Raw genomic sequence first — 136,583 nt, forward strand, 5'->3', positions numbered from 1 at the left:
ACTAGGAACATTTAACTACTGTTACTGGATACACCGTTTACCCCCAAAGTTTCGCAAATTTTTTTGTTCCATCTCCCCTTTCCCAGAAATTATTTTCTCTCATCGCCCCCCGACTTAAGTCATACCATGGGTTCCTATATTATATCCATAACTTCTACCGCTGCTCCCTAGAGAAGGATATTGTCCACTTTAAAAAACACTAGCCTACACCAGTTGTTCTGAGTCGCGAGACCTAAACTTGGGTCGCATAAATCTATTCACACCCAGGGATTCTTCAGCTATGGGTCACGACCCAAACTTTAATTGCAAGAGCTTCCTAGATGAGTCGTACAAATCCTTTCACAGTCCTGTTATAAATGCACTTATTACGTCACTCGTTTCACTAATTTTGAAAAACATTAACATGGGTCGCTAAGCTGATCATGTTGACTTTGGGGCACGGCTGAAAAAGGTTAAAAACCCTGGTCAGCATGGTTTCAGAAAAAAAATTCGATGCTTAAAGTGCCAAGGATGTAGGCCTACTATGCTATCATTTATGTAAAAAAAAAACTAATTTAATCAACATAGCGGTTATTTTATATTCATACAGTAGATCTTTAATTTAAAGGATTATGTACAATAAGAGTTAAATCCGAATTTTGGTTCGACTCTACACATCAGTTACATTGTACTGCAACTTTATCAATAGCAATAACGAAATAAAATATTTACACAATTTTTAAATGTACCGTATAAGTCTTTCATATTGACCTTTTTATTTTTTATGAAATCTCGGTAGTTAGTTTTGTCGCATTTATTACGATCAGACAGTCGGAAATCTAAAAGTTAATTCATTTTGTACTATCCAAATACAAATTGAAGAATTTCAAAAATAAAAGAACTCAAACTGCCTAACCAAAGAATTCCCAAAGTTTTTACGTTCATTGGAAAAAATATTTGAATTTTTAATACATCTTTTGTGGCACTCTTGCGCGATCTTGAGGCGCTTCGGTGGTACGTCTGGGTTATAAGTTCGAAGGTATCGAATTATATTCGTTATAGTCACTTTTCTTCGGCATTTCGTAATGTATTGCAATTTATTGAGTCGTAAAATTAGATATCCTTCCCGCAGTTCAATAAAGGTTTACATTTAAAAGCGCAAATTCCGTAGCACTGTTTTAAAAACAGTGTTTATCTTTTTTGCATCGACATTTTACCGTATTCTTATCCTTTTAAATAGCATTAGCTTAAATCACTAAACCCACTGTAAAATACCAAACCTTTTTCTTTTTATGAACTGAGATTTTTCTTCCGATTTTCAATAGATGCAGAGTAAAGGAGATGAGAAAATGATTTTCACACACATTGAGAGAGCAGTTTTACAAAATATCTGAGGTTTTTGTCATTACTAAAATAAATTTTCTTTTAAGATGGCGAGATATCTCGTCAAAATGTCGCTGAGAGGATTAAAAAGAAATGAATATTTTTAACCGTGAATATCATGTTAACACTTGTGGGTAGTACACTGTGAAACAGATTGATCCTCGGCTCCCGCACATTTTTTTTTATACTACGATAGAACCTCGATACTCTGAATCAATTACGTCGCGTCCATCATCATGGTCCCTCGTTGTTTTATTGAATTATTAAAATCTATTTTCAATTTATCCGGTGGTATTGCGATTACGTTACATGTCCTCACTCACGTTTACCGTATTCAAAAAATGTAAAGCGCTTCCCCCCCCCCCCCAGTTTTTCTTCATCAATGTTTGGCAAATAAAAAACACTTTCCCGTTGATAACGCGTTCGTAATGATTCATATAAAAATAGCTTGTTGGCAATCACGTTAACGCAGGTAACTTTGTGCAGATCTGGGTTCGAATACTAGCTTGAGAATGGTTGTCTTCATCCAACCGTTAGGAATCCTCTCTAAATTGGTCTCAGTCTAATTAGTCTATGAGAGAGTGTGAAATGGTATGCTGCGGAAAAAAGAAACTAAGATTTTTACCAGGGGTTGGCTCGTCATAAAGGCTCCCCAACTTTTTTAGAGATGTCTTTTAAAATGCCTTTAAATTAAGAAAATTTAAAGGAATTTGAGTTTATTTCCTCAAAAACTCGAAATGCTAATTTAATGTCTTAAAAGTAATATATATTCGATGAATTTTATAACAAGTTAATTAAAAAATTTCCGAAAGCGAATAGGTTTCGATTTACAGGTGAATTATTTAGAAATGGCAAGTTCGGTTTATCTTTTTGGCACTTGAGGAGCAGCGCCCTGGTCCAGAGAGCTCTAAGTAAGGGTGTAAAGCCGGATCCCCACCCGCAGCTTCAACCCACTTAAAAACCGGTTTTGAGGTGTGGCTAGCACAGTGCGGGGGCTTGTAATCGCATAGCGTGGTGGGTGAGGAAAGTTCCATGTGGTTTGTTATATCTTCCCGGCGTGATTTTTTACTCGCCAAGTTACTTTTTCTTATCTTGTCCTGTTCTCCGCGTACTTTTTAAGTTTAATCTCTAATTTTTCTAATACAGTTGTATGTGATTCATCAACTGACTTATTAATGATAGTTGACACACTATTTTTTTAATACAGGGTGGGCAAAAAGTCCGTAGAAACTTTAAAAATTCATAAAAACCGGAAAAATAACCGAAATAGAAAACGGTTTGCAGGGTTAGCATCGCTAGGTCACGGGAATTTTTTAAGACAGGAAAAAAAAACCCCTCAAAAACAGCCGATAGGTGGCACTGACGTACACAAGTGAGAGAAAAGATACGCGAATAATGAACAGAATGCCTCCAAATCGTTTATTACAGCTATATGTGTTCAACATGACCACCACCACAGGGGATAACACATTGCAGGCGAGTCGCAAATCCAGCAACGGCAGAGTGCAGCAGGTCCGGATGTATACATGACACCTCTCGGCGGATCGCATCTTTCAGTTCCGACAGATTGGATGGACCGTATTGATACATCCGGGATTTCAAATATCCCCATAACCAGAAGTCTGCCGGTGTCAAAACTGAAGACCGAGGAGGCCATGGGAACTTGCAACGCCTGCTAATGATTTTGTCTTCACCGAACATCTGTATCCGAAATTCCTTGACCGGAGTAGCAGTGTGACTATAATTGCTCTATTTTGCATAAACGTGGCGGTAGAAAGCGCATCTCTTTCACGCAAACATGGCACGACCTTCTCGCGCAGAAGCGTTAAATAACGCTGCGCATTTACCGTAGCCGTTTTCCAGCCATTTACTGGGCCCTGCGTTTCAAAGAAGAAGGGTCCTATGAACGAACCTGTGAACCCAACCCACACCACACTGTCACTTTTGTGGAATGCAATGGTTTCTGCGTGTACTCAAGTGGATTAGACGTCGCCCAGATACGACAGTTAAGAATATTAACGTCGCCACTAAGCGAAAAATGAGATTCGTCCGTCCACAAAATGTTAAAGACCCAGGTGGGGTTCTCTTCGATTTTGGAGAAAGCCCACCTCGCAAATGCTTCCCTCTGTACGGTATCCGCTGGTAAAAGTTCATGGCACGACTGCAATCTGTATGGGTAGAGATCAAGGATTCTATGAAGAATATTGCTTGCTTATCAAAGATGGTGGTAAGCCCAAGCGTCTGGCACGAGCACTGCTGGTCCCTGCAGCTGATTCGGACGCTAATGCTTCCATTTCGGCTGCAACACGCAGCAAACTTTTTAAATTAAACATGGTCTTCCGGCTCTTACACGATCCTCCAGCGCTTCAGTTTCCTTAAACCGCTAAACAAGCTTTATGAGGCCTGTCGCTGTTAAAGGTCCTTTTCCAGTCCTCACATTGTTCTGAACTCGGAATTTACAAGGCAATGGTCGCTAATTCTTGGTTCACGTAAAACAACTTCACCAACAAAGCTTTATCCTTCGCACTCAGCATCCTTGTTCACATACACGGTTTATAACGGGGAATTGGTTGTGGATTAGGAGCGCAAATTCTTAAAACCGTCTCATTTGCATATTTCCACCGAAGTCTCTCGTACCAGCGCCATCTATCGGCTGTTTTGAAGGTTTTTTCTCTGTCTAAGGCCGGGATTACACTATAAAAGTTTGATATAATTTTATAAAACTTGAAAAATGCAGCGGACAAGCTTATCGGTTGTATTTGCTCGAATGTAACCTATGAGCTTTATTGGTTGGATTTTTTAAGTTTTATAAAAGGGATTTTATCCAACTTTTATAGTGTGATACCGGCCTTAAAAAAATTCCCGTGACCTAGCGATTCTAAACCTGCAAACAATATTTTATTTCGGTTATTTTTTCGGTTTTTATGAATTTTTAAAGTTTCTACGGACTTTTTGTCCACCCCGTATTTTAAATAGCATTGAAAATTGATACTCTATTTTAATTATATTTTCGAATTAACGTAGATAATCTTTAGTGGCTGCTTTTCGACTGCATTAAATACAGATGAACAATCCAAATCCTGATCACTAAACGTGGTCTATCGCTAGGAAGGCAATGTATTCCGTTAATGATTCGTGGCACTAAAGAAAGATGGGTGACTGAGTACAATCACTGTACAAAAACTGGTTTTCAAGATCGATTCCTGAAAAATGATGCAACAAATCTTCAAATTGACCAATTTCTGAATTTTCAGTAAAAAATCAATATAAACTAAAAAAATAAATAAATGAAAGCCACTCGTATTTAAAAGTCAGCTGAAAGCTAAAGATAAGTTGTGTATCAGAGGAAAATTGACTAGATCTGCAGAGAGTGCGAAATTCAATTTTTCTGCTTTACATATGTATATTTTGTTTCCCCCTAAAACTTGTGATTGGTCTGTAAAAAATGTGGATGACATCAAAAACATCTGACAAAAATAAATTGAAAGCACTCAAAAAATTAAGTTTTACTGCAGCGTATGAATAGCGTTATTAATCTTTCATTTATTAGGCAAAACAAAATTGTTTTCTGCATTGATTGGGTGTTGCAGGAAAATGTAAAATCATTCACGGGTTTAAAAAGAGACATATTTTCGAAAAATTGGTTTTTTATGAGTTTTATGGGGCGAGAGATTTTCTTTGGATATACACGTGATGTGTATGTGTAGAAAGAGAGAGCAATAATATTATAACAAATTATCTAATTAATGAATTCAAATAAAAGGAGTGCGGTAGCACTGGTTAATAAGATACTCGCCTGAAGTATCAAAGGATGTTTAGAGGTGTCGCGAGTTCGATACGCGGGTTCGTCTTTGTCAGAAACTTTCCTGACATAGGGGTAAGAACAGAAACGGCGACATGACCACAGAAAAAGATTGCTACCGTGGGGAGTCCCACATCTAGGAGTTAGCGCACCAACCTCTCCGTGAATATAAGAAAGGTTGCCGTTCGGAATCGACAATAAAATGTAGGTCACGGTTTAGTTAGCTCTCACGTGCAGAAAATGACTGGTGCGACAAAAATGATTAAAATAAATAATTAAAGCAATTTATTACAAAAATCATATTTTCGAAGATTGACTACCAGCATCTAGGGAATATTTTTTTGGCGGCCCCAATTTCCTGCCACGAGTCGCCACTGATTTTTACTTGCCTCATACATTCGAAAAGAAATGAATGAAAAAAGTAACCCAAAAACCTAACATTCCTTCAAAGTTTGAAATTGAATATTCACGCGTAGAGGAACAGGTTACATCACAATGTCCATCCTTAAGCTGGTTTCACACCCGCAGCACTACTCAACTTCCACCCACGGAAAAACCGGTTTTGAGGTGTAGGCTATATTAATGGTCAATTTTCCGTGGCCACTCTTCCAAAACCAGTTTTTGCACAGCTCAGAATCGAGTAGCGCGGCCGGTGTGCAGCCGGCTTTATAAAAGACTATGTACATGGTCAAGTTAAAGTCCTGGGTGTTTAAAGAATTATTGTTATGTATTTCCAAATGCTTGGCGTCTTTGACTATTAATGTTGAAACATCAGCTGGTATGTAGTTATTACACAAGGCAAGTTTGGGAAAATTGCTATTTTTTAGTTAAAATTGAAAACATAGTCAAACTCAGTTATAACAATCTACGTTTTAACGATACTTCTGCTATAACGTCAATAACTGGTGACTTAAGCTGATACCATAGAGGATAATGTTAATGAGCCTTGCTTATAACTAGAGCTTTGATTTTTATGGCATTTCATATTTTTATAACAAGTCATATTTTGGGCATTTTCGAGCAATTGGTCATATTTTGGGCATTTTCGAGCACACAATTGGTCATATTATAAGCATTTTTAAGCGATCGGTCAATATTTTAGGAATTTCCAAGCAATAGATTTTTTTTTTTTTGGTCTTTTTTTATTACCGAAAATTTTAATGTGTGGACATTTAGAGAGAGATATATCACTTTCAATAAATTCTTGGCTTTCCTTTTTTTTTTGGAAAAACTTTTCTAGCATTCCTAGTAGCCACTTTTCTTTTCTTTCGGAGGATCTTATTGCTATGTTTCTGAATGGCACGCCAAATACTTTCAAACACATTAGGTTATCCATTCGGACGCTCGAAATCTTCGCATTCAATGCATTTTCATCATGCCTAATCACAAGGATTTTTGTCTGGGGGGGGGGGCAGATTTGGTTTTACCACCCGCACCACGTCACTGTAAAAACCCAAAGCTCTATAACAGTGTTTTCTGCATTATGTTTTAGAAAAAATAAATAATTTTTTTTGAATTCCCCTCCCAAACTTACCACTTCCTCTAACTTGGTATTTGCCCCCCCCCCCCCCTGTTCCTTTCTGGAATTCTGGTGCTGTCTAAAGTTAAGTGTTCAGAGTAAAAAAAATTCGGAATTTTTTCCAGGACTTTGAGGGAGGGGACGTTTTCAGCACCGTTGTGTTGTCATGCAGTGCCGTCTTAAAGCATGGGTCCACCCGGGCACCTCACAAAAATGGGATCTGGTCGAGATTTTCGAAAATTTGCCTGGTAGGGCCTCAGAAAAATCATTTAGCCCGGGGGCCCATGATGCTCTTAAGACGGCCTTGTTGTCATGAGTACATCGTGAGGGATTTGCATGACGAGGACTTTGGTTCGAATCCCACCGGTGTGGTGGCGTAATGATGGTTTGCTGAAGTTGGTTTTCTGTCGTTTTCCAGCTTCGGCGCAAATGTGAGTTGGTCTTGCCGGTTGAAAAGTCTCGCAACAGATCCTACAACCATGACCGCAAAAAAAAAATTCAGCCCTGCCTACAACTGTAAAAATATTCAAGCATTACACTTCACTCACAATTAGAAATAATAGTGAAGAGATAATAGCACTAACTTCACGCACAATACCAGGTACGCATGCAGACGGTTAGGTATATCAGGTATCAGAACACATATACACACTTTCGGCACATCTCGCATCTGAAAGCGGATAAAGTGGTAGTAAATTGTAGCCAATGACAGTAGATCGGAGTTGTGCTTGGTTTAAAAGAAGGACCGATGGTACCACTATTTTATTTCGTTAAAAATATGCTGAAAGTTCCAGCACAAAACTGATTTGATGTGCTGCAGCATTACAATTCACAGCTTGAGAAACAATCAATGCGATAGCAGAAACTATACAGTCTGCTTTATGACAAGCCTTCTTCAAATATTGCTCCATCTGGTAATTTTTATCGAATTTTTAAAATAAATGTTTGCAAATTAGTTTCCTGAAATATTTCTTAGAAGAAACTAAACAACAGTATTTTTTTTTAAACATGAAACTGCATCTCATAAAATTCAGGATGATTCTAGAACGTGCCAAAGAACAGCATAAAATAAGCATGGTTTTCATTTGAATCTGGTGAGAGAATTTTAATTAAAAAGGTACATTAATGAATTTTTTGTTTATTTTTTAACTTAATAAGAAACAATAACTGAAAAAGAAGAAATGAAAATTATAAGGTCTTATTTTTGAATTTTAAGGCCATATTTTCACGTTTTTAGGTCATAAATGCCTGCATGTTTTCTAGATTTTTAGGTCATAAAAATCCGAGCTCTACTCATAACGTTGATGAGAACGCAACGACCTCGTATATAACGACACATTTTTTTGTTCGATTGCTTCTGTTTTTATGGCGTTTTCCCAAGAAATTTCTAGAATAAGAGCTCATCTCATTGAGGCAATGTTTGTTGTTCATATCTAATGTTTAAAAAAATATTTATTACGTATTTGACGCTCTGACTTGCTCATTGACTTGACCCGTATACGGGACACGTCTCCTTTCCGACTCTATTTTTTCTTTTTAGGGTATCCGACTACGTTTGGAAGCACTTTTCAGTAAAATGGTTCTGGAGTGAATTTTAATTGAATTTGAATGAAAATGGTGAAAACAATAATAAATTTTGGACTACCTGTGTCATTTTCTGTGAAAAAATAATTTTTGTCAAATTTTAAGCAAAATTCTTGTAATATTCTAAACATGATTGCAAAAAATTCTGCGAATGAAATATTTTGTTATATTTTCACAGTATATTCAGATAGTAATGGTGCAGATTGTGAATTAAAATTTAAAGGATTGTATGGTATGCTCATAAGTTACACTCAAATCTGTTAATGTACGTGTGAATTTTTTGAAATTTCATCCTACATATCGTCTATAACACTGTATAAAACACTGTAATTAGACAGATATATGTGATAGAGACCTTAGATTTCAGTTCATATAACCTCAACAATATATAGCAGAATATTATATTAAAATTTCGTAATAATACAATGAATTGATTCTTAGAAATCATGTTTTAAACTCAAGTAAAATGTCAAAAATAGCATTCTTCGTAAAACATGTTTAAAGTTTTTATTCACGGATTGTATGCAAAAACGAAATACTAAAGTGGACGTAACTTCGGATCTAAGTTTCATATAAACAAAACAAGCCTGTTCACAAAAATAGTGCTTTCACAAAAATTTAAAAAATAAAAATCGATATTTTCTTCCAAAATGACGTCGGATTTAAATAAAAATCCTCCGTTTTTCTAAAAAAAAAAGCCTGCTTTAATTCATAATGTTTTCTAGAACTAGAAATGAAGAATTTGCATAATTTACAAATTCTGTTATAATGAATATGACTATAAATGTTCATCTTACATATTTTCCATGTTTCAGTTCTTTTCCCGTGAAACACATTTTAAGTCTCACTGCAGACTTGCTGTAGCACTGCGTTTCTCGCCAAAGTTTATTCAAAGTCAAAAAGAAATATTTGACAATTTTTTGCCGACAGAGGGCAAAATTTTTGGCGATAATTAGCGATGCACCGTATTTATGATCCCGATTTCTCGCATTTTTATCAATCAAATTTGGTCACCCCCAATCAAAATAACAATTTCATGCACAGTATTTGCACAGCATCTGATTTCATTTTTTGGTCAAAAGAGGTTTTGAAAATGCAAACCTCGGTTATAACGACAAATGTTCGAGGAATATTCAATGTCGTTATAACCGAGTTTGTATATATTTTAGAACACGTGTATATACGGCTGTTTCATTTCACATCTCTTTAAAGTGACAGACATTCAAAAAAGCATAATAATGACGATTTCATAGATTTCTTGGAGTAACCGTGAAAATGACATTCTTTCAGTGTCTGCTATTCAGGGAAACAACACAATGTGTTAAGCACCTGCTATGCTATATATTTATGTTACAGATCTCTTCAACAGATTCAATATTTCAAGCTAGTTCTACAGCTGGCGTCGGTCTGGTGAAGTAATGATGCAGTAGATGTTTGAATACAATTTTCTAATCATAAGGCTGCCAGAATGAGCCACGTGTCTGCTTAAGAGAGAAAAAATCTCTGATTCCTTTTAAGATTGCATCATCTGCGAAAAATCAGATTTTCATTCATTTAAAGAATCACAATGAGTTTTGTTTCGTATTCTTTTCTGTTGCAGTTTGCTATCACATATTTGTATTGGATATCGTTTTCTGAAGCCTTAACTGTAAGTAGCCATTTTTGATTTTTTTGGGTAAAGAATTTGCAACTATTCTTGTGAATTGTGGAATTTTTTAAATCTCCATTTCTATCAACCAATTAAGTAGCCATTCCGTTCAAATCAACTGTTTTTTAACCTGCAAACTTCTCAATGCTTGTTATTGAAGTATTTATCTTACCCATGCTTATTATTAAATGTTTTCTTTCAGCCTGATCGGAGAGAAAATGACACTCGTAAGTACTTAATTTTGATTTTGAGTCTGCAAGTCAAATAAATACAATCAATGCGGTTGCTAAAGACTGGAGTGAAAATGGCGGATTTTAAGATCAATCTATACATATTCAATAGTCGAAGTAAGAGGAATATCATTAAAAGAGTTTTTACTATAGAGAAAGAGTAGAATATAACATATATCAGGAAATTGATTTGAAGATTTTGAGATTTTTGAATCTCAATCATTTGAGATTTTGAAATATATGACAACCATATTTTTATGAGCATCTTTTTATCAGCCACCTCGTTGGGCATTTTGTCTGTTGTGGCGTTGTATTTGTATTGTTACCGTAAGAAAGGAATTGATTTCGATCTTCCAGAATAATCAAAATATAATAGATTTATTGTGTATATATTGCTCAATCTAAAAGCAACATGCAGAATATAACTTTCATCAATAGGTCCTTTCTGTGTTTGTGGAAATAATGACAATCAGCATAAAGTAAGAGTCGTCGGAGGACATGACGCTAATGTAGACCAGTACCCATTTGCTGTAAGTATAAGTAGATTTTTAGTTAGAAGGAGAGAGAGAGACAGGGCCGTAACTAGGATTTTTGCCGTCCCCACAACTTTAAAACTCGATAATTTTGTAACGGTGTTCTTTGTTCTCACCTAAAACTGCTGCCCCTAAATTTTTCCGCCCGGGGCAGTTGCCCTCCCTACCCCCTCTAGTTCCGGCCCTGGGGAGAGATATAGTTTTGTATCGTGGTACTGATTTTCTACGGTCTTCAGCATGAACTTATGTCATCCTAAGGCACTTTCTGAAAGGGTACAATACCGACCCCATGAGAAGGCAGGAATAGGTAGAATATACGTAATCCAATACTAATCGAGCTAAATTTTCAGATGGAGGGAGCACTCTGAAATGTTTTCATGTGGACCGAATAGGTTTCGAATCTCTGTTCTTAAAGGGAGAGAGAACGTTGCCTATAAAATATTTTTACCTGATGTGCAATGCAATATTTATCTTCTCCATACATTAAAAAATGTATTTTTCCTGTAAGTTTCACATATTAATTTCACTAAAAACCATACTAAGATGCTCATTAAAAGTGGAATTTCCAACTGATAAAACCCTGCCTGTTATCACCTTATCATGCGAGTTATTTTTAGCGTATATGTATTACGGTAAATGTGATAAATGTATCAAATTTACCGTAACATATAAAGGCTATCCCAAATTGTTTGCACAGCGGATATGTCTGCAACCGTTGACTTTAGAACCATACTTTCAATTACAAAAAGTTTTCAAAATGATGTGCGGTTACTCACGGTGGCTCAACTTTTCCAAGGGGAAAAAAATAGAAAAATTAATTTTTTTATGTAAAAACTGTGTGCTAAAACCTCTAATTATTAAAATGTAAATGTGACTGAGAAGTCTCATTAAAAAAATTCCATATTTTTAAATGCAATAATGACGGGGATATTTGACCTGGAAGTTTTCAGCATTTGTCGCCAATGATTGAGAGTGTGGTTCACAAATTACGAAAAGTAAATTAAATTCAAAATTGTAAAAATTATTTGTCAAAAAATTGTTGAAAAAAAAACCAATTGTTATTTTTTGTGACTAAAAATAATGGTTGAGTTCATTCTCTAATTCTGTGCAGTCCGTAAAAATGGCAATTTCTGAGCCAATAAAAGTCTGCGAAAACTGTGATGAATTACCAAAACATAGTGATTTTATATACAGGGTGTTCTGTTAATGGACCGACAAACTCAGAGGATTGTTAGTAGACATCAAGAGGAACAAAAATTGCTATGGAACATGGTGTCACAAACCACGTTGAGAGGGTGAAAGTCATGAAAAACGCATGCAGGTTTCGACGTCACGCTGAAACGACAAAAGTACAAAAATATTTATTTGATTAATTATTACAAGAGTTATTGGAAGTGGTGGCCGCTGACGTCATTGCACAGTCTACAACAACGTAAAAACGATTTCCCGACGCGCGCGCGCTCGAAGATACCAGGTATGCTTTTGATGTCTGCCGCAGCGACGATAATCCACGCTGAGATTCTCCGGTGTGTCCACAGGCGTCGCATAAGCGACATTGCCATCTGCTCGACCGTAAATCAGATGCATATCAGCGTATTCCTCGTTCATGTAGTCAGCTATCACGATACTCTTTGAAACAGACAACTAACTGCTACACGTGCTTACTACCGCAATAGCTCTAATTTACGTCGTCCGCAGCGCGTGATCCTACCCCAGCGCATGCGTTTCGCGACGCTGCTTACGCCAGATATGGTGAGCGAACCCACCTTTCGTCTCCTCTGGACTCAGAGCCTGCATGTGTGTTTCGCGATTTTTACCCTCTCAACGTGGTTTGCGACACCATGTTCCATTGCAATTTTTGTTCTCTTGATGCCTACTAACAACCCTCTGAGAGTTTGTCGGTCCATTAACACAACACCCTGTATTTATTATCTCGATATATATATATTGTATTAAAAAATATGACATTTTTTTGCAAATGTATTTCAGAGCGGGGTCTACATTTCAATAACTGGAAGTTTTAGCACACGGGGACTATATAAAAGGTTAATTTCTTTATTTTTTATGTACACACGATCCCTCAAACCAATCTTGAGATTTCAAGTGACTGCACGTCATTTTTGAAACCTTTTTGTAATTGAAAATATGCATCCTAAAGTCAACGGTTGCAGAGATCTGCTGTGCAAACGATTTGGGACAGCATGTATATACTATGTCGTTGAAATACTGTCGGATATAACGCCGTTTTGTCGGAAGGGGATTAATTGCCACTGAATTTGTTTGTGTTCCAGTCAGGCCTCATATCAAGCGAAGAGTTTCGCTCCCGTCGCAGCCTGACTCCATTTTGTGGTGCGACACTCGTCACCGATAAACACTTGGTGACAGCAGCACATTGTGTAAGAGGGTATGTATCCTAATACTTATTACCTTCATTCACCACTTTCATCGTTTATAAACACTGGATGACTATTTACAGATCAGGATAAATTTCCCCGTTATTCCTTAATAACAGTCGAACACCTGGGGAAGTTGACTTGAGCATCGGTGATTACGACGTCAAGGACGACGTATCTCTATTACGATCAAGCATAAAATTGACTAAGCATCCGATGTTCCGAGCGATCGGTTATTACAACGACATTGCTGTCATCGAAATAGACGAACCTATCGAATTAGGATACGATTCCTCTCTCAACCACTATATCAAAGCTGCGTGGCTTCCACCAGTAAATTTCCGACTCGAGCCTGGAACTACAGTTACTGTCTACGGATGGGGACGACTTGACTATTACAGTGAGTTACGATACTTTTCGCTGTGACTTTGTTTCGATACTTTCACTATGCGAAGTACGAAAGCCTGGATAACCAAGCGGAGATCGAGAAGTTGTTCGGAAAGAAAATTCACATTCCTCTGTGGGGAATCGAACCACCAATCTCTCACTGTCCGGGCGAGTGTTCTAACCATTGAACTACAGAGGACAGACATTTTCAATCCTTAGAGCATATGCATGAATGCTGAACGGGACAGCGCATGGACAGCCTCCAAGCTCAGCTAATAGCCCTTACGAGGCTGTCCATGCGCAGTCCCGTTCAGCATTCATGCATATGCTCTAAGGATTGAAAATGTCTGTCCTCTGTAGTTCAATGGTTAGAACACTCGCCCGGACAGTGAGAGATTGGTGGTTCGATTCCCCACAGAGGAATGTGAATTTTCTTTCCGAACAACTTCTCGATCTCCGCTTGGTTATCCAGGCTTTCGTACTTCGTATGAAAAGCGGAGAGTGACATCGTTTCTCTCTATACTTTCACTATGCTTGAACTTTTTATTTAAACTTTCGTATTAATATCGCATTGTTGCCTATATCTCAGGCGGTGCTCGCCCCCGTGTCCTACAAACACTAGATGTTCCCGTGGCAACTTACGATGACTGCCAATCCGCTTACGATGCTAAAATTGTAAAACGCATGATGATTTGTGCGGGTGGTAAAGAAGGGAAAGACGCGTGCATTGTAAGTTCATCTTAATCATTAAGTTACTGTATTACTGACAACTTTCCATCGAATCGACGAGTTTTTCTCCTTGAAATTAAATTGTTTTTCGGGAATATTGTGCCGATACATAATATTTGTTGAATAGGAATTATTTCATGTAATTTTTATTTCTGCGGTGCAATAACTGTATTGCAGGGTGATTCTGGAAGCGGTCTGTTAGCACGATTGAACAATGAAGAGGTTCTTGTTGGGACAGTATCATTCGGAAGACGATGTGCATTGCCGCACGTACCTGGAGTGTATTCGAACGTCAGTAGCTACGTGAATTGGATTTACGATCAAACCAAAACTGCTAATTGTCATCCCTGCATTGCAAAAACACCATAATACCCAATGAAAAATCAAACACGATTGATACCCGGAAGTTCAAACTTCATTGATTTAATGCTAAGACATACAGAACATAATGTTTCAGAAAAATGTTTTATACCTCTAGCAAGATTCGAAATCTTCAATCAGCTACTTTTGGAAATTGATCCGTTAAAAGTTTCGAAATAAAATAAATTTCTCTAGATTTTTCTGAACTCTCTTTGATGCTCTGAACGAAAACAATTATGCGCTTTTAAGCGTTGGTACGATTGAAGGTTGAAATCGTTGACCAAAATCCTTCTCGGAATAAAATTTCGTTCCTCTTTTTGGTTTCTTTTTTGAAAACATAGATTGTTTATTAAGTGGCTGCAGTTTATTCAGTTTCACAGTGACGAGTTCAGTGATTACGAATGATATGGATGCTGTTATCCCGATGGACCACAAAACAAAAGCACCCATAATATCTGTGACGCTGAGTGGTTTTATTGCTGATGAAGGTTCTCGACTGCAGTGGGTATAGTTGTCTAGCACTCTATTCAGCCAACGATCGGTTAATTTAGCCTGCACAATGGTCGTTAACCTGAAAGATAATATTGTATAACCAATAGGAAGACATCGAATGAGTATGACAACTTACTTCATAAAGAATAATATTAACACTCCGATGGTGGCACTGGATCTGAGAGATTCATACTCGATTTTTCGTATGGTCTCTCCAAAGTTTAGAGATGATGGAGCTCCCACCAGTTTTATATTAATAGTTGGTGGAGTTTCACATTGATACACCTGGTATTCTATCACCTTTTCCCGAACAATACGATATGCATTTCTGATTATATGATCGATATTTGGTCGTGGATCTCACAGACCCGATTCACTTTTGGTGTTATTCCAGAGTCGCCACCATCGGAATGTTAAGTTGTGAGTCCATAATGAGACTTAAGCGAGTCACATAAATACTCACTTTCTATTGATCAGTGTCTTTGTTTTCTGTCGTAGATCTTTGCGTACAGCTAATGCGATTACGCCGTTGCAAAATGGAATCTGTTGCACCTGAATATTGCACTGTTTTGTTCTTTTAACTCTTTCGGTTACTACGTTTAGGGCATAGACGTAATCTATAATGAGAACGTGAGTTCCTTTTTCCACTTTATTCATGGTTTCTTCCAAAGTTGCTGTATTCCATTGAATGGAGTTGTTGAACATTCTTTGCCAAAGTTGCGCATGAAGTTTGTCTTCACTCGTCTGGAATGAAATCCATTGCACGGTTATTTAAACTAAAAAAAACATTCGAATAAAACCGGAATCACACAGGTATATAACATCGACGTTGTTAATTTTTTTTTTGTATTTCTCACAGCATATTTAATCTCTAAAGAACACTTACCATAAAACATATTTGGACAGCAGAACCTCTAGTAGTTACGGGTATTATGGATTTCTGTCTACCTAAATCTTCTAAGTCAGACACAATCGGCCTCAATTTCGTTACAGCGAATGTAGAAGTTATTGCACCTTGGAACGTATATAAAATAATCAGAACAGGACCTAATAACCATGCCGATGTAAGTACCCGAAAAGAATGTCTGTACCAAATGTTTAGAAGAGCCCAGTGCTTTGTTGTTCCACAGTCTGGAAGAAAAACCGTAAAAAAATGTTGCATATCATTTGGTTCCAAATAATAAAAGGGAATAACATATTAAAAAGGGCTTCAAGTAGTAAATCCCCAAAGGAATATCTAATAGAAGATCCATGCATATGCTTACCATGTCCAACAAGATAGCTACCAAAAACCCAAAGATAACGTAAAAGAAGTTGATCCTGCTTTATTTGTCCACTTGTCGATGCAACGTTGTATATTAACATCGCTGTTAGTGCCACACAGAAAAGCGAGAGGAAGAGTAGAAGCCATATCTGTGTGAGATCATGGAAAGAAATTGCAGGTATGTATGTTCCATTTTGAAAGATAAAAATATATCGGGTATACCAGTTCTCTAATTTTTTTTAAAATAAAAAATGTCACCTTCCAAGAGAAGACTTTGATGTAAAGAAATATATTACGATCCGTAGAAGAAATTCCCGTAATAATGCCCAACTTGTAGAACTCAAGACAATTAGTAAAATCCACGACAGCAGCTCTCTGTTCCGATACACCTAACGGCCCACCAATGTCGACCTCCTGTTATGTATTGAAGTATCTTTTATTATATACATATATATAGCGTATTTTTTCGCAGCAAGAAAACAATTATTAACAACCAAAAAGACGGTAGTTTGCTTATAGCTGATAATGATCACTTTGATAATAGCGGCTTACATTTCTGTGCAATGCTCCAAGCATTCCGCTGTAACTTCCATCTGATTGACGTGCACCAAACTGATGGTCCACTTGAGATCCGATACGGAAACTGAACCAGAAAGAGGAGAAAAACAGCACAGCATTTACGATAATTGAAATATAAATTTATTATTTTTATATTCATATACTTTATCAAGTTATTTATTATTAAAAAATATATATACATTCTGTCGTTTTTACGACATCCTCGTAAGTACAGTCGTTCCTCTGTATTCGCGGGAGTTACGTTCCAAGGATGACCGCGAATACGAAACATCCGCGAATAACTCAAAACCTTAAATTTTGTTCTTTAGGCATCTCATTTTTAAAGTATCAGTTTTGTGTGGAAGAAGTGGAAGGTAAGGGAGGGGGAAGGTCTTCTACAATGATTCCAGTGCGATGCTTTCTGAAAAGAACAGCATAGTGTCTGTTAGTCAAATCTTCTAAATTCTAGTCAATTTGTATTGTAACAAGGCTTCCTTTACCAATTATTCTACATGTAGAAAACGTACCCCACAGATGGGTCTATTTCATGGAAGCAATCCATTGCCGATTTAAACTTACGAAGCTTTTGCTATGTCGCTCATAATAAACTTGTCTTCTAATTCTCAGGATTTTCAGATCAAATAATGATGGCTATATAGTGTGCAATACATAACTTGCATCTTTTTTATTGCACCCATCGAGAAACGGCACTTTCTATACGAGAGACGTGGATTCAGGGCTATATAGTAGCAGGTGCAGCTACAGCAACGGCTGATCGAATTTTGCTTTCGTATTTTTTGATATATTTGACTGTAGACTCATTGATGTCGTAATAACGGGAAACCGCTGCAATACGGCTAACCTTTGTCAATGTTTTCCGAATTTTTCTTTGAAAGTTTTTCGCTTTTAGGAACATTAAGGGGTTGCACGATCTTGGCTTCCCTTGCTTTCCCATAGAAAATACTCCTTCCTTTAAGGAACATTTAAAAATTTTCTATTTACTTAATAGGCACTCGATTTTTTTCTCAAATACTATGGATATTTTTTATGTAATTTAACACAAGCATTTAGGATTTTAATCGCAGAATTTTAACTTCAACAACATGCAACTTTTTCAAATATCACCAAAATTTAGTGCCATAAAATGTTGTAAAATAATTTTAATAAATTTTTAAGAAATCCCCGAGTTAAAGTATGTAACACTAGTGTTAAGAGGCACAAAGTTTCAAGACATTTGAATAAGTGGTGTTCGGAGAAATGTTTCTTATCTAACAAAAAACTTAGTTTTGACAAACGAGCATTTTAGTGGAAAACATTAGCATACATGAGTGGTTCACAACCATAGTAGACCAAGTCCATTTATCTTCATTTTGAATAACAACACCTTAAAGTTTTGATAGATAATTAATTCAGGTCAAGTGATGTAAAGAAATTAAATATATCAAAGTTTAGTTAAAACTATCATTTTTTTTAGTGCCCTGCTTTTACAAATAATAAATCCAGTATTTTTGTTGTAAATTGATAGTCTTTCTTTAATAATGAGGACTTGATCCACTATGGTTGTGAATTGAAGCTTCAACGCGAAAAAATATGATGCTGCAATGTGTAAGTGAAGAACATTTTATTATGATTTATTTTATATTATGAAAAATTCTTGATTTTGAAATATTTTCATTAGGTATATTTGAACTACAAATCAATTACAATGAATAAAAAATGTTCCCATTTGTCGTAAAAATCAATCGCTACAAAATATTATCTTCATAAATTCTACAGAAAGTAGCTTGGAGCCTAGTATTTGCCTCCACTGGAAGATTCTAAATATGCATGATGTATATTGCAGCAATGTATGGGAAAAGATCCATCATATCTTTCTTTTTGGCCAAAGTGATCTTTCTATGGTCCGCGTACAATGCATTTTGACTTGAAACGAAGAAAGCAACTTTCGTCCACGAACCTGTTTTTCCAAATTCCTTTTTCGAAAAGGTAGATCCTCTCATTGAGGGTTTCTTTGAACTCTAAAGCCCCGTCTAACTCTATCATGAAGGGACAACCTCTCTTTTTCTACTGATTTCATCATTTTCTGTTAAAAGCTTCATGGATATGTCATCGCATAATTTATATGCATTTGTACTTGTTGTTTGAAGTGTCAATTAAATTTTGTACGGAAGATTTTGTAATAGAATTTCTCTTTCACGGAGATATTCTTTGCCGTACATTCCTCTACATAAATGTCATACATCTTCCGAATCGAAAGATCGGGGTGAGGGTACTTTCTATTAGGATTATCTTTCTTGGAATAGTGACTTTTTTATGAGCTGAAAATGACTATGTGATCAATAATGTCTATATTGCCAATTTTGTTTCCAGGAGTATGTCTGCCTCTAGAGTCTGAAGTGGCTGATGTGATGCAATCCTTATTCAAACATCTATAAATACGTCCCCAGCTAAGTTGCAATATTAAGTACCTACCGTTGACAATATTATCATCCGATGATTCATATGATGAATCAGGAGCATATTCTTCTCCAGAAGACTCAAAATCAACTCATTTTGACTTGAAAATGATTAATATAATGAAAAATAGAACGAGGCAATCAAAATCATAATCAAGAATGGACTTGGTTCAGTATGGCTGTGAAAGTTTTATGTATTACTTCACCAGCTGTGAAAGCAAACGCCATCCCTGAGAAAGTAGGTGAACTACGAACTTAGCTTACTATGGCAATGGGCAGAATAGACGTTGCTGCATCTCCTGAGCTAACTATCACATTTTTTGTAAAAAATGAACTTGATCTGTTATGGTTGTGAAGCCCTCATATAATGCCTGCTAGCAGTTTATATTAAAATATAAAAAAAATATTTCTAGTACAGGGGGCAGAACAAAAACTTGAAAACAGACGCAGAAAATTTCACAGTATTTGGAAATTGAAAAATTCGAAAATGTGTTTTTTGGAAAATTTAAGTGCACCAACCCCCTTAAACAACAGTATTGTATAAATATTTTCAGACCCATCAGAAAAACCTTTAAGGATGATTTTTTAAACGTTTATTTAACACGTACAACTTATATTTTGTTCCGATACAAGAATTATTAAATCAATAGTGTTTTACAAAAAAATCTGGAAAAGAGACCGCAAATATAAGATCCGCGAATACCGAGGGCCGACTGTAATATCTCTCGCAACGTCTCTGTAATGTATTAGTAAATTCTTGTTTTTGATATGTAGGGTGTTTATAATTAAAGTTCCCTTACTCTGAGCAGTTTTTCTCAAAAACTAAACTCATCCAAATAACAGCCGAATTTTCAGAATATCTTAACGAAACCACGGGAGAGATATTTATGCAATAAATCTAACATGTCTTCTATTTGCGTGTACAGATAATTTATGTTCTCGGTCAAAATTAGCATAGCAAAACAATAGTTCAATTCCATGGGAAACGGGAAGACGCAATGAAAAAGCACTACTTTTTCACCTAGTGGTCGAAAATTGAACTTTTTTTTTATTGCATAAATTCCTCTCCCATAGTCTGATTAGGATATCCTGAAAATTTGGCTGTATTCGGATAAGTTAGTTTTAGAGAAAAACTACTCAAAGTACGGGAACTTTAATTATAAACACCCTGTATGTGCCAAATTTCTTTCTTGCATGGGATCATCTGGATTTTACTAAACATACACGTAACATGGTATTCACCTTCTAGTTTCAATAAAAAGTAAAAAATTGTTAGATACACCTTTATATTTCACTTACTTGTACTGTAATGAACCCGCTAAAGCTTCGAACACGTCTTTTAATACGCCATCCAAACGTGTAACATTCAGTATCTTGGTTTCCATGGCCCATGGCATCCACTTGAAAAGCAATGAAAATAATTTAAATAAATGAAATAAAATATTTTTTCCGAATGCGAATATTTGTTGATTTTGTAGGTCATTGAATAATTTGCAGGAAAGAATTTATTTACTCTTTCAAATAAAATAAATCAGGCACTCTTACCTCTGTATAACGAGCTCGAAGCACTCGGTGCATTTTTTTTTTTCAGTTATAAGCCTAGACAGAATCGAACGATTTTTGAATTTTATAGCTTAAACGAATTTGGATTTGTAATGGAAAGGAATTTCTGAAAGAAATTACTGGATATCAATTTGTTTTTGAGAATTTTCCAAGAAAACAAAATGAATGAAAAGACGAACAGAATGAAATTACTTTCTTTTGCAACGAGAAAGCAACATGTTCTCTTCAAATAAACGTGTAATGGTGACTTAAGGTGAAACTGGCTCGATTGTATGATTTTTTTTTTAATGTTGAGTATATATAAACGTGTCTTCTGTTTGCGTGCACAGATAATTCTTGTTTTCGGTCAAAATTAACATAGGTAATCGTTTATTAATTGCTGATGACATTTTCGATTGTTATATGACGAGCGAAAGCAGTTTCCTGATGACCTACTGACCATTAGGATAATCTCATAGTTAGCGCAAACTACTTTTTAACGACAGTTGTAAATTGAAAAATCGAAGGCCATTAATAAATTTCGGACCGTCTCCAAGTCCGAATTTCGGATGTCATTGACGAATGTTTTGATTGTGATATTCCGTGAGGTCCTCTTGAAGGATTAAGAAATCATTAGCCGTAAGCATTAACCAAACTTTGCTTTAGCAATTATATTAAATCGATAATATAAAATTTGCGACTTGAATACGCGTGTTGTTTTCCTAATGATCTAATAATTAGTTCACATGTTAAGTTCTATACCGTTAAGTTAATCTATAAGTTCTACAGTGGAACCTCCCCTAACGGACACCTCTCGTTAGAGGACATTTTTCTGAACCCCGGTCCAGTGGAATAGGACTTTACTGTATTTCACTTCCCGTTAGCGGATAGAAAATCAGGCAAACTCTAATTTATTAATTTTTGGTCATAAGTCAAGAATTTATCATATTCATTTAAGATTATGTTTAATCCCAAGCTTGTGTTGGAAAATATGATAAATCGTCAATTACTTAATTAACTGAACATAACTATGGTCCAGGGTGGTGAATTCGAATGGTAATGTGTTGATTTTGTTTGTTGATGACGTGGAAGAAAGCTAACATTGCAAGAATGTATGTAATGCTGTTATGCAAATACAAGGCCACAATAGGCAAAATGCCCAACGAGGTGGCTGAGAAAAAGATGCCCATAACAAATATGGATGTCATATTACTAAAATACAGCAACCGAATTAGAAATGCAATCACAAAAATTGCACACTATATATAAATAAGATATTATGAAAAGGCGAAAAAATTTTACAATGTGGCCATATTATGGTTCTTATTCTAAGTATGGATAGCTTCTCGATTTACCCCAACATGTTATGATATTTCTTTTTAATCGTGTCAATTGTGTTAGAATTCACTACCTCCGGGGGTAAGCCATTCTACTTATTAACAACCCTATTAGAGAATTCCCCGCGACACCATAACCTAGAATGACTTTAGGAGAACGCGAAGACACCTTTTTGAAAGTAAAACCGAGCATTCTATTCGATTTTTTGACCACCGCTGAACAATGTTCAGAAAACCTAAGCGGCTCGTCAATGCGAATTCCCAAATCGGCCACCCTAGTTCCATCCGGGATAGTAACACCATTCAACTCGTAAGAGAAACGTGGATTGTTCGAACCAAAATGAGCAACCCTTCACATGTTAACCCTAAACTTCATGCTCCATTCATTTGCCCATGCGCCAATCCTGTTCAAGTGAGTCTGGAACAACTCCCTATCACTTTGATTCCCAACTACCCTCATTAGCTTCACGTCATCTGCGAATTTGCTAACAATCCCATCGATACCCTGATCGAGTTTATCGATAAAAAATGAAAAGGGTACATGAGGCCTAGGACACTTCTTGAGGAACTCCACTAGTGACGCCTGTCCAATGAGAGAATTCCCCGTTCACCCTTATCCGTTGTGATTTATCTCTCAACCACGATTCTATCCAATTTAGCAAGTTGCCCCCAATCCCAATCTCGTGTAAACGCTTCAAGAGTTTACCATGTTGGATCCGATCGAATGCCTTCTGGAAATCAAGGTAAACAACATTTTTGCCCTTACCCAAAGTTTTAGTCACATGATTATAGAAGCAAAGGAGGTTAGTTACACGCGACTTCCCCTTCCCGAACCCATGCTGATTATCCGACAATACACTATTCTCGTCTAGCCACTTCACCAATTGCTTTTTGATAATAATTTCCAGAATTTTCGAGAGGGAGCTTGTCAAACTCACTGGACGTTATTCGGACACAGCCTCTCTACCAGTGCCGTCTTACCACATGAGGGGGTGGCCTCAAGAGAAAAGGGGCCTCACAAAAATGATGTGGTTGGAATTTCCGAGAATTCACCACATATGCCTCAGAAAAAACTTTCGGCCTGGGGGCCCATGATGCTCTTAAGACGGCCCTGTTCTCTACTACCCTTTTTAAATATCGGAACAACATTAGTAAGTTTCCAATCCCTTGGGACGATACCCAGAGCAAAACTACTCCTGTAAATCTGCGCGACTGGCCGAGTTATGAATATTTATTTCTTCCCACTTATTTTAATTTTCATTGCAAAATATGTGTAGTGCACGTCAGGGCCAAGTGATTTTTCTGAGGCCCCTGTTCTCTTGAGGCCCCTGGGCCGTGCCCGGGTAGGCCCATGCGTCAAGATGGCACTGGTGCACGTATCATGTACGGGTAAAAATAATTACTTTGTTTAATGAAGCTACATGAAGGTTATAACTTTTTCCATATTTATATCAGGCTTTCCAACTTTATTTGTGATCTATGCATAATCGTAGTGAATGTAGTGAAATTTAATCAAATTTTCTTTATCGCATGATTGGTGATTATGCACAACCACCAGTGAACCACTTTCACACACACTAACATATATATTTTAACACTAAAATGTATAAGAACCAATTGCGATCGAACCAAACGTCGTATAAATGCGAAAGGCATATAAACGAGGTTCCACTTATACATGGTACCTCCCCAAGGCCGTAGCGTGGGGGGGGGGTGGCCTTGGGGGTCTGGTTCCCCCCCCCCCTCCGAAATGTGAGAAAATGACCGAAAAAAGGGAAAAAGATGGCCAAATCTGTTGTTCTATCACTTTGGTCCCCCGAATGAAAGTGCCCCCCCCCCCCCGAAAGAAATTTTTGGCTACGGATCTGTACCGCCCCATTAGCAGACAAAATGTATGGTCCCATGGGTATCTGTTATCGGGAGGTTCTACTGTATATCATTAGGTTAATTACATTCAAATGGCCTTGCACCCTGTGTGGAAGAGTGAATCTACATTTTTATCTTGATATGGCCCTTCAACCCCATGAAATTTGGTACAAAAAATACTACATAGACGTGTACACAATGAAGTTTTAACAAAGAGAAAACACAAGAGGAGGAGGGAGAGAGAAAAAAATGTGCAAGAATTTTCTCGTTATCTGTTCACTTTCAAAAATCTAATTCTGATAACAAGAAACAAAAGGAATTAGATATCCATAAAGAATCGGAGTCTATACTTTTTTGGAGGCGTCTCCGCAGAAATCAGTCCCGCTACAGCGGTGCTACGGTTCGGTTCCAGTCATTTTTGTGGTTTGTGACACCTTTGGTAAGTTGTATATTATTGTATAATTATTTTTTTTTTTGTTTAAACAACATCAATTAATTAATTTCAAATTGCAAATGTCAGCTTAATTTTCTTTGAATTCTAAAAATAGTGTATTTCCTATTCCTTATGATCGCATTTAAATATGAACTTATTTTAAGCTATGAACTCTCTTGGTATTATATTGAAGTGACTTTCTTGTTATTGACTCTGATATATTTGGTGATAGTCTTAGAAAGTTATAAGAACAATTCCGAGGTGGTTTGGTAGTTTCAAAGCCATGTATTACTTACCAGGACTACGCGAGAGTTGGATACGTTACGTCCGTTCTCTGGACGTACAAGCGGGGACAATCACCGAAACTGAAGACCTTGTACGACGTGGAATTTATTGAATCAATGGTCAATTTTTAGTATAAGGCTGGTAGTCCACTGAAAGCTACTACAAGTGCAAACAAGTCGCGTGTATACGTAAGACCGCTATAGTAGTCTTGCGTATACACACGACTTGTTTTCACTCGTGGTAGCTTCCAGTGCTTAAGTTACGAAGAGTGATCTCGATTTAAAAATACAGTGGAACCTCTCGATGACGAACACCAACTGTGCATCGAAAATTTTGTCCGATATTGAGACTTGTCAGTTGATTGGTAATGAGAGAAATTTGTACATTGAAGTAATATGCAACCCACGGGATTCACAAAAAAAATGTGTCCGTTAAATAGAGTTGCGCAAACTGTAAGTGTCCGTTATGGGAGGTTCTGTACTTATAATTTAAATATAATAATGTCTGCTAATTCTTTTAAAGTACCACATATCTTTTCAAAGTCTAAATCGGTTGTGCTCGTCAAAAATTCATCAACATAAACGTCGTAACAGTACCGTAAAAGAGCAATGTGACTTTTGAATTCCTGTTAATATAAATATTTCAATTCCAGGATTGAATCGTTTCCCTGAGGTTTCTAATATTTAATGGAATTATATTTCGGGTAAGGCATTTCTACAATAAAACGGCTATTATATTGTGTAGGCTTCGACAATGGCGTAAATTTTAGACCTTTGGATGCTCAGCTTAGGTCTTATGTATAATATTTTGATATCCAAATTAATTCTAAACGTACTTGAAACCATGCTTTAAAATACTAGGGTGCTCACAGGGGCGTAGCCGGAAATTTCGTTCGTGGGGGGGGACCAAAGTGACAGAACAATGGATTTGGCCATCTTTTTCCCTTTTTTCGGTCATTTTCTCACATTTCGGGGGGGGGGGACCAGACCCCCAAGTCCCCCCACCCTCGCTACGCCCTTGGGTGCTCAAGTACCCCCTAGCTTCAACGCCATTAGTCTTCGAGATCAAAACCTCTACTGCTGAACCAGATGGGTGTTTTAAAAATCGTTTAGTTCGACACGGCGCTGTTTGAGGCAAAGAATAAGTTGAATTAATCTACCGTTGGTGAGATCGCTTATCCCAATATGTGCTCGTCATTACCATTGTAATGCTTATCATTTTGTGATAACCAATAAGTTTCCAAGTATCTATGAACCTAAGAACAATAATTCCTAGCCTATATCAGGTATTATTCTGATATTTAACACAGAATGGATGAAATGATAATGATCCGATGATTTCGTAATTCATCGAATACTCCGTGTCTTTGGAACGAATCATTATTGTTTCGATAATTAAAACCTTGAAAAATCTTTTTAGGGGGCTTTTGAAACGGATTATCTATTTACACCAGCGTTTTTCGACCTGATTTCCTCGGGGCATTGCTAGGGGTTCCACGAGAAGGTGATTCCTATCCTATTTAGAATCCTATGAGGTGATTCCTGCTTATTTGGAATCTTGAAACTGTTGTAAGCATTCATTTATTTTTTACATGTTTAGAATATTAGAATTATTAATATTAGAACATGTTAGGTCTAGAACACGGATATCATTTTAAGGATTCATTAGCTTTTCAAAGTACGTCGCAGCTCCCAGGGCATCTCGTCGAACCGAGGATATTAGTCTGTGTTAACTCAGTGGTTAGAAATAGAACCAGCGTTTAACCGATTCATATGCTTATTGTTTTTGTAGGGGCGTCACATGTCACAAGGGTATCGGAAGTTTAAGAACCAGTGCCTGAGAACATGGATATTATTTCAAGGATTCCTTATAGAACATGGATATTGCTTTAAGAAATACTTAGAACAGAGGCTTCCAACCTTTTTGTTCGAACGAAACCCTTGATGGTTACGAAATTGCTCCTAAACAAACATAAATACAGGGTGTACCAAAAGTCGCTGAATTTTCATAAAAAATGTGACAAAGTGTCGTAAGAGTATACGTTTTGCTTTAAAATACACGTCATAAATTCGGTCTTCATTTAGGAACAAAAATTAGCTCATTCAAGTAGAAAATATAAATATTTCAACCAAATCATTACAAGAAAGTCCTCTTAAAAGTCCGTGAAATTAAATTCTGACAAAAAATTGGAGTTCTGTGTAAGGACAGGTGAGAGAGGCATTTTCATTACATGTTTATATGTAATCTCATTTGCATGGTATGTTTCTTATGGAAAAATGCCCGCCCCCCCCCCATCGGCGACATTTTGAACTAATTCGTCCTCGTTGTCAAATAAAATCTGAAATCATGACATGAATTTCGCTTCAAAACACATATTCTTACGACAATTTATTCGAGTTTTATGAATTTCGTTCTATCATGTATTTCTTACGGAACAATATTCTATGAAACCGTTGATATTCAGCCTCCACCCGAAAATGTGGATAATATTGGAGGTTTTCAGGGTAAAATTAATTTAATGATGGGTGCCGAAGTTCCAGAGAGTACAAGGTTAGAAACCCCTGATTTGCACACCAATAATTTTAAATAAAAAGCCACCAACTAAACAAATGTAATGAGTTTTTCTATGTTTGTAACTATCCTCTATTTTAAAATTATATATTTTTCGTTCTTCCCTTCTATGCCAGATATAAGAAACGCCATGGGTGGAAGGAAAATGGGGGCGATTTTGGTTTTTGTCGTGATATGTTGTTTGTGGCAGCAGAGCCACGGCCAGTGCAATCTGACAACTAAAGCTGAACGTGAGTATTATCCATTTAATCTTTCTCTATAAGAATCTTTTCATTAGACATTTTTTCCAAGATAAGTTAGTTATGTAACTGAAAAATTGAATTTTTATCGATTACAGCGAAAGATTTTCCGGATCTGTTCAAAGAAACTGATCTTTCTTATCAAATGACTACAGAGTATTCATACGTGAAAGCCGTAAGTAAATTTCTGAAGCCATTTTAAAAAATAATACTTGTATAAAATTAAATATTAATACTTGTAAAAATTCCGAAATAACTTTGCATTCTTGTGAAGCGAAAATAATTCAATTACTCGATTAATTTCTCACTTAGGACCGTCATAACGCGCATAGGGTGAGGGCCCTCTGATGGCTATACATTCACGTCAGTTGGGTCAGATTTGTTGGGGGGGCTTCAGCAGAAACGTCGAAATGCCGTAAGCCATGTAACCATTTCGATTTTGCATAACCCCACAAACCATGGAGGAAAGAATACGGTTATTCTTTCCTCCATGCCCACAAACAGTTCCTTTTTAGAAACGTTTAAAAACATTTTAAATCGATGTCTTATTTCGTTTAACAATATTACATACTGCGCCATTCCCCGCCGGTGATGAGTTTTTGCGGAAAATTGAATTCCATGACCTGTAAACTATTACCAAGTTTGATAACGTTTTGTCCAGTTTTCTTTTTATGGCCATTTCAAAGTGAAACTTGAATTATAAAGACCTTGTAAATTGATATTTTTAAATTTTGTTTTGAAAACACAAATTCGGTACTTTGGTAATAAATTTGAAACTATTGAAAAAAATCGTTCAACATCAGTTAGTAGTTAGGAGAAAAGATGACGATATTTACCATAAGTTCTTTTTATTGGTTATAAGGTGTGAAGTTAAAATATTATAATATAATTATATAAATACTTATAAAATAATTATACTGTATTTAGTGTTTCCAAAGGCGGTAAAAACCCATCAAATGCAAATACCACACCAACCTAGCAGTTGACATATATCCATTTTGTGATCTCTGAAGGAATTTTCGATCCTCCAAATCCATCCAACTCAGATTGATTATTAACTATAAATAATACAGTTGACGCTCGTTATAACGACACCTCGTTATAGCAACCATTCCATTACAACGATCGGTAGGATAAGGATTGTTTAAGTTTTGAGTTAGAAATATGGGAATATGAACTTCGGGGCTTTCATCAGAGGCCAGCACTTGATGTTCAACTTTCAGGGAGGTTTTAAGATGGCTTCCAGCAGGGCCGTAGTTTGTCTTCTCGGGGCCCCGGGGAAGGCTTTTCCTTGGAGGGCCCACTCTTGAAAGGGTTATTATTATGCAAAATAAATGTGTAAACTTTTGTAGGGGCCCCATTTGGCTCGAGACCCAGGAACAATACCCCGGTTGCCCCAGGCTAATTACGGCTCTGGCTTCCGTTAGAAAGTGCCTCCAGAAAAAGTGTGATTTATTACATAAAATTTAGCAAAAAAATTCTGGAAAAAAATATGTAACGATGAATATACCCTGTATAATCTTGGCTGGAAAAATTTGAACAAAGGGAATTATTTCTTCACAAAAAAAAAATTGAAAATCTGAGGAAACAAAATTTTTTTTTTTAATATATTTGTTGATGTTTAGGTTTTTAAGGCATTTTTAGAGTATCAAAAATGCAAAAAAAACATTTTGAAAATTCTTAAAAAAGAATGCTCGAGTCTGAAAGGGCTGTAGTGAATTTATATCGTGAAAAAATAAGAAATTACCACATCGTCTCGGGCTGGAGCTATGACAGCCCTGCTCTTGGGGAGGCCATGATCATTACTTACTTTTTCCGTAAACAGGGGCGTCGGAAGTATTTCGAACCTGTGAGTGCTAGTCCATAGCTTCATGCAGAACATTTTGATTTCTCAGCCAGTTCTGTGGATGCTCAGACCCTTGCCGCAAATGCCTGTCACCCACAGCATTCCCGGCTCCGACGCCACTGCCCGTAAAGAAGTATAACGAGGCCAGTTTTATTATGAAATTTATTCAAATTAGTTTCTGGTGCCCCAGAGCCGCACAAGTAAGAAGCTAAGTTTTTCCTTTGCCTTTATTTGATCGTTCCACAAAAATAACTGTTTAGGAGCACCAAAATGCATACTTGCCCCACTTGTGATTAAGTACATTCTTATTTTTGATATTACGGTCAGGGCCGTCTAAGAGCATCATGGGCCCCCGGGTTAAGTGGTTTTTCTGAGGCCCTACCTTGTAAATTCTAGAAAATTTCAACCGGATCTCATTTTTGTGAGGCTTTTTTCTCCGACATAGGTGTTTCAGCGACTGGGACTTTGGCAATCAAATTGCTATCGAATTCTGGCGAGGTGTTAACATTGATTCAAGTCCCGGGAGACTGCACCCAGGGCCGTCTTATCATCATGGGCCCCCGGGCCAAATGATTTTTCTGAGGACCCTTCCCTACCAGACAAATTTCCGGAAATCTTAACCAGATCCCATTTTTGTGGGGCCCCCTTTTCTCTTGAGGAACGGGTGGGCCCATGCTTTAAGACGGCACTGTATACACCCCCAACTATTATTGATTTCAAGCCCATTTGCCATATGCAGGGTTTTTTAGAAGATTCCACGCACACATAGAGTAAGATATGCGCGCTTGGGTATGGTGCCCGGTTGGGCCTATGCGTTAAGATGGTCCTGGTAACATTATTTTCGAAGGAAAACTTTTCGTTGTAGAAAAAAAAAAATCGAGACTAGAGACTAGAGAATCGATGTAGAGGCTTCCTAAATGTCTTGGCCTGGAAGTCTACCTGAGTGTGTGCTGAGCCGCAACTAGATAATTTGTCATCCGGGGCAAGCCGGCATTTTGGCACCCCTTGTAATGTAGAAGAAGCAGTCAGTTAAAGGATGAATTCGGCGGCCCCTTCTGGTTCAACGACCGGGACACCAGCTCCGCCTGCTCCCTCTAGTTGCGGCCCTGAGTGTGTGCGTCTGATACCAGTTATCAACAAATTGATAGAATTTTAAGTTGAGTCTTTGTTAAGCAGTTGAAGTCAAAATACCATACGTAATCAATGCATTTCAATCCGGTTTTACTTCCCTTAGTATTTCGCGACCCATTCGCACTTGTACAGGTCGGAAATTAGATGTACTACGATTTGCTGGAGGGGATTTCATTAGTGTATTTAAACATGTAAATTTACAGAATATCAACATAATCCGAGCACATTAGACTTCCAGCACCTATGTCCAAAGATGAAAAACGAACAGAAATGCACTGAATAGAAAGTCATCACATAATTATTATTTTATGATTTACCATACTTTCCGTATAGTAGGGGCACTCATATATATAGGTTTGGCAGCCTACAAGACCATCATTCATTAGAGAATAACGTTTTTAACAGTTGGAGAGAATTAGTGGTTATAGTGACGGACTCGTGATGCGAGGATCCGGGTTCGAACCCCACAGTGGTGGTCGGCTGAAGTTGGTTTTCTGTGGTTCCCAACTTCAAGTCGCGAATGCGAGCCGATCTCCCCGTTAAAAAGTCTCGCCACAGAGAGCAACAGGCCTACAACGTTACAAATATTCAATCATTACACTTCACTCACAATTTAAAGTATAGATGGCAGCACTGAAATATCATACAGAACACTAGCTACACACTCAGACTGTTAGGTGCACTCACTTTGTTCCAGACTCTGCCACGAAGCTGGGCTGGAAGAGATCTCGGCAACGGGATAAGTCCGGTGGCAGAGACCCTGGCGTTCATTCATTCAGTTGGAGAGAATTTCATTTGATTGAAAAACGGAATAGAATTTCGTTAATCTTTGAAAAGCGTTCGCGTGCCACTCCCGATACCATGGCATGCCACTTGCGGCACGCGTGCTGTGGGTTGGCCACCCCTGGGTTACAGGGTGAAATTTGCTCCTCCTCTGGTCCAGTGTCTGGGGCACTAAACCCGCCTGCTCCATCCTAATTGCGACCCTGCATGGCCATAATAGATCTGGGATTAATTTTCGAAAAAATAAGTAGCTTTTAATAACTTAGCCTCTTTTACGGCTTAGTTTTCATTCACCGGAAAGTATGTCATACTTTATGATATGCAATATAATGCTGTACATGAAATGACGATGAATAATTTTTTTCAAAATCATTCTTTTTCCAGAAACAAAGTGATTACGTAAAAGAATATTATGACGTGCTTAATAAGAGAGGCAGAGTCGATGTTTACTCTGGTGGAGAATCGTTCAGTTATTATTATTACGAGGAAACAAATGAAGCATTTGAGGTGGCTGGTATGTTCTTAGTATTCTCTATTAAAACAAGAGTGTATTTTTTTACAATCACTGCGACAGATTCCTGAACTTCAATGCCATGTTAGAAATCATAAACCTGTTAAAAGAAACCATATTCTATTAAAATTTTCCGTCAAAAGTAATTCTCTAAATAATTTATGAACATATTGAGTTTACTCACTGTATTAATACTCGATATAACAACAAATCCCTGTGTACAACGATATTTTTTTTGGTCCTCACAGTATATCGAAATTTCAGAATATTTATCTTCTAAGGTTTATAGGTCTATATATCTCATCTAAGGCTGAGAATTGGTTAAAAACCTAAATTTCAAGTTTTTTTACCAATCCGTGTTGATATCGTGGATTGTATCGTTGTAGTATTGCTCCAGTGTGAACCCGTCCTTACATAAAACATAGTAGGCGTATATGGCAAACACTAAATGTGTGTGTTATACACAGAGATGCCGATGATGCGCCACAGTGCTTCGAATACCCGTAATGCCTGAAAGGGACGCATAAAAACTATGTTCACGAGTAGTGTTTCTGCTTGAGAATTCCCGCCCGCCCGTTCTCGGAAATTTTTTGCGATTTTCCGTTCCCGAAATCCCGAGAAAAATTCCCGGGGAATCGGGGAAATTACTGTTGTGACACATTAATGCTGAAAATGAAATATAAAAGATAAAAAAAAATCAATGGGAATATTTGTTTAAAATTTAATTAATTTTCTTTACCTATAGCATAGCATTGCTTGCAAAAGAGATATGGGAACTGGAGCGAGAATAGAGATTGGAAAAGAAAACGTTGAGTTGAGGGGGCTTCCAATTTGTGTAACTGTACCAGAGAGGCCAGAGCAACCCTGGACGACTATGAAATCCTGTACTGTTTTAGGGAAATGGGAACACGAGAGCTGAACGAAGGAGATAATATCTGAAAAAAGGATGTGGTATTATGATTCCGGGCCTGTTGTGATTTCTAAATGTGTTATAGCGTGTCAATAGCTATCCCTATTATTCTATGTGTGGGGGCCGTCCATTTCTTAAAAAAGACTGAAGCGCTCTGCTATTCTAAAGTCAAACATGCATAATACATAATATATTTTCCTTACTCATCAGCACCCCTTAGTTTATGGGCCTACTTAAGGGCTCCCTGTTCCAAGGAGAATAATTGCGTAATACCCACCAATGCTTTCTTGCCTTTCCTCTCTCTGCAACCTCTTAATACTTAAAAACTTATCATTAACCACCTGCAAGTGACTGAGACAGGGCCGTCTCAACGTATGGGCCCACCCGGGCCTCAAGAGAAGAGGGGCCTCACAAAAACGAGAACCGGTTGAAATTTTCGAAAATTGGCCAGGCAAGGCCTCAGAAAAATCACTTGGCCCGGGGGCCCATGATGCCCTTAAGACTGCCCTGGACTGAGAGAGGAAGTTTTATGGCTTTACGATGCTCATTTTGGTGCATATATTTTCCCCTTTCCCGGGAAAGTTTTCCATTCACAATTGTCCCCCTGTTTTTTAAGCAATCCTACACGACAATAAAAGAGCAATTGCGTTTTCTGGGGTTGCCTTTTTTTTTTTTGCTTTCAAGTGGGAAAAAAACTGATCATGATCCGCCTTTAAAAAAAAAACCCGTGATGTACAAGGGGGGGGGGGGGAATCACTTTATGCAGCTGATGCTACAAATCTCGAACGTTTAGACACAGTTTAAAACGCAGAATTCGCGAATGCTTAATTAAGAGTATAGTCGGCTCCCGTATTTGCGGTTTTTTTCTTTTATTGGAAATTTTTTTCGAAAACACTCAGCAATACCCACCAATGCTTTGTAACGTTCACGTGTTTTGTTTACAAAGTTTGAGTTGTGCTTGTTTAAGATGGCTCATTCTTCTAGTGCTACTGATAATGCTTTGAAAAGGTAAATAAATGTGAAAACTTCACAAGAAAAATTATATATTGATAAGATATATTGACTATGCTTGGCGAAAGTAAGTCAATACCTGCTGTGGTCCACCATTACGGAATCAACGAATCTACGGTGAGATACATATCAAGAAAAAGGAATCTGAAATTCAATCAGTCGAGGCTGTAGCTGCACCTATGGCAGCGAAAAATTTGCATTGCCTACGGGACCCATGTGTTTCTCGTACAGAAAATGCTGTTTTTTTGTGGGTCAAGACTGCCACAGAAAAGGTATTCTAATTGATTCTAATATTATAAAAGAAAAGGCGAAAAAATTTTACTCTTCTATAAAGGAAAGAGTTGGTGAAACGTCTATTTCATCAGAATTTTATGCAAGTAAAGGTTGTTTCATAGGTTTAAGAAACGATTCGGATCACGCAATGTAAAAATCACTGGTGATCAAGCCTCTGCCGACCAGGAAGCAGCTAGAAAATTTCCAAAGACTAGAAAATTATTGAAGAGAAGGGTTCACCTCAGCACGTGTTTAACGCTGTCGAAACTACACTATTTTGGAAGAAAACGCCGCAAAGAAGTTAAGCAAGAGAAAAAAATCGCGCTCCTGGTTTTAAGGCAAATAAAGATAGCTTACTATATTGTTTTTCGCAAAAATGCGTATGGGTACTTGATAAAGCCCACCATCATTTTTAAATCTATGAATCCGTGAACATTGAAGGGAAGGATAAGCCAAAGCTCCCAGTATTTTGGATGAACAACAAAAAGGCTAGGACTATGAAAACTTTTCCTGGATTGGGTTAAACGGTGTTTCGTTCCGGAAGTCAGGAGGTACCTTAAGAGTGAATACATGCTATTCAAAGTTCTTTTGATACTGGATTGACCGAGGAGCAATTAATGCAGCTTACTGCGCCTGAAACTGAAGCGGTACCAGATGAAAATCAAGATAAAGAAGTAGAAGACAAAAGTTCACCACAAGTAACATAGTGGAAGGGCTTCGCAAGCTCAAATCAGCAATAGATTATTTTCATAACATAGATCCCTCTATTTTACGTTCTTCACATATGGAAGAGGAATTGACATTAGTAGAGGCAGTGCCGTCTTAACGCATGGGCCCACCCGGGCACGGCCCGGGGGCCTCAAGAGAAGAGGGGCCTCAGAAAAACGAGAAGTAGTTGAATGTTTCGAGAAGTTATCAGCTAGGGCCTCAAAAAACCACTTGGCCCGGGGGCCCATGATGCTCTTAAGACGGCCCTGAGTAGAGGAAGCCTTGTCAACATAACTCCAACATACTTAATGATATGAAGAAGAAAACACGGCAAACAGAAAAATCATAACGTTCTTTCAGGAAACATCGCCAACAATCGCTGCACCCTCTTTTACATTCCCTTCTACCTCTGCGTCACCCTGCTTTCTCATGATGTTCAGTAAACGAGATGTACAAAAAAACCCCGTGGTTTCGGATATTCGCGGATTTCCGTATTCGCAGTCACCCCCGGAACGTAACCCCCGCCAATACGGGGGGGGGGCGACTGTAATGTGTAAGCATGTAATCAGCATAATTGTAATGAATCCATCTTAGTGCTGCATATGCAAGTTGGAATTCGAACTATACAAAAGGTATGCCATTCTTTTTTTCGTTTTCTAACTATGGGAAAATGAGAGAAAATAAAATTTCATGCGGCGTAAATTTAATTTGCAGCAAGAAAAACAAGAAATCGTATAATAGTTTTCCATCCTGGCCAAACTGCAATAGAATTTAGGACCTGGTGCCAGGGCCTCCACAAGGAGAGTCGAGCACACAAGCACGAGTGCCATTTCGCCCTTTAACACAAAGATTTGTACACCTTCTACATTTAACTGTGTGGATCATTCATATTATAATAATTAGAGCCCGGAAATGTAGGCACTAAAAATGGTCGAAATAGGCAGGCAAAAATGCACTTAAAATACCTCAAATAGGCACTAAAAAAAATCCTTTTATAATTTTTTAAAGGAAGGAAATATAACTGAAAACTCTAAGGTATTGGGTGTGTTGTGTGTCTAAAAACTAGCTGAAAAATTGGTTGCACTTAATCCATCGACCGTTTTTATTATGGTTTATAATAGCAGCATTATTATCCAAGTTAAATTTGTTTTCAAGCCCAAAATAAAGTATTTGAGGTCCCTCAGGTTAATTTCAAGGCCACCATTACCAGACGCGGGACCCGGAGAGAAAATGATCTGTGGGGTGCCTTCGAGTTGCGAGTAATTCTCGTTTATTTGATGTATTATTCGGAACAATCACTATCATTTCTGTAGTTGATACATAGCTACCTTGTTCTATTGTGTTTAAAAAAAATTTACTTTTTTTTATATTCCCTCATACGTATGCGTTACTCCTCCAAGAATGGGGCCCCGTGTGGCCGCATTTGTCTCATACTCAGAGACGGATTTAACGGCGGGCACACCGGGCGACCCCGACTTCTAAAGGGCCCCGAAAAACCCAAACTTCACACTTTTTCTAATTTAAGGGGCCCAATATTTTCTTCTGCGCCCGGGGCCTCGACCGACTTTAATCCGCCACTGCTCATACCCCTGAGGGCAGGGCCACAACTAGAGGGGAGCAGGCGGATCTCGTGCCCCGGACCAGAGGGGGCGCAAGTTTTATTCTCAAACCTCTCCTTCAACACTACAAGGGGGCGCTAAAATGCGCACTTGCCCCGGGTGACGAAACATCTAGTTGTGGCCCTGCCTGAAGGCGACTCTGTTCAATTTAATTAATACCAAAAAATATAAATAAATAAATAGCTATGGTTGTTTGCAGTGCATTTATGGTGTAAAAAACAAAATTAAAACATGGACCTCTTGAGCCCTGTCTTGTCCTACCTCTGTCCTACCTCGCCTTGTGTGACTCATGACGTCAACTGATGACCTCTTGGGACAATCATCGGTCAACTATACACATACAATGCCATCCAATGCTTGAGCGAGACATATAGCGTGAAGCATATGGAGAAACAAATTTCTAATTTTCCTCTGCTTTTCTAAAAGTGCGCCGCGTTCATCTGAAACAAAATTATTCACGTCTAACATCATCCGGTCAAAGCAAAGTTAATGCATGGCAACACCAAGTTCCCTATCTCTCTGATCATGTATTTACGTTTAAATGGAGCTGGAAGGACTAGGGCGGGGGAGAAAACTTTCTGATGGTAATTGATACTAAGAGTTGGGAAAAAATTTTAAAAAGTATTTATTTTGTTCTCAATGCTCAAAATATCCAAGTTTGCATATTATGGCTTCTGAAACGCATCAATTAACTTAAAACTATGTAAAAATAGGCATTTATATGGCAGAAAAAGTTCAAAAAATACATTTTTTCATAAAAGCTTGAAAATAGGCATTTATGGCACTTTTCCTGAACTTTCGGGCTCTAATAGTAATATAAATATAATGATAATATATTATTAAGTTTAAAAAGTATAGAGTAAGCAAGGCCGAAAATCGTCGTATAAACGGAAGGAATCGTATAAATGGGGTTTCGGTGTAAATAAGTGATTTTGGGAATTCTCGGGAAATTCAATTTCCCTTTCCCGAGGGCTTCAAAATGTCGGGAATATGGAAACCCTATTCACGAGTCCCGTGGGAAGCGTTATTTCTTAGTTCTAAGAACAAAAATGCAGAGAAAAAAAATCTCCCCAACACTTTTCCCTTCTTTCTACTGTTACTCGTGATCTCACGCGACCTTGAAAAATAGTTTTACTACTTTGAAGTACAAATGAAGCATTTTACTGTACTGTACTGATATAACCCGCGGGTTGTTGAAGAATAAAATAAGGTATCTAAAATCTTAGTTGCATCATCCCTGAATGAGGGGTCGTATACCGAATTTTCCAATTTCGGAGAGTTTACTTTTCCCTGCGGGTTACATACCGGGAATTACGGTACTTTCGCGGCCGTACCGACATTCAAAGACAGCGTCTATACGGCATAAAGTTGCTTGCTTCCTACAAGATTGCGAATGTGCATTTTTTTTGAAAAATCGCAAAGGATTTATTGGAACGGCCGTTTAAATTGTAGAAAATTTTCCAAGATCGGTGGGAAAAAAACCGAATCTGTATAAAAACTCTACCTTTAATATCCACAGTTTTGCCATCTAGCCGCTATGCGGTCGTCACCGTTTCGCATCACGAAAATCGGGTGTGTACGCGGAATCGGCCTTTGAAGGTCACAAGGATTTCTTTACAGAAATTTTACGTCACTAACATTCAAAAAGAATTTTAAATTAACAGATAGTATAATAATGTGGTTTTTTTTCAATATTTTAATTTTCTAAAAAAACATTTATAATATCTTCTGGATCTTGGGGGGGGGGGGCGGTAGCACGTGCTCTCATGCCCTCCTTGAATTTCGCGTTTAGAGAAAATCCGGGTTTGGAACCCACGATTGTGCAGTGATAATTGACTAAATATGATTTTCTAAGGTTTTCCAACTTTGAGTTGACCATCTCTTTGAAAAAAAAAAAAAAAAAACTTTGTTGCCATGACAATCACACAGACCCACAGCACAAATATGTATGCATTAAATGTCAAATCCACACATTAGCAATTCGGAGGATAGGTGGCACCACCTACTGAACACAAAACAAGCCAAACACTGGAAACACAGACAAGCACACTGTTAAGTTTCACCAGAGCAAATCTGACTTAGCTCCCATATTCATGTGTAAAAATATGTGGCAGTTAAATGATAGACCACAGTTGTGGACCATCAGGGAGAAAAAAGAAAATCATTCCACCAAGAAATCGCTTTGCAAGGATATATACGAATAGGGAATCAGCAGATAAGCATCAGAATCATTTGCTTTAAATTTAATCAAAAGATATTATTGAAAGAGTTAAGGTTTTTCCGAAATGAAAAATCAACCAGAAGAGAATTTGTAATTTGTAGATTAATCTATTAATAAATATACAAATGTGCCTACCTTATATTTGTTTTAGATTTATTTTACCCACACATGTAAAATGTCCATATGTTAAATTCTCAGTGTTAATGGGTTTCTTTGCAAACTCTACTGCTAGACAATGAAAATAAAAGAAACTATTTTTAGCTGGTAAACTAATCTTTTTGTCAATAAACCTTTGAATTAAACCTGTTTTTAGAAATAAATTATGATTCACGTGGATGCCAGTGAATGATGGTGGGGGAACCATACTTTAGTTTTTTTTTAGCCCCAATGAAATTTCTAGCTACAGGCCTGGAGTACAGCATCATCTCTATATAGTGAGAAAAAAAGGCAAGATTGAGATGATTATATGAGTACTAAGACAAATACCGTCCTCGACAGGGTTGCAATATATCATCATACTAGTGTTTCACCTAAAAGAAGACTAAAAAGGCCGCTGTGGTGGTCGAGTGGTTATAGTGACGGACTCGCGATGCGAGGATCCGGGTTCGAACTTCACAGTGGTGGTCGGCTGAAGTTGGTTTTCTGTGGTTCCCAAGTTCAAGGCGCAAATGCGAACCGATCTCCCCGTTAAAAAGTCTCGCCACAGAGAGCAACAGTCCTACAACGATAAATCATTCTCAATCATAACACTTCACTCATAGTTTGAGAAACTGGTGGCAGATGGCAGCACTACCAAGCATTACAAAAAAATAACTTCACGTCAGGTTGCACTACACGTACACGCACATTCCCGCATGTACCGATTCGTTGGGGGTTCCGCGGGGGGGGGGTGCATGTGTGGTGTAGCAGTAGTAGGTAGGGCCTCCAAAAATGGCTCGGGGATCCATGATGTTCTTAAGTCAGCCACCTCGTTGGGCAATTTGCCTGTTGTGGCGTTGCATTTGTATAAAACACTTTTACAGTTAGCTGAAATTCCCCCACATAAGAAGTGTTAATTGGTGCTTAAATGTATACAAAAATATCTGTTGCAAAGCTGAAACTGAAGCAGAAATAAATTGATTGTGCATCTCTTGGTGAACAAACAAAATTTCATTCAAAACCTCACCCAACAACTTCCATGATATTTAATCATTGTTAATTAAATACTATCTTTCAAATATGGTTAAAACATTTTTTTTCACGCCTCATCCAAGAATGTAATTATATAATTCATGGTCTAAAATTTATCTAGATGTAATATTTTTTTTTTCAATGAAATTAAATTATATGTTTGTTTGTTAAACTAGTTTGGGTGCCTTGCTAGAAACCTTTTTCAATTTTCAGGTATGACTTGCAAATCACTGACAATGAATATAACATCACCAAAGTTTATGAAGGAAATGCCAACAGAGTGGATCTATGAAACTAAAGGTGAACCAATAGTTAGGGGCCCATCTGCTATGTTCAGGTATGCTTCAAGCACATGGAAGAATGACAGATCAAGAATGGTAGGTGTAGTAAAGTTTGCAGATTACAAATATCTTTCAACTGTGTCTCTAGTTTTGTATATAGTCAAACTTAAATCATTCAAATTATTGATATCTTGAATGAAATTCAATCTCTCTTCTATATGCAGGGAAAGTCCTATATGGCTACACCCTCTAGAATAGTGTTTCCCAAAGTGGGCAATATCGCCCCCCGTGGGCGATGGAATGGTCCGGGGGACAATAGAAGCTAAGAGTATAGCATAGGATCCTATGGGTTTTCTTGAGTCGGGGTGATGAGAGAAAAAAATTTCTGAAGAAGGGGAAGATTGAACAAAAAAGTTTGGGAAACTGCTCTATAGAATGACAATTACCTATATGATGATATTACTCCTTGTTCCCAATGCACTTTTCACAGTGTTAATATATTCCATCTGTAACAATAAATCCTTTATAATGATATGTTGAGTATCGCTATAAAGGAGCTTCACTCATGGGCAGAGATACGGGGGCAGCCCCCCCCCCCCAGTGTCAAAGGTGGAGTCGACTGATCTAATGTATATATGTATGTATGAATTGACATTATCATTATCATGCCCCCCCCCCCAGCAATAATGACTGTGCCCCCAGACTTCCAAGTCTATCTCCGCCTATGGCTTCACTGTATTTTCTTTAAATTTAAGTTATATTACTTGAATTTTTGATGATTCAGTTTTTGGATAGATGCACTTCAAGATATCAAAACATTTGACTGTACCTACACTTTCATCAATGAATAAAAAGACAAAGTTGATTCTGAGATTGCCATCCCATGCAATGAAAAAAAATTGTTTTTTCTTTCAACCTCATTCTATGGTTGCCAAACAACAAAGGTTTATATGTATTCAGTCCTTCCAAGTATACATGCCTTTGTCAGGAAAGTCAGTTTATGAGAATTGAAAACTTCAACACAGTCACATAATAATGTATTTTTATTTAATAATTTGATGATTTTTCTCTTGAACATTTTTCAAGCAGACTGACTTTTTTTCATCTAAATTAGTAAATATCTCTAAAAAGAATGCAAATATGAATGTGAAAAAAATAGAGTTCACCAAACAGTTTTCCTTCAAAATTTAATGTTAAAGAACTAGCTACTGTTACAGAAGGAAGTCTTAGCTATCAGAGAATCAATAAGTATGTAACAAATTTAAATTGTGGAATTGCTCAATGATAAAGTGTTCAAATCCCTTTAAAAAATCTAATTCAAAAATTTTGAACTCATAAAATGGTAATTTTTATTTTAAAAAAGATGTTTGTACTTTGACTATCATAAAAATTGAATAAATTTTAATCCATGTTTACTTTATTTTCCTAGAAGCTAAAAAAATTTGTGAGTGCAAATTATTCTTATATGTACATTTATAATGAATCTAGGTTTATATTGGTGAAATAGAGGATCCAGTAAGAAAAATTAAAGTGCAGCAATGGAGACGATGTAATAAAGAAGGGGAAACAGTGGATTATTATTTCACATGTAAGTAAAATAAAATACCAAAACAAATGTGTTTTAGAAAATTTCAAACAATTTAAATACGTCAATGTAGAAGCTGAAAAATAGCTTATACAAATTTATTAATCTATATTAAAGCCTCACTTATTTAACTTTATAACTACTGCATTCCCTCAAATCTAACATACTTTTATCTGTAAAATCAAACCTGTTTATGTGGGTATGCATAAGAACCAGTAAAAATATATTCTTTTAAATATGCATTTTTGTACTTTAAAAAAAAAGTGAGTGGAGATATGAGTAAATACTGTAGATATTCATAAGAATGACAATTAGAAACCTTTTCAACTTACATGAGCCTATACAGTAGATTCTTGCAAATCCGGCACATATCAGACCATAGTATGCTGGATTACTGGAGAAGTCAGTTGAAAAATGTCATTTAAATAATATTAAATTCGAATTTAATATTATTTAAATGTGCACAGATCTGTGCACAGAGATGCAATAGCATGTTTTCTTCTTCTATGCTCAAAGGAAACCTGCGTAAAAATACTAGATTGCTGGATGTGCCAGGCCAACGCACGGCCAGAGGGATTGTGTGTGTTGTGAGTGTCTACTATATATGTATTGTCAAACATAAGTGTCTCTTCTGCTCAACGGAAGAACAGTTGCTATATTTACCTCTTAAATTAGCCAGTTACAAGCAGGGCCGCAACTAGGGGGGAGCAGGCGGGTCTCGTGCCCCGGGCACAAGGGGGCGCAAATTTCACTCTGAAACCTCTCCTTCAACATTACAAGGGGGCATTAAAATGTGCGCTTGCCCTGGATGACCAAGCATCTAGTTGCGGCCCTGGTTATAAGCAAGTTCTCCTCCTAGGGTAATCACAGTGATTCAGTTAAGCAATTTTTAATCAAAAATTGTATGAAATCAAAAGTACACATAAATAATTTGTAATATAGTGAAAACCCTTGCTACAACGATATATATAAAGTATACTCAATACAATTATTAATCCTCTACAAAGATACTTTTTAAAATCTTGTTTGGAAATGTCTATAGCCCAATGTTAAATTGCTGCCTCTCTATGTAATGATAATCCTTCTACAGCAATATTTTTTTTGGTCCGTAAAGTATCGTTATATTGAGGTTTCACTGCAGTTATAATAATTGAAACTTGCCTTGTTTCATAGTCTGTACAGCTGCCTCTGTGTGCTCATGTGGGTATTATGGTTGAGTAACCTCAATCATGAGACTCCAGGTTCAAACTCATTTGTGGCACAGTGGTGGTTGGCTCAAGTTGGTTTTATGTGATTTTCCAACTTTGAGGCGAAAATCCAAGCCAGTTTTCTCATTGAAAAAAAATCTTGTTACAGCAAGAAATACTTAACATTTATTTAAACCCATTTAAGTATTTGTTCACTGCCAGTTTTGACTTCAAAGAGATAGATGGCAGCACATGAATACATACATGCAAGAAAAAAACTCTAACAAATTCCTTATTAAGGTTCACAGTAATTAACTTTGACACAGGCCACCTCTGTGGAGGTAAAATGGTCATGAATTGCATCTTTGGGGATAGACCAAGGCTCCGTATAGTTCATATCTGTGAAAGTCTCTACAACTCTTTCACATATGTGTTTCTTTTTTAGTGGACAGTCGTGATGACGAATTTGAACAAAGAGAACTAACCACAGTCCCATTAAGAATTAATGTAACCAAAGATGGTGATACATCAGATAAATATCCAAAAACCTATGAAATCATGATTCTCCAGCCTTATATATCAGACCAATCAAAAGTGTTACAGGTAATTTTTTGAACATTTCACATTTTTTTAACTGTCATAGGCTACTATTATGGTTGAGACAACCATAAGTATTCTTTATGGGCATTGTATAATATTTTATCATGTGTATATATTGTTTATAATTTTTGTTAATTGCATTTTTAATTGGGTTGCTATATTTTTGAAATATATGACATTCATATTTTTATGGGCATCTTTTTCTCATCCACCTCATTGGGCATTTTGCCTGTTGTGGCGTTGTATTTGTATTTATGAATAAAAATTACAAATAACTGAGCTATGTTCATAAGTTCATAAACTGATGCTGTTCAATCTCATTGTAATGTTGTTAATTGTATTATTGTAACTTCATGATGCATGCATACGAATAAGAAAAACAATTGGTCAAAATGAAGATTGCTGGAGCTATCTGTATGGATACTTTCCCTTTGCTTGCCATTCTTCATATTTTTTCTCACATAAGCCATAGCTCTTTTTCGAATTTTGCTTGTTTTAAATTTTTATCTAGTGTTTAATTTTATTAATTTTTGGAAAGGTTTCGTGTGTTGCCTTTCGAGCCCCTCTATTCTGGAAAACAAATCCAGTGATTTGGTTTCTTCAAATTGAGTCACAATTCAAAACAGCAGGCATAACCATTGATGAAACTCCAGTTCATTCTGTTGTAGGAGCTCTTGATTACAAAGTTTTGAACTATGTTTCTAATATTATTTGCAATTCTCCTCAACAGCACATGTACGAGACTCAAAATTTGCATGTTTGAGCAATCAGAATCTTCAAATTGTGAATGTTACTCCAGAAACTTCAACTAGGCGACAATCACCTGTTCCAGCTTTTGCATGAAATACAAACATTAGCTGGGGGTAAAATGGAAAGTGACATTTTGAAAAATCTCTGGATGCGAGGATTATCTTTGCACTCCCAACAAATAGTACAAGCTTCTAGTGAACTGTTAAATAGTTAGCAAAAATAGCTGATAAAACCTGTGAGGTTTCTCATGTGTCATCTAATACTGTAGCACATACGAGCTACTGCTCCGTGATTCTCAGATCCATACTAATTCTGACTTAGTAAGTCAACAGGCAATATTATCAATCTTTCAAGTCAACAGCCAATCTTTCCAGAACTATTTCAACTTGACTGGAACACAATACATTTTAGTAAAGTGACTAGGGTAACATAATTAAGAGCAACCACTTGGACCAGCTTGGCTGCGCAAAGAAATTATATTTACATTGTTAGTACTCAATAAACAACAACTAGTTGTTAGCAGCCCATCTCCTACGATGAGAGACTGAGAGAAGAAATCTAGAAACCTTAAGAAAAAATGCACTGCTTCATGTTTCTTTAAGGCTACTTGTACTTGTTGAGAACTGGTTTGTTCTCGGTCCAATCGGAGTACTTGTTACCTCTGATGCACGATGAAAACTATGACATCATTCAACCTGTTTTGCATATTGGCATGTAACAATAATTATTTTGAGTATTACTGTTTTTTGGATGGCAACGGTACAAACAAGAAGGAGGAAGTTGGTCAAACTTCCCCCATGATGTCAAATAGAGTATTATGGGTGAGATCAAAGAATTATTGGCACCAACGAAAATCTGCGGTCACCTTCCGCCAGTGAGACAAAGTATTTTACATAATATAATTATTTACAGGACTAACTAGGCTGGGGCAACCGGGGTGCTGCTCCTGGGCCCCAAGATGAATGTGGGGCCCCAAAAAAGTTTAAAATTGTTTTGCATAATAACCCTTCCAAGAGAGGGGCTGTAAGAAAAAGTCTGCCCTGGGGCTCCGAGAAGGCACACTATGGCCCTGATTATTTACATTTGAACTAGGGGGTTAATGGTGGTGACATGACAATGGTACTGCAGGAACATATGACCCAAAGGGTGATCTGGGTGATGATTTTTTATTAAATGTTAAAATATGTAGTTCATATTTTTATTAAATTAATGCCTAACAAAAAATTCCATCATACAAAAATTAATTAAATAATATCAGAGAACTGTTTTTTTAATAGATGGTCTTTAAAATAGTTCAAAATTATGGTTTTATCGTATTTTAAAAATGAATACCATAAAAAAATTCTCAACATCCAAGTTAGATAATTTTGTTACAATTATATGATTTTGTATTAAAACAAAATTTTGTATTAAGTTCAATAACAGTGTTTTTAAAAAGTCAAGTTGTATTTTTTGTATTCAGCCGATTTTCAGACAGAATTCAAAATTTTCTATACAATGTCTCCTTAACTCCTTTACGTACAGCAGCAAGGTATGCCCATTGTAGATGGAAGAAATACATTTGAGCTCTCTGTCTCTTCTTCAAAGACTTCATTGGTAACCCTGTAAATGGGAATTAATTTTTTCTTTTATTTTGGCATTTTTTTCCTTCTCTCCTTTGTCATAGTTTAACGAGTAAGAAAAGAAATATACAGTAATATTACATATTTAGAGAATGGTTAGCTGGGAGAGAGGGAGAAATAATGGAAAACCTGCTCCACTCATCTTTTTACCCTTCATTTTCTGTATGTTAACCCATTTTTCACTGACATTACATTTGTGCAATGCTTTTTTTAAAAAAATTTTCCATTAATTTTTTTATTCAAATTTTTATATGGAATTAACATTTTTGGAAATTAAAAGGTTCAATGAATGCCATATTTTTTAAAATTTGTTGACAAAGAAATTTAATTTTTTATGCCTTTTCAAAAATAAAATTTTTGGAAATTTTATCCTGATTTTTGATGCAGAATTTTTTTTTTCCATGACATAAACAGAAATAAATTTTTAAAAAATAGAAAAAAATATATATGAATATTTTTTTTTTTTTTTTTTGTCACATGATAAACATGAGGTTTCCCAGTATCACAATCACTAATTATTTTAATTAAATTAAGTTCATATTAATTAGAAAGTTTATTAATTGTAAATTTATATTAATTACAAATAAAAACATGCTAAATTAATAGCCAATTTTTTTAAACTTCTCAAATATGTTATTCAAGTAACCAGTTACCATATATAAAAAACATTGTACAATTTGGTCATGAATTTGAGGAGCGGTCAAAAATTGGTTAATAATACCAGTTTTTGAGATTTTTCCCTGGTTCTTTGCATCCTAAAATTTGTAGTTTAGGCTAACAGCCTGTACATAAAGGGGTTAAAGTCATATAAACAGGGTTCCATTGTATTGCATTGTAGAAATAAAGAAAATGATGTACCCTGTACTAGTTAGTTCAAAAGTTTAAAAATAAAATCCTTGAAAATGTATGTTTTATTCTTTGGCAGGTTCCAACTGGCAAAGGTTGCATTCGCGGAGATCTTGTCCCCAAACCAAAAATGCCAAACTATTTGGAATCGAATATATTTACAATGGCTGAGGTTGTTTGCTTAAACTGCGATGGAAAAAAACTTGGTGATGGAAAAGATGGAGGTTTATGGAACTATTATTCAACTTTTACTGTAATTATCTTCCATTATAATATGTTGTTAATTTTTTTTTTATCAAAAATTGATTTGTTGGTATAATTTTGTATGAATAACCAATTCTCCCAATTAAAATCTTGCATTTACACATAGAAATAATCTTCACTCAGGAAAATGCTGTGTTTTGATTGAGTAAAAAAATCGTAATGGTGATAGTTATGCTTTTAATTTATTGACACAGCCAAGCTACACAGCATAGCAATTTTTTTTTTGTTGCTGAAAATTAATGCATTCTGTTTTATTTTATATGAAATATAATTCTTATAAAATATTTTACTACAACTAAAATATCCATTAATACCACGAGAGTGATTTAATGAATTTATAGAAATGCATTAGAAGTTCTGATGTTTTTAATTTTACTTAGTATGCAGTTGATCAAGGATCTAGCCTGTTTGCATATATATACACACCATGGGGTGCAATTGATGAAACTGGAAAACAAGTACCAGGGGGACTGAAACATGTTCTATATGATGGAAGAAGTGGTAACAACAGTTTTTTTTTAAACAGTTTGCTCCAAATTTGTATTTAATGATGGATGGTAAAATTCCTTTCTAACCAAAACATAACCCCACTGTTTTAATTTGTTGTGATGAAAATATAAATGTGAGCAAGAAATTATATTGAAAAGTTCATTATGTCTTAAATAATTCAAATGCAAAATAATTAATCACATCCTTAACAAGGATGAGTTAGCTCATTTATTTGGAAAAACTACACATAATCTTTTGTACTTTTGCAACCATGGAGGAAGGTTGGAAAAAACATTCATCTCATCATTTTTTATTTCTTTTCAATTGAAATATAGACAAACATTTTGATTTGATGGTCCCTGATTGAACTATAAAAGTATATAGTCTGGAGAAGACAGTATAATTATTTTTCATTTACAGATATCTTTACAGATTGCTTTACACAATTTCACTATAACACAATTTTGAAAAGTTAATTTTACCCCCATCAAAATATTATTGATTGTGAAAGGAGGTTTTCAGTTAGAAGCCCTATAATATCATTTTTAGTGTTATTAGGTATGGCATTAGCTTATTTCAAACAGGAAAAGAGTGTATGCAAGTGGTCACATTCTTTACCCCTGAAAAAAGTCTGGCCTTTCTTTTTTCTGCTATTAAATATATAACAGGACTACATCAACCAAGGAAAAAAACATGCTTAGGACATCAAACGAAAGGGACACCACAAAATAAATCTAGTAATTTTTTCCCAATGACAACCTCCCCTCTCATTGGAGTTGCCATCTGGTCTGAGGTACGAATAGTGTGCACAATGCGTAGTTTCATCCAGTGGTACTTCCATTATTAGCCATAGTAGCCTGTGACATGGATATCTCTAGATGACGACTGCCTCAGAATGAGGCAACTTCGACCGTCCTTTGGAGTGTTAATTGCATACCTTCCTGGGAACTGTCATGATGTTTTCCTAGGTAGCAAGGCTGTAGTGTGCCTTTTCGGAGCAGACTTTTCTTTGGAACCCTTCTTGAAAGGGTTTCTATCATAGGCGGAGATTGATTTGGAAGTCTGGGGAAGGGCAACATCATTATTGCGGGGGGGGGGGCACGAGGATGATGATGTGAATTCATATATACATTAGATAAGTCGAATCCACCTTTGACGCTGGGGGAGCAATGTCCCCCCCGTCCCCCCGTATCTCCGCCCATGCTTTCTATTAATCAAAATAAATATAAATTTTTAGAGCACCCCCCCCTATTCTGCTCGGGGGCCCCTAGGCACAACCACCTATATAACCTAGGTTATCTAGGTGGTCGTGCCCTAGGGCAGTGCCCCGGTTGCCCCAGCCTAGTTACTGCCCTGCTAGAGAGGCTTGAAAGCTTCTTCGAAATTTCCTTACTCCACCATCTGGGAATAATTCTCTCATATATCCCGAAAGACGTATATACAATGTATGAATTCTAAATTGTGACAATTTTTAGAACTGAGCTTTCAAAAACAAAAGGTATAAGACGTCTCTTCCTCTGATTTTTTTTTTTCAATCTAATTACTCATTTAGTACAGTACCAACATTAGAGATATTTTGTTTCATGAACAGCATAAAAACATTTAAGAACACAAAGGTCTAAAAATTTAGGATGTAGGCTATGTTGCTTGTAGCCCCAATAGTTGATTCTCTGATAAGAAAATGTATTTGCCAACTATTAAATAAATTATATCTGAGGTTTAGACTGATTGCAGTAGCGTTGCTAATATTCTACAACTTATACAAGGGCATCTTTTTGAATTGAATTTCAAGTTTGAATATTCAAATATTGAGATTACAATCTTGGATACTACTTGTGGCAAAAAACTCTTGGTTTTAAATAACATCGGCGTGCTCATATATAATGAATCCCACTTAAAGCGTTTTTCAAAAACTCGTCATAAAAAACGTTATAGGCGGGAAAACACTTTAAACGGGAAATTTCAAGTGTTAGTAAAAAGTTAGAATTACGAAAATAAGTCCTACTCAGAGTGAGAACTTTCCAAGTAGGAACGCTAAACGAAATACGCTTTATTTTTGTGAAAAAATCCCAGTACTCGATTCCTCTTTACTACTATTATTTACATTAGTTGCTCAAAAATAAAAATTAAAGATTCGAAAAATTATCAAAGTTATCGCATTGTAACATATCTTTGATAAAGATGATGAAATACTTTAAAAATATTTCAGAAATGTATGTCTGTTCAATATGATTCGAGCCACGATGAAGTGTAAGCTGGTGGACCACGCTAATTATTATTAGTCATTTATAAATTTTGTCAAATTAATTAAAACGCAATTTCCTCTCAATATACCATGTCTGATTACGATCTCAACTATCAACGCATTCCTGAAATAATGGAAAAATAAGCGTAATAAAATTAGTTCTTCCTGAACAATTTTTTCCCCTTCAAGATTTAAAAAGAGAAATTTTATTTTATTTTCAAAAGTCTAAAAAATTACAAGTTGGGGAGCGACTGCATAAATTTTTTTGGAGGGGCCGCAAAATTTTTTTTGCACCAGGCCGCGAAATTCCTAAGCCCGGCCCTGTATGGCATAATTAAAATGACAAAATCCGTAGAATTTGTTGATGTAGATGAAATTTAGCCAGATCTCACTAATGAGTATCTTTTGGTAACACATTGACGATGCCATCAGAATGTTAATCAAAGAAAATGATACTAACAAATCTATAATTGTCATATTTGTGAGAGATATTCAGAATTCTTAACTTTGTTCCTAAAGTTTTTATAAAAAGACAAAGAATGATACTTGTCAGCTGAACCTTGACCGCTTTCATTAAAAATGTTATCAGCAAATCACATACCAGGCTCTTCAAGAAAGAAAAAACATTCACTTTCACTAAAATAAATCAGAAGTAGTGAAGACAGAAGTGAAAGTATTAATTAAATTTATTTATATAGGCTAAATTGACGAGGTCTATTTATAAGTTTGAATAATTAATTTTTTTCCAAAAAATTATTTTGCTGCTGAAAGTTAGGTTTATTTTATTTTTTCTTCTGAAGAAAACCCTTATCCCTATTTATCCAGGTTAAATTCTACTAACTTTACGCAATTTCGTCTTATGCAATCATTTTGTGGAACCAATCAATCACAAAGCAAGGGATGCCTGTATCTCACAAAGAGGTTGTTAGACTAGCCCCCTCCCCGAGGGGGGGGACTTCTTGCTACAACAATGTGTTCTGAGGCCATCTTGTTGTCATTTCTGTTGCACCTTTGTGTCGGGAAAGATTCCCATAAACACTAGTCAGGTATAAAACTTGTGACGCATCTTATCGACCTGGACAAATGCTCCTGACTGGACCTTTTTGAAATCTAGTGTCTGTTTTCTGATTAGTCACAGAATTCAGATTGGTTTCCTCAATTTAACCATTAAATTTGATAATCTTTCTTCAGAAACAATGGTTTAGAGGTTGGTTTTCCAGCATCAAATTTGTTTTCTTTATTTTAGATGTTATTCTATGTGTCTTTTTATTCTATTCTTTAGAAGAACAAAAGGCTTCAATAATTGAGCTTAAAAGGTACTGAATGGTCCAAGAGTTCCAAACTATGTGTTTATTGTTGGTTATCTTTAAAAGCCAGACCAGTGCAGAGTCGGTGTCTAATAATAGAACTCACAGGAACAAAAATTAGCGTGCAATCCATTCAACAAAATGTAGCAGATTGAGTATTGCTTATAACAGGGGCAGCTCTTGGACCATGCGACCCTTGGGGGGCATAGGCTCCAAAACCTGGGGACTGAGACTTTTTGAACCCTCCTAATAAATTTTACAAGGGCTCTTCAATAATTTATGAGCTTACAATACAATTCACTACACCTTTCTCCCCCGCCCCGCCCTTGCATAAAGGCTCCAGTACGTATGAGACAACTAGCAACTTTCTGCTCCCTCCATGTCTTCTTCATGTTGGCACCTCCGTCCAGGAAGGCATGGGGTGCCATTTTATGAGGGGTGACAAATCTGAGATGAGAGGGTGAAAGCAGTTGGAAGCTAGAGGACAAGGGGACCATATAAAAATTTAGAATTTTTTATTTTGTGAGACACACTGTATTTCCACTCTGAAAACTGGTACAGGGTAGCTCTTGAATGCCTTTTGAGCATTTTTGAAATTATAATCATACCTCTATGACAGATGGTTGATGAGATAAGGCCGCATTAGCACTTACAGTACATCCTGCATAAAATTTAATTTTACATAAGGGGCCGTTCAAGTATTACGTCATCATCGATGGGGGAGAAGGGGGTTTCCGATTTGCTGACTTTTGATGACAAGGGGGAAGGGGGGTTTGGATAATGCTTACGTCATCAACCACCCTTTATGAAAATATGAGTTGGATTCCGAGGGGCAGAGCTGATGACAAAATTTTGCTGACAGGGGGGGGGTCAGCGTTTTGCTGACTTTTTCTGACAAGGGGGGGGGTCAAAAATGGCTAAACGTTTGCTATGTAATACTTGAACGGCCCCTAACATAATAAAATTCCATTTGAAATAATATTCAATAATATGCATTCCCTATAAAAGTACATTTTTTGCCTCTGATGGAATTTCTTTTCAGAATATCTTTATACTCATGACTTGAATACTGATGAATGCACAATAACTCGGCAGCCTCGTTTTGCACCTCTTTATTATTTCCCAAAAGGAGGTGGTTATATTGATTTGACTAGTGAATTTATTCTGTATCCAGATCAAGAATATAACTATCTCGATGATGTAAGTAGTAAAAATGCTTAATAGAAAATTTTAACTAAAATTATTAACTGAATTATTTATTAATTATTAACTGAAAAAACTCTTTGGCCAGTGTTTCCTAGTTACTTTGATAGCTATTTAATGCTTCTTTTTTTTGTTTTAAACTTTGAAAATTCACAGTGCAAAAAACATGAAGTGACTCTGAGGTGTTTCTTTAACACTTTGGTGTGCCTAGTGGATAATTTATTTATTTATACCATATTGTTAGCCCTGTAAGTCTATACAAGAGAATGCGGTTGAGTGAGACATAGGTATTGTTTGATATTGTACAAAAAACTACTGATATAGGGGGGGGGAGTCGCCAATAGAGCTGGTGAGTTTGTTCCATTCACCAATAATATGAGGAAAGAAGCTGTATTTAATACAGTCAATAGAAGCAAAAATACGTTTTATTTTAAGGGAATAGTCGAGTCTTCTGGAGATGTAGGATGGTGTGGCTAGAATACCAGAAGTATCAAAGTTAAGATGACCATGGAAAATCTTATAAAGCAGGGTTAGTCGAGAAATAAGATGGAAAGTAAAGAGGTTGAAGAGATTAAGTTCGTTTTCAAGTTCAGACATGGAAACAAAAGATGACCAGCAGTTGTGGAAATAGGTGGATTTATTCCAGTTTGTCTATATCACTAGAGGTGCAGGGGATCCCAGATTTCAGCTGTGTAGGAAAGTATGGGTGAGATATAAGTTTGTGGCAGAGTAGTCTGATATCTCGAGTGGAATGTTTAAAGTTGAAGTTAAGAAGAAAGATTTTTGTTGAGACATTTCTGGAAGACATAATCAACATGTTTGTTCCAACATTGGTCAGCTGAGATCATGATGCCAAGGTATTTAATTCGAGAAACTTAGGATATGGTTAAATTGTTGATTGGGTAAGAGTATTCAAGAAATAGTAATTTACGGGTAACTCTCATGAGAGAACTGTTTTTGAAATATTGTTAGGCATCTGCCGTAATGAAAACCAGTTAGAGATGGAAGCCAGATTACATTTGATATGTTCTTGGTGAATGATGCGGTAAATTACGCTGTCACCTGCAAAGAACAACATATGGGTATGGGTATTTTCTTGGATAAGTATTTAATATTATGTTAGAATTAGATTGATTACATACATATATAGATAGGCAATAATTTATATAGCGGGAGCAGAAAATTTCAGACATCTTATCTCCTCGATGTCCGGGTGAAACACTGAGTTCCATTACATAGCACTAGGTGGTGTTGTATATCCTACGCGATAATCTTTATCAGTCCTATTGGTTTAGTCTTTTTTATAAGGACACCACAGATTTTGAATACATAAACTGAAGTATGATATTCATCTATTTAATGTAGCTGATTAGGTGTTTTGCAGCCATTGTCAGATTAAAGGTAAATTTTTTAGCTTTCTGCTGTCATTTGTTATGGTTACTCTATTTTTTAAAATTAATTTAAGATTAAACCTAAGGAATGACTGCCTTCAAACACCAAAATTCATCTTTCATCTGACTGTTAATTTTCTGAAAAGAATTGCTGTAAGTTTTTTCAATCACAAATTTTCATTAAGAGCTTTCATTATTTTTCTTTCTTTTCTTGAGTTTTCAGTTGGCTGGACACTAAAATGAATCAACATTGCCGTAATTATAGCATGCCTATCAAAACTTCATTTTGTCTCCCTTCTATGATATTTATTCTGACTGAATCATATTTGTTTTTCTTTATATATATTTTTTATTGCTTAACAGCTTTGTTTTTGGATATAATTTTATAGGGAGTCTACAAAGGATTGCCTGTTCACATATACGAAACTTCAATTGATGGATATTTACTTGGCAATCGTACTATTGGGAGGACTATTTTCACACGCTATTATTTCAAAGTAATATCATTTATTACAACATTTGTTATTTTTCAAGAAGTGTAAGGGTCACATAAATCCATTAAATTGAGAAGTTGTTCTTACTGAAAATTACTTTTTTATTATTTTATACCATTGAAGTTTTATTGTTAAAACAGTACTTTTCTAATCTGATAATTTCACCGTTTGACTTTTTCATAAATATTCATTGTGATATGTACATTTGTCTATATATATACAGTCCATCTCAAAAATTTAGATAATGCATTTTTCTTATGTAACAAGAAAAATATGGTGAGTAAAATTAGCACATTTTAATGTATAGTACCTGAAGCATTTCTACATTTATATAAAAAAAATTCTATGAAAGAATATTTAGAATACTTATACTATCGAAAGTATAAAAAATGACTGTCTCAAAAAGTTTAGAGAAAATTCAAATTTACAAAAATTGCAGGCTTTTAATAACTAATAGACTTTTCATTTTTTTAACAACCTCAAACACATTATCCATGGATCCAATTGAATTCTGTAGGGTTTCGACATCAAAACTTTGCCCTGTTTCCTCAATAGTTTGTGTTTTATCCATGTTTCCTTCAAGTCATCAACAGTTGAATACTGTATTTCTTTTGCCTTACTAAATTACTGTAGTTGACTACTGTATACATTTATCATAAGTATGCCTCATACATTCCTAATAGGATTCAAGTCAGGACTCATCGATGACCAGTTTAAAACCAATATATTTTTGCAATTAAAGAGCTTTTTTGTGGCAGCAGATCTTCGAATAGACACATTATAATAATGTTGAAATCTCAAGTTTGGTCCTCTTAAATCTTCTCTTATCAGTAGCAAATTGTACTCAAGGGTCTGCTTGCAAGCATCAGAGTTTTGATGACCAATTTCAAAAGTTAAGGAAGCCTGACCACATTAGAAGCAAATGCTGCATACCCTTATCAAAGCTCCACCTTATCGTCTGCTTAGAACATTCATCTGGAACATGTGATTTTCATTCTTTTTGCGCCACTAAATATGATACCAAGTTATTTGTTTCCATAAAACATGATTTCGTACCCATTTCAGTCTCTCTTCTCCACCTCTCTTTTGTTTTTCCTTGTGACAGGCGATTTCCTAACTACTTTTTTCTGAATCAAATACAAGTTTTTCTTATATGTCTATAAATTGTATCTCTTGCGATTTTCACTCCAAAATCTTTCATAATTTCATGCAAGGTCATTTTTTGCATTGAAACCAATCTTCCAATGGTTTTGTTTTCACATAAACTTGTACTGCGTTGCCTACCACAACCAGATTTTGGCTTTTGGGACACGTTGAGCCAATACACATTAGAAACTTCATTTCAACTTGCTCAAAGCAATAGCAATGCTTTTTATAGCCTTTTTGTTTGCTTTCAAATGAAGTACTCAAAGGATTTTTCATCATACAAAATATGCGATGACTTCGGCAATTTTTTAAAATGGAAACCAATCTGATAGCTTTCGACTTTTATACTATCACATTCCTGATATACCATATAGACACAATCTTCAAAATTTGCATATAATCAGAAGTTTTTCTAAACTTTTGAGACAGCTATTTTTAAAGTTTTTCAGTTTAAAAAATCCAAAAGTTATTTTCCTCGACAATGATCAAAGTTTAAAGGAGGTTTTTACATTCTGATTACAAGCAAAAAAAAAATCAAAATTTTAAACATATCCCATGGTACAGTTAAAAATCTATAGTGTTCAAACTTTTGAGACAGACCGTATATGTGTGTGTATATATATAAACATTTTTAAAAGACATTTCAAATGTGTACTGAAGTAATAATTTCATTTTGAAGTTGGGCCTTGGGTAATTGGATAAAGTAATCACAATTTATATCAAAGGATCTGTCACAAAAATGTTTTCACTCTGTTGAAAACCTGTGTTACTGTGCATATTAATTGATTTAATAGACAACATATTAACTTATGTATTTGAGTTGAAATTAAATATTTAAAGAAACATTTTATATATACATTTATACATATATATATATATATATTTATACATATATATATATATATATATTTATACATATATATATATATATATATACATTTTATATATAAACATTTTATTATACATACATACACACACCAAATATTGATTGTTTTTTTTTTTGCAAAACAAATAATTTTTCTTATACAATCTATTTTTTTATGTATTCATATTTTTTCCAGATTTATAAATGTATAACATAATCCTGGGGAAAACTTTAGGAAAAGTTATAAATATATCGTAGAGTAGTTTCCATTTTCTCAGATGATATTAACTGAAATATAATTTCATGTAATCTAGTATGTTTCTATTCATAAGAATATGCTTCTATTCATAAGAATATGCTTCTATTCATAAGAATATGCTTCTATTCATAAGAATATGCTTCTATTCATAAGAATATGCTTCTATTCACATATGCTAAGAATCATTCAGCTAAGATAACAATAGAGGAAAGAGAATTCCTTTCCATTACCATTTTCTTTGAATTTCATTATTCTTTTCCTTTTTTGTGCATAAAGAACTAAATTTTGGTTTGTTTTTCAATTTATATAGGATAAGGTAACTGATAATGAAAATGTTGTACCTGGTGCTCTAACTGCTATTGAAATTGCACTCTATCCAAATAAAGATGATCTGAATCAGGCAGTAAGTTTTATTCAATCCTCAAACATGCTAAATTTCCATTTTACTTTCTAGTGCAAGTGCCTTTTTAAAACTGTTTCCTTAGTTATGCATTAGATTAAGTTTATCAAACAGGAAATCATGGACTGTCAAATACAAATAGTGATTTCTGATTGTACAGTAGTCAGAAACATTAGCTTAAATTATCTTACCTTAATATATATTATATTGTATTATAATTATATATATAATATCTTATCTCATAAAATATAAGCATTTGGAATTTCAGATACAGTGAATTCCTATTCAATAGGAAATAGCACAAATACTCAAACTGTCTACAATGATAATCTCAAGACCGTAGTAGGGGAGGGGGGACTTGGAGGTCTGGTCCCCTCCCCGAAATGTGAGAAAATGACCAAAAAAAAAGAGAAAAAGATGGTCAAATCTATTGTTCTATCACTTTAGTCCCCCCTGAACAAAATTTCTGGCTAGGAGCCTGGATAATCTGTCTATAACAATATTTCTCTAGGTCCCTACAGTATCGTTATAGACAGATTTCACTGTAATTTAAAAATGAGAAAAAAAATATGAAGATTTTAGAAATAATGAAAATGGTATTAAATTTTTTTTAAATTGTCCAAAATCTCCTTTTATAACAGAAAAAAATTTGTAAAAAATATAGAAAATAATGTTAGAATATTTTTTTTATGTTAATGCAGATTGAAGTTTTTATTATGAAATTGCAGATGTATGATAACATAAAACACTTATAAAATAAAATATTTCCCCCCCCCCTTCTCCCCGCAGATTCAGCTTACTATCAATTTTTATGCCTTTTCAACACAAATACCATACAGAAGAAGCCTTTTCAGTGTAGCAGATTGTTTTAAAAACAACGATGATTCATTATGGGTGACAATATCTTTTCCTGCTGGTAAGGAAATATTTGATTTTATCATGCTGATATCCATGTTGAATTAATTTCTATAAACTGGGAATAATTAACCATTATGTTGTTGCATTTTTTTCTATTTTGCCAGACTATGAAATCCAATGGAATACTTAAACTTAATATCTAAAATGGTTATTAAAGTCTGTATCAATCATGAGAGCAAACTGCCAATTTTTGATTCATTCACGTTTTTCTTTATTTAGATCCTTCCATACTTAGTAAACTGCAGGATGAAGGACCAAAAATTGAAGTAGAGGTTTTTGGTAGCATTTTGCAAAACTCTGAACTTAATCCTTTGAGGGTTCCTACAATGCTGGTGAGCAAGAAAAAAATAAACACGTTTCTTTTCATCAGAGAAAACATGTTTTATTTTTATCTGTGTATGTGTATTAACATGTTTCATATACTCTTTGCTTATTTCATATACATATATACAGGGTGATTATAAAAAACTATCCCGACATATGGGCCCCTAACTATCATACCATTCACAGAAATTGAATGAAATTTTGGCATAAGGTATTTTGATGTATGCGCTCAAGAATGATATGGAAAACAACAGTGTCACTCTAACAGTTACGGTTACAGTGAGAAAATTTCGAAAATATCAAATGACAACACCAATTTTTTTGTATTGGAATGTGATCTCCATTGTGAAAAACCCTAAATAGCGTTCGAACAGCAACTGTAGCATGAAAATCACCGGCGGTAGATAGGCTAAAAGTGAGGACAACCAATAAGGACAGAGAAGCAGCATAAAATAAAGCATTTTATTGTGTTTCACAAATTTTCCACATGACCTTGTGGAGGACTAATCAGGCTGGGATCTCAGCCGAAGAAACGGTGTGACGAATGAAACGAACATTAATGCTCTGGTGCACAGCAAAGTCCTTTTTACTTTTTCCTTGCCTAGCTCCGGGGATTTTCGTGCTACAGGTGCCATTCCAACGCTATTTAGTGTTTTTCAGTATGGAGATCGCATTCCAATACAAAAAACTTGGTGTTGCCATTTGATATTTTCGAAATTTTCTCACTGTAACGTAACTGTTAGAGTGACACTGTTGTTTTCCATATCATTATTGAGCGCATACCTCAAAACACCTTATGCCAAAATTTCATTCAGTTTCTGTGAATGGTATGATAGTTAGGGGCCCATATGTCAGGATAGTTTTTTTATAATCACCCCATATATATATTAGTAAGAAAAAGTTGAATTTTAGGTAGGTTTTGTATTTTTACTTTTTATTTTCCATTTTCAACTTTTAAACACACTTTTATGGAGGTGTCTATTTAATATGGTGCTATTCATGTATATTTTTGTATTTTTCTGGTTTTTTTAATTTTTGTATTTTCTCATATTTGCTTTAGAAAAATTTTTGCTGTTTGGAGCAATGTGGGGGTTCCCCCTTGAGAATGACCTCCTCATTGTTTCATTTTATTTTTGTATTTTTCGTCTTTTCATTTTCTTTTTAATTATATATATATATATGCATATAGTATAGCCTTGATTATTTGAAGTAATTGAGACCGGTCTATGTTGATAAATCAAAATTTCCGGATAACTGAATATGAAATCTGATTCACCAATAGCCCAAAGGGTACAGTCAAACTTTGTGAGGACTAAATCAGTTAAGACAAATTCGTGCCCTATATGAAATAAATATTTTTCACATTGAACATACAGTCAATTCATGATAACTCGAACTCTGATAGATCAAATATCTGTTTAAGTCGAAGTTTTCACTCAGCCCCAGAACTTTTTCCGTATTTTAATATCAAAAATTTCCCTTAACTCAAGTTTGCTTCCTTCAAGTCAAAGTTTTTGGGAATGAGAGTAATTTAAAAAGTAGCATTTAGCAATAGAATTTAACAGATTCATTTATCTTCTTGCAAAATGTGGATGACTTTCTAACGAAAAAGAGAGATAAGCAGTCAAAAATTACTGCATTTTTTGAAAGGAAACAATTGTGTATACACTTTATTTATGATTTGTTTCATTTATACGAGTATCATGTATGCATCCATCCACAATACAATATGTACGTCTAGTTTATTTCTAATTGAGAAGAACTTATCTTTTCGAATTTCTTCATCTCAAGTAGTTTGGCATGCTTTACCAAAACAATATTCGTAAATAGAGCTGTTACCAGTATAAATTTTACTTTTTCCCACTCTGAAATCAGAATTTCCAATAAGTCGAACTAACAATAACTCAAAAATTGTTGTCGGCTTCTGCACATTCGACTTTGAGATTTTACTGTAATTTTACATTTTTTTAAGTACAAAGGATTTGTGGTGTATCTTTGGCTTTGGATAAGAATATAATAACTATATGTTATACATCTTGAAAGTATGTATGTGCCCATGTTCTCTCTCATACTTTTTTTTATTGAACAAAACACGTAGCATAACATACATAAGAAGGACAGAATAACAAAGACAAAAATACACACACAAAAAATAAACAAAAAGGGACATATACATACACCCACTATGTGACCTTCAAGGGACTACTCATCTTCCCAGAAGGTCAATAATACTCTTGAGTTATTTTATTTGTGAAAATTCCTTTCATGGTTATCATTGGAAAAGAAATATACACAGTATTTTATCCATTTTATTTGTCATGTCTGTAATATTATTATAAAAATCACTTTGGAATTATTAAAGATGTGTAGTGCACAAGGTATTCATATTTCATATTTATGCGCACTAGTTGATTCATATTTGAAAAAAAATTGAAAAGAGTTAATGTGTGTGAAGTCCTATTTATCAATTTTCTTTTCTATTTTTTGAATTTTGATTTTAGCTGGATATATCAAATGCAATCTATGTTACTCTTCAAATACTAGAAAAACCTCCAATTGAATGTAAGCATTTATATATTGTTTATGATGATGTGTGAAATATCATTCATGTATAAGTTTTATAGTTTTCCACTATTGTACAGTATTCTCACAAATGTAACTGCTTTAAGTTGTTTTCTGTAAGGTGTTGCTAATATTTTTTTCTCTAATTTTATTAGTGGACTTCATTGGTGAAGAAACAGACTTCACCATATCCAATACCAAACGTGTTGTACCCATATCTGACTTTGAAAGCTGTGGTAAAATATGCACTGAGACTGAAAGTGCATGTTGGTATGGCCAATTTTTTCTTTGAAAAAAATATATTCCAATAAATTTGTTTTTTGAATAAACTACTTTCATGATGAAAAAGACCAAATTTCTACCTAAGTGACACGTATTTTGGTCATCTAAAATATGAAATCTTTTGCATTAACAATCTTAGAATGTGAAGAATTGTTATAATTGTCATAACTTTAAAAATCCATACATATATAATGTAGCAGTGCATATGTGAGCACAATAATTTATAGAACACAGACTATTCTGAATGATTCTGTCTTTGGATATATTATGCATGATATTATTTCTTGTAAGAAATTCATTAATCACTCTTTTCTATTTTTATTTTCTTATCTTTTAACATGTGAACAATGGTCTGTTTGACCTTCTCTCTGCCATTTACTAGATATCTTGCTTAACCTGGTGTTTTGTATTTTGGCAATGCCAAGATATCGCTCCTCCTTTAAAGCCTCTTATTTCAGCTGATGAATTGAGGGCAATTACCCTCTGGGTTACATAAGGCAGACAAAGAGACTCATAAAAAACCAAGATTGAATGAGCATGCTCATTGTGTTAGGAATCAAGAATGTCAAAAATTGACCATCACTTCACACTGCTGGCAGGAGGGCCACAGATTAAAATTTCATAAAGTGATCGTTTTTCACAAAGGCTATGGCTGATTTCGAATTCTACGAGGACTCATAAATTTGTACCTTCAAAAATATATTAGTAAATCATAATAAATCACCTCTGATCACAGCGCTTATGGCTTTGGCTCATTAAGAGCAGGAATTGTAATAAATTCCACTAGACAAATCTCTCTCTCTCTCAAATAGCTCCATTTCGTAAGCAACCAATCAGAAATGTGCATAAGACTTACATGCATGCTTTCAGCTTCATTCTGACCATGACATTTGACTTGAACAGACATTCCCTGAAGATGACACTCATAGTGTTTCGAAATGCATCAGAATTTTGTATTTTTCCCTGTATTGGTATTTTTTGTTGGTTCCTTCTGAGAGCATATATTGGGCAAAGGCTTATTTACTCTTTCATATTTTAAAAATTATATCACCAGATCTCATTATCATGGAGGCCTCCTATACACCCCCTAGGCCCCTGGATAGTTCCATGCATTAGAACAGCACCTGGGCACATTTACCAGATCGTTAAAAATTTCTAGCCAGAATCATTCTCAAAGATAGCCAAACAGTAGCCCAAAACATTTTTACTTGTGCTGTCATCCAGAAACACCTCATGAACTACATTGAAACTACGAAAAATCATCTCACTCTCGTTGCGCAAACTACAGTTTAATGGTAACATAGCCTACAAAAAATTGCAATGTGGTTTATAGTTTTTCTTTTATTCACAATCCCCTTCTTACTGCAGTGTTTCCCAAAGTGTGTGTTGTGGCTCCTAGGAGCTCCACCAGCCCTTGTCAGGGAGTTGCAGTGAGCTGGAGATATTGATTTGTGTGTCTATTTATTCTTTGAAATTGTTCTTTTATGAAGGAAAATATCTACTTAAGTATTCTGGGGAGCCACAGATGAATCCTGAATTGGGTATAGGAGCTGCAGGTGAGACAGAGTTTGAGAACGACGATCTCACTGAGTAAATTTATGCCAGCATAGGTACTCGATATTCTCTCCTGGACTGTTTTAAGGACCCCACCCAGACCCAGACATGGCCTTGAGTGCATGGGTGGGGGGGGGGGGGCTCATGATAATGAAATTTGATGCAATAATGTTTCCTTAGCAGTAAGTATGTGAATTGGTAGACAGGCACCTTCATGCTATCGGGGGTACTCTGGTCTTGTTCTGACAGCCCTGATACTCTGGTCTTGTTCTGACAGCCCTGATACTCTGGTCTTGTTCTGACAGCCCTGATACTCTCTGTTGTGGAAGTCCTGATACTCTCTGTTGTGGAAGTCCTGATACTCTCTGTTGGGGAAGTCCTGATACTCTCTGTTGTGGAAGTCCTGCTAGATTTTACAAGCAGTCACACTTTTTCCCACCATATTTTTTTTCTGCTCTGAAGCTTCACATGTTTTTTAATGTCCCCTCCCATAACCTGCCGCAGGGCTCCAAGTCTAGGATCTTTGGTGGGTCCCTGTATAGTAAATTTATAGGGTAAAAAAAAATCAAAATCAAAAATTGCCCCACCCTTGTTGCCGCTGTTTTTTCACAGACCTCCCCCATGTCTGAACGAAAACACCAAATTAGGTGGGACTAAAGTGAAAGAAAAGAAAAATTTCTTTTCTCTCAAGCAAGGGGAAAAAATAAAAATAGAAAGAAATTTGCCACAAACATTGTTGGCAAAAACTGCTAATTGCAAAAGCCAAAAATTTTCTGCTGCACAAAACTTCAAACCAGCCTAATTTGGCAGGGAAATCGCCAATCTGTCAGCTCTGGCTCTACAGCTTTCTTTTTATTCAGAAATAAACAAAACAAGTGAAATGACACCCAATTCCTGATTCCTTAATAAACTTCGGTTAAAAGCATCCTTTAAAAAATACTGTATATACATATTTAAAACGATTCTGGTTTGGTCAGAAAACAATTATTTTTCTTTGTTGGTTTAGTGGCATGCAAGGGTGCATGTGAATGTGTCCTCATTTCTAAGTTTTGGAATCCGGCAACGCTAAATATTAGATATTTCAATGTAATAATTTTTTTTTGCTTCATTATTTCGAAATTGCTTGGCTAAAGCTATATCTAACGAGTTTTAGCATGTTGCTCTCCTGAGTCTAACAAGTTTATTGCTGTAATTTTAATTCACTTGAATTGTTCACTGGCTTATAATTAGTTTTCTTTTCATAATCTCAGTTTCATTGTCTCATTATTAAATACTTTTTTCCAGGAGTTCACACACAAAACTTCACCTGAAAAATTACGATAATTTTCATTTCTTTTCAGTAACTCATATTCCACATTTTTGCTAAAATCAAAGTGTAAGCTATTACTGAATAAAACTTTGTGTTGAATTAAGAATCTGACTTTATTTTATTTTTTTGTCAGGGGTATCTCTGTTTGTGGAGGGTTGTGCTATTTAGGAGTTGATGAAAAATCAAACATTGTTTCAAAGTCTGGTTGCTCATTGTACAGACGTACGTATATTTCTTCTTTCTTTTATTTTTTAAATATTTGTTTTGTACAACAAAATTTGCACTACAATTCCTCTTATGAGGAATGAGTCGATTAGTAATCTTATATCAAAATATAGGTGTCTGAAAATAAACTAATATTGGAAGTTTATTCAATAGTAAATTTTTGAAACAGTTACTTTGTCATATAAAAAAATTTAATTTTTAATTTTATGTGCTGTTTGATGATGAATAGGGAGAAATAACTGTACTTTTCATCTTTTCTGTTTTAATCATAGATAATGAAACTGCAGTTTGTGCAGTCATATTTCTGAAAGTAATTTCTCACATATTAGAGAACAAAGATATAAATCAGCTGAAATGTTAAGAAAATATGGTCACACACACATCCCATGGCAATCGAAAATTAGAATACTTGTGATGTTTTTTTAAGCAGAAAAAGTTAATCAATTATGTTATCAGCATATTTTTCAGTTCCATTTTTTACCCCCAATATTTTGCAGCCCAGTGCAGCCATACCCTTTGTAAAGACTGGCTTTTGCTGAGACTATGGAATTTGTTTACACTGTGAATAATTTTCTACATTATTCTCTTATTCTGCCTTGGGCAAGTTTTATTGTATTTGTATAGTAATGTAGTTGAGTACATAATACTCAAATTGAATAAAGCAGTTTTATATTACACATTTTTGTGTGAATGGATAAGTGAATAAACCACACTAGTAGGCATTATGCATTTGGTTCGATCCTCTGAGTAGTTTGACCAATGATGTCTTAACACATGGCCCCCCGCTCAAGAGAAGAGGGGCCTCACAAAAATGGGAACTAATTGAAATTTTCAAGAATTTTCCAGGTAGGGCCTCAGAAAAAATCAATTGGCACAAGGGCCCATGACTCTCTTAAGACGGCCCTGACCGTAATACCAAACACACGTGAATATAGCGTGAGCATAAAACAGGCCCATTACCGATGCTGAGGCAATCAGGGTGTTGTCCCAGGGCCCCACAGAAAATATATGCTGATTTTGCATAATAACCCTTTCAAAGGGCCCCAAGAAGTCTTCCCTGGGGTCCCGAGAAGGCATGATATGTCCCTGGCATAAAACCATTAAAAACAAAAAAAATTCTCCCACTCATACTATGTGCCCATAAGTACTCATGTACATGTGCACTAAAGTGATACTTGTGAAACATTAAAATAAAAACTTAAAGTGCATCATACATTCTACAATCCATTAAAGAAAATCATGTGAAATTTTGAGCATCCTTCCCTTTGTATATTTTAATATACAGATTCACCCACTGATAAAGAAGTTGGTACATGGTAACAAAAAAAATTGTTTACTTGCATGAGAATTTGTTGTACATCATTGACCAAGAAAACCTTACCTTAATCACCTTACATATTGTTGTAAAAAAGTACATTAGATTTTGTTTGTTATATTTTAGGTTACAGCAATAATACAGCTGTATTTTCAAAGGAAATGATGGTAGATAGTATTAGAGAAGAAATTAAAAATCATCGTATTCAAATTATCCTTCCAGGTCTTGGAGAAAATGGTGCAGTAAGTTTCACTTTCTGAATCTTCATGAATATAGCAATTTCTGCTGAGGTTTTATGAATACTATAAAATTGAATGCTTTATACATTAACCCATTTGCATCCTTCCCTCTAAATATACTTCCTAGTCTGTATCACACACATAGTTAAGAAAATGGGTTATTACATACTATACAGGTGGATTATTCCATGCTTTGTGATAAGTGACACTCAAAAATTCATAGATTATTCTCCGCTGGGTTAAAGGTGTATGCAGAGGTTTGTGTATCCCAAAGGCGATTGAAAATAATTTTAAATATTGTCGTAAAAAAACTAAAATATCAAAAGAAATTACTTGCATATGTCATTTTAACCAATTCCTGTTAAGCTTTTAATGATGTCTCCATTGGAAAAAAAATCTGTTTTATTAATTAGAAAAAAAATATTTTTAGTTCATGAAAGCTCTTGATTTTTTTTTAAATGTGTGAGAGATTCCAAACTTACTTTACAAAACAAATATTTAATTCATTTAAGCACTTATATCATAAATTTATTTTTTTAAATCACTTAATTCAAAGGACAAATCAAATTTTTTTTATAATTTTAATGTTTCTATGGACATGGGCAAGTTCAGAAAACAAACAAGAAAAAAATTTTCATGAATTTTTTGGTGAATATCTCTAAACTAAATGATTTGAAGGGGCAATAAAAGGCAAAAATGATGAAAAATCAATCCAAATCTGAATTTAGCCTGTAAACGATTAATTCAAAATCCTTTTTGAAGGTTATTAATGCAAAATTTTTCAGGAAGAGATTCCTTGTACTCTTCCCAGACATGGTGTTACCTCTCCAAAAGTTCATCGACATATGTCCATTATGCTCAGTGATAAAGGACCTTCACAAATTTGAAGATCATTTTACTTCTGAATGCAAATGGGTTACATAGTATACTTTTTTGATGTCATAGTTGTGAGAAATTACTTTCAAAATACTGGAAAACTAGGAATAGCTGACTTTCAACATGTAAGTTTAAAAAATAGAACATTGGATAAACTTGCAAATACAATTTATAAAATGCTCAAGTTAGAGTCTAATTTAATGGTATGTCAATAGTTTTCACTCTTTTGTTCTCTCTGGAGCTCATCGTGAGCATTGAGAAAACTTTTTTATACCATGAATATAATGCTCCTAAAACATCAAAATAGTTTCATTTTTTTGTGTTTCACAAATTAAATCTTGGAGTTTGTTTCTAAAAGAAAATTGGAATAAAAATGAATCATTATAGATATCTTTTTTTTTTGCAAATGGACAGCAATCACTGATTTCAGTAGAATTTATGCTTTTTCAATTTATGTGTGTTTAAAAACCCAGAAGTTATTAATTCTTAAATCATTTATGTGATAGAACCATTTTAATATTTTGTAATTCATTTCAGCAAATTTTTTACCACAGTTTCACAATTTTTTTTTCTCAAGAACCTCAAAGAAGATGGAAGTTCAAAATATGGACATAATATTTAATTTGGCTTTCTAACTTGAACATTTCATGAACTGTACAAGTTTTTCAGATGTTTTAATTTTTCAAAACAAACTGTATATTTCAGTCAGTTTTCAATTTTATCTTGAATTGAGAACATAGTTTTCTTACATTGATTGTATTGTTACTATGCCACAAATATAGTTGTGTTTTTAAACATCTTTTTTGCTTTTTTTATTTTTTACAAATAAAAGTACAAACACACAAGCGCAAATCTCTAAATAAGTAATAAACTCTAAGGTAACAACAAACAAACTACTCAACAAAATGGCCGAAAGAGAGCAACAACAAAGGCACAACCAATCTCTCTTTGAAAAACTCGCTCCCCTCCACATGTTCAGCACTCTTGTTATGTGCATGTGATTTAATTTCTTCCTTCCACTCTAGATAAATTTTATATGTTTATATATATGTTTCACTCTCTCAATCCATTTGCATCATATTTAAATTGCATCTCAACCTTATGCGAGTACATCTGATGCCAACAGGGTTGTGAATTTGATATTTAATCACTTTTTTCTAGTTTTTACATGTTAAAGTTTGATGTATACATATATTTTTGTCTAACATGTGTTTCAAATTGTTGATCATTTTTGCTGTAATGTGTTAGGGTGAAACTATTTGTGGTGTATATATAAAACAAGAAAAAACTAAATAAGAACTATCGTAGGACATGCAATGACACCTAGTGTTATGTAAGGGGAACTTGCATAGTTCCACCCCGGACATCAAGCCGATAAGATGTCTAGATCTTCTGCTCCTACTATATAAATTCTTGTCTGTCTATATATGCATATAATCAATCTAAAGTCTAATGTAATAAAATAAATGCTTATCCAAGAAAATACCAATACCCATGTGTTATCCACTCGGCACACCAAAGTGTTAAAGAAATTGCACACTATTCACCCCCAACACATAATTATATCAAAATTCTCACAACATTCATCTACAGGTTTTTAAAATTTGTTTGTTTTTGAGTAATTTGCTCACTTTTGTAGTTATTATTATTTTTTTAACAACAATAATACTAAAAGTATACCTTGAATGAAAGTAGGACTAATAAGTTGATAATGTACAATGACAATTTAACAAGTTTAATTGATTATTAAAATATATTTTGAGCTTTAAAAATGAAACATCTACTGCTTTTGTCATAATTTTTTGTTACTTTGGCTTTGTTTTGATAATTGTATAAAAAGCTCATTTTTCTTTGAAAATGGGTTTAACACTAGAACAGCTGCACTTTCTGTATACCTAGAACCGCAGAGTGGATCAAATTGACCCAAACTGTGAAAAAAACTGTGTTTCATAGCGAAAACAGGAATTTCTTTTCAGTTCCTGTGGTTTTCCTTACTCTTATTCAATGTTGTTTAATTGCATATTTATAACGGAAAAATATATTTGTTTATGAATATAAAATGGGCTTCAAAATTAGCTGAAAAATGATGTAATTCAGTAAAAATAAGATTTAGTATACATTATTTACTCTATTCAGTCCAAAAACATTTTTCGGTAATCCTATAATATGACAAAGATGTAAAATAAGCGTGTCAAATTTAGTATGAGAAAGTTTATAATATGATTTTGTTAAATGAGTATTGATTTCTTACTGATAAGTGAAATTTATGATGAGCAGTTGAGCAAATTTTTTTTTTCATTGTATGCATCCACATTCATTGCATGTTGAAGTGGCACAACCCATGCAAAAATTAAGTTTCGTTTCCATATTTTGATGTTACCTGACATCAGACTCGTTTATTTTTATTTATTATTATTGTTATTTTGATCGCTCAAGAACAGTTACATGATCAAGAGTGCACAAAGGTTTTCTTTGGCGCAAGGGCAACACGTATGATGAACGCAGGTCTTCAATAAGATTTTAGAAGAACTGCGTCCGAAAAATAGTTCTGCCTTTCTGTACTGCTCTATACAAAATCAGGAATATTTTTATAGTGAGATCTAGGATGTTGTAGGAAACGTTTGTGATGCCACCTTCACCGAATATTTTCTGGGCATTTGATCGCTACAACTACGATCGTTACACTTTGTTAAATTGTAGTGTGAAATAGTTTGTGTGTGTGTGTGTGTGTGTAGAAGCTTTTTGGGGCTACTACTGCCAATATCGACAGCCAGATGAGCGTGCTAAGTAATGAAAAACTTATATCGTTCTTTCCGTGATAAATTGTCATTATGGCATCATTGTTTTCCAGTAGCAATGCTTCATACAACTGTAGTTTCACCATCTTTATTGCGTCAGATAATATTGCTCTTCGATTTCGTCTCACCGTCTCAACTAAACTCGTATTTTTTGGCTTTTAGCATTTCAGCCAGCTTTAGTGTAGTCAAAAAAATGTGTCGGTTGAGGCATTTCTGCCCTTGTTCTCAAATGGCCTGATCAGTTGCATCACTATGTGCTCTGAAAGAGAGAGATTCATTGGACGGCGATATTTCCCAAGGTTTGGAAATCCATGCAAAACGTATTTGGTGCAAACCAGAATTTTATTATTTTTCTGTGACATCGTTTGCCTACAGAAATTTCAAGTACACGTTTTTTTTAGAGTTAAGCTTTCACTCTCCCAAAATCTTTATGGAGTCCCATCAGAATACCAGGTATTCAAGTTTACAAAGGAAAAAAAATATTTAGCTCTACTTGCCTATCCATTGAAAAAAAGATAATCTGCTCAGACAATAAATTAGCCTTAACCTTGAAAGGTAAAACTTATATACCTTTATTCTTCACTATCTTCATTTAAAAATACTTTTTAGAAAGGGTAACTTCCAAGAAAATTATACACCCATTTTTTCTATAGAATAATACGTTGGGTCAAAATGACCCAAACCGCGGTTCTAGGTATAAGTGTTTATAGCTCTGAAACACGAAATGTGAAGATAATAAAATGTTTGTAATTTAATATTCATATAATATCATGAAAAGTCACGAAATGTTTTTAACGTCTGCGTCTAAGTTTTCGAGATAAATTAAAACAAAGTTCGATTTGGGTCAAATTGACCCACTCCGTGGTTCTAGTGTTAAGAAACAAGGTGCATCTTATACATTATTGCAAAGTGTTTCATTGAATATAAAGAATATGTGATGTACAAAAAAACATTTGGTTGCATCTTTTATGTAACAATTATTCTGATTGAAAAGAAATTGCATACCCATGCAATGTATGTTATTGGAAAAAATTATCCTAATCAAAATATTTTCTGATAATATTTTTATTCCAGCCTCTTCAAATTGAAGCAAATTATATTGATGTTTCAACATCATCTGGGAAAGGAGACTCTCTAAATAAACTAGGAAGTGAGTGTGGCAATTACATTGATTATGATTATTTCATTCTTTTTTTTCTATTTGTTTTGCATATTTCTTTTTAACACTTCTTTATAATATAGATAGATATTGAACAGACCATAACAGAAATAAATCTCAGCTAATACAATTAATGATTTGTTACTTTTAAAATAGTCAGTCTTTGGTTTGTGAACAATTCAGTTTTTACAAACAACAAAAAATGATTCAGTTTAGGAACTAGTCTCAGCTTATATCACCCAAGTGGGGTGGTGGTAAGATGCTCGTGTACTACCATGAAGGTTGCTGTCCCGGGTTCAAACCCGAGGAAGGATATCGATAAGATATTTTCCCTAATGAACTTGAGGCGACCACCGATAGACATCACTTTCATTTCCAACCCATCATTAATGGCAGTAAATTGCAATATAGTGATATGGCCAGAGTTGGTGTTTGGTGAAGTAGAAGTAGTCTCAGTTTATGAACATGCAAGCTGAAGAGCTGGTTGAAGAATTAGATTTAATCAGAGTAAAATTCCCATCCCCTCATACAACTCTCATTGAGCCCATGGATCAGCAGGTCATTTCAAACTTTATGAAACTTTATGAACAACAGAACTTTTTCGAATAAGTTTTGTAATAATTTTAGACATAGAGATAACGGGCATTGAAACATCTAAAAAAATTGTTTTATTATCTTTCATTGCACAGTTGTCATTGACAAAGCTTGGCGCCAAGCTTTTACAGAACCATGAATTTGGCTTGGGGATATTGTGGCCTTTCCACTGCCAGCTAACTCATATCACCATACAGCAATTTACTAATAATCGAATCTGGTCAGAAATCTTTCTTTCTAGAGCAGCAGTTCTCAAACTTTTTTGACTCGTGGAGCCCTTTTTAGTATATACATTCTATTGCAGAGCCCAGAGCTGCTCTTAGGGGTGTGCGACAAGTGTGGTCGCATTGGGTTCCCTGCACTTATTGTAATAGAAGTGAAAAAAAAATATATATATACATACATATGTATATCACAAACATATTTTTCTCATTAATTCTGAATTTCCATCCATTCCAAGATTTTTTCTCTCATTATTTCTATATTTTTATCAAGTCTGGGTATTTTTCTCTCATTAATTCCAAATTTTCATCAGTTCTGGGATTTTTTCTTTGATTCTGAATCATCATTGGTAAATAGGTATTTTTTACAGCATTCCTGTATATTTTGTTGATGGTTTAACAAAAAGTCATCTTAATGATTTTTATCGTTTCACATTCTAAAATTGTTAAAATGAATATAAATGAAAATTTTTTGTGGGCCCCTCACAGGGGGGATGTCCGACAAGCCCCCAGGTCGGGGCCCCATGGAGAAGTTGACAGGTTTCATTTAGGGGCCCTGGATGAATCTCGTTTTTTGTTGTTTAACAAAATTTGCAACACCGGTAGCCTGAGATAAATCCAGTCTGGGCTCCGCAAAAATTCTGTGAATTGGGTCCCAAGTACTTGATTGGGGGCCCCTAGAATTTGTTGGCAAAATGAATGCAAGTGAAAATTTTTTGTGGTCCCACAGGGCTCCAGTCTGGGGACCCTCATGGAGAAGTTTTCTGGGGGTACTTGATGAATCACATTTGCTTTTTTTTCCTTTATTATTGTAAAATTTGTCATTAAGCTGGTGCTTTGGCATGTCACTTTTCATAGCACTCTGATGAAGTGGGATGAAATAAACAAGATATTTTGTGAAGAGAAAAGGAGGGGGGTTGGCCGCCACAGGTGGCAAGGGGGCAGAGCTCCCAGTATAATAATAATTATAATTCTATTCTTAATTATAGTTATAATCGATTCTAATTTAAAAGATATAGAATAGATTTAAAAGATATAGAATAGATTTAAAAGATATAGAATAGATTTAAAAGATATAGAATAGATTTAAAAGATATAGAATAGATTTAAAAGATATAGAATAGATTTAAAAGATATAGAATAGATTTAAAAGATATAGAATAGATTTAAAAGATATAGAATAGATTTAAAAGATATAGAATAGATTTAAAAGATATAGAATAGATTTAAAAGATATAGAATAGATTTAAAAGATATAGAATAGATTTAAAAGATATAGAATAGATTTAAAAGATATAGAATAGATTTAAAAGATAGATAGCAGCATCAGTGTCCTGGCACTCTTTTCCATGGTGCAAGAAGCAGCATAATAAACTGTATAACAACCATTCTCTTTCTCCCTTCCCTGTGTTTCTTACTACCAAAGCTATCTTGTGAAGGTGCCAATCGGACTGGGATGAAGCAGCTATAGCTGGACCTCTGCTATAGAAGGTGCTGGCAGAAGAAAGTTGGTAGTTGGAAACATATAGGGTGACCATATGACCTATATTTTATGGGGCACATTTTTTAATCAGGACTTCTTCAAAAATAATTCTTTTCTGATTTCATCAAATTTATTTGCTGAAAAATAATTCAATGGTATTGTACTTGGATCTATTTGAGGAATTGAATTAATAATGACTACAATTTTCTAGGCAGGTGGGTGCCTTTGTATCTGCTTCAGGGGCTACCCCTGAATACAAATACAAGGCCATAACAGGCAAAATTACCAATGAGGTGGCTGAGAAAAAGATGCCCATAACAAATATGCATGTCATATATGTTGCTAAAATACAATAACCAACTCCCAATTAAAAATGCAATTATACAAATTGAAAGCTATATGTACATGATCAAATATTATACAACGGCCATAAAAATATTTATGGTTGTCTTATTCTAAGTATGGATAGCTTCTCAATTTACCCCAACATGTTTATTGTATTTCTTTTTAAACTGTCAATTGTGTGGGAATTTACTACCTCCGGGGGTAAACTATTCCATTTATTAACAACTCTATTAGAGAAAAATTCCCTCAGAAACCATACATATTATAATAGACAATTATCAATTAAAGATGTGTCTTGATCACTTTCACTCATGGAAGACATACATGGATATAGAAATACAGTCAAACTTCTGTAGGTTTAACTTCTACAACTTGAATTTTTTTGATTTATCATTGTAATTTAATGAATCAAGAATCTACCCATACATAGACAAGACAGCCATAATTGAAGCATGTATTTCAGAAACCCCATAACTAACAAAAAATTTGAAAGTGAGTTAATACTGGTTTCTTGTAGTTGATTGATGCTTTGTTTGGTGCAGAAACCCACTCAATAAACGTTTTGTGTATCCCTGTTTTGCATCTCTGAAATATTTATTTAGTGCAGAAACCCCACAAGCAACATCACTTAGGGGATTTCTGCACTGAAAACCTGAAACTGTTGGCAGCACTGACGTCATTGGCGGGTAATACCAGAATCTAAAAAGATCAAACAGGTTGTTTCTCAGATTATTCTGTGTTTCAAAAGTTTGTTTTGAGGGTTCTAGTGATTATTTTATGCTCTGTTTTCAAAGTTTGAAAAAACGGTGTAGTGAATCGCAATCAAAAGTGGAAACTTCAAAGAAAATTTGTTGTTAATTCAGGCACAGAGTAACTGAATTCTACAACATAATTTATTCTGACTATCAACATGATTTATTCTGCTACAAGGATGACGTCACTCTCCGCTACCATACGAAGGTTTTTTAACAACTGGCTGTTGCGAAGATATATTTCGGAAAGAGAGAAAATTCAACTGCCCCTGCGGGGAATCAAACCCACGTCCTTTCACTTTCCGGGTGAACGCCCTAGACCACTTGACTACAGAGGCACCGAATCTCTCAATCTTTCCTTGGAGCTCGTGTACACTGAAAGGGACCGTACATGGACGGCCGGACCAGACTCAGGCCAAGCTCACAACTGCTGCCACCAGATGGCGACTTATACAAGGATGACGTCACTCTCCGCTACCATACAGTTGTTAAAAAACCTTCGTATGGTAGCGGAGAGTGACGTCATCCTTGTATAAGTCGCCATCTGGTGGCAGCGTCAGCAGTTGTGAGCTTGGTCTGAGTCTGGTCCGGCCATCCATGTACAGTCCCTTTCAGTGTACATGATCTCCAAGGAAAGATTGAGAGATTCAGTGCCTCTGTAGTCTAGTGGTCTAGGGCATTCGCCCGGAAAGTGAAAGGACGTGGGTTCGATTCCCCGCAGGGGCAGTTGAATTTTTTCTCTTTCCGAAATATATCTTCGCAACAGCCAGTTGTTAAAAAACCTTCGTGATTTATTCTGACTATTCAACATGATTTATTCTGACTGTTCAACATGATTTATTCTGACTGTTCAACATGATTTATTCTGACTATTCAACATGATTTATTCTGACTATTCAACATGATATATCTGCAAAATAGTAAATGATATTACACAGTAGACCAGAGGTCTTCAACCTTTTTCCAGCACTGCCTGTACCCATCATCAAAAAAGAGCTCGTCTATGGCAAGCTTGAGGTACGAAACCATGAGAAATCTGGATGATTTTAATCCTTGAATATAATTTGCGCTAGGTTTTTAGTTAGAACGTTGATCAAATGCTTGCGAGCACAAAATTGGACATGAGCATCGAGCACTCTGGGTGTTTCAGGGAGCACTGTGATGCTTGCGAGCAATGGGTTGAAGATGCCTGCTGTAGATAGTATTAGGGTGGTGCAACCTGTGCAATTGCACAGGGTGCCAAATTAAAAGTGCCGCCGAAACGAGTTAGAAAACTTAGATACACATAAATAGAAAAATAATCCTTATGGTATTTTTTTTTTTTTAAATTACTGTGAAAAATAAGTGATGAGAAGAAAAATTCACAGTTTGAGTCAATGAACAGTGCACATACTGATACTGAATTCTGGGAAGATAAGAATACACATACACTAGTTTATTTTCTTTAATCCTCCAAGAGATACTGGGCAGTTTACTTTCTCTTTTGTTGTCAAAAATAAAGATAATTGAGAAAGTCATCTCCCTCCATCGCCCCATTTTTCTGCTAACAAAAGAAAGAGCGTTTCTGTGTGTTGCGGGAGAAGGTTTTTTTTCTTTTGAAGAAAACCAGAGAGGGCTTTTGACCAAAGAGGGCTGAGCCATCTGTGAGTTCCCCCCAAATTTTTCACATGTATTTTAATTCATTTTTTTAAATTCATATTAGGGCTACAGCATGAACCTATATCCTTGATACATGTATTATTGTTAAAAATGATGTGAAAGTTTCATCTTTTCAACTGTGATTCATTTGTGAGGTTACTCCCTCATTACTACTTTTATCCGCATGAAGGGAATAAAAGTAATAAAACTGCAAGCTACCACTTTTTTTGCGATTTTTATAATTATAAGAATGCGTGTTTTGGAAGCTACAACTGACATTTATCAATGAAACCATAATCATTTACGCACAAAAAAAAAAAAAAAAAACATTGGAAATAATACAAATTTTATCCAATACAGTAACTTGATGGCATTTTGTCGTGTTCAAGCAGAGTTTACATTGATTGAAAATAATGTATTCTATTTTTTTACTGTATTTTATTATGTTTATTTTGTTTTTTCGTTATTTTCATAAATTAAAAATTAATCGAATTAAATTAAAACATAGTTATACTTCGGACAATTTTTTAATAACTATCTTCTAATGGGAGGAGGGGGGGGGGTAGAAAATTAGTCATGTTCGCAAGGGGGCCACAGAAATGAGAAATGGTTGAAAGGGGGCCATGGCCAAAAAAAGGTTGAGAACCACTGGTATAACCCATAGGCGGAGATACACTTGGAATTCTGGGGGGGGGGGCATGATGAGGATGATGATGTCAATTCATATATACGCAAATACATTAGATCAGTCAGCTTTACCTTTGACGCTGTGGGGCATTGCCCCCCATGGCCCCCCGTATCTCTGCCCATGGTATAACCCCCATGAGAAAATTTCATCCATTGATAATGAAATTTTAAAAAATGGGGGGTTTGCCGCATATTTTTTGAAAAAATGTCGATTTTTGTATTTACATCTATACCCCTCAAAAAATGTTTAAAAAAATTTTTTATAAATAAATTTTCAATGTAATTATAACTAATCAAACTTCTGAGAAAAAAAAAAGCTTTAGATAACTTTACTAATTTATCCAACTTCTCTTATTTGGAGTAATTATCAAAGTAATTATTATTTGCCTAATTTAATCAACTAGGAAGAAAGAGGAGGGTAGGCACAAATTGGGGGTGGTGGTGGAGAGACACCTTCTCAAGAGTACGATAATATTGTAAGATAAACTAGTCCCATATTTTAGGGAACAATAGTGACTAGCAATAAACAATAAATTGCCCCTCCGATACATTACCCTTGGTTTTGCACAGGGTGCCACCTGGTCTAAGACCGGCCTTAATATTACATATAATTCTTTTATTTCCACAAAATATCTGTAATTGACCAAAATAAAATTCAATGCTATTAAAGTCGGCTATATTAAGTCAGTTTTATTGATGTTAACCCTCAACTGAACTTATTAATATAAAAATGGTAAAACCATGTTCTGAATTTATTTTATTGCAGAAACCCCATAACTGCAGAGGGTGGAAATATTTTTTACCCCCCTCCCTCCAAACCTTAATGAATATATTATATTTTAGAATTATGTACAGAACTGTCCTTCACAGTCAGGAATTTTTTTATAAAAAATATCTGCTTTTTTATTTAAGTTAGAAGGTTTTTCTTGAACATCAAAAATTTGAAATTCTACACTTATGGGGTTTCTGAAATAAATACTTCAATTTTTTATGGGCAGTGTTTATATTCTCATAATTTTTAGTTTTTTGCTCTTATTTTGGGTTGCTGTATTTTTGTTATATTGGACATCCTAATTTTTATGGCCATCTTTCAGCATTTTGGGCATTTTGCAGCCTATGTATTTGTAACCTCCTTGCAAGAGCATATGTAAGGAAGGAGGTAAAGAAGGAATGTGCCCCTCTCCCAAGGAATAAAATATTAGAAAAAATTGAGTGGAAAAACAATGTTGAGAAGTAATTCTTCTAAACTAAGATGTATATCAACAGGTTTATATTCAAAAAGCACAGAATTTTCCAACTGTTGGAGATAAGATTGGAAGAATGAAACTATTTAAAATATTATAATTCTTTCCCTGATTCTCATTAGTGTACCCCTTCAAGGCTGGGTTTTCCGCTTTTGTATGATATATTTTTTATAAATCCAATTCTATAACTTGAATTTTTGATGATTTGAATATGAATTTCTAGAAGCATTATAGATCACTGTGTTTTTCTACGTTAAAATGTTGATATCTTTTGATATTATTCACACAATTATATTAAAAAAAATTTTCTCAGTGTGTGAGAGTAAAGTTGTAAAAAATGATACAATCTTCATATTATTTTTGTTTTTTTTCTTCAGGGAAAACAGATCCTCGTTTCAAGGTATATATGCCTGGGTCAAAACTGACAAAAACTGGTGAAGAGATTAAAAACTTGGGAAAGCTTGGATATGAAAACTGTCAGAAAGTCTGTCTTGATTACAAACAATGTGAAACTGTTTCTTACTGTGAAAGTGGTCCACAATGTATTCTAACTGAAACCAGTACGGATGATCTGAGTAAAGATAATTATGCTTCAGATGGTTTCTGTACTGTTCTATCACGTGAGTGTATATGACTACATTTACAAACTGAATGTTGAAAAACTGACTTGAAAAGTTTTATGATAGTCAAGGTTTTCAAAACAACTTGAAAAATATTAAATTATCAGATAACACATAAAAGAAATTTTGAACTTAAAAGTTTAATCAGCTTCTTGCAAGTCTGAATTTAGTCATTTTATGATATACTGATAAATGATTAATTTGCTAAAATAAATGGAAATAAAAGAGTGTGCTCTGATTTTCCATTCAACCGACAAACATATTGTTCAAAATTGTATTTGTAAATACACCAAAGTCTGCATGATAAATTATTTGAATATCTGATGACATGGAAATGTGTGTATTGATTTTAGTCAGTTTGAATGTAATAGTTATAAATATTTTTCTGCTGAATTATCATAACTTCTTGGCTTACATTTTCAGGTGTATATACAGATCATTTTGTACACACTCCTGGCACACAATTGGTAAGGTCACATCAAAAATCTATTAAAGCAGCAAGTTCAGAAGAATGTGCCAAACAATGCTTGAAAGAAAGTTCTTTTACCTGTTTATCTTTTGATTTCTGTACTTCGGACACAGCTGAAACTTGCCTGCTCCATAATTACCATTTCTTAGATTCAGACATTCAGGAACCAAAGAAAGATAACATAACATGTGGACACTATTACAGTAAGTATTATGACATTCCTGAACTTTGTTTCAGCTATTCATTTTCAATATTAAATTTTTCAATTTCCATTACAACATTCAAAAACCTACTCTAATTTAAATTATTTCTATAAGACATAAAAATAAAAGCTGTCCCAAAATTACACCTACAGATTGATATAAATTTGAGTGTCTGTTGTGACATTATCTAAGGTACATTGAGCTATATAATTGGGTATACCAGTATTTTCCCACTAATGGCTGTTGTATGTCTCTTCTAGCACCTTCCTATAGTGTTTCTAGCTGCAGGGACGGCTCAAGCTTACCTGCTGCCCAGGTGCAAAGCCTCATGTGCCGCCCCTGAAGAAGACCCTGGTGGGTGGCAGAAAGGGCATTAGCCTAAGTGACTCTAGGATAAACCTGATTTCTTTTAGTACACCGCCTCACACTATTTAGAAGTTTCACAGAGGAATGTGAACGAGGTGCATGCAGGGTTTAGTAGCCTCACACCATTGTTTACTATATCACACAAATATTTACGTAACCATATGTCCTGCTTTTAAAGAAACTGCCCTGCATTTTGGTCCAGGATTTTATTATCATTCTTAATTAACTTGATATACATACAGCTCTTGTTGGTGAGCCCTCATTACCATGCCCCCCACAACCTCCAGTAGAGTCCCTACAGTGAATTTATAGTGCGAAACACAACAAAAAATGATGAGAATTGCCCCTACTACATTACCACATACCAAATTTGGTCATATATCGCAATACTGCAATTCACAACCAGTGGAGTTGGGTGGGAAATGAGGGCGTCATCTATCGATTTTCACCTCTGGCTCGTTAGGTAAAGAACTTGTTTCTGAGAGAGAGATGTTATTACCCAGAATCCAACCCATTGACCTTGATGGTAATTTTCACAGTGGAAGACAAACATCTTACCACTGTACCATTCGGGCACAGAATCGTCCCCCTAGAGCAGTCAATCCTGCCCTTGTAGGGGTCATGATCATCACCAGGGCAGCATTTAGGCATGTGCAAAGGGTGCTGCTGCACCGGGATGCTAAATTTTAGGGGCCGCAAAATGGGACAAAAATACTTTGATTACATTTTGACTAAAATGTTTTAATAAATCAATTAAATAGCTTAAAATTCTGTTCAAGACCTCTAAAATTCAGCCATTGAACCCTCTTGCCTAGGGTTTTTACAAAATCCTTCTCCCTCCACCAAGCAAAGAGAAGGATGCTGGTGGATATAGTGCCCCGGCCGGGCGGTGAATCAAAGGGAGTGCTAAATTCTTTTTTTTAATTATTCAAAATTACACTAGATAGGCATAATGCATGCTTTGGTCAGCTGAAAGAGCATCTAATTTCAGCCCTGGATAGATAATTGGTTTTCTAAGAACCCCCCACACAACCTTTAAGTGCCTGGGGACTCACTTGCCTTTTTTTGCTGGGCAGCGGCCACTATTGTCCAAATTTATTGCTGAATTGTTTTTTTATGATCGTGAAATAGCAGTTTGATGTTCATTCTCTGGTGCCCATGTATACCTTTCGAGCACGATGGTGTTCATGGCTACTGGAGGGGGGGGGGGATGAGGAGATTGGAAAACTCTATTTTAGAGGGCTGCAAAATACTTGAGCTTGTCCTACCAGGGTCGCAACCAGCAAGAGAAATTTACTGTCACCCAGGACCAATATCAATTTTGATGCCCTCCCCCTGTAATTTTTAATGGGGAAAGAATAAACTCAGCACTCTTCATGGCCTAGCGTTTGGAGCAACAGATTCTTCTGCCCTTCTCTAGTATAGTGACCCTGATCATTACTTACACTTATACCATTAAGAGGAAGCATAACGAGGCAACTTTTATTACGAAATTCATTTCTAGTGCTCCAGAGTACATTCTTATTTCTGGTATAGAAATTTTCAAAAATCTTAGTGTCTAACTAAAGCCTAAGCTGCCGCTCTGATGCACTGCACCACTTGCACCCTCGCTTAAGCCGCCCTGTTTAGCTATGCATGTTCCTTTGTTAATGTGATTCACATTTGCATGTCCTCTACCACTTCTCCAAGGTTGTAGGTGTAATTTTGAGACACCCTGTTTATTTCTTAAACCAGCATATTCATTTTGAGTGTATTTAATGCAGTGGAACCTCTCACTACAGTGATACTCAATATAACCATAACAATTATCATTGGCAGAGCCAACTGATCTAGTAAGTAACAATCAGGTATCAATATAAGTGTAAGTAATGATCAGGGCCACAACTAGGGGAGGGCAGAAGGCACATATGCAAAAAATAAATTGGCATAATCACCATCTTGCCCCCAGCCTTTATATAATCATCGTCCACCCCCCCCCCCACAGCCTTTTAAGTCTATCTTCACCTATGCATTATAATGATAAATCACTCTACAATATTTGTTCAAGTCTATGGAATCACCTAAAGTATAATGTTAAACTTGATACAACAATATCCTTTACTACAATAAAAATCTCTCTATAATGATATTGTTCAAAGTGAGTTTGAAACCACTACAACTATATTTTCTATAATCTTGCTAAAAAAACTTTAGTATGTTTTCAAACTTGTAAATTTTTGTTCTTCCAAGGGAGTCTAATAAAATCTGTATTTTGCAGTATGTGATCACCAAAAGTGTTAATAAAGTTGCAGGTAATTGCTACTTTCTGTGTAGTATACAAAAGTGTATGGTAAACATAACTTGCATATGGTAAACCCCTTCTTTTACAAGGGGACACCAATATCAATTGGTGAGGGACAATGAAAGGTTATGGTGTCGCAGGGAATTTTTCTCTAATACGGTTGTTAATAAATGGAATAGCTTACCCCCGGAGGTAGTAAATTGTAACACAATTGACACGTTTAAAAAGAAATACAGTAAACATGTTGGGGTAAATTGAGAAGCTATCCGTACTTAGAATAAGACAACCATAAATATTTTTATGGCCGTTGTATAATATTTGATCATGTACATATAGCTTTCAATTTGTATAATTGCATTTTTAATTGGGTTGCTGTATTTTTGAAATGTATGACATCCATATTTTTGTGGGCATCTTTTGCTCAGCCACCTCGTTGGGCATTTTGCCTGTTGTGACGTTGTATTTATGTTTGTATTTGTATTTAAATCTCTTTACAGGAGCAAAACTTCTGAATTTTAATAATGAACAATTCAATTCTAATTTTTTTTTGAACAAAATACTCATCACTGCATTTTCTGGTGGTACTAACAGTGTCAATTTAAAAGTGATATCAACAACAACATAAATTTGTTGTTGCAATATGGTAATGCTGCCTTTCAATATAATGATAATCCCTCTAGAACAATATTTTCTTAGTTAAAGAGTATCACAAAACAGGCAGACTGTAATTTTTGGCAAGGGTCTGAGCAACCCCCAGAATTGATTCAGAAATCAAAATTTCCTGCATAAAGCTGAAGGTAAGCACCAAACCTGTGGGTGCGACACCCCCCTGTATTTTCACATTATTTTTTTAATGCATAATGAGCAGGCATATGCAAGCCTACCTCTGGGAGTAGGGCATACCTCTTAGAGGTTTTGGGGAGAGAGGCACAAAAGTAATTTCCTGCGAAATTTTGAGTTATTCATCCTCAAAAACAATTTTAAATGAACAAAAATTAGTTAAAACAGAATATATATATATATATATAGATATTTTTTCATTATTTTTTTTTTAATTGGACGGAGCATAACACATGAAACATACAATCAAAACACCTGAGAAAGACAAAAAAACCCACAAAAGACATTACAATGCATAGGCGTACACAGAATTTTCTCAAGGGGGATGGAGTTGACCTTTTTTCCTGCAAAATAACACTATAATCTGGGCTTGGGGGGTAGAACCTCAACCCTCCCTTTGCGTATGGCAATGTTACAATGACACAGGCACTTTGTGACCCCAAGGGATTAAGAGTCCTTCCAGTGGGTCAATATAGCTAATTTACTATTTATATATAAATTAGATTAAAGAGTTAATTGGATTATGCAACAGCCTTGTTAATGTACTAATTGGTTAAATATTTTATAAAGTGGTATATATATTTTTAATTTTTTTACTTTTTTTAGCTGAACAAAGAAAACATACATATATATATGTAAATACAAACATAAAAAATTGCTCAGTTGTCATATACCGAATTTACGTATGGTCATATAATCACATTTATTTTTCAGTTGATTAACAGGAATGGTTATATTTTTGAATTTTTTTTTTAGAATGATTTATTTTGTGTTGTTTTATGATCTATTGTTGTAGTATGGACTAGTGTTTATTGAGAATATAAATATATCGTGATTGAATCTTATGTTATTATTTGTATGATTAATTGTATGGTATAAGTTCATTATTTTTGGGGCGGTATATCTATAATTCTTTTGGAATAACATTTTATTTGTTTTCGGTACTTGATATATGTTATTCAATCCAGATGAGGTTCTATTTTGTTTTGTTTCTAGACATTTATTGTTTAAAAATGAAAATTTTATTAGTCTAAAAATATAGTTTTGTCTTATAGTTAGTTTGTGACTAATAATTGTTGCATAATTGTTTGCTGTGGTGTTTATTCTTCGAAACCTTATTTCATTTATATATATTATCTAGTTTTTGTATATCTGTTTGATAAGCACCTCCCCAAGCAGTGATTCCATATGTTACTATTGAGTATATATCCAAGCATTTATTTCTTTTACAATTTTTTAAAAGCTTTTGATTGTGTTTGGGGAGGGACACAGGCTTCCTATGCCCACCCTCTACATACTGCGTATAATTCTGGCATGGTGCCAAGACATAATTATTGGAAACTTTAGACTAAGAATTTCAATGTTAATGGAATAGTAAATGCTAATGTTCTCTTCCAAGACAGATATTGACATTGCTAATTAATGCAAATATAGCATTACCAGAAATATTTTCAAATGCATATCAATCATGAGTTTCATTTTCTCCATTGTGCAGAAAAATATAGTTACGATTTTGCAAGAAAAGCTCAACAAAGATCTGTGGGTTCGAAATTGGTCCCCGTGTCTAAATTATCTTTAGAATCTTGTGCCAAAACATGTGTAAACCTGAAAAGTGGAAATTGTTTGGGGTATGACTTCTGCCAAGACAAATCATTCACAACAACATCTTGTATTCTACTGGTTGATGCAACTGTGATAAAAAATACAACTCACAGTGACATATGTGACCACTATACAAAAGGTGAGAATTTTTTTTTCATTTATTACAGCATCAACTCTAAAAATGCATACATTTTTCTCCATTAATTTCAAAAACCTTTTCTAATATGTATGACTAAAAACAAATTTATGGTTGTTTTATAATTTGAATCAGTATTTTTTTTTCCACCTAATTCACTTTTTAAAAAATATTTTCCGATCTCTGTGAGCTACTTTATATATGATCCATAACTATACTTGCTCATGGTTAGTAAAATGCCAAATTATTATGATTTCAGTGAACTAGAAGCAATGAATGCCTAGATTTTTAATTATATTTTTAGTCTTCATTCGGCAAATTCAGTACACAAATTTATTTATTTATAAAACAAAGCTACAGGTTTAAACCCAATTACAGCTTGCAGTAAAAATAAAAATTTGCACAGAATAGAAAAAGCGACATGATAAAGTACACAAAAGACAAATAAAAAGTAACAAAGAATTACGCAAAATACAAAAATTCTATACAAAGATATATACAACGCAATCACAGCAAAAAGCATATTCTATTGACTCTAATTCAGAATTGGAGAGCTTTAAAAATGGACATTGATAGTGATATGCTCTGATCAAACCCCATTACATCCTGTAGAGAATCCTCAGTCTAAGATTTTGCTATGCTCCAGAAGATTGTTGCAAAGGTTTCTTTCTCTACAAATGAATTTGTTTTCTTGTAAATTTATAGATTAAAAATATATATAATTAATTTCTTATGTCAGAGCCCTGCATGCCGCCGCCCCTCCCGTCAGGGTCATTGACTAGATGGTCAAAAAATTAATATAGAATATATGGTTTCTGACAGAAAAAACTTTACCTCAAGATTTCTTAGTTTTAGTAACTTTTATAACTCTTAATCTCTAATTAAAATATTTTACTTATTATGCCATCTTGTTACTTAAGTTGAAATTCTATACATTATAATGTGTCATATTCAGGGCCACAACTAGATACTTTGTCAGCCAGGAAAGCACACATTCTGGCACCCTCATGTACAGGGCCATATCATAATTTCAACTTTTTCCAGGGGGCAATAGCCCCAAATGACTGGCCTGCTCATGTTACGTTAAAGGATGAATTTGAGGCCCCCCCCTCTAGTGCCCAAGGCACCAGATCCACCTGCTCCCCCCCACCCAGTTTGCAACACTGGCCATATTGTTATATCACCAAGGTATATCTATTGTTATAAATCAAGTTATATCTATTGTTATAAATCAAGTTATATCTATTGTTATAAATCAAGTTATATCTATTGTTATAAATCAAGTTATATCTATTGTTATAAATCAAGTTATATCTATTGTTATAAATCAAGTTATATCTATTGTTATAAATCAAGTTATATCTATTGTTATAAATCAAGTTATATCTATTGTTATAAATCAAGTTATATCTATTGTTATAAATCAAGTTATATCTATTGTTATAAATCAAGTTATATCTATTGTTATAAATCAAGTTATATCTATTGTTATAAATCAAGTTATATCTATTGTTATAAATCAAGTTATATCTATTGTTATAAATCAAGTTATATATCTATGATTATATTTCAAAAAAAATATAAACTCTGTATATACTCATGTACAAGCTGAGTTTTTTGGTCAAAAATTTGTTCTTAGGATACAGAGGGGGTGGCTCAGGTTTTGTGGAGAAAACGTTTTTGTGGGATCACCAAAATGTTATTCCTGAAGTGGGAGGGAGTTGGCTTATATACGAGTATATATGTTATCTGTTTCCATGCTTCTATGTTTGAAAAATATAAGATGTTAAAATCAGTATCATATGTCACTATAATATTTTTTTATGGAATGTTCATTTTCTAGTTACATTGACTGGAGTAAATAACAGCTCTCAAGGTGGTAAGGCGAAACTATTCTGTTCTTTATTTTTCTTTGTGATCATGCATATATGTGTGTGGGCCAATATATACGATTCTTCCAGATATATAAGGGAAATCTCTCTCCTCTTTCTCTCAGTATTTTTTAATAAGAAAAAATAGGTTAACCCTTTATCTACCACATCATGAAAAGTAGAATAAGAAGGAAATGGAAAAAATCAAAATGCAAATATAAATTATAATTAATAATGATCATGTAAATTTTATATGCCATTTTAGTTCTAATTAAAGACTAAAAAATAAAAAAAATACTGTTTTTCAAACAATTAGAAAATAGCAAATAATCTAATCTGGTACTTCAAAGTACTTTTTGTAGATAAAGGTTTAAATATATAATACAACAAATTATATATCTTATAAATTCACTAATATATGCCATCTTTATCCTCAACCATTTTGAATCTACTGCTACACAGGTCTACCATGGGATTACTGTAAATTCTGAGGCATTAAATTAATACCCTAACTTTATTGACTTAATGTGAAAAAGCAGAGCACAATGATTTTTAATATATAAAAAAACTGCATATAAATTAACACAAAAACAAAAATTTATACATTTCATTTTGTGTGTGAGATAAAAGCTTTACCATACTTTATTTTTATTTATATTATACTTTGTTAATTTATTCATAGGAGTATCTGGAGCATGGATTGGTGTCATATGCTTTTTCATTGCTGTTGCTGTTGGCATATCATTGACATTTGGCATAGCATATTTCAGATCTAGAAGATAATCATAATGAACTAAATTCATTTTTTCCTTATTAAATCATAGATGTTTCTCGCACATAGGCATCTGATGAAAAAATGTATCTCTCCAAAGAACTGTAAATATCAAAGTTTAAATAAATTTGTGACATTGTGATATATGATCATCTGATATTGTTTTGCAAAAAAAAGTTGCTGAAACTGTACTTTTTCTTGTTGGGGGGGGGGGGCAAGAATTTTTTTTTTAATTTTATGCAGTATGCTTTTTTGATATTTGGGTTTGCTTTAAGATTAGGGTCATTTTGATAATATCATGAGGGTTGAAGTTCCCCTTTCCCTTGAGCAGTGATAGTGTGATAGCGAAAACACCCCCCCCCCCGCCCTTGAGAGAATCTTGCATATGCTACTGTTGCGTATTGTTGGAGCATCATGTATTGTGCTGTATTGCATATTGTGGGGCATCACAAATTGCTATGTATTGCATATTGTGGGGCATCAAAAATTGCTATGTACTGCAGATTGTAAGGGCATCACATATAGTGTATCACTGTATTGCATATTGTGCCATATTGCCCAGTTATGTCATACATTGTGTATGGGGTATATTGGATGTTATGATTAATCACATATAAATGGGATGTATTGCCTATTATTGTGTATCACATATTGCACTGTACTGCATATTGAGTATTGGGGGATGCAACACCACCTATAGAACAAGGCCTCTGCACAAAGCTCATGACGTCACTGAAGAAGGCCATTTCACCTATTGCCATTAGATGTAGCAGGCCGACGCATGCGATATCTTTACCTTTTTTGCAGTATATCCAATGGCAATAGGAGAAATGGCCTTCATTGACATCACAAGCTTTGTGTCGAGGCCTTGTTCTATAGGTGGTATTGGGGGAATGTATATTGCAATGTATTACGAATTGTGTTTCATATCGCATATTGTATAGAGTAGACTGTATAGTTGTGTATTGCACTGTACTGTAGTTAATATTAGGATAGGTTATGTATTGTGGTTTATCACATACTGCGCTGTATTGTATATCATGGAGAATCATCTACTGTGGTAGGCATCACATATTGCACTGCAATTGTGGTGCACGTATTGCAGTGTTCTTCAATCTGATCTGCAGACACCCAGGGATCCATGAGTACTTTGTGAGGGGTCCACATCATCATCTTCGTTTACTACCACTGTATGAATACAGAGCCTGCTCCTCATAAGTTTGGTCCCTAGGCAAATATGAATTTTTGTCGTCTTTGAGACACAGGCGTACGCAGAAAATGGGGCAAATGGGCTGTGCCTAAAATACAAAAGGCAGCCAATTTTAGAGCCATTGAAATTTATTAGCCCTGAGAGCGTGCCTCATTTACCCATGTGAAAAACAGGCCTTGCATGAATACTTTATAACTTCAATTTTTTATGACATGCAAACTAAATGACAATAGTAGGAAGTGTCAGACACTCTCTCTGCCACATTATTTTCGTGTAAATGTCAATCGTAAATTAAATTAAATTTTCGCACTATAAAATGATGTGATGAGGATGTTAGCTTATGTTTAGATACTTCAGCAATGCAAAAAAAAAACTTGTAATCCACGTCCATACTTGGCCCAGGCTCCTCAGATGCCACCTTAGTAGTCCAAGCATACTTACATAACAGTTGATTCTAGAGGCACATTTCGAATTAGAAAAAATATCCAAATAGCATGTAGATTTCACAGATATGCCATTCATATTGCAAGGAGTTGTATAGTTATCAAAATAAAAAAAATGTTTATTTGGTCACCCTATCCTAAAAAATCCAATTAGAGAGAGAGAGAAAAAAGAAAATTCTTGCCTTGTCTTGCCTTCTCTTCTGAGTCTAACAAAAAAATTCCATGTTTCTAAGTGCAAAATTTGCTGAGATATTGAATTTAAAAAAATTTCTGAAAATGTGGGAAAGAAAAACACAAATGAAGTAAAGAATCATCATCTGTTAGTTTATGCTGTTCTTTCCCAACTTTTGAATTCAAATATATCAATGAATGTTTCCACTTGGAAACATGGAAATTTTTTGTTTGGCTCAAGACAGACAGATCAGCAATTTTCTAAATTTTTTTTAAAGACGGTGACCACATAAAAAGTTTTATTATTTTTATTTTAATAACTATAAAACCTGTTGCAATATGAATGATGTACCTGAAATTTACAAGTATTTGGATACTTTTTCTAATTGGAAGTATGCCTCTACGATCAACGGTGCGCCATTAATTTGCAGCCAAGGACTTTCATCATCACTAGAGCCCGGATTATATGCAAATGCATTTGCATATTTTGGCTTTTTTCAGCATTAATGCATATAAGTGCATATTTTTGTGAAGGTTTATTGAAGCTCAATCACTTTTTCATAGTTTTTCAAATGAACATTGCTCAAATATTTTCATAACATCGGTTTTTTTTTCCTCGCAGGTGGGATTGTTTTTTTTCCAAATATCAACTGTTTCATTGTAACGTTATTTCTAGAGATAGCGTCAAAAATGTTCAATTCATTTACAAATAGCCTCAAAAAATTTTTTTACTGGTATTTTGTTGCTAAACACAGCCACGACTAACTAGAAATTAAAAATGTTTAAATAAAAAGTTTTAGCGTTTTAGAAGTTATTTGCATATGCAGTATAGAAAATATGCATTTTAAAACATATTTGCAATTTTTGCATAGTGATTGATTTTTTAATGTGTATTTTCTCATTTTTTTGGTACATATTTTGGAATTTTTAATTTTTTAAATAATTTTTTGAATACAAACACAAAGGCCACAACAGGCAAATTGTCTAATGAGGCGGCTGAAAAAAGATACCCATAAAAAATATGGATGAGTGTAAAGATGGTATATATTTCTGCACTTTTAAGTGCATATTTTAGTATTTTTAAGAGCATATTTTAGCATTTTTAAGTGCATATTTGTATATTTTTAGAGCATATTTTGCCACTTTTTAAGTGCATATAATCCGGGCTCTAGTCATCACCCTGTATATTCGTGATCACCTCTATGTTCGCGACAGTGTCAGTACTCATTGGTTTTGAGTTCAGTCCCAGCATTTTCATTGTCATTCTCTTTGGAATTTCGTTCTCTATGCATTCATGCCCGATTTAATAACTCTGGTTGTACTTTGCCCTCACATATATCACAACATTTTAAGAAAATTGGGAAATTTTCAAACTTATGCAAATTCAGCCGCATATCTTTTTGAGTTTTCAAGATACAGACTTGGAAGGTTGGACCCATAGAGCTTATATTACTGGAGGGAGCATCCAGCCACCGTGACGGCATCTACATCAAATGCAAGAAAATCATGTGACTCGGTGAAAACAAAGTTCATGCCTGGCAATTTGCCCATAGAAATGTACAGTTCGGTCTCTAAATATTGGGTTTTAAAGATTTAAAAAAAAGAGAACTCACGCCTAAAGATGAAAAAAGATTAAATTATTTATTTCATTAATACTGGAATCATTTCTTTCATTAATACTGGAATCATTTCTTTCATTAATACTGGAATCATTTCTTTCATTAATACTGGAATCATTTCTTTCATGAATACTGGAATCATTTCTTTCATTAATACTGGAATCATTTCTTTCATGAATACTGGAGAATTATTTCTTTCATTAATATTGGAATAATTTTTCTTTAATGCTGAAAAAAAATTTTCCTCAATTCTTGAATTTTTCTTCATTAATTCTGGATTGTCCATTAATTTTCTTTCATTAATTTTGGAATTTTCTTTCATTAATACTGGAATCATTTCTTTCATGAATACTGGAGAATTATTTCTTTCATTAATATTGGAATAATTTTTCTTTAATGCTGAAAAAAAATTTTCCTCAATTCTTGAATTTTCCTTCATTAATTCTGGATTGTCCATTAATTTTCTTTCATTAATTTTGGAATTTTCTTTCATTAATTTTGGAATTACTTATTTCCTTTATTAATTATTATTTCTTTCAGTACTTCTGGAATAATTGCTTTAATCAATTCTAGATTTGTTTCTTCCATTAATGCTAAAATTATTTCTTTTATTAATGCTGAAATTATTTCTTTTATTAATGCTGAAATTATTTTTTTCATTAATGCTAGAATAATTTCTTTCTTCAATTATAAAATTTTCTTTCATTAATGCTGGAATTATCTTTCATTAATGCTATAATTACCTCTTTCATTAATGCTGGAATTATCTTTCATTAATGCTGGAATTATCTTTCATTAATGCTATAATTACCTCTTTCATTAATGCTATAATTACCTCTTTCATTAATGCTATAATTACCTCTTTCATTAATGCTATAATTACCTCTTTCATTAATTCTAGAATTTTTCTTTCATTAATTTCGGAATTATCTTTCATCAATGCTAAAATTATCTTTCATTAATTCTGGAATTATCACTTTTATCAATGGTGAAATCCTCTCTCTCATTAATTCTGGAATTAGCTTTCATTAATGCTGGAATAATTTCTTTCCTCAATTCTGGAATTTTCCTTCATTAATTTTGGAATTTTCTTTCACTAATTCTGGAATTATCTTTCATTAATTCTGGAATTATCACTTTTATCAATGGTGAAATCCTCTCTCTCATTAATTCTGGAATTAGCTTTCATTAATGCTGGAATAATTTCTTTCCTCAATTCTGGAATTTTCCTTCATTAATTTTGGAATTTTCTTTCACTAATTCTGGAATTATCTTTCATTATTGCTAGAATTATCTTTCATTAATACCGGAATTATCTTTCATCAATCCTGAAATTATCTTCATTAATTCTGGAATTATCTTTTTTATCAATGCTGAAATTATCTCTCATTAATTCTGGAATTAGCTTTCATTAATGCTGGAATTTTTGCTTTCATTTATTTTGGAACTATAATTATCTGTTTCATTAAAACTAGAATTTTTCTTTTATTAATTCTCGAATTATTTCTTTCATTAATTCTGGAATTGTCTCTTTCATTAATTCTGGAATTATCTCTTTCATTAATTCTAGAATTATCTCTTTCATTAATTCTGGAATTATTTCTTTCACTAATGCTGAGATAATCGCTTTCATTTATTTTGTAACTGAAGAATTATCTGTTTCATTAAAACTAGAATTTTTCTTTCATTTATTCTAGAATCATCTTTCAATAATTCCGAATTATCTTTCATTAATGCTGGAATTATCTTTTATTAATGCTGGAATTATCACTTTCATTAATTTTGAAATGATCAATTTCGTCAATGCTGAAAGTATCTTATTTTAATTCTGGAATTATCTTTAATTACTCTCATGAAAAGAATGCCACATGCGACTCATGAAAGGAACAAATCTAAATTAAAGAAACAGAAATGAATCGTTTTTTTTTTCTTTTTTATGGGATCTAAATATTTCAAATTTTTTTTTGAAGCTCAAGTTATTGATCTGCCTGTTTTTACTTCAAAAAATGCTTGATTAAAGCTGCGGAATTTCTTTAATGTAATTTATATGGGCCCACATAATTAATTTCAAAACATCCTAAACTATATGATTTGATGCAATTGGATAATATAAGACAATATGTAGACATTAATTCTCATTTTTTTGCTTAGAATATATAAATAAAGAGCTGAAATTAATGTTATTGCATGGATATCCAACTCAAAAGTGGGTCTGGCTCATTATTTTATGCTTAATTTTCTGGGCTTCGTATTTCTAAGCGAACTCAATATCTCGAAAATCAAAAATTTTCAATTCAATTTTTTAAATTATTGATGGGGCAGGGAGAGGGCCTCAGAATTGATACTGGCCCTGGGTGACAGTAAATTTCTCTTGCTGGTTGCGGCCCTGGCAGGACAAGCTCAAGTATTTTGCAGCCCTCTAAAATAGTTTTCCAATCTCCCCCCCCCCCCCCATTTAACTATTTGAAAATTCAGTTTTTTTCTGGTATTAATTACATTAATTATCCATTATTTAATTTCTATGAATTCTTTTAAGTGTTATTTAGTGCCCTTTTCGGCTACGGCCAATATTTAATTTTAGCTTTATTTTATTACATTTGTGAAAATTAATTCAAAAACGAAACTAAAAGAAAAGTTACCATAAACATTTTTTTGAAATTTGGAAAAAATTTTTTTCTGAATTCTTCACATATACGTATATACAGTAGACTCTCGGTAACTCGACTCGTGGATAACTCGACATATGTTATTCTCTTTGTTGGCCCAATACTAATTTCAATGAAGGGGAAACTCTAACTCGACACATGTTTGGCTTAACTCCGCTTAAGTCGACTACGACTTTTGTCCCTTTACTACGACTGGTTTTTACAATTGTCCTTGTTTTACCATTTTAAGAATTTTTTGATGTTGTCTGTGGGTACTTCGATAATCCTTTGTTTCTTTGTTCTATATGATGGGTCCCTTTTTTGCGCTATGGGTGGGGGCAGGGCGTGCATGTGAAGAATGAATGTTTGAAGCCTCTTGGCCGGCCTATCATTTTAGTGGCGTTTCCAGGACAGGTCTTTCATTCTTTTCATGGTCAAAAGCGGTTTTACGATTTCTTCGAAAAGAAGTAAAAGAAAAAGAGCTAAAGCCTGGTTAGAGGCTGAATACGTCATTTGGTTATCATTGTGAGTATCGACGGCAGTGAATGCAATGGCTCCACACGAACTTCACACTTTAACTTTAAAATCAAAAGCTGAAATTTTCAAAAAACTAGAATCAGGAAAACTCAAGAGTGAACTAGCCGAAGAATATGGAGTTGCACGGAACCCATTTCAAAATTTGCTAAAAATGAGGGAAATTTTTTTTTCAGCATTTGAATCTTATAAATCAATGTTTCTCAACCGCCGGGCCGCGACATCAATCGTGATGGGCCGCGAGAATATATTCATTACCTTTTCATTTTTCAAAGCTTTCTCACGAATAACTAATTGGTTTATTTCACTATTATGGTACATATTATTTTAATTTTTCAGTCTAAAAATCATACAAGGGGAAAGATGAAAAACCCTCCTCTAGAGAGAGTTCCAGAACAAAGGCTTCCAGCCGCAATTATAGGATCCCTCTTCCCCTTATCGCACTGAAAATCCTTCGTTTTGTTGCTAGACCCAAAGAAAGGAAAACATGTCTCCTGGTCCTCCCTCCCCTCGAAACTAGTATTTTTAATTGTATTTTTTTTTATTTTCGTATTTTTGAGTACCCATCTTCATGAGACCCAAACAATACAGCATTTTTCCATACTCTCCGTGCTTTTTCCTCGAAAATATACTACTGCTTCAGGTCTCTGTTGACCAAGGTTTCTAGAATATATGTTGTTTGCGTGTTCACGGTTTGCCATTGTCGGCACCACAGAAAATGTCCAGAAGACAATAATACCATGAGAAAACTCGGTATCCCACGTTCCTTGGAGACTGGAAAAACATCTGTCTACTCGCCATTGAGAAAGCCGCATAACTTCAAAGGGGAATAATTGTGAGTGATTAGGAATTATAGGAAGCCACCTTCGCGACCATTGTACCCGTTATTTATGGCCAGTGGTAGAAACCTCTAGCAGTCATTATAACGATTTAGTATGTGTTCTCAGAAACGAACGAAGTATTTTACATATGCGTGGCAAATGTCAGCGACTAATCAGTGAAACACCTGCTGCACACAGAAAATAGTATGTTGTAAATTGATCATCAAGGTGCACATAACTACTGGTGATAACTCGAATACTGTTTTCTTTGCAAAAACGCAGTGAATTACGTTGCGAGGGTTTTCGTTTTGATTTATTTCCTTTCCAGTGTGGATAGGTTCACAAATCTAAATTTTTGTTAAAAAATGGAGTAAAGTTTAAGTTTTAGAGTAGAAAAATCGCTGTAAAGAGTAGAAAATCAAAGTTTTGAAATTTATCAAGGTACGCAATTTAATATAAGCATCTATCGTTAATATACCGAAAAGAGTGTCTTGCCCAAAAATTAACAATTTTCTGCTCTTCAGCGGACTTATATGGTTAGTATAAACAATTTTTTATATCATTACCTTTTCTTTCTAGTTAAGATTAAATGCAAAGTTTGATCGTAAAGTAAACTGAAAAGCCAAAAAAACTGGTATGCAAATAAAGAGATATGGAACCAATCAGAGTACGGCGCTGCTTTCGGCAACGCCTATATAACACAACAAGTGTCTGGCATAGTTGTTAGATCGGTTACTGCTACTACAATGGCAGGTTATCGAGATTTAAGTGAGTTTGAACGTGGTGTTATAGTCGGCGCACGAGAGATGGGACATAGCATATCCGAGGTAGCGATGAAATTTGGATTTTCACGTACGACCATTTCACGAGTGTACCGTGAATATCGGGAATCCGGTAAAAAATTAAATCTACGACATCGCTGCGGACCGGAAAAAGATCACGCAAGAACGGGACTGGCGAGAATCATTAATCGTGACAGACGTGCAACCCTTCCGCAAATTGCAGCAGATTTCAATGCTGGGCCATCAACAAGTGTCAGCGTGCGAACCATTCAACGAAACATCATCGATATGGGCTTTCGGAGCCGAAGACCCACTCGTGTACCCTTGATGACTGCACGACACAAAGCTTTACGCCTCGCCTGGGCCCGACAACACCGACATTGGACTGTTGAGGACTGGAAACACGTTGCCTGGTCTGACGAGTCTCGGTTCCAATTGCTTCGAGCTGATGGACGTGTACGGGTATGGAGACAACCTCATGAATCCATGGACCCTACATCTCAACAGGGGACTGTTCAAGCTGGTGGAGGCTCTGTGATGGTATAGGGCGTGTGCAGTTGGTGTGATATGGGACCCCTGATACGTCTAGATACGACTCTAACAGGTGACAGGTAAGTAAGCATCCTGTCTGATCACCTGCACCCATTCATGTCCATTGTGCATTCCGACGGACTTGGACAATTTCAGCAGGACAATGCGACACCCCACACGTCCAGAATTGCTACAACGTGGCTCCAGGAACACTCTTCTGACTTTAGACACTTCCGACTTTAGACACTTCCGCTGGCCACCTAAATCCCCAGACATGAACATTATTGAACATATCTGGGATGCCTTGCAACGTGCTGTTCAGAAGAGATCTCCGCCCCCTCTTACTCCTACGGATTTATGGACAGCCCTGCAGGATTCATAGTGTCAATTACGTCCAGCACTACTTCAGACATTAGTCGAGTCCATGCCACGTCGTGTTGCGGCACTTCTGCGGACTCGCTGGGGCCCTACACGATATTAGGCTGGTGGACCAGTTTTTTTGGCTCGTCAGTGTATATTTTACACCAATTATAAGTTATTAAAATAGTGCTAATAAATAAGTGCTGCGTCGATGTCAGCACAAAAAATTCCATTGCCCACTATGAATGAAAACTTCGTATTTTTACACACTATGCGAAAAATTATTCTATAAAATTGAATATTAAGATATTTTTAGATTGATTTATGTATGACCAATTGAATCTTTTAATGAGCTAGAGGCGCCGAAATGAAGAAAACATTGAGGGGCTGAAAGTTGCCATTTGTTCCGTATATACGGGCTCAAGCCCTTATGCAGGAGAGGGGGTGGATCGTTGCATTGTATATTGATTATTGGTTTCTCAGCCACGTCGTAAAATATATTGGGGCGCTCAAACAGCCTCAGTACCCAGGTTCCGGTGCCTAAGCAATGAGGATGTTTACTGCAGTTGCTGATGAAACGCTTCGTTTACGTTTGTCTGCACGTTATTAATACATTACCGAAAAATTAAATGTTGCATCACTCCATAAGATAATAATGGATTCAATTCATTAAACGGGTTTTAATTAATTAATTAAATAATTAGCTCGCAATCAAAAGGTAATTGGTTGTTTATTAATTATTAACTTATGAACGAGTAAGCTATTCCATACCGGGCCGTAGACTCATAGAAATTTGATTCACCGGGCCGCGGTTCCAAAAAGGTTGAGAACCACTGTTATAAACCAAGCAGAAAACGCATAATAAATTCGAATTCCGCGATGTAGAGGAAGCAACTCTTTTGTGGTTCAAATCCCTCAATCTCATTATCAGGATCAATAATTCAAGGAAAGCAAAAGATTTCGCAAAAAATCTCAATCAAGGAAGTCAAGAATTATCCTAAGTATGAAAAATTTTTACAGAAAATTACAGACAAAAAAATTGTGAATTTGTGGATGTTAGCAAAAATTTCGGTTTTAGATGCAGTTGAAATGATTCATTCTGCATGGAACTCAGGCACGAATGCCACGAATCGGAACTGCTTCCGTCATGTCATGTTGGTTTTGCTTCCGTCATGTCATGTTGATCTTTGGAAAACGATTATTTCTCCAAAGAAAATTGATTAATTAAAATAAAAAGATTATTTCTCCTGAAGATTCCTCTTAGATTAAGTGTGAAGAAAGCATAAATATAGCACTATGGGTGATTGTATCGACGATGAATTTGTGAGTATTGACTCTGATCTTGTAACTTCAGGACTTTTAGCAGTCGACGATATTCTAGAATCAATCATCCAAAGCAAGTGCTTCATGTTTCGAAGAAATAGAATCTCTCAGAAAGTTCAGATGAAGAAGTATCTGCACCATCTCTCCATGATGCATTAAAAACTCTAGATGTGATACGTCGCTTCCTACACAGTCAGGAAAAAGCCGAACAATCGCGTTATGAACTGAATAGTGTACGATTTTTTTTTTCTCTTCGGAAAGAAAAACAAGCAAATATACCTGATTATTTTTCATGAGGTAAATTTTTTTATACGTTTTGATTCTATTTTGAAACAACCCCGAATTAAAATTAATGAGAATCAGCATTTTATTTAATACAATCCATGCATATAATTACGTACACAAAAACGATCGGACAAAAATTTAGAGTGAAACCCTGCTAACTCGTCATCCGCTTAAGGCCCCTTTCACACACAGCGGATGCGGACGCGGGTCCGCATACCCTTTCACACGAACACTAAAGATAACGCCCGCGTCTTTAGTTTGAAATTCGTGCATAAAAACTATTTTTTTGCAATTTTTGTAATTACTTTTTTCCTTCACCCCTCATTCAGTGCCCATAGACAGTCTAGAGGCATTCTTTGGTGGTTTAATCTAGAGCCCCATAGAATATGGGTATAAAGATGTCTTCATTCCGATCCTCACAAGTAGTCGATGGGAGAAAATGTCTTAAAATATTTTCAAAAGATTTGGAAAAAAAATCCGTCTTTTCGGAAAAATACGAAAGAAAAATTTCAAAAACATCCAATATTCAAAAAATCCAATCCAAAAACATCCAAAACATTCGATGTTCCAAAAAAAAAAAAAAATTCAGGAGATATCAAAGAATTTTCAAGTAGAAAAAAAGGGGGGTGGAGACTTTCAAAATGCCTGTGCTTAGAAATATTCACATCACAATTCTGTCTTAAGCCGGGATTACACTATAAAAGTTTGATAAAAGTTTGTTTATAAAACTTGAAAAATGCAACCAATAGGCCGATCAGTTAAGTTCGTTCGAATGTAACAGATGTGTTTATTGGTTACATTTTTCAAGTTTTATAAAATAATTTTTAATCGAAGTTTTATAGGGTAATACCATCCTTAGGCCGGGATTACACTATAAAAGTTTGATAATAGTTCTTTTATAAAACTTAAAAAATCCAACCAATAAGCATATTGGCTACATCGGCTTTCGATATTGGCTTTCGAACCCCACAGTGGTGGTCGGCTGAAGTTGGTTTTCTGTGGTTCCCAACTTCAAGGCGCAAATGCGAGCCGATCTCCCCGTTAAAAAGTCTCGCCACAGAGAGCAGCAGTCCTACAACGATAAATCATTCAATCATAACACTTCACTCATAGTTCGAAAAACTGGTGGCAGATGGCAGCACTACACATAACAAGCATTACAGAGAAAGCCTGCATGTACCGATTCGTTGGGGGTTCCGCGAGGGGGGGGGGGTGCATGTGTGGTGTAGCAGTAGTAGGTATGGCCACCAAAAAAAAAAAGGCACGGGGATCCATGATGTTCTTAAGTCAGCCACCTCGTTGGGCAATTTGCCTGTTGTGGCGTTGTATTTGTATTTGTATTTGTATTGTATTACATTCGAGCAAATGCAACCGATGATCTTATTGGTTGCATTTTTCAAGTTTTATAAAAGAACTATAAAAGTTTTGTAGAAGGGTCGCAATGTACAAACACGCTTTTTTCGAACAAAGGGAATAACGTCGTGCAAAATAGACGAAAGCTTTGTACTAAATTCTTCCCATTGACTTACCACCCCAACTGATTACAAACGGTCTTTGAAAACTTCCGCTAACCTTCCTCTCAAAACATCAAAGTTAGTTCTCCGAAAACAAGGAACCAGTCTTTTGTTATCAACCTTACCCGAAGATAATCTACAGAGAAAACTGACGACACGATGATCAACTGGAAGAAAACTTGTCCCCCACTGAAACATGTTCAACAAGATCCTCGGAACTAGTGGGAACTAATCCGAAATAGCAGCACCAACTTAAGAAAGTGCCTTTCATATTGATCTCTAGCTGAAAGATTCTCCCAATCTATACCCGGGTAATTGAAATCCTCTAGTATTACAACCCTCTTACGCTTACATATGTAGGAAATTTCATCATGAAGTTTGGCGATGTAGTTTGGATCCCTATTCGGTGGACTGTAACAAACCCCAACAATAAGTTTATGATGTCTTCTGTTTTCAAGCTCAACCCATATAATTTCAATATCACTTCTCTACACGCTACACTCTCTATCCTTTAAACATGATTTCACGTATAACAACACTCCACCCCCTTTCCTATCCGATCTATTTCATGAAAAAGTATCGTATCCTGAGTTGTATTCTGTAATGGCTATAAGATCCAGACCCTCCACAGCTATATTATAGTTTATAAAAAATCTTTCTTATTACCCAAGCTCCTGGCATTTATTAGCACACCTTTTAATTTGCCCTGTGATTTAGTGTCAATCGAGAAGCCATCCAAGTCAGAGGTGGGTAATTCCCTGTCAGTACTGTTGTGATTATCATTAACTAACCTCCATTCTCATTCCCGACTACATAATCTGGGAGTAAAAAGCCTGACCTAACCTATCGTAAACCTCCGAGACCCCCTCCTATTCAGATGGATCCCATCCTAACAAAGCCACCTATCGGTAAATGCGGGAAGCTCCAAGAACGTGACCCCAAATGAGGAGCAAATGTCCTTCAGGCCTATATTGAATTGGTGTGGATCCTACTCCTATACCCCCTACTACCCCTTGTGGCAGCTCTGGAATCACTGCCACATCTGAACCCCCCTCGTTAGCAGATAGTAGTAAATCCCGGTACTGTGACAGAGACTCACTAATATTCGCTCCTACCTGATTCGTTCCCACCCACAGGATTACCCGCAAGAGCAACTTTGGATTGGATTGAATTTCGGGTTTAATTGACACAAGGACCAATAAGGGCAAAATGCGCCAAAACAAAAGGAGTAACTTTCGGCGATGGAAAACGTCTCGAACGTTGCTAATCTCCCCCTCCCCCAGGATGACAACAGGCACTCGAAATCCCGAAAATCCCTACACACTCTGTTCCCTAACCATAGAATCGCCGATGATTAAACCCCTATCATTATCCCCCCTCTACCTCATTCACGACCACCCATTCGCCCTCTAAATTGTCGTTGTTCGTGGAGATTGTTTCTTCATCGACAGGTGGCTGCGTATTAACCGGGCCCTCTAAAACCCTAACTCGCTCTCGTAACGCTTTGACCTTGAGTTCCAATCTTGCCCTATCCAAACACCCCTTACAGTGGGAACTATCAGCTAATACCCCCCTAGATCAGAGAAACTTCCCGTCGCAACTCCTACACAACACTAATCGAGGTCGAGGCATACTAACAGTATATTCTAAAAACTAGAAAATAACACTTAAAAAATAGGAAAATGAGAAACATTAACAGGAAATTAAAATAACGTAAATTACATTACAATGCTAAATATACGTAAAAGATTGTAGGAAAAAATAAGTAAAATAAAATGCTCAACACTAAATCCAAGGAAGAAATACACTGAAGAGCCAAAAAAAAAAGGTTCACGTGTCTAATATCGTGTAGGTCCCCAGCGAGTCCGCAGAAGTGCCGCAACACGACGTGGCATGGAATCGACTAATGTCTGAAGTAGTGTTGGAGGTAATTGACACCATGAATCCTGCAGGGCTGTCCATAAATCCGTAGGCGTAAGAGGGGGTGGAGATCTCTTCTGAACAGCACGTTGCAAGGCATCCCAGATATGTTCAATAATGTTCATGTCTGGGGATTTAGGTGGCCAGCGGAAGTGTCTAAAGTCAGAAGAGTGTTCCTGGAGCCACGTTGTAGCAATTCTGGACGTGTGGGGTGTCGCATTGTCCTGCTGAAATTGTCCAAGTCCGTCGGAATGCACAATGGACATGAATGGGTGCAGGTGATCAGACAGGATGCTTACTTACCTGTCACCTGTTAGAGTCGTATCTAGACGTATCAGGGGTCCCATATCACACCAACTGCACACGCCCTATACCATCACAGAGCCTCCACCAGCTTGAACAGTCCCCTGTTGAGATGTAGGGTCCATGGATTCATGAGGTTGTCTCCATACCCGTACACGTCCATCAGCTCGAAGCAATTGGAACCGAGACTCGTCAGACCAGGCAACGTGTTTCCAGTCCTCAACAGTCCAATGTCGGTGTTGTCGGGCCCAGGCGAGGCGTAAAGCTTTGTGTCGTGCAGTCATCAAGGGTACACGAGTGGGTCTTCGGCTCCGAAAGCCCATATCGATGATGTTTCGTTGAATGGTTCGCACGCTGACACTTGTTGATGGCCCAGCATTGAAATCTGCTGCAATTTGCGGAAGGGTTGCACGTCTGTCACGATTAATGATTCTCGCCAGTCCCGTTCTTGCGTGATCTTTTTCCGGTCCGCAGCGATGTCGTAGATTTAATTTTTTACCGGATTCCCGATATTCACGGTACACTCGTGAAATGGTCGTACGTGAAAATCCAAATTTCATCGCTACCTCGGATATGCTATGTCCCATCTCTCGTGCGCCGACTATAACACCACGTTCAAACTCACTTAAATCTCGATAACCTGCCATTGTAGTAGCAGTAACCGATCTAACAACTATGCCAGACACTTGTTGTGTTATATAGGCGTTGCCGAAAGCAGCGCCGTACTCTGATTGGTTCCATATCTCTTTATTTGCATACCAGTTTTTTTGGCTTTTCAGTTTACTTTACGATCAAACTTTGCATTTAATCTTAACTAGAAAGAAAAGGTAATGATATAAAAAATTGTTTATACTAACCATATAAGTCCGCTGAAGAGCAGAAAATTGTTAATTTTTGGGCAAGACACTCTTTTCGGTATATTAACGATAGATGCTTATATTAAATTGCGTACCTTGATAAATTTCAAAACTTTGATTTTCTACTCTTTACAGCGATTTTTCTACTCTAAAACTTAAACTTTACTCCATTTTTTAACAAAAATTTAGATTTGTGAATCTATCCACACTGGAAAGGAAATAAATCAAAACGAAAACCCTCGCAACGTAATTCACTGCGTTTTTGCAAAGAAAACAGTATTCGAGTTATCACCAGTAGTTATGTGCACCTTGATGATCAATTTACAACATACTATTTTCTGTGTGCAGCAGGTGTTTCACTGATTAGTCGCTGACATTTGCCACGCATATGTAAAATACTTCGTTCGTTTCTGAGAACACATACTAAATCGTTATAATGACTGCTAGAGGTTTCTACCACTGGCCATAAATAACGGGTACAATGGTCGCGAAGGTGGCTTCCTATAATTCCTAATCACTCACAATTATTCCCCTTTGAAGTTATGCGGCTTTCTCAATGGCGAGTAGACAGATGTTTTTCCAGTCTCCAAGGAACGTGGGATACCGAGTTTTCTCATGGTATTATTGTCTTCTGGACATTTTCTGTGGTGCCGACAATGGCAAACCGTGAACACGCAAACAACATATATTCTAGAAACCTTGGTCAACAGAGACCTGAAGCAGTAGTATATTTTCGAGGAAAAAGCACGGAGAGTATGGGAAAAAATACTTAAAAAATAGGAAAATGAGAAACATTAACAGGAAATTAAAATAACGTAAATTACATTACAATGCTAAATATACGTAAAATATTGTAGGAAAAAATAAGTAAAATAAAATGCTCAACACTAAATCCGAGGAAGAAATACACTGAAGAGCCAAAAAAAAAAGGTACACCTGTCTAATATCGTGTAGGTCCCCCGCGAGCCCGCAGAAGTGCCGCAACACGACGTGGCATGGAATCGACTAATGTCTGAAGTAGTGTTGGACAGGGGCGTAGCCAGAAATTTCGTTCGGGGGGGGACTACTTCCATTTCGGGGGGGGGACCAAAGTGAAAGAACAATGGATTTGGCCATCTTTTTCCCTTTTTTCGGTGATTTTCTCACATTTCGGGGGGGGGGACCAGACCTCCAAGTCCCCCCCCCCCTCGCTACGCCCTTGGTGTTGGATGGAGGTAATTGACACCATGAATCCGGCAGGGCTGTCCATAAATCCGTAGGAGTAAGAGGGGGTGGAGATCTCTTCTGAACAGCACGTTGCAAGGCCGCAGCGATGGTATATGGACCGACATATCTGGTCACGTGACCAATTGTCACGGGACTAAGGCTTTGGGTAAGGGCAACATGGTAAACTCTTGAAGTGTTTACATGAGGTTGGAATTGGGGGCAACTTGATGAATTGGATAGAATCGTAGTTAAGAGACAGGTCACAGCGGGTTATGTTGAACTTGGAATACTCTGATTGGACAGGCGCCACAAGTAGAGTTCCTCAAGGAAGTATCTCTCTCCTTGGTTCCATACATTTTTCCCTTTTTATCGATATACTTATAAATGGGATTGTTAGGAAATTCGCAGACGACGTGAAGCTAATAGGGGTAGTCCACAATCAAAGCGATAGGGAGTTCCTTCAGGCCAACTTAAACAGGATTGCTGCATGGATAAATGAATGGTGCATGACATTTAGCTTTAACAAATGCATGGTATATATAACACCATGCATTTATAAAGCATGGTGTCTTTATATAATGCATGGTATATATGCATGGAATAGCTTATCCCCGGGGATAGTAAATTCGAACACAATTGAAACGTTTAAAAAGAAATATGATAAACACGTTGGGGTAAATCGAGAAACTATCCATTCTTAGATAGAACACAACCATGAATATTTTTTTTGGACATTGTATTAAATTTTATCAAGTATGTACAGGTTGGTAACTATCGACCGCTGAATAATTACATACGTGATTCCTTGTGAAAAAATGATGTAGAAAAGTGTTTTCCGTTTTTGGATCGGACGAATATTAAGTGAGTTATAAGATTTTGAAATTTTGCGACGTGTCATTTTTCTAACGGTCACTTATGTGCCAAACTCCGAACGAAAGTACATTTCTTCGCCATCAGCGGGTTGACACTTTTTGAAAATTAACTGAAATATTTAATCCCATTAGAAGCCAAGTTCGGCCTTCTTTTTTCACGATTGGCGATTTTTCTCTTCGTGTAGTGAGATATTATAACCTTTTATTACTTATGGCTTACGTGTTAGCTTCGTCCGCTATGTTGGCAAATTTATCTTCAGATTTGTAAAGTGTTAGCCAAATAAGATCTGTTTGAAATTTCTTTTAGCCAAATCAACACTTTTGCCAAAATTTGGCAATTTGTTTACCTTCACTATCAAGTCACATATTTTGAGGGTAGGTGCATACAGTGCGTACGTGTTTACTGCGCGATCGTTATTTTACGTTCTCGTTTTAATCAGATTACACGTTGATCAATAAAACGGCAATATATTTTATTGTTTTTAGAGCTTTCATCGAAACTGTAACGCGTAAAAAGCTTCGATGTGTGAAGGATGTAATAATGGTAGCTTGACGAACGTGTGACTGGTGGAAACAGTAAAATAATAACAACGATTCAATCAGAAACTTTTAATCAAACTTATTATGTCATGAATTAGCATATTCAAAATAATTTTTGATTTCGAATTTTTCTATTGATTTCGCTACTTAACGCTGATTTTGTTCTCAAAAATATTTCAGTGATATTAGGATGCTTTTGGGGCTCTGATTGTGAATCTCACATTTGTTGTATCAGATCGGCTCTAGTTTTTGAGTTAATGTGAAAATTAATTCCAATGGTAATAGCATAAGCCAGGCTAGCACCTCGCGAGCCAGCTGTTGGCCACCCCTGTGCAAGGGTATATAGTCTACAGTCACCTTATCCTGAGAGGCACATAAAAAAAAGGCAGGTAGGAAAGAAAAATGAAAATCTACAAATTTATTTCATTTCTCCTTCTGATGATGGATTATGAAGGGGCATCATGGTGCCCAAGTCAAGGGATATTTCTGAGGCCTTCACTAAATTCTTGAAAATTTCAATCAGATCGCAGCAGGGGCGCAGTCTTCAGGTTGACAAGATACCAGGGCCGTCTTAAGAGCATCGTGGGCCCCCGGGCCAAATCATTTTTCTGAGGCCCCACCAGGCAAATTTTCGAAAATCTCAACCAGATCTCATTTTTGTGAGGCCCTCTTTTCTCTTGAGGCCCCCGGGCCGTGCCCGGGTGGGCCCATGCCTTAAGACGGCACTGCAAGATACTCCCCTAAAGTAACAAAGAATGTAAAGATGAGTTGCGAGTTCAATACCCAATTCGCCCTTGTCAGAATCTTTCCTGACGCGGAGGTACAACAGAAATAGCGATAATGTGATCGCAGGAAGTCCCCCACCGAGGAATTAGCACACCAACTCCTCGGCGAGTTATGTGAAAAATAATATCAATATACGTATATGAATGTCGATGTCGAACGCTGCCGTTCAGATTCGGCAATAAACTGTAGGCATTGGTCTAATTAGCCCTCGCGTGCAGAGAAAGCGTGGTGCGACAAAAATGATAAAAAAAATCAAGAATCGTAATTTTCCGTGAGATCAATCTACGTGGTACTTACCCGCAGTTTTTACGAGTGGCATCTTTTGGCAGAAACAATTATAAACAATGCTCTAGAGGTCCTTCAAATACAGTTTATTCTTTATAGGCACCATATAGACAGTGCTAGTCAGGATACATTAATTGAAAGAAAGGACTGAAAACCTTGAAGGTGCGTCTACATGCACACGCTATGCGTTATTCTTGAATGGTTTGCTGGGATTTCCTATCCATGCATACGGCTGCCACAAAATATTTCATCACAAGTCAAGAAACGCATACTAGACGAACGTCAAACTTGGGAGGACCCGTCGACGATAGATTCATCAAAGTCATTTGTATTGTGTCTCTCTGATTTTGTATAGCCAAGGCTGCGGTCGGAACCGGGTTCTGCGGAGGGGGGGGGGGTATACGCAGCAGCGCAAACGAGCAGTCTTCCTTCTCTATCCATTTCGAAATGTCTGACCGTTCCCTGTTGTTGGCTAGATGTCCCTCCCGTTCCGTGGCCTGTGTATCGAAAGCCATAAAAATTATTGCTTCCCGAGGCCTGAGACGACCTCGGATCCTGACAAAGCCTTTTATTATCTTTTACTTTAATTATCTTACCCTGCGTCGCGAACCAAGTGATCGTGGGATGGGGCTTAAACAAGAATGCACTCTGTCGTAAGGGGGCAAGTGTGCATTTTTGTGCCACCATCTAGTAATTTTTCTGTTCTATAAACAATGGTGAATATTTTTGTACTTGGAAAAATCATGTTCATCCATCCTAGGATCACCTAATAAACTAAAGCTCTGTCAGCTTCTCACCAGGGTCGTTTTCAGGGGCATCACATGAGGCTTTGCACCCGGGGGGCAGGTAAGCTTGTGTGAGCCGCCTCATTTTACGGTATTGTGAACGATTCTTAAGCTGTTTCAACTTTACCACTGGGAATCGATTTTTTCAACGAGCACAAAGAAAGTTTTCGTACCCACGAACGGATTAGAACCACTGCTGGAGGTCGTACGTTACAAAATCAGTGGGTTAATGTATACGAGCCTTTGCGTATTTTTCACTGATAAAAAAAATACCCCTTAAAATTTTGAAGAGGTATGAAATTAAACTTCATTAATTAAAATATTATTACTCTTCAAAATTATATTTTCGGATAACACTGCTCCTCCCCTTCTGAATCCGTGCCTGGCCCAAGGTTCGAGAAATCAATCTTATTCATAAAAATGTTGCCCACATTTAGTCTAAATTTAGTTGCTTTTTTTTTGTCTACATTTAGTTTTGACTAAATTCAATTCAATAAGAAGAGAGGGGTCTTGCTCCTGGATAATGGTAGGGACCCTGCAGAGTCGCAACCGGGGGGGGGGGAAGCAGGTTGGTCTGATGCCCCGGGCGACGAATCAGAGGAGAGCGCAAATTTCAACCCGTTAACCTCTTCAACATTACAAATGGACGCCAAAAGCCCAGCTGGCCAAGCATCGAGTTGCGGCACTGGGTATGACGGTGGGGGTGGCACCACGAGAAGAAAAAAAGGGTCCGGGGAGGACTAAAGGTACCGATGGACTAAAAAAGATTGAAAACAACTGGTCTAGATAGAGCAGTGGTTCTCAAGCTTTTTGGAACCGCGGCCCGGTGAATCAAATTTCTATGTGTCTACGGCCCAGTCTAGAATAGTTCATAAGAGAATAATTGATAAACAGCCAATTATATACATTTTAATTGCGAACTAATTATGCTTAATTAATTAATAATACCTTTAATTAATTAATTTAAACCATTTTAATTGATGAAATAATTTAAACCCTCTTTAATTAATTAATTTAAACCATTTTAATTGATTGATTAAATAATTCAAATCACTTTAATTAGTTAAAACTATTTTAATGAATTGAATTCATTATTATCTTACGGAGTGATGTAAAATTTTTCTTTCGGTAATGTGTGTATTAATAACGTGCAAAAGTTAAAAGTTGATGTAGCGTTTCATCAGCAACTGCAGTAAACATTCTCTTTGCTTAGGTGCCGGAACCTGGGTACTGAGGCTGTTTGATCGCCCCAACAAATTTTTCGAGCCCCCCCCACCAATAATTAATTAATATACAATATGCAAAGTACCACTGCCTATCCTGCATAAGAGCCCGTATATACGGGACAAATGACAACTTTCAGCCTCCCCTCAATGTTTTCTTCAATTCGATGCCCTCCCTGCCTCATTGGAAAATTCAATTGATCGCAAATCAAACGAAACGCCGCGTGCGGGGGGGGGGGGGCTTTAACTTGAAACTTTTCCCTATTTTTTAACAAAAATTTAGATTTGTGAACCTATCATTTGAACAAATGAAAAATAGGGCACTGGGAAAAAAAATCAAAACGGAAACTCTTGCAACGTAATTCACTGCGTTCTTGCAAAGAAAACAGTATTCGAGTTATCACCAGTAGTTATGTGTGCACCTTGATGACCGATTCAAAACACACTATTTTCTGTATACAGCAGGTGCTTCACTGATTAGCCGCTGATATTCGCCACTCATATGTAAAATATTCCGTTCATTTCTGAGAACACATACTAAATCGTTATAATAGGACTGCTAGAGGTTTTTACTGCTGGGCCATAAATAATGGGCAACGAGTCCAATGGTCGAAAGTGCTTTTCTATTGCCCGGAGAGAAATTCCCAATCACTCATAATTATTATCCTTTGAAGTCATGCGGCTTGTTCACTGGCGAGTAGCACAGATGTTTTTCCAGTTTCCAAGGAATTCTACAGATACTAAGTTTTCTCATGGTATTATTGTCTTCAGGACATTTTCTGTGGTGCCGATAATCAGGGGCGTAGCCAGAAATTTCGTTCGGGGGGGGACCACTTTCATTTCGGGGGGGGACCAAAGTGACAGAACAATAGATTTGGCCATCTTTTTCCCTTTTTTCGGTCATTTTCTCACATTTCGGGGGGGGGACCAGACCCCCAAGTCCCCCCCCCCCTGGCTACGCCCTTGCCGATAATGGCAAACCGTGAACACGCAAACAACAGGGTCATCTGGTTGTCAACAGAGCCCTGAAGCAGTAGGATATTTTCGGGGGAAAGGAACGAAGAGTATGGAGAAACTTTCCCTTCCTCCGCTGTATTGTGCGGTATTCATGATGACGGATACTCAAAATTTCGAAAAGAAAAAAAAATACAATTAAAGATAGTAGTTTCGAGGGGAGGGGGGGGGGGGGAACTAGAGACACGTTTCCCTTCCTTGGGGCCTTGCAAAAAAACGAAGGATTTTCAGTGCAATAGGGGAAGAGGGATCCGCAAAATTCTTATAATTTACAATTGCGGCTGGAAGCCTTTTTTCTGAAACTATAGGAAGGTTTTTCATCTTTCCCCGTCCGATTTTTAGACTGTAAAATTCGAACAATATGTTCTACAATAGTGAAAAAACTAATTAGTTATTCGTGGAAATGCTTGAAAAATTAAAGGGTAATGAATGTATTCTCGCGGCCCCCGGCGGTTGAGAAACACTGAGATAGAGCACTCATCCGTAATGCGATGAGACGGTGGTTCGATTCCCTGCAGAAGCAGGTAAATTTTCCTTCCAAAATTCATCTTTGCATTCAGGACCGAATCTTGAATCCTGCGAACTACGCTGCCGCAGAAGGTACCAACAGAAGGGGGGGGGCCCAATTTTTTAGGGGTGCCAATTGAAGGAGAAGGACGATTTTTTATCACCAAAATATTAAAAAACTTTAATCACGGTTACGAACACGTTGTCCTTCACATTGTTATGGTTATACGATGACGTCACGATTCATGCGTTAAAGTTTTCCGTTTTTGTTTTGCGGTCAAAATTCTTCAGCTATAAACCGTATTGGGTTGTGGGGCCCGTAGAGGAGGTGGAATGTTGTCGTGAAATATTTCAGATATTTGGTATTCCACCACAGTTGAGTCATTCCTCTCTTCATTTGACGTTTCTTTATATACCATCCTTCCTGACCATTGTCCATCTCATTATAACTTTTCCATTGCTGTACACACAAAACAATGCATTCTACCCTTCAAAGATAGAATGTAATTTTATAGGATATGGAGTCCCAAAAGAACTATCCATCTTATATTCCATTCAAGTTCTGTTTTTACCTCTAGGTAAGATATCTATTACATTTTGAATCGATTCTCTGATTATTTTGATTACATTTGAATCAATTCTCCGGAATATATTTTATTAAGAAGAAAATTAATTTTATTCATATTATTTTGCATAAGCATGATTTCATCCTACAGTGTATCAGTTTTAATGTTAAATATTAATGTTATTTAAAATGTCCTGACATTTTGCTGTATCTATGTACATATTTAGTTATTTTGATCTTGATACTTGTTCAAAAGACCAAATTCACGAAGCTAAAAACAAGTTAAAATTTTATAAACTATAGAATTCGCTTAATGCTTATATTTAAATTTTTTTGGTTAAATTTTTTAGTGTTTATAGATTATGAGAGCAGTTCAATGTTTAAAGGGTGACAAAATTCAAGAAAAATGTTTGATATTAGTTTATAGTAATTATTATCTTTCAATTAATGATCCAAAAATATGTGAATAAACAGTGAATACTCATTACTGTAAGTGCCTACCCAATTAGTCTTCATGTATAAAATCATTGTGGGGCTCAAATAATCAACAGTAAGTTTGAAAGAATTTTTTTTGAAGCCAAGTGATCTTGACGGCCTTCATCTGTATAGCTTCCTTTTTTCTCAAGGTGTTCCAATTAGGAGCAACGTGTAACAAAATTTTCACCTGTGCTAGTGTTTTCAATGTATAAACTGTGCGGAAAAAAAATCTTGAAAACATGTCAATTTGTGCATGGCATGCATAATATTGTAAAAGGTAATGCAGAGAATTTGGTTATTAAAGCTCTCATCCTGTAAGCTTATATTTCCCCACTTTTGTACACACACATATTTATGAGTGAAAAAAAATAATTGAATTTCAAGTATGTTTAAAAATGGCAAACTCTTCGTGTTGTATGGATAACACTGTTGTGACCTTGATAGACATATATAAAACTACATCAGAGCTTCAATATAATCAAATTTTGAGTTGAAGCAATTTTCTCAAGTTGCGTGTTCAAAGCGCAAAGTCATTTTTTACAAAATTTGCTGGAGCATTTGAAGACTTTTTCTTTCTTATTTTAAAATTTCTTTATTAATTTTATAAAGTTATTTGGGGAAAAATATGGGAAAACATCTAAAACAAGTACCATGCATCTGCTGGGTAAAATTAACAGCTGTGAAAAAACACATATATTTCAATGTCACGAACACATGAAGATAGCTTACAATAAAGGAAGAAACACTATTACAGATTATCAGTGTTCATGTTAAAACCTTGACGTATTTAAAAGCGTACACCTTTTGGGATGCACCTGTCAGACTCATTACATCTAAAAAAAAGTTAAAAGCTACTCACATTTTAAAAATGACAAGCTCAGTTATTTTGTATAAAGCTGGTTTCACGAAAAAACATTACTTTATCATTTTTATTATATATATAATCTTGTTCCATTCTATTGTAGAATGGAGACCCAAGATTGTCATGATCATACATTGAAAGAACTACCGACAAGAGAGCAAAAACTAAAGAGAAATAAAGAAAGACGTAATTCTCTAACATTACCTCCTATTCGACTTAGACTTAAAAGCTGCAATTCACCTCTCCAGTAAGTCATATAATGTAGTAATATATTTCTTACTTTAATCTAGTCAATGCTATTTTGGTTGTGCATTTTTTATTTTGTCTTTCTTTAAGTCACATTTTTAATTTAAAATAGATACACTGCGCTAAAACAGTATATCATTGATTTGTTAACCTTCTCTGCAGCATTTATTAGATGTCTCGCCTTCTTAAAACCCTCTTATTCGGGCAGTGACTGGTCACACAGCTTTGTGAATTCGGCTTCTCCGTAAAAGATGTTTGCCATTCCTCCCAACCTGTCAGATCAACCACCAGTAGTAGGCAAAGTTTGTTTTTGTTTAAAATTTGATAACAGAAGGAGAGAGACTGTTCGAAATAAACCTTCTCCCTTTCCCTTCAGGGTAGTTTAGGGATATGTATACAGTATAAATAATAGAAAAGGTACAGTAAGCTTATATATTCCATATTTCACTCAGTTATTTTGAAATCTCTTAAAGTAGTCGATATATTTCTGTTGACATTTGAAGTCCCAATGAAAATTAAGTCGTATGACTTTTCTATTTTAATAACTAGGTTTCTCAAATCAAAAGACAGTTAATATGTTAGCTCAAGAAAAAACTCTAAAATCTTTTTCCCCAGCCTTTTCCATTTCTAATGACCTCTTTTCATACTGGTAAACATGCTGACCAATGAAAATGACCTGATTGTCCTCAGACTCCAATTTAGTAATCACACATAGAAAATTTAAGGCATAGATCGGAGCTTGAGAAATTCCAGGCGTCAGGTTGATTAATGAAATGGCATTGGCACCATAGGCGGAGATAAAACTTGAAGGGCTAGAAGAAGGCCATGACGATGAAATCTTGGGGTATGAGGATGATTATGTCAATTCATATATATGAATATATAGGCTGTTTCAAAAAGAATCACCTGATTTGAAATGCATATATCACAAAAAATATATATATTGAACATAGACACTTAAGATTAATTTTATATTACATAGCTAACCATAAAGTTTTTACAAACCAAATTAAAGATGGTCAATATGCCCACCTTGGGATGCACTGCATGTATTTATACAGTAGTCAAATTCATCCCAAACTTTTGCGAGCATGTTTGCATCCACTGTGAGTGGATTTCTGTGGACTACATGCAAAACTTTGTAAGATGTGCTCCACATTTTCGTCTGACATGCGGGGGATGGCCAGGGAATTTCTCTTTCTTTACACAGACAACCAGTATGTCAGAATTGTTTATACTATCGCCTAATGCTCTGAGCGGTGGGAAGTTCAACACCAGGGTATTGTAGATGAAAAGCATGATAAACAGTTGTTATGGACTCGCACCTCACAAAGCTTAGAATACAAAACGATTTCTGTTGTGCAGTCGCCATCTTGACAAACACTGAAATGGCAGCTGAAGGAAGAGCATTAACGCTACCTGTTGGCAACTGTGTGAAACTCGAGATTTTCCTCTTTCTACCTATGTACATTATTTGATCAAAACAGATTAAAAGCTGAATAGTTACGATTTTTTTTAATCAGATGACTCTTTTTGAAACACCCTGTACATTGGAATTCTCCACTTCTCGCACCTCTACTCACGATTGCCGCCTAAAATTGTCTATGTATAATGACTAAATTGGTGTCTGAAGACAATGAATAATTTTTTGAATTTATGTAAGTGTTCCTCCTAACATAACGGAAAAGTCAGCAATACCAGGAAAAGCCTATAGGCTTTTAATTGTAATTAATAAGGGCTTAAGCCCTGATTAATCACAATTCATGTTGAAAACATATTTGGTCCTCTCAAATACAAATCTAAGCTTTTTTTTTCTACAAGCAATTATTAGACAGTTTTGTGCAAGAGATTGTATTAATAAAGAAGAGAAAATTTGTTAATTAAAAAACATTCAGTATTGAAATAAGTTCTACAAAATTTAAAAGATATGAGTAGCTTTTTCTTTTGAGCTCATGATTTAAGGCTCAGCTCTGAGTTATTTCTCATTTATCTTTCTTGAACAGTAAATCAAAATTATAAATCAAGGTTTTTCTTTGGAGTAATCTTGATACAAATTCATTTTTAATTTGTCTTCATCAAAATTTTGTGTTTAAACTTCAATTTTCTTTTTAAAACTAAATTATGTATTTCACTGAAATGCAAAAATTTCCAAATTCATTATATTTTCAGTGATGTTGAAATGGACAGAAGTCTGTCAGATCATTCAGTCTCTTCTTCTCCTGAGGGTATGAACCTACAACTTTCTTCATCTTCTGCCTTCAGCTGCTATAATAAGTACTCAACTAGACTTGCACAATCAGTATCTCCTCCTCCATTTAATACAGAAGCTAGCAATTCATCCAATCATTGCTACGAAGAAGATACTGGTGAAGACAGTGAGCAGCCTCTTGACATGAGTACAAAACGCTCAAATAACACCTTTAATAATGGAGCTCAAAGTTTTGAGCCTCAGCAGCAGCAGCGTCCTTCTGTGATAACTTGTGCATCTGCATTGTTGAGGACACAGTGCAATCTTGCAGACATCAGTCACCATGTCTGCAATTCAAATATTGTAGATAACAGTGAAGATGACTTGCATGTCAATGTGAATAGTGATAGTGAGAGCAACAGAAGTGACTGCTCAAACAATGAGATTTTAAGACCTGGGCACAGACGGGAAGTTGTGTCTGGTAAGTTTTTTTACTTTGACAAGCTATTTGTTTCCATATTATTAAAAACCTTTTCTTTTTGTACTTTATTGATTCTCCGATATCATGTGCTCACTAAAATTTGGAAAAAGCTACTGTTATAGTTTTACCAGCATAGTGGACTGAAGCTAGTGTTAATATTTTTGCTATCTGGAAAAAAAAGGAGGGGGGGGGGAAACCCTGTCCCACATAAAAGAAATGGCAAGGTTACCTGACCTGAAGAGTAGCAACTTAGTGTCCCATTTTCACTGATTCTATAAAAAATATATTTGCAGTAAAGGGCTAAATAGTACACCTTAGTTCATGATCACCTTTTTGTGCTTAAATTTTTCATGGTGTGACAAAAATTATTAAATTTAGTAAAAAATTACAATTTTTTTAAATTTGATCATTAAAATAACATCATTGGTTTTTTAAAGTCAATTTTCTTTTTATTATGCTCAAATATTTGTACACTGGAATTGTCACACTATTTTGGTTTTCAAACAAAGTGTTGTATTTGAGCAAAAAAGACTGCTTGTATCAGTGAAAAAAACCACAAAACAAAATGACCTACCTTTCCTTCTAAAACACTGAAATATTAATTGAAATTATTTATTTTAAAAATTTAAATTTCCTTTGATAGTGTATATTTCATTACAACAAGCAATGTTGTTTCCTTTTTTTTTTTACAAGTTATTGATGCAAATTCTATTTAACATAAATTATAACTATAACAATTTTTTGACACTCCTTTTCATCACTATAAAGGTGTAAACTGTCTTAACCTTGGCCTTTCTCTTCTTCACATTAATGATTTTCTAGGTAGCATTACACTTCTTTTAATTTGATTTGTAAATCTCTTTCCTAGACAATTATTTATAAATCTCAAATTTTTATTTTGTTTCAAAGAGACATTATTAGTCTAATGCTGACTAATGAAGATGTACAGGGCAGCCATAATTATACTGACACTATTCAAAGTTATTTTTTATCTAAAAACCAAAATAGCATGAAATTTTGTATGGGGAACTAATAAAGATACAGGAAGGATTCTGTGGGGGGAAAAAATTATAAAATTTCCAAATGAAAAAGAATATGTAGCTCTTCACAATTCTTGAAATGAGCAGAAAAATTAATTATACAGTGTAAAATCAAAGGGAAACATCACCTTTTATTCACGACTTTGAAGTTCATGTTCTATTTTCGGACATGCCAACATTGGCTTAATGCTTGTGTCAATAGTGTTGAATGTGTTTAGCTTTGCTGTGTGTGTGTGTGTGTGTGGGGGGGGGGGGGGTTCCCCAAAGACAACATAATCATAGTACAATAAAAAATAATAAATCCATTCTAGTTCCATTTAGTTCTAAATCCATTAACAGCAGCGAAAATAAAATAATTGGTGACATAGTAACACCAGCTGAGGTAACCTAATTGAACTGAAGTAATGATCAGAATGTCTGTTTCCGTCTTCATCAGGCCCATAGCTAGAAATTTCATTTATAGGGGGACCACTCTCATTTCAGAGGAGGGGGAAACCAAAGTGCTAGAGCAATAGATTTTACCATCTTTTCTCCTTTTTTCAGTCATTTTCTCATATTTTGAGGGGAGGGGCAGACCCCCAAGTCCCCCCCCCCCCACTACAGCCTTTTCCTTCATACTATTATGAATACTAATTTTATGCATGTGTGTAATTAATATCACTCATATTGTTTATTTTTTTGAATTTTCACATACTCCCCCCCCCCCCAGGCTCATGTGATCCTGTGATAGATGAACATTTCCGCCGCTCTTTGGGTAAAGATTATCAACAAATTTTTTCAAAGTCATCGGCAAATAGTGTCTCCATTACTGGTAAGTTATATTTCAATTTTTTTTATGAATTAATTAAGTGTCCCTTTAGGTTTTCATTCTGTTGAAGTATGAGGTATAGATAATTTCATTAAATTTTATTGTAATCACTTATTTTTAGTTATACAAACCACACAAATATAAACTGAAGAGCCAAAAAAAACTGGTACAGGCATGCGTATGCAAATAAAGAGATATGGAATCAATACATAGCATCTCCGAGGTAGCGATGAAATTTGGATTTTCACGTACGACCATTTCACGAGTGTACCGTGAATATCGGGAATCCGTTAAAAAAATTAAATCTACGACATCGCTGCGGACCGGAAAAAGGTCATGCAAGAACGGGACGGACGAGAATCATTAAACGTGACAGACGTGCAACCCTTCCGCAAATTGCTGCAGATTTCAATGCTGGGCCATCAACAAGTGTCAGCGTGCGAACCATTCAATGAAACATCATCGATATGGGCTTTTGGAGCCGAAGGCCCACTCGTGTACCCTTGATGACTGCACGACACAAAGCTTTACGCCTCGTCTGGTTCCGACAACACTGACATTGGACTGTTGAGGACTGGAAACAAGTTGCCTGGTCTGACGAGTCTCGGTTCCAATTGCTTTGAGCTGATGGACGTGTACGGGTATGGAGACAACCCCATGAATTCATGGACCCTACATGTCAACGGAAGACTGTTCAAGCTGGTGGAGGCTCTATGATGGTATGAGGCGTGTGCAGTTGGCGTGATATGGGACCCCTGATACGTCTAGATATGACTCTGACAGGTATGTAAGCATCCTGTCTGATCACCTGCACCCATTCATGTCCATTGTGCATTCCGACGGACTTGGACAACTTCAGCAGGACAATGCGACACCCTACACGTCCAGAATTGCTACAAAGTGGCTCCAGGAACACTCTTCTGACTTTAGACACTTCCGCTGGCCACCAAAATCCCCAGACATGAACATTATTGAACATATCTGGGATGCCTTGCAACGTGCTGTTCAGAAGAGATCTCCTCAACCCCAACTCTGAGTCTGAAGATATAAATTTTATGGAGCTGAATGTCTTATGTATGAGGCAATTTCACCAGACTGAAATGAAAAAAAATTTTTTTACATTGGCCGTGGAAAAAGTTAATAGTTAGTAGTAATGAGCTAATTACATGTATTGCCTTTAGTTACTTAAACAGCAAAATTTCTATTTGACATAATTAAAGCAAACCTACAGTGGTAAATAAAAATTTCTGAATGATCAAATATTCACTAATTCAAAAGGCTAATATTGTTTATATTAGTTATAATCAGACATGCAGTAAACAGACATATAGACATTTGGTCATCCATTGTCTTTTAGATATATCATCACAAAGTTTTTCCGCACTGAATTATTTGTGATGAGTCTCAATGTTCTTGCTGCCTCAACCAATTCTTCAAAAGCATCATTGTTGCTTATTTACATTTGGGAAGTCCCTCGTCCTCCATTGGTAGTTGAAGTTTGGTGATAATTATCTCATCACTATATAAAAAATTTATTGCTTAGTAGAATAGATGTCAGTTAAAAGAGTGTTTTGGATAATCAAGGCTCTACTGTATACACGGAACTTTCATCTTTTTTTTGATTTTTCCACCATGAACTGTTTCAATCGATATTGCATCATTAAGGTACTAGTACGCATTGGTTGAGTATCGACAGGCTATTTATTAATCCTTAAACTGCTCCCGTTGTCAGGCCCGTCATTTGGGGGGGGGGCGGGGGGGGCAATAGCCCCCCCCGCCCCCCCCAAATGATGGGTTTGAAATGACCCCGGCTTTTGAAATTACACTAAAAATGGTATGTATATACAAATTTATTTTGTATCCGAAACCATTGTCTCTCTCTCAGGAAATTACCGAAGGATTATCTGTCACGTCGGTGCGCTATTTTGTGTCTTTCTTTGTTCTCGTGAGTTTTACTTAGTGTTTTTTATTTTTGGGTCATATTCTGCTGTTTTCTTTTTTTCTAGCAAATCTTTAGATTTGCGATATAAGTGTTTTTTTTTTAATTTATTGCTCTCAATTTTTTAAATTTTCGTTCGATTTAAATTTTTTCTCTCATTCATTTTCAGTGTACTTTCGCCAGGTTGGTGATCATTGCTTTTTGTCAATAATTAATTTTTTACGCCATTTTTCGTGTTCTTTCCTCGTTTTTTGATATATTTTCGTGAGTTTTTGAGCATTAGTGTTAGCAAACATTTTCATGGGTATTCCTAGTAATTTTTTGGTTTTTTTTTTCATTTTGGGTCCTATTGTTTTACGTTAGTGAACAGATATACACTGCTCAAAAAAATTAGGGGAGCAAGCAAAAAAGTGAAGAAAACCGTGCAAGACAGCCACGTATTGGCATACAATGGATAGTACACGCGTATCAATGCGCAATACAGAAAAAGGACATAAAAAATTTGGAATTAAGCTTTAATTCTTTGAAAATATGGAAAAAACATGAAAAGATGATTTAGGGCAACAATTTGGTTACATGTAAACGATAAAAAAAAGTACTGTTTAGACATGATGCATGAGTTTTAATAGAACTTGTGGTCTCCTCGAACAGCTAAGACTGCTGCACACCTGTTTGCCATGGATGCGATGAGGTTATCGATCAGACTTTGGGGAATACTGTTCCACTCCTCAAGAAGTGCAATCTGCAAGTCTCGGACAGTAACAGGCGACCTTGGTCGCGCAGCAATGCGTCGTCCGAGCATGTCCCAAACATGCCCGATTGGATTCAGATCAGGAGAGCACGCTGGCCATTCCATACACTGTATTGTTTCAGCTTCAAGCATGTTCTTCACCAGACGAGCTTTATGCGGTCGGGCCTTATCCTGGAAAACAAAGGAATCTCCAATGGCTCCAGCGTAAGGGATGACATGAGGTCGCAGTATCTCGTCTGCATACCTTCGGGCCGTCAAAGTGCCATTCCGAATGATATGCAGGTCTGTACGTCCGCCTATGCTGATTCCACCCCATACCATCCAACCAGCTCGTCTGTATTGTGACCTTTCACGAACAAATGCAGGGTTATTTCGAGTGCCCCTGTCCCTCCGTACCAGAACATGTCGGGTGTCACACTCCAGACTGAATCGGGACTTGTCTGTAAACAGCACTTGGCTCCAATCATGTTGCTCCCAATCTCGATGTTCAGCAGCTCATCTTCTTCGGGCCGCACTGTGGCGTGGGGTCAACGGAATGCAGACCATTGGCCTACGTGCATAGAGCCCTCCCTCATGAAGCCGATTACGTACTGTTTGGCTGGACACCCTTCGCCCTGTTGCCAAGAGCAACCGTCTTTGCAGCTGCGTAGCATTCTCTGTTCTGTTTCGACGGGCTGTTAACCGTATATACGGGTCATCAGTTGCTGTAGTGGTGCGTGGCCGACCTTGCCCTGGTCGACGTCTAACATTTCCTGTTTCTTGGAATAGATTCCACAGCCTTGCAACAACACTTCTAGCGACTCCAACAGCGTCCGCGACACTACGTTGTGTTTGCCCGGATTCCAGTCTGCCTATAACACGCCATGCCATGGATTCCGGTAAATCACGTTGTTGAGACATCCTCAAGTCACCTTGTCTCAAAAAAAAAATACTGTGCAATCGAATTTCACAGTTACGGCAGTAAAACAGACGTTTCTGCAATATCCCGATTTCTGCCCTTATCTCCTTTTTCTGGTTTTTGACGTCATGAACTTTGATTTGCATATGAAGTTTTCTTCTTCCGTTTCCTGCTAGGCTTTAAATTATGGATGATTCATTTTATGTTACTTGATCGGTATATATCTTTGCGTAATTTTGTTAAAACCATGTGCTCCCCTAATTGTTTTGAGCAGTGTAGTTAGCTAGTTTTAATAACTATAAATTGTACTTTGTAGCTTAGTACTTTTTTAGAGTGTGTTGTATTCTTTTATTATATATTTTCTTCGTGATTTTGTGTTGAGCATTCTATTTCACTTAATTTTTTTGTACAATCTCCTACGTATATTTCGCATTGTAATGTATTTTACATTTCTCTTTTAATTTCTTGTTAACGTTTCTCTTTTTCCTATTTTTAACTATTATCTAGTTTAGCAGTAGTGTTAGTATACCTCGACTAGTGTTGTGTAGAGCTTGCGACGGGAGATTTCCCTGGTCTAGGGGTATAGTATCTGATAGTTTCAATTGTAAAGGGTGCTTGGATTAGGCAAGGTTAGAACTCGAGGTCGAAGCGTTGCAGGAAAAAGTCAGGGTTCTAAACGGCCTGGTTATAACGGAGCCACTTGTCGATGAAGAAGCAATCTCCACGAACAACGACAGTTTAGAGGGCGAATGGGTGGTCGTGGATGAAGTAGAGAGGAATAGTGATAAGGGTTTAATCATCGGATTCTATGGTTAGGTAACTTGGGAACAGAGTGTAGGGATTTTCGGGGTTTCGAGCGCTGTTGTCTTCCTGGGGGGAAGATTGGCAACATTCGGGACATTTTTCATCTCCAAAAGTTGCTCTTGCGGGTGATTCTGTGGGTGTGAACGAATTAGGTAGGAGCGAATATTAGTGAGTCTCTATCACAGTACCGGGATTTACTATTATCCGCTAGGGAGGGGGTTCAGATGTGGCAGTGATTCCATTGCTGCCAAGGGGTAGTAGGGGGTATAGGAGTAGGATCCACCAATTCAATATAGGCCTGAAGGACACTTGCTCCTCACTTGGGGTCACGTTCTTGGAGCTTCCCGCATTTACAGATTGGTGGCTTCGTTTGGATGGGATCCATCGAAATAAGAGGGGGGTGGTCTGGGAGGTTTACGATAGTCTTAGGTTTTTTTAAGTCTGTCTTTTACTCCCAGATCACTTAGTCGGGAATGCGAGTTGGTTAGTGATAATGATAACAGTACTGACCCACCTCTGACTTGGATGACTTCTCGATTGATACTAAATCACTGGGCAAATTAAAATGTGTGCTAATTAATGCCAGGAGCTTGGGTAATAAGAATGATTTTTTAGAAACTATGATGGTTGTGGAGGGCCTGGATCTTATAGCCATTACTGAATCTTGGGCAAATGATGGGGATGAATCTTACACATGGGTTCATGAAGTGGAAGTCATGTGTAACTAACCACCTTTGCTTCTATGATCTATGATGATTAAAGCTTTGGGTAAGAGCAAAAATGAAGATGTTGTTTACCTTCATTTCCAGAAGGCATTCGATCGGACAACTTGCTGAATTGGATAGAATCATGGTTAAGAGATAGGTCTCAACAAGTTATGGTGAACGAGGAATTCTCTGGTTGGACAGGCGTCACAAGTGGAGATCCTCAAGGAAGTGTCCTTGGTCCCATACTTTTGTCACTTTTTGTCGATAAACTTGATCAGGGTATCAATGGGATTGTTAGCAAATTCGCAGATGATGTGAAGCTAATGGGGGGTAATCGGGAATCATCGTGATAGGGAGTTGATGCAGACCAACTTAAACAGGATTGCAGCATGGGCAAATGAATGGAGCATGACGTTTAGCATTGATAAGTGCATGGTTGCTCATTTTGATTCGAACAACCCACGGTTCTCTTACAAGTTGAATGGTGTCACTATACCAGATGCAACTAGTGTCACCGATTTGGGAATTCTCATTGACGAGCGGCTTAGGTTTTCTGAACATTGTTCATCGGTGGTCAAAAAAGCAAATAGAATGCTTGGTTGGATTTTCAAAAAGGTGTCTTTGTGTTCTCCTAAAGTCATTCTTCGGCTTTTTCGAGGCTTAGTTCGTCCTGGACTGGAGTATGCTATAAAGTTTTGGAGACCATACCTATAGAGGGACATAGACTTGGTTGAACGGGTGCAGAGAAGAGCTACGTGTGTCCTTATTGGCACATGGGGATTGAGTTATGAAGAGAGACTTCATTTTTTAAATACTCGTATGTTTACATTGGATGAGCGCAGGTGTCAGGGAGATATGATCGAAGTGTTCAAAATTTTCAACGCGATGGATAGGATGGACCATGAACTTTTAGTACACTGCCAATCGACTGCTTTTACAAGGGGACACCAGTATCGATTGGTAAGGGGCAATGCAAGGTTATGATGTCACAGGGAATTTTTCCTCTAATAGGGTTGTTAATAAATGGAATAGCTTACCCCCGGAGGTAGTAAATTGTAACACAATTGGCACGTTTAAAAAGAAATACGATAAACATGTTGGGGTAAATCGAGAGGCTATCCATACTTAGAATTAGACAACCATAAATACATTATGGGCATTGTATAGTATTTTATCATGTGTATACATTGTTTATAATTTTTATTAATTGCATTTTTAATTGGGTTTCTGTATTTTTGAAATATATGACATCCATACCTATTATGGGCATCTTTTTCCCAGCCACCTCGTTGGGCATTTTGGCTGTTGTGGCGTTGTATTTGTATATATATATACACATACATTGAGTACATGTGCTTTGCCCCCCCCCCCCCCGGAAAAAGTTGAAATGACGGCCCTGCCCAGGTGAGCATAGCAGCTTGCTGAATCACTTTCTGATGATTTGTGATTCACAGGAAAAATGTTTTTCATTGCACATAACAGAAAAGTATATTTCTGACTTGTGCAGTTATAGGATTAGAGAGCAACAGGTTCACCACTTAATTTCAGATGTAGTTTCAAAAATCTGATGCATCTCAAATTCTCTTGATGTAGTTTCAGTCTGATTTTATTTTACTTTTTTATCTAGTGCTAGTATGTGAATTTTGTTTTTAAATAAGTGGTATATTATTGTAACATTTTAAATCTTGACTATAATATTGACACTATAATTTTTTTAGTGGATGATCATTTTGCTAAAGCACTGGGAGACACATGGCTCCAATTGCAACAGTCTTCTAAAGCAATGGGTCCAGGTGATGCTCAACAACCTGCTTCTAATGGCCTTTGCTCAAAACAGTTTATACAACATTCACATCAGATTGTTTCTACGTAGAAGAATATGTTAATTGTGTATATTTGTGAATGTTTTTTCCTGCTCATTAGGGAATTATATTTCCGCATTTGTTTGTGAACTGTGATTTTTTTTTTTTATTATGTGTGTGATTCAAGGTCTGTATTTATACATGTTTTAATTTTGCTCCTTTCTTAGAGAGCGAATTCTACTTGGCTTCTTTTATTGGATTTTGTAGATTCTGCGCCTTTTATAATCAGTAGACTGCGTATGGTAATAGATAAAATCTAAGGCCAGAAGTCGCTAACTTTTTAGTAATTTGTGCAATTTTAACAGGCTATTGATCTCAGAGACAAGTGTACAGGTGAAGTTTATTCTATTGGAAGGAAAAGATATATAATGAGAGATATTTACAATTCTCACAACAATGTGTTTTTTTATTGGTGTGGTCCTTTATTCTTTGATATTAAAATAAAATTAAATGAATGAATCTTGTAAAAATTTAATATTTTGCATAGCAAAAGAATGAATGTGTTATTACATTTTAAGTAAAATATATATATATTTTTTTTTACATAACTTTATGTATTCTGATTCACTTCATCCTGTGATACAATGAATGTTGAAGGATAGAGACAATATTTTTTAAATAAATCACTTAATATCCACCATGCAAGAGTGACATAAACATGAGGACTGACAAATACACCCATGCCTAAGTCACACTCGAAGAGCTTCAAAATCAAAACATTCTAGCATATGCCGAATTTATATAAAAGCTTGTCTGAACCAGTGGTGCTCACAAGCAGATATATTTGTTTACTTTGCTAGCCCTATTTAGTTTCTCAGAAACGCTGAAAATAATGGGTTTTTTTTCAATTTTCTCAAAGAAAAAAATTAAGTGGTTAAGCATTTTCTTTGTGTTGAAGTTGATTATAATACATAAGGTAAATGCAATGGTAGTGAGCCGCTTGAGAACAATTTAATTCATATTTAAAACTTATGTACACTTAGTCTATGTACCAGTAGTGTGGGCCCACCAATAATGGGCTATCCAAAAATTGAAAAAGTCCAAAAATGTTTATACTTTACCACCTTATTATTAACATAACTGTAAAAGAAAAAAAAACATTAAGGGGAAAAATAGCGCTTGCCATTGAAAACTATTAGTTCCAACTCTTATACCAGTGCTTTTTCCATCGAAAAGTAAACAAGATGGTAAACTTATTTTAGCTGTGGTTATATGATGCAATAATATGTGGAAATGTTATGTGAAACACATTTTCTACTTCTGTTATTCCTTATTGATCTCAAACTTGAACATATATCATTTTCCCCCTTTCATTCCCTGATCCATACATAAATGCAATTTTAAACACTTTTTTGAGTTTAATGATCTAAAAGTGACATAAAATCACTGAAGATGCTTCCATTTTTCTTTTGACTTTTCTTTATTTTCACTCTTGATTTTGTCTGCTTCAAAAACTTAAGTGTTTTTTATTCTTTTTCTAAAATACTGAAACATTTGAGAAGTTGTCACTGTAGAAATTATGGCTCATTTCTTTGGTCCTACTAAGAGCACTTTATAGAGAAAAAGGTATGTTACACGCCCAGCAATAGCATTAAGATTGTTTGCAAAAGACATTTCTCTAGCATGATTGATGATTGCAATAAGGCGATATGACCTGCTATTGGAGCAATTAAAAAATTATTGACCCCAAAGTGGGACACCCGTAAAACTTTATGCACCATCAATTTCATGCCTTTAAACCCCAGGGGATAAAATATTCAGGATGTACTCACATGAAATAATGACACTTTAAGGCAAAATGAAATGTACTGTGGATAGGAAAAAATATTCAATATTTGGTTTCAATTCACTTTCCATAAAATTCATCCAGCTTCAACACGCACTAAAAACTAAAACAATGTGGCTTGCTACATAGTAGAAAAGAGTTAAACTATTTAGATTTTTTCTTATATTTAATGTTTAAAATTTTTTTTTTCAACTTTTAAAACAAGTGGCCCACTACTGGTGTACTAACCTTAATAATGTTGTTTAAAAATGTAAGTTTTTTCAAGGTCATGTTATGCCCTTAATTTATATCATTAAAAATGAAATTAAAAGGTTTTTTTACTGAATATTTTAGTCGATGCATACTACTAACTCCTCTGTTGTTTGGCAGAAATTTGAATTCTTTTTTAAAGAAAGTTTATCTATTGCTTTGTTTATGTATTCAATAAAGTATGAAATTGATAATTATTTTTTTAAATCAAATTCAAAAATATAAGGATGAAGTGGGGTTTTTTTTTTAGAATGGAATTTTGGAATGTTTTCATTGTAATTTTCTTATCTAATATTTATGTCATATCAATAAATCTTAATGAACAATTTTCTATCACAATATTCATTTATTTTTTGAAGAATGTGCAAAAAAATATACATATAAAATTCATCAGATGATTGAAATGTCAATAAATTTTATTAATTAAAATAAATTTTTTTTTTTTAGTTTAGTCAGTCTGCTGGTTAAAAAAAGTGTTACCACACTGTTGATTATATTCTTAGGAAGAAATTAGTGAATTCTCTCAATGTCATCTCCTGTATGTGATTGAATATTTCCATCTATAGATTGATTTTTATTGGAATTGATGTTTGCTTAGAAAATCTCAATTTAAATTCATGTATGTTCATTTAACATATTTAAACACAAAATATTTTTCTCTGAACATCTCATTTATTTTCTTATGTAATTTGGCCACAGGAAAGAAATGTATTTTAGCTTATCAGTTATATTACAAACTGTGTAAGAAATTGGTTTTAAGTGTAGTAGCTTTTGTACATAAAACTATGTTTGCGATTATTAGTTTCCTCTTTCAAGATTTATAAATTATATGCTTTAATAGTTGGCATTAAGTGTATAAAAAAGACTTGTATTTGTAAGAAGGTAAAATTTGTTTCTTCTACTCATCTAGTTGGGGCAAAGATTCCTCATTTTGTTGATTAAAATACTTGATAAATTAAGCATCGTATGTTTAGTGTTTATTCTTGTGATTTGAATATTTCATTTCATAATACTTGAGTTGGTGTTGACAGAAGGAATATTTTTCAAAAGTGCAGAATTAGGATATGTCAAGCAGAGGAGATTTTGAGAGCATTGCCACAAGATAGCTTCTGTCATCTTCCAAGAAAGGCAGACATACTGGACAAAGTGCTTAATAGGGCCATTAAAAAACCACATAAAAGTAGGGGATCTTAACTAATGTAGTTTGTGAGAAATTAAACCATTTTCTCATTTTTTTAATATGCTGTCATGTAGCATTTTAACTTCTCACCTCTGTGATGGTCAGTGACGGAATTGTATTGCGGGTCCCAGGTTCAAACAGAGTGCCACGGTGGTCACCTGAAGTTGGTTTTCTGTAGTTTCTCTCCGACTTTGAGGTGTTAATGCAAGCTGATCTCCGCCATTAAAAAGTCTTGCCGCAGAAAGCAACTGGCCTACAACGGTACAAATATTCAATCACTACACTCACAGATGGCAGCACTGAAAATTCAAAACACAACACTGGATATGCATTTAGACTGTTAGTTGCCTACGCACACTTCCAGCACAACTCAATCAGTATGTTGCCCATGGGGCGATAGATCAGAGCTGTGCTTAGTTGAATGAATGAATTTCAACTTAAGAACTGCTGTGGAGGAGTAGAATTGTTTGTTCAGCTCTAAATCTTATTGAAGGGAATAAGATGTAAGGTCAGGGATGGATGTAATGGAGATAAGGTGTTTTGTTTGGCCAAATACTTACTGGGTGGGAGAAACATCGAGATGGGAGTTTGCAGAGCATGGGTAAAAATGCATACAAATTTAGGTTTACAATGGTCATTTAAAATTGTCCAGAGAGAACTCTGCATGCAATAGTTTTATTTTATTCATCGGCAAAGGTTTGAAAAAAAGTGGTGACAATTAAAATAATGGTTCCAGCATGTCTTTCAAGTGTTGGTCCATTAACATAAAAAATCTAACAATTGGTTTGTTTATTTCTGTTTTTGGCATCTGGCAACAAATTATTAGTTAAGTATTTAGATTCAGAGTTTTGGTAACAGTACAAAAAACGGCTGTTCAAGTTTAATGAGAGTCTTACTGCAGTGTTGAGTGGGTTGAACACATTGTCAGAATGCACACAGGCGATATAAAAGGTGATTTCTTCCAGTAAAATGAGTCTCCAGCTGTTATATTTGCCAACTTATAGCCTAGATATGTATACATAAGGAACTATATTATTGTCAACTGGATGCATTCAAATTAAATCAGAAAAAAAAATGAGAAAATTTATAAGTGAATCAATAACACTCGCTCTGCAAGCTGTTGTTATTGTCACCTTGATGCAGCTGAACTGCATTTGGATTAAATCAAAAAATTGAAAGCATTTTTTAGTGAATCAATAAATGAAAATTTATTGTGCAGTCTTGCCACATTCGCTGTTTGGAAATGATCCCTGTGCATCTGGTGATTGGTGGTGATATAACGAATCACATTTAACCTGTGCAAAGGTTAAAAAAAATTTAATTTTATAAAAATTAAATATAAGTTTAAGATCATACATTAAAAAACAGATGGTAATGAGGAAAAAGAAATCTCAGCCAGGTTTGAGGAATCGAACCCACAACCTTTGCTATACTCTACCCATTGTACCAATTGCAGATGATGGTTTCTTGTTAAGTATATCTAATATTATTATTCGCCAGGAAATCGCCGCCATGTTGGCAATCACATACATGCATGTTCTGACAATGTTCAACACTTCAGCGAGACGTTTTACAAGTTTAAACACAGCTACAGGTGTTGTCTCCCATTTTTAGTGTTTAAATCTCTGTTAAATATGGGTCTTAGTTCAGTTGAATATGCTAATTATAATTATTTACTCTCCCACATAATTAGTAGATAGGAAATATCAACAGACTCTGATTCTTAGAGGTTATGAGTTATTATGCTGACTCTGTTCTGTGTGTGAGTGAAAAGTGATTTCCTAAGCCTAACTCCAATCAAGAAGCCTACAACTGAAGTTCCTAAAGATGGAAGCTGGCAAGATTCAAGTCAAGCCATCGAGTGGCAAAGGGGATTGAACACTATGGAAATATGGGATAAAATTTACATTTTAAGTTTCAAGTAGTCAACGGGAAAATGCAACTAACATTGGATGAATCATCAGCAGCTATTGTAATTCAGTACAAGATTGACTTTAAGGAGTATAATAGAGCAAACAACTGTGCTATGATATTTCTAACAAATTTGATGACAGAGGACCATGGCCCCCACAAGGGCGGGGCTGACAGGGCTCAGGACAATTCTAATCATTTTTTGCTTTTTCAAGCTATAAATTAACTATAAAAGGGGCCTGTGAAAAGTCTGACTAGTGGGCCCGCAAAATATCCCAGCCTAGGGGATCTATTAGACTTGTGTGTAACCAGGTCTTCCACTGACAAAAAAAACTCAACAAGGCAGCAGATTTCCAAAGGTTGAGAACCACTGGTCTATGGGGGAATCATTTAAAAATATAGGTAAAGGGCCTTATATATGTTCATATTGGGATAACACTATTAATTTGCAGTGCTTTTGTTACACTATACATAGGTATATGACACTAAGTCTTATTTCAATAAATATCAAACATTAATTTTATAAAAAAAAAGAGCTCCATGGGAAGAAATACTAAAAAAATCTTTGAATGACTCTCTTGTAAAATTTCTTTTGTGAGTGACAAAATCATTTTCATCCCTTTTGACTGGTGCTTGTACTTTTTGTTGACAGTCCTTTGTCTCATTTAACTTCTTAATTTATTGTTTTTTATATCGCCATTTCTTTATGCAAATTTGTTTCTCTTTTAATTTTATTGTTGTTTTATCAGTTGATAAACACATTTATAGATAAATTTCTTAACTCTCTGTCAGAAGCAATAGAAAAATGTGAAACTAGTTAGGGCTGTGCCTGAGACACATATTTGTACTCTACAGAGGGCTAAATACATTGACATTAGATGAAACTGTTGAGCATTTCAATCTATATCTAACCTTTAAAAAAGGTTTGTTTTTTTAAACATAAACTGCTGTCTCATGCTTTCTCTAATACATGGATGTTTTAAATACTTTTGTTAAATTTAGGGAGTTAATGTCAGACATAATCGAATGCAACCTACCACCATCAGAGAAAACTTGATACTGAGGATAAAAATATTTAGGATATTTCTACATATAGAAATACTTTGGTATAATAACATCACTTAATGTAATCTGACTTATAATGCCACTTTTTATAGGTCCCTGTGAGCATAATTGGTGAATTAGAATTATTCATTATCAAGTCACCCTATCTATGAAGTCAGTTTTATTATCTCTAGGGGTGACATTATACAGACGTCTGACTATAATTTCATTTTTTTGTGTCTTTTTTTTCCCCTTTCTTTTTTCAAATAAAGAGTGCACATAGCAGGATTTTTGTTGGACATAAATTATATAGGCTTTGAAAGAAGCAAATCATTATTTCATTCACTTGTTTGGATCAAAACACCATGTTGAATAGTTCCAACTGAAATATGGTTATTTATATATATTTTTTTCATTTCCACTACTAATCACCAAAACATGTTCCTCTATAGAAAGAAATTAAAATGTAATTAGCCTAATAAGAAAAATGAGTACTGAAAACATGAAAAAAAATTTATTTAACATATGGCACAATATTCAACATTTGAAAATGGAAGACTAGGATTATGCAAAGAATCTAAAAATACATATATGCTTATACAGAAATATTTTGTATAATACAGATAATTTTGATAAAAGATAATTGTCTTCAAAGTTTTTCTAAATTTCTGAAAAACTAACAAATTTTGCATTACCTTAGAGAAGAAATGGTAATAAATATTTTTAATTGAACATTTTAGAATGATTGAAAATCAATAAGAAACAATATATATTACCTTTAAACCGCTTTCCAGTGTATATAGTAATGCTGCTGAATTATTTTTTTTATGATTTGCAATAAAGAGAAGAATTATTATTTTTTCTCAGAAACAGAAAGTCATTTTATCAACTGTTATGGCTTTTATTACATTTCTAGCAATTTACATATTAACTCTTTAACGATCACGGACAAAAGATATCTCATCCTAATACAGACGGAAGAAATTCATTCCAGCTTTCTCTGTTTTTTCATCATCATGAAGCTTCATTGTAACCGTATGAATGGAAGTTTTTCCCCTCCTTGTTCTTTCTATATACTCCTGTTTAGTGATTCCTCCCCCACATATAATGTATCTTTCTATTACGCATAGGGGAGGGTGAGGGCGAAAAAGAAATCTGTACTTTTTTCTCCCTTGTATTTTTAACAGGCGAACAAGAAAATCAGTTGTTTAGAAGTGTCACTGATATTTCAAATACAGATCATCCGAATTTGTTGCCAAAAACCTCTACATGAAGGAGGTTAAGTGATAAATTGGGGGTTATGTGTAAGGGTGTAGCGAGGGGGGGGGGGGAATGGCCAAAAAAAGGAAAAAAAGATGGCCAAATCTATTGTTCTATCATTTTTGCCCCCCCCGAACGAAATTTCTGGCTACGCCTCTGGTATGTGTAATAAAGCAGTCTTAGGTATAAAATCTTTAAGCTTCATAACCACATATTGATAATGAAAAATATAACACATACATGCAGGATGATTCTGATATTATATAGCTAAGTTTAAAGTAGGCATAGTGCTCAACATTTTCTATTTTGTTATGGAATATGTGTGTAACTGAAACAAAGGTTTGGTTTGCGATAATAAGGCTCACCTAAAAATAGATCTTTCTACCATCCTTTACATGTGAAAGAGACTTATTTATGCACATTGCTGATGTTTTGGCCCAGTTCACATGCTTACTAGTAACTACTCTTTATCAATGTTTGGGAGGATATTGTCAATGAGGAAGGGAAAGTGTTAAAAGATCAAAGAAAATGTTAATACTCTTTCCTTCTGTCAAGTCAAAATAGTGATAGACAAAATCACATCTTGAAGTCATTGACAATACCTTCAAGCTTTGGGAAGGAATTTCTGCTGGTAAGCATGCTGCTGCTGAGAGTGTGAACTGGCATTAGCTAAAACATGGGCATTTTTTAGTGTTTCACATAATATTTAAGTGTTATTGCATCAATCATATATCCTAAAGTAGTGATATTTAACCTTTTTTGAGTCACACCATCTATGGCCAGCACCAGAATAACAGCACTCATAAGAGATCTGAGATATATTCAGACAGTACAATGCGAGTTTTTAGATGACATGGTTCAATTCGAATATTGAACAAGACATCTGAAACATAAGATTATGTACAAATATTGCACAATCTCTGGAGTGCAGTGCTCATGAGGAACAGATGGAAGATGCCTATTCTAAAGCAGCAGAAAAATGATGATTTAAAAAAATAATCATAATGTTTGGCATATTTATGTCTGTATATCTACTACAAAGCGTTTTTAATTAAGTCTTTCAAAGCTTTTTTAATTTAAAAAATGGGTTCCAGGCAATTTTTTCTGTGTGGCAGGTTATTTCTTGCAGGACTGGACAAATCGCAAAAAAAAAAAAAAAAAATGTATAGGTGGCAGAAAAAATTTTTGCCCAAAGAAAAGGCAAAAATAATTCTTCTTTTGACTTTTTCAGGCCATAGTGGCCTTCTTTCATGTTGGCAGATATGATGCTATAAATAAATTCCAAACATTTTGTGCTGCTCTCAGCCTGCAACTTAGTAATTATACAATAAAAATTTTAGGCACCAATACCAATTTTTTAGTCGCAATGACGACCTGGCACCTGGGATTTGCTCGGCCCTTCTTGCTTTATTCTAAATTTCCCTCCATGTCTAATAGGATATTTGTTCATTATATGAGTGAAATTATTAATCATGATCTTAAGTAGAAATGATTTTTTTATTAATTATATGAAACTAAGACGCCTCTGAGACTGCATGTCCCCTGTCATGCCCCATACTTCTTCACAATTAAAGGTTAATATTATCACAAAAATGAGAAACTTTGCCTGGTTTTAATTTATACAGAAATTGCCACGTTTTCAAGACAAATAAATTCAATTGGTCGAATGGACCATTCAACCAATTGAATTTATTTGTCTTCAAAACGTGGCAATTTTTGTATAAATTAAAGGTTAATACAAACAAGAAACATAAGAAATGAAAAGTATACGAAAATATACAAGTTCTCTTGATATTCACAATTTTTCAGGAACAATTTAGATTGTGAAAAAAATTAAACTACAGACATATGAGAAAAATTGAGAAAAATTTGCACCCGAGCAATGATGAAATGCAAAATATAAAAAGAACAGGTTTAGAAATTTATTTTCGCAAACATCAATACTGAGAGAGATAAAGTAATAAATAATTCCATAATAATAATAATAATAAATGTCACCGTCATTGATGTCATTAAGTAAAATGTCATGTATAAAATATGCGTAAGAAGTTATGAAGAAAGGATTATATTAAGAATATATTATTAAGGACTATATATATATATATATATATATATAATTAAACTTTTTCAGATGCTAAAAGTTTATATATATATATATATATATATAAATAGTTTAAGGCACACTGATTGCATGCCAAGTCATCTTCAAGGGTGAAACAGCAGTTCAATGAGATATGTAATGCACCATAATAAATTGCATTATTATTATTAATAATTTAAAATTGTAAATGAAAACTATTTCAAATAATGCTTGAGAGAACTTTTACAAAGTGATCAAATTCTCAAGTGAAAAAATTTTATCTAAAAGGCAAATGTGGGAATAGGTATTATTTCTCAGAAATACATTCTACCAGCTTCGTGTATGATTTACTGTTGATTTTCTTGGTATAAGTCAACGAGAAGCACAAGTTTTAGTGAATTGTTAATCAAGAAGATGCTAAATAATAATTTAATGCACTATACTTTTTTTTTATTTTTTTGGACCTGCAATTCATCCATGTAATAAAATTTAGATATGCTCCACATTAATGGAAACACAAGTTCACTCATATTTCAACAAAAACTTAAATTCTATTCCTGCCAAGAAAACCTACAATTTTATTCCATCTTACTGTGATCTATCATTCATTGTAGAAATGTTTTGAAATGAAACTAATTTTTTTGCTTATGGTGTATCAGTTTTTTTTTGTATGTATTGGCTGATTATAAAGTCACTTCTGAAGTGTCAGCATATACTGATTAATAGAGACCAGAAGTTCAGGCAAAATGCCATAAATGCCTTTTTTGCCTATTTTCAAACTTTTTTTTGTAAAAATGCTTTTTTAAATTTTTCCTGCCATAAATGCCTTCTTAACATTATTTTAAGTTTGTTCTTGAATTTCAGAGGCGATATTCTGTAGAACTTGGATATTTTTTCAGCACTGAGAACTTCAAAAAAATTTCTCATTCCAAAATCTTCAACACTCAGTATTAATTTTTATCAGAAAGCCTTTCTCGTCCTGGCTCCATTTAAATGCAAATAGGCATAAATGCGTGAGAGCTAGGAAAATCTGTGTTGATGGGCATAGAAGTGACAGACTTTTTATCTCTGACATACGTAGCTTTCAGATAGAAATCAACATACCATTGAATTCGCATCAAGATTGTAAGAGTTTTAGACATGAAAGCAACCCATGTATAAGAAAAGCCAAAAATAAATTAGCAGTTTGTTTTTCCACTTGCTTCACATGTTTTGCTCATGCATTGCACAGCATTGTAGTTGAATAGCTGACCAGTGACTGTCCCAATAGCCCATTGGTTGACTACATGGCTACACCATAGTGGGGGGTGAGTACTGATAGGGCTCTAGCCCAGGATCTAATGTTATTTCGATTTCATTTATTTATACAAAATAAATGCACTGCAAACAATCGTGGTCAGTTATGTTAGATGTGGAACAATCATCTCCTGAATTTGAGATCTTTTTTAAAATTGATGCAAACCAATCAAATATATAACTCAATGTTTGAAAATTTTGAGAAAATATATCGTGATCATAAAAATATTTTTTAAATAGCTCCATATGAAAACATTATAATTTGATATTTTTTATTTGTGATGATTTGATAATTTCAGCTAGCACTATATTTTTGCACGTTAACTAATTACATTTTAAGTATTTGATTGAGTCGAACTCCGACCTAATTTTCCTAATTTTGAGGGACCACAAACACTTTTTCTTTGACATCAAATTAATTTGACTCATAATGAAATTGTTACATTATATTATTGAAACAGAAGATGTGTAGTGAGTGCAGTCAAGATTTTAGCCAATTTTTGGACCCTTAATATGGTAGCTTTTAGTTAATATTTCTTGTTTTCATTAATTATAAATGTTTTTTAGTGCCTATTTTAAGCATTTTTAGTGCCTAAACTTCCAGGCTTTACTGATTAAAAGTGAGATTCAAACCCAACCTGCATCAACCATGTGGCTCAAAGACATCACTCGAACACCTAAAAGATAATTATTTAAACGGCAAATAAAAAATATAATTTTTTTTATTTTTTAAAGCTTGGACATTGTTTAAAGCATCACAGACTTTGGAGAATTCAATCTGAATTCCAATCTTTTAAAAATAATTTAATAATTTATTTGAAAGAAAACTAAAAAAAACAGTTAAATGCTTTGAAGGAATGCAAGTTTTCCCGGATGGTATGATCGGTAGAAGCTCCCAGACTATAGAGCTATGGTGTAGATGAAATTTTTCTAAATATTTTGCCTACATCTGAGAGAATAGACATCATCAGTGGTGACAGAGTGATCTCCTTAGCTGCCCAGAAATGACTGAGACAGAGGTCAGACTTTTACAAGCGCATGTCTGGTCATGTCATGAGTTAGATGGGGAGATCATTTTGTTGCCAATGAAGATGTCTACCACTGATAAAGAGAAAAAATTTGGAAAAATTTGATCTGGAACATGGCTTTTTCACCTGGAAGCTTCTACTGAGATAAATTCTTTACTAATTTTTTAGGCACCTTTAAAATTGTGATCATTGCAGAGATTAACTAAAAAGATTATATAAATTAAGTAATTTCTTCAATTTCTTTATCCTTGACAATTATTTTCCTCACTCTTCATATATTTCATTGAAATCAGCAGAAAGAAATATAACATAGTGTATATTTGCAATAAACTCTTTAACTAAAAGTACAATAACCCTTCATTATATTGTATGTGTCAAAAGACAAGGAATAAGCATGATGTACTAAAAGAATTATATAACTACGACTTTATCTGAGTTCTAATGGTAAATAAATTTTTAAAAAGCAGTTCTAATAAAAAGAATGAAATATCTGAATTTTTTGTGTTATAATAAGGTACAGCGTAAAGGGGACAGCTGTAACTTATATATGCAGTTATAGACAATAATATAATATATTTATAGTTCTCAAAAAGGATTTCGGCATAGAGATAAGATGGCTTGCTCAAAAAGTTTTTAAAATTATGAAAAGCACTCAAAAATCCAAGAAATATGAAGCATGCTACAAAGTTTATGATGATTTTTATAATTTTTGTGTCAAATACCCTACATAAATGAATTGCACTAGTAATAAAAGTAGAAGTTATAATTTTAATAATCTGCACCTGTTTTATATATGGACTGAAGGTGACAGAGTATTTTAGAGGCAACATTTTTCCATCCAAATATTAGCGAATGCAGTTGGACCCTGGTACAGCAAAAATTAAGAAAGCCACAAAATTTACCTAACATTTGATAAATCCAAACTAGCTTTAAAAACACACACACACAAAACTGCTTTTATAGTATGAAAGGAAAGTATAAAAAATGATATGTGTGAAAATTTAATATATCTGTGTGGCATTATAAGTGTGTAAAATTTTGTGTACTGTCCATCAAAATAATCCATTGCTTTCCATGTAATTTTCAGATGATTTTTTAAAAATATATCAAAACAAACAAAAACTTTCACATGTTTTACAAAAGTGAAACATGTAAAATACTGTTTTTCTAAAAAACAGATTGATCGGGTTTAACAACGTTTCTGATGAGGGTAAGTCAAGTCATCCTGCTCTGTTGGGAAGTATTAAATTTTAACTTACGTCCTCTGCTAATAACAGGGTGGGGTTGAAAAAAAATATTTATCCACTTCAGTTTAAATTTTTTTCTTTTTCAAACAGTCTGAAAAATTCACAACACAAAAGAGATAAAAGAAGAATGGTGGATGCTGGGAGAGGGGCGTCCACTAATCTCCCCTGCCCCATTTCCTACACACAGACACTTTTTTTTGCTATTACATTATCCATATTCGTTGCCGAAAATCTGTCAGTGTAGAGGTTAAATACAAAATTTGACAGGTTTTTAAACGAATAATTTGTATTTGAAAAAGCACTGAGCATCAGAATAATTTTCAAACAACTATTCACTTCTAAAAATTTAAAAATATTAAATTCAGCTGAGCAACAATTACATGTAATAAGTAGGATAGTCCAATGATTCAAGAGAGTTCCCATTGTACAGTAGAGTCATGATTATCTCAATATCAGAAAAGAAAAAAAAAACTTCATTAAAGATGATTTATAAAGTTTTCCTACATTGTTTACTGACTGTTTTTCAATTGATGTCACTAGTCATAGCAAAATTTAGCTCCTGAAAAAAATCAAACATGGTGCAAAAAGTAGTGTAGTGGCATGATTAATATTTATTATATGTATTAACATTCATATATGCATATATTATACAGGGCTATTCAAAAGTCAGAAAACATTTGAATTAAATATTTCTTACTTCAGTAATTAACATATGGCAACAAAATAAGCATAGCAATATATAATATCAGCTTTTTTTCTGGAACACCAAAAAGTAATTGCGGTAATGTCCACCAGATGGCTACACGTGCATTAACACATAGAATGTATGCACATTTATGGGGAATATTTTCTTTTCTAGTGCTCTAAAAAAATCTTTTATGTGGGCAGAGCACTATCTAGTAAAATTAAACTTGTAACTTTTTTGTTTCCAAATTAAACCTGATGT

General features: G+C 35.3%; 4 protein-coding genes and 1 non-coding gene across 6 annotated transcripts; 4 read left to right on the plus strand and 1 right to left on the minus strand.

Moving 5' to 3' along the window:
- The first annotated feature begins 9,651 nt into the window (after positions 1-9,651).
- LOC149072394 (uncharacterized) lies at positions 9,652-14,743 on the plus strand. The gene is made up of 7 exons (XM_089246662.1): positions 9,652-9,915; positions 10,118-10,142; positions 10,584-10,675; positions 12,970-13,082; positions 13,191-13,471; positions 14,048-14,187; positions 14,365-14,743. Exons 1-7 carry the CDS (start codon positions 9,835-9,837, stop codon positions 14,554-14,556), a joined length of 924 nt encoding a protein of 307 aa, XP_089102788.1. The 5' UTR covers positions 9,652-9,834; the 3' UTR covers positions 14,557-14,743.
- An 18-nt stretch (positions 14,744-14,761) lies between these two features.
- Positions 14,762-23,882, minus strand: LOC149072395 (putative glutamate receptor). The gene is made up of 7 exons (XM_089246663.1): positions 20,617-23,882; positions 16,856-16,946; positions 16,562-16,717; positions 16,305-16,452; positions 15,926-16,170; positions 15,503-15,783; positions 14,762-15,118 (listed from the first exon to the last, which is right to left on the minus strand). The coding sequence occupies exons 1-7, from the start codon at positions 20,712-20,714 to the stop codon at positions 14,782-14,784; spliced, it is 1,356 nt and encodes a 451-aa protein (XP_089102789.1). The 5' UTR covers positions 20,715-23,882; the 3' UTR covers positions 14,762-14,781.
- Positions 23,883-24,418: 536 nt separating this feature from the next.
- LOC149072396 (uncharacterized) lies at positions 24,419-86,534 on the plus strand. Its single transcript, XM_089246711.1, has 24 exons — positions 24,419-24,501; positions 27,468-27,581; positions 27,689-27,765; positions 31,735-31,864; positions 39,987-40,150; positions 41,543-41,642; positions 43,272-43,429; positions 46,724-46,897; positions 47,289-47,409; positions 51,992-52,149; positions 53,933-54,040; positions 56,618-56,710; positions 57,497-57,623; positions 57,845-57,957; positions 60,451-60,511; positions 60,667-60,781; positions 63,790-63,878; positions 65,323-65,438; positions 70,184-70,259; positions 77,610-77,852; positions 78,276-78,524; positions 83,507-83,752; positions 85,593-85,625; positions 86,303-86,534. The coding sequence occupies exons 2-24, from the start codon at positions 27,482-27,484 to the stop codon at positions 86,401-86,403; spliced, it is 2,952 nt and encodes a 983-aa protein (XP_089102837.1). The 5' UTR covers positions 24,419-24,501; positions 27,468-27,481; the 3' UTR covers positions 86,404-86,534.
- Positions 74,316-74,389, plus strand: TRNAS-GGA (transfer RNA serine (anticodon GGA)). The gene has a single exon. It is a non-coding gene; the product is annotated as a tRNA-Ser (tRNA).
- A 22,679-nt stretch (positions 86,535-109,213) lies between the features above and the next one.
- Positions 109,214-125,550, plus strand: LOC149072398 (transcription cofactor vestigial-like protein 4). 2 transcript variants are annotated; one of them, XM_089246409.1, is made up of 5 exons: positions 109,215-109,506; positions 110,936-111,079; positions 113,248-113,747; positions 115,497-115,598; positions 122,413-125,550. In XM_089246409.1, exons 2-5 carry the CDS (start codon positions 110,937-110,939, stop codon positions 122,565-122,567), a joined length of 900 nt encoding a protein of 299 aa, XP_089102535.1. In that variant the 5' UTR covers positions 109,215-109,506; position 110,936; the 3' UTR covers positions 122,568-125,550. The 2 variants fall into 2 exon arrangements, with proteins under 2 accessions (XP_089102536.1, XP_089102535.1); XM_089246410.1 differs by lacking the exon at positions 110,936-111,079 and having other exon boundaries at positions 109,214-109,506.
- The last annotated feature ends 11,033 nt before the right edge of the window (positions 125,551-136,583 follow it).

Source organism: Pholcus phalangioides, unplaced genomic scaffold (assembly GCF_987345545.1).
Source record: "Pholcus phalangioides strain wild (caught in Gottingen) unplaced genomic scaffold, Ppha-v1.0 ptg000017l_1, whole genome shotgun sequence".
Lineage (NCBI taxonomy): Eukaryota > Metazoa > Arthropoda > Arachnida > Araneae > Pholcidae > Pholcus > Pholcus phalangioides.

Coding starts and splice junctions, on each gene's coding strand:
- LOC149072394 (XM_089246662.1), top strand. CDS start 9,835: ATGAGTTTTGTTTCGTATTCTTTTCTGTTGCAGTTTGCTATCACATAT. Junction 13,472..14,047: donor GGGACGACTTGACTATTACA/GTGAGTTACGAT, acceptor CCTATATCTCAG/GCGGTGCTCGCCCCCGTGTC. Junction 14,188..14,364: donor AAGGGAAAGACGCGTGCATT/GTAAGTTCATCT, acceptor ACTGTATTGCAG/GGTGATTCTGGAAGCGGTCT.
- LOC149072395 (XM_089246663.1), bottom strand. CDS start 20,714: ATGCCATGGGCCATGGAAACCAAGATACTGAATGTTACACGTTTGGAT. Junction 16,718..16,855: donor TTGGAGCATTGCACAGAAAT/GTAAGCCGCTAT, acceptor AATACATAACAG/GAGGTCGACATTGGTGGGCC. Junction 15,784..15,925: donor CTGTCCAAATATGTTTTATG/GTAAGTGTTCTT, acceptor ATTTCATTCCAG/ACGAGTGAAGACAAACTTCA.
- LOC149072396 (XM_089246711.1), top strand. CDS start 27,482: ATGGGTGGAAGGAAAATGGGGGCGATTTTGGTTTTTGTCGTGATATGT. Junction 60,512..60,666: donor AGAAAAACCTCCAATTGAAT/GTAAGCATTTAT, acceptor TAATTTTATTAG/TGGACTTCATTGGTGAAGAA. Junction 70,260..77,609: donor CTCTCTAAATAAACTAGGAA/GTGAGTGTGGCA, acceptor TTTTTTCTTCAG/GGAAAACAGATCCTCGTTTC.
- LOC149072398 (XM_089246409.1), top strand. CDS start 110,937: ATGGAGACCCAAGATTGTCATGATCATACATTGAAAGAACTACCGACA. Junction 111,080..113,247: donor AGCTGCAATTCACCTCTCCA/GTAAGTCATATA, acceptor TTATATTTTCAG/TGATGTTGAAATGGACAGAA. Junction 113,748..115,496: donor CAGACGGGAAGTTGTGTCTG/GTAAGTTTTTTT, acceptor CCCCCCCCCCAG/GCTCATGTGATCCTGTGATA.